This window comes from Oncorhynchus tshawytscha, linkage group LG32 (genome assembly GCF_018296145.1).
Source record: "Oncorhynchus tshawytscha isolate Ot180627B linkage group LG32, Otsh_v2.0, whole genome shotgun sequence".
In the NCBI taxonomy this organism is placed as follows: domain Eukaryota; kingdom Metazoa; phylum Chordata; class Actinopteri; order Salmoniformes; family Salmonidae; genus Oncorhynchus; species Oncorhynchus tshawytscha.
The window spans coordinates 8,425,589-8,569,767 of record NC_056460.1 but is presented as its reverse complement, the minus strand read 5'-3'; the positions used below and the strand labels follow the sequence as shown (position 1 = coordinate 8,569,767).

The window sequence follows — 144,179 nt, the reverse complement described above, 5'->3', positions numbered from 1 at the left end:
TGGACACTACGCTGACAGACACAGCAAAACCTTCTTTCCACAGCTCGCATTGATGTGCCGTCCTGGATGAGCTGCACGTCCTGAGCCACTTGTGTGGGTTGTAGAATCCGTCTCATGCTACCACTAGAGTGAAAGCACTGCCAGCATTCAAAAGTGACCTAAACATCAGCCAGGAAGCATAGGAACTGAGAAGTGGTCTGTGGTCCCCAACTGCAGAACCACTCCTTTATTGGGGGTGTCTTGCTAATTGCCTATAATTTCCACCTGTTGTCTATTCCATTTGCACAACAGCATGTGAAATGTATTGTCAATCAGTGTTGCTTCCTAAGTGGACAGTTTGATTTCACAGAAGTGTGATTGACTTGGAGTTACATTGTGTTGTTTAAGTGTTCCCTTTATTTTTTTGAGCAGTGTATATATTTATATATACACATACAGAAACATATGTACATGACCGTAGGCCAGTCAGATAGGGCTATACACATTGCACTACCAGCAACAGGTGAGAGCTACAGGAAGAGACCATTGATGGCAGCTATAGCCTTCATGACAATGGAGCCACGAGCTCTGGCGGTCCTCAGGCTAGACACTCTGAACTGATGCCCCGAGGACAGCAGCTGGAACCTCTGTTACAGGGGGTGAGAGGGGTCCCCCAAAATAGAGGTAGACTCTTACATGCTTGTTAAACAGGTCAGTTAGACTGGATTGAGTGACACCTGTTATCTTAGAACAACAGCTGTTTAACATTATGTAGTTTCGGACTACTTTCTGATGACAACATTTGAAGGTGTGCCTAGGTCTTGAAAAAGTTTATAGGAAAGGAGAAATGGGATTTGTGTGTGTCTGAGATGCGCTGTTGGCTTTGATTGGTGGGTCAAATCAAATCAAATTGTATTAGTCACATGCACCGAATACAACGTGGGTAATACAGTGAAATGCTTATTTACGAGCCTCTAACCAAACATGCAGTTAAAAATTTAAAATAAGAATAAGACATAAAAGTAACAAGTAACTAAAGAGCAGCAGTCAAATAACAATAGCGAGACTATATACAGAGGTGTACCGGTACAGAGTCAATGTGCGGGGGCACGGGTTAGTTAAGTTAATTGAGGTAATATGTACAGTTGAAGTTGGAAGTTTACATACAGTGGGGCAAAAAAGTATTTAGTCAGCTGCCAATTGTGCAAGTTCTCCCACTTAAAAAAGATGAGAGAGGCCTGTAATTTTCATCATAGGTACACTTCAACTATGACAGACAAAATGAGAAAAGAAATCCAGAAAATCACATTGTAGGATTTTTAATTTATTGATTTTTAAATTATGGTGGAAAATAAGTATTTGGTCACCTACAAACAAGCACTTGCACAATTGGTGGCTGACTAAATACTTTTTTGCCCCACTGTACACCTTAGCCAAATACATTTAGGTTTTCACAGTTCCAGACATTTAATCCTAGTAAAAATCCCCTGTCTTTGGTCAGTTAGGATGACCACTTTATTTTAAGAATGTGAAATGTCAGAATAATAGTAGAGACAATTATTTATGTAATCTTTTATTTCTTTCATCACATTCCCAGTGGGTCAAAAGTTTACATACACTCATTAGTATTTGGTAGCATTACCTTTAAATTGTTTAACTTGGGTCAAATGTTTCGGGTAGCCTTCCACAAGCTTCCCACAATAAGTTGGGTGAATTTTGGCCCATTCCTCCTGACAGAGCTGGTGTAACTGAGTCAGGTTTGTAGGCCTCTTTGCTCGCACACACATTTTCAGTTCTGCCCACACATTTTCTATGGGATTGAGGTCAGGGCTTTGTGATGGCCACTCCAATACCTTGACTTTGTTGTACTTAAGCCATTTTGCCACAACTTTGGAAGTATGCTTGGGGTCATTGTCCATTTGGAAGACTCATTTGCAACCAAGCTTTAACTTCTTGACTGATGTCTTGAGATGCTGCTTCAATATATTCACATAATTTTCCTGCCTCATGATGGCATCTATTTTGTGAAGTGCACCAGTCCATCCTACAGCAAAGCACCCCTTCAACATGATGCTGCCACCCCTGTGCTTCACGGTTGGGATGGTGTTCTTCGGCTTGCAAGCATCCCCCTTTTTCCTCCAAACATAATGATGGTCATTATGGCCAAACAGTTCTATTTTTGTTTCATCAGACCAGAGGACAATTCTCTCAAAAGTACGATCTTTGTCCCCATGTGCAGTTACAAGTCATAGTCTGGCTTTTTATGTCGGTTTTGGAGCAGTGGCTTCTTCCTTCCTGAGTGGCCTTTCAGGTTATGTCGATATAGGACTCGTTTTACTGTGGATATAGATACTTTTGTACCTTTTTCCTCCAGCATCTTCACAAGGTCCCTTGCTGTTGTTCTGTGATTGATTTGCACTTTTCACACCAAAGTACGTTCATCTCTAGGAGACAGAACGTGTCTCCTTCCTGAGCTGTATGACGGCTGCGTGGTCCCATGGTGTTTATACTTGCATACTATTGTTTGTACAGATGAACGTGGTACCTTCAGGCATTTGGAAATTGCTCCCAAGGATGAACCAGACTTGAGGACAAACATTTTTTTTCTGAGGTCTTGGCTGATTTCTTTTGATTTCCCATGATGTCAAGCAAAGAGGCACTGAGTTTTAAGGTAGGCCTTGAAATATATCCAATGGTACACCTCCAATTGACTCAAATTATGTCAATTAGCCTATCAGAAGCTTCTAAAGCCATGACATCATTTTCTGGAATTTTCCAAGTTGTTTAAAGGCACAGTCAACTCAGTCTATGTAAACTTCTGACCCACTGGAATTGTGATACAGTGAATTATAGGTGACATAATCTGTCTGTAAACAATTGTTGGATAAATGACTTGTGTCATGCACAAAGTAGATGTTCTAACTGACTTGCCAAAACTATAGTTTGTTAACAAGAAATTTGTGGAGTGGTTGAGAAACGAGTTTTAATGACTCCATCCTAAGTGTATGTAAACTTCCGACTTCAACTGTTCATGTAGGTAGAGTTATTGAAGTGACTATCCATAGATGATAACAGCAGAGAGTAGTAGCGGTGTAAAAGAGGGGGGGGGGGGCAATGCAAATAGTCTGGGTAGCCATTGATTAGATGTTCAGGAGTCTTATCGCTTGGAGGTAGAAGCTGTTTAGAAGCCTCTTGGACCTAGACTTGGCATTCCGGGTACCGCCTGCCATGCAGTAGCAGAGAAAACGGTCTATGACTATGTTGGCTGGAGTCTTTGACCATTTTTAGGGCCTTCCTCTGACACCGCCTGGTATAGAGGTCCTGGATGGCAGGAAGCTTTGTTGTACTGGGCCGTACACACTACCCACACTACCCTCTGTAGAGCAGTTGCCATACCAGGCAGTGATGCAACCAGTTAGGATGCTCTCGAAGGTGCAGCTGTAGAACCTTTTGAGGATCTGAGGACCCATTCCAAGTCTTTTCAGTCTCCTGAGGGGGAATAGGTTTTGTTGTGCCCTCTTCACAACTGTCTTGGTGTGCTTGGACCAGTTTGTTGGTGATGTGGACACCAAGGAACTTGAAGCTCTCAACCTGCTCCACTACAACCCTGTGGATGAGAATGGGGGCGTGCTTGGTCCTCTTTTTCCTGTAGTCCACAATCATCTCCTTTGTCTTGATCACGTTGAGGGAGAGGTTGTTGTCCTGGCACCACATGACCAGGTCTCTGACCTCCTCACTATAGGCTGTCTTGTCGTTGATCAGGCCTACCACTGTTGTGTCATCAGCAAACGTAATAATGGTGTTTGAGTCGTGCCTGGCCATGCAGTCATGAGTGAACATGGAGTACAGTAGGGGACTGAGCACGCACCCCTGATGGATGTGTTGTTACCTACCCTTACCACCTGGGGGTGTCCTGTTATGAAGTCCACGATCCAGTTGCAGAGTGAGGTATTTCGTCCTTAGCTTATTGATGAGCTCTGAGGGTACTATGGTGTTGAACGCTGAGCTGTAGTCAATGCATAGCATTTCAAAGCACTTCATGCCTACAGACGTGAGTGCTACGGGTCAGTAGTCATTTAGGCAGGTTACCTTAGTGTTCTTGGGCACAGGGACAATGGTTGCTTGGGCACAGGGACAATGGTGGTTTGCTTAAAACATGTTGGTATTACAGACTCGAACAGGGAGAGGTTGAAAATGTCAGTGAAGACACTTGACAGTTGGTCAGCACATGCTCGCAGTACACATCCTGGTAATCCGTCTGGCCCTGCGGCCTTGTGAATGTTGACCAATTTAAAGGTCTTACTCATATTGGCTGCTGAGAGTGTGATCACACAGTCTTCCGGAACAGCTGGTGCTCTCATGCATGCTTCAGTGTTATTTGCCTTGAAACGAGCATAGAAGTAGTTTAGCTCGTCTGGTAGGCTCGTGTCACTGGGCAGCTCTCGGCTGTGCTTCCCTTTGTAGTCTGTAATGGTTTGCAAGCCCTGCCACATCCGAAGAGCATCAGAGCTGGTGTAGTACGATTAGATCTTAGTTCTGTATTGACGCTTTGCCTGTCCTTAATGCCATGCAACTGAAGCTGGGATTGAGGGGGAATTTTGGTCTGATGAGTATTTGTCTCCGCTCATACCGGAGTAATAAAGTTTTTTTTCTGCGCCCCTACTTCTCGCGCTATGCATATTGAACATTGAGATTGCCAAAGGCCACTGTCTTTGGCAAATGACAGCAGTGGCAAGGAATGGAACGTTCATGAGAAAGACTGCTACCCAGTGTCACGTTCTGACCTTAGTTCCTTTGTTTTGTCTTTGTTTTAGTATGGTCAGGGCGTGAGTTGGGGTGGGCAGTCTATGTTCCTTTTTCTATCATTTGGGATTTCTGTGTTTGGCCTGGTATGGTTCTCAATCAGAGGCAGCTGTCAATCATTGTCCCTGATTAAGAACCATACTTAGGTAGCCTGGTTTCACTTTTGAGTTGTGGGTAATTATTTTCTGTTCTGTGTTTTATTTCACCGTTCAGGACTGTTCGTTTGTCGTTTTATTGTTTTTGTTTCAGTGTTCACTATTCGTATTAAAAACCAAGATGAACACTGACCTAGAAAGTGTTCCAACCATAAACCCAAGCTGGCCCAACCCAAATCAGCTATGATGATCTATTTTTTCACATTAGTTTTTTTGGGAGGGGCCAGGAGAATGAAGGAATAGGCAACTCGAATGAACTTTGAACGCTTTTATTCTAATTTGTACATTGCAAAAAGTGCAAGAAAAAAATGCATGCCAAGAGAGGTACCGGATCCGACTCGAATTAAGCACCGGGGAAAACATTGTTGAATTCAAATGTTCTGCTGACAGGTCCACAACAATTTGCCATTGTTTTCTCATTCAGAAATAGACACAGTTTTTTCCTAGATACAGCATAAATTACTGCAAAAGATTAAAGCATTCTGCCAACACAGTAAATGTTTTATTTATTTATCTGTTATTTTACCAGGTAAGTTGACTGAGAACACGTTCTCATTTGCACTAACGACCTGGGGAATGGTTACAGGGGAGAGGAGGGGGATGAATGAGCCAATTGTAAACTGGGGATTATTAGGTGACCGTGATGGTTTGAAGGCCAGATTGGGAATTTAGCCAGGACACCGGGGTTAACACCCCTACTCTTACAATAAGTGCCATGGGATCTTTAATGACCTCATGGGGATTTGGGACATTTTTTTTAGACCAGAGGAAAGAGTGCCTCCTGCTGTCCCTCCAACACCACTTCCAACATCTGGTCTCCCATCCAGGAACTGACCAGGACCAACCCTGCTGAGCTTCAGAAGCAAGCCAGCAGTGGTATGCAGGGTGGTATGCTACTGGCAATTGACCAGTAGCTTATGTTAAATATTTTACAGTAGCCTGTAGGCTACAGTATTGCTGTGCAATAGGAGAGTGACACCATTGCCTATTTAGTCTCAGAGAGTAAAGCAAGACAGGACATACAGTTGAAGTCAGAAGTTTACATACACTTAGGTTGTAGTCAATAAAACTTGTTTTTCCACCACTCCATACATTTCTTGTTAACAAACTATAGTTTTAGCAAGTCAGTTAGGACATCTACTTTGTGCATGACACAAGTAATTTTTCCAACAATTGTTTACTGACAGTTTATTTTACTTACTATTCACTGTATCACAATTTCAGTGGGTCAGAAGTTTACATACACTGAGTTGACTGTTTTGAAAATTCCAGAACATGATGTCATGGCTTTAGAAGCTTCTGATAGGCTAATTGACATCATTTGAGTCAATTGGAGGTGTACCTGTGGATGTATTTCAAGGCCTACCTTCAAACTCAGTGCCTCATTGCTTGACATCTTGGGAAAATGAAAAGAAATCAGCCAAGACCTCAGAAAAAAACTTTTAGACCTCCACAAGTCTGGTTCATCCTTGGGAGCAATTTCCAAACGACTGAAGGTACCACATTCATCTGTACAAACAATAGTATGCAAGTATAAACACCATGGAACCACACAGCCGTCATACAGCTCAGGAAGGAGATGCGTTCTGTCTCCTAGAGATTAATGTACTTTGGTGCGAAAAGTGCAAATCAATCCCAGAACAACAGCAAAGGACCTTGTGAAGATGCTGGAGGAAACAGGTACAAAAGTATCTATATCCACAGTAAAATTAGTCCTATATCGACATAACCTGAAATGCCACTCAGCAAGGAAGAAGCCACTGGTCCAAAACCGCCATAAAAAAATCCAGACTACAGTTTGCAAGTGCACATGTGGACAAAGATCGTACTTTTTGGAGAAATGTCCTCTGGTCTGATGAAACAAAAATAGAACTGTTTGGCTATAATGACCATCGTTATGTTTGGAGGAAAAAGGGGGATGCTTGCAAGCTGAAGAACACCATCCAAACCGTGAGGCACGGGGGTGGCAGCATCATGTTGTGGGGTGCTTTGCTGCAGGAGGGACTGGTGCACTTCACAAACTAGATGGCATCATGAGGCAGGAAAATTATGTGGATATATTGAAGCAGCATCTCAAGACATCAGTCAAGAACTTTAAGCTTGGTCGCAAATGGGTCTTCCAAATGGACAATGACCCCAAGCATACTTCCAAATTTGTGGCAAAATGGCTTAAGGACAACAAAGTCAAGGTATTGGAGTGGCCATCACAAAGCCCTGACCTCAATCCCATAGAAAATTTGTGTGCAGAACTGAAAGTGTAACGGCCATCTGTGATGGAAGGTGAGGACCAATGCGCAGCGTGATAAGTATTCATATTGTTTTTAATAAATTAATTGAACACTGAACAAAACAAATAAAATGACAAACGAACAGTTCTGTATGGTGCTGAAAAAAACAGAAAATAAAAATCCACACCACACAGGTGGGAAAAGGCTACCTAAATATGATTCTCAATCAGAGACAACTAACGACACCTGCCTCTGATTGAGAACCATACCAGGCCAGACACAAAAACACCACATAGAAAAAGGAACATAGACAACCCACCCAACTCACGCCCTGACCATACTAAAACAACGACATAACAAAAGAACTAAGGTTAGAATGTGACAGTCGAGAGACTCCGGCAGCTCCGGAGTGAAGGGCGATTCTGGCAGCACCGGAATAACGGACGGCTCTGGCAGGTCCTGACTGACCGGCGGCTCTGGCAGCTCCTGACTGACCGGGGGCTCTGGCAGCTCCTGACTGGCGGGCGGCTCTGGCAGCTCCTGACTGGCGGGCGGCTCTGGCAGCTCAGGACAGACGGGCGGCTCTGGCAGCTCAGGACAGACGGGCGGCTCTGGCAGCTCAGGACAGACGGGCGGGAGACTGGCAGCTCAGGACAAACGGGCGGGAGACTCTGGCAGCTCAGGACAGACGGGTGGGAGACTCTGGCAGCTCAGGACAGACGGGAGACTCTGGCAGCTCAGGACAGACGGGCGGCTCTGGCAGCTCAGGACAGACGGGCGGCTCTGGCAGCTCAGGACAGACAGGGCGGCTCTGGCAGCTCAGGACAGACAGGACAGGGAGGCTGGCAGCTCAGGACAGACGGGAGACTGGCAGCTCAGGACAGACGGGAGACTCTGGCAGCTCAGGACAGACGGGAGACTCTGGCAGCTCAGGACAGACGGGAGACTCTGGCAGCTCAGGACAGACGGGAGACTCTGGCAGCTCAGGACAGACGGGAGACTCTGGCAGCTCAGGACAGACGGGAGACTCTGGCAGCTCAGGACAGACGGGAGACTCTGGCAGCTCAGGACAGACGGGAGACTCTGGCAGCTCAGGACAGACGGGAGACTCTGGCAGCTCAGGACAGACGGGAGACTCTGGCAGCTCAGGACAGACGGGAGACTCTGGCAGCTCAGGACAGACGGGAGACACTGGCAGCGCTGGACAGGCGAGAGTATCTGTAGGGAGGAGACGGAGAGACAGCCTGGTGCGGGGGGCTGCCACCAGAGGCCTGGTGCGTGGAGGAGGCAATGGATAGACGACCGTATAGGCGCACTGGAGGTCTCGAGCACCGAGCCTGCACAACCCTACCTGGCTGGATACTCCCCGTAGCCAGGCCAGTGCAGCGAGGTGGAATAGACCGCACTGGGCTGTGCTGGCGAACCAGGGACACCATGCGTAGGGCTGGTGCCATGTACCCCGGCTTGAGGAGACGCACTGGAGACCAGATGCGCTGAGGCGGCTACATGGCACCTCTCTCCACGTTAATCACAGGGAGCTGGCTCAGGTCTCCTACCTGACTTAGCCACACTCCCCGTATGCCCCCCAATACATTTTTGGGGCTCTCGTCCCAGCTGCGCTGCCGTGCTGCCTCCTCATACCACCGCCGCTCAGCTTTCGCTGCCTCCAGCTCTGCTTTGGGGCGCCGATATTCCCCAGCCTGTGTCCAGGGTCCCTTGCCGTCCAGAATCTCCTCCCATGTCCAGGAGTCTTGAGATTTCTGCTGCTGCCCGTTACCACGCTGCTTGGTCCTTGGTTGGTGGGTGATTCTGTAACGGCCGTCTGTGATGGAAGGTGAGGACCAATGCGCAGCGTGATAAGTGTTCATATTTTTTTAAATAAAGTAATTGAACACTGAACAAAACAAATAAAACGACAAACCAACAGTCCTGTATGGTGCTGAAAAAACACTGAACAGAAAATAATCACCCACACCACACAGGCGGGAAAAGGTTACCTAAGTATGATTCTCAATCAGAGACAACTAACGACACCTGCCTCTGATTGAGAACCATATCAAAATCAAATCAAATCAAATTTATTTATATAGCCCTTCGTACATCAGCTGATATCTCAAAGTGCTGTACAGAAACCCAGCCTAAAACCCCAAACAGCAAGCAATGCAGGTGTAGAAGCACGGTGGCAAGGAAAAACTCCCTAGAAAGGCCAAAACCTAGGAAGAAACCTAGAGAGGAACCAGGCTATGTGGGGTGGCCAGTCCTCTTCTGGCTGTGCCGGGTGGAGATTATAACAGAACATGGCCAAGATGTTCAAATGTTCATAAATGACCAGCATGGTCTATAATAATAAGGCAGAACAGTTGGAACTGGAGCAGCAGCACGGTCGGGTGGACTGGGGACAGCAAGGAGTCATCATGTCAGGTAGTCCTGGGGCATGGTCCTAGGGCTCAGGTCCTCCGAGAGAGAGAAAGAAAGAGAGAATTAGAGAGAGCATATGTGGGGTGGCCAGTCCTCTTCTGGCTGTGCCGGGTGGAGATTTTAACAGAACATGGCCAAGATGTTCAAATGTTCATAAATTACCAGCATGGTCGAATAATAATGAGGCAGAACAGATGAAACTGGAGCAGCAGCACGGCCAGGTGGACTGGGGACAGCAAGGAGTCATCATGTCAGGTAGTCCTGGGGCATGGTCCTAGGGCTCAGGTCCTCCGAGAGAGAGAAAGAAAGAGAGAATTAGAGAGAGCATATGAGGGGTGGCCAGTCCTCTTCTGGCTGTGCCGGGTGGAGATTTTAACAGAACATGGCCAAGATGTTCAAATGTTCATAAATTACCAGCATGGTCGAATAATAATAAGGCAGAACAGATGAAACTGGAGCAGCAGCACGGCCAGGTGGACTGGGGACAGCAAGGAGTCATCATGTCAGGTAGTCCTGGGGCATGGTCCTAGGGCTCAGGTCCTCCAAGAGAGAGAAAGAAAGAGAGAAGGAGAGAATTAGAGAACGCACACTTAGATTCACACAGGACACCGAATAGGACAGGAGAAGTACTCCAGATATAACAAACTGACCCTAGCCCCCGACACATAAACTACTGCAGCATAAATACTGGAGGCTGAGATATCCGCCTCCAGGCCAAACATAAAAACACCACATAGAAAAAGGAACATAGACAACCCACCCAACTCACGCCCTGACCATACTAAAACAACGACATAACAAAAGAACTAAGGTCAGAACGTGACAAAAAGTGTGTGTGTGAGCAAGGAGGCCTACAAACCTGACTCAGTTACACCAGCTCAGTCAGGAGGAATGGGCCAAAATTCACCCAACTTATTGTGGGAAGCTTGTGGAAGGCTATTCGAAACGTTTGACCCAAGTTAAAAAGTATAAAGGCAATGCTACCAAATACTAATTGAGTGTATGTAAATATCTGACCCACTGGGAATGTGATGAAAGGAATAAAAGCTTAAATAAATAATTCTCTAGTATTATTCTGACATTTCACATTCTTAAAATAAAGTGGTGATCCTAACTGACCTAAGACAGGGAATTTTTACTTGGATTAAATGTCAGGAATTGTCAGTATTTGGCTAAAGTGTATGTCAACTTCCTACTTTCTACAACCCAATAATCTCTTGATTAACTAAATATTGAAAAACAATTAGTCTTTTGCATAGAAGTATTGGGCTGTAGCGTTTCGCCTACGTTTCAATTATTTTGAATATACAATAAATCTTGCAGAATGCATAGACAGGCATTTGCTGTAAACAGCATGCATGTTTTAGATAGTCACTGCAAAATATTAAAACCTTCTGCTCACCTCTACAGAAATGTGATCAAAATTACCATTGTGCTTTCTTTTAGAAACTGCCTTAGCCAAATTATGACTCGTTCCAAATTTTACAGCAAATAAAGTGCTTTATTGACACCATTAAAGGTGAAGGGAAGACATTTTCCAGGCGCGGTTTTTAATGCGGATTCATGCCTGCACAGTTTTAGGACAGGTACCAATCTCAATATTATTGTACATGCGCAGACTTTTCATAAATGACGCACACACAGGAATTGAGTGTGGAGCAGACAGACATACGAATATCTAGCTCTTGCAGCCCTGCGCATGGAGGCAGCTGAGTCAACTCCACTGGTAGCTCCACTGCACTGATCCCCTGCTTTCTATCACAATTTTCCAGCTCTTAGTTCTGGTCTCTGCCGTCTCTGCATGTGTTAAATAAACAGAAAAGAGTACATATCTTCTCTGTCGGTGTCCTGGCCGAGTCCTAATGTAACCTGTTTTATAACAGCAGCTCCACTAACTGCTCCAAACAGACTCCACAGCTGATCACCTCACTCTGTCTTTTGACCCAGAGCCCACAGATATTCAAGAGGAACAGGAGGAACTCCTGCTTCAATGGCTGGAGGCGGATATCACAGAGTTCATATTCACTGCTTCCTGTTTGAAAAGTGCCTGTGATGTTACGAAACCAATATCGAGCCGACTGATGATGTGGCTCCACTCATTATATCTAGGGGTAAAAGTGTGTGCGACTAGGTGATGAATGTACAGTATGTACCTGGGAGCCAGCAACCTTACCTTAGGTCCAGGGATAGCTCAGTCAGGACTTCCATGTCAGGCCAGTCCAAGCAGATTATTATTGGTTCAGATGGTGGCAAAACATAAATAAAAACAAAAAGGGAAAAAAATACAAAAAGGCATGCCAAAAGCAGTAGTACAAAACAAACCAAGGCAGGCTGAGAGGCTTCCTGCCACCTCTCTCACACTAGGTCACAATCCTCTTGATGGCTTGATAGGTGAGTTTGAACAAAAACAAAGCTAGATCATAGTGTTTCTGGACTTTTACTGTGGTCAAATAGCTTAATGGACACTATATGGTACAAATATTGCACTGTACAGAAAAAATATATTGATTGTGTCTCCAAAAAAACATGGTACACCTTAGAATCCCTAGAAAACAACACATGTAAATTGAACAAATAGCTAGGTCATAGCAACTGTTGCTGGATTTTTACAGTGGTCAAATAGATTTGTGTATATGGCCCCTGGACACTGTATGGAACAAATATTGATTGTATGTCCATAAAACCATGTTCCAGTCTACTCACTAAAGTCCCTAGAATACAAAACAGGTGAGTTTGAAAAATAATTGCAAGGTCATAGCATTTTAACAACTACATTCTCTGGTTTAATGCATGCTTTCATATCAGTCCCAAGCCATTGCAGTTATTTATTTGGCCTAACTAGGCAAGTAAGTTAAGAACAAATTTTTATTTTCAATGACAGCCTTGGAACAGTTGTTCTGCCTGTTCAGAACAACAGATTTGTACCTTGTCAGCTCGGGGATTTGAACTTGTAACCTTTTGGTTACACTGCCGCCCTGACTCCAGTTGTCAGGAGTCGCCTGTATTACAATGTGTTGTCTTTCAGTTCATGCAAGAAATTATCATCCAAGATCACCCTTTTACTAATTAAAACTTCCCCACATTAAGTTATCTATTTCCATCACTGGTCTGTAGTGAAACTCCATCCACATGGGGGGGCTGTGATGTTTTTATGGGTTCACCACCCACTGATATAAACAGAAGAAGACAATACGGAAGTAAAACGGGGTTTGTTTTGTTTGTGGCAACCATTCTTTCCTTGTGAACGAAGCGAAAACTCGCTGAAAATCCAACTCTGTCGACTGAAAATGTCTAAATTACAGTTGTTGCATGTGTTTTTAAATGAACGTTTAAAGGCGGCTGCTGTGGAGATTTTCGGAGCAGTTGAGAAAACGGTAGCGGAGTACCAGGAGGAGAATTATCGTCTACGGAGACTACTGCGGATAACACCGGACATAAAACCATGTAAAATAGCTCGTATCATTTCGATCTATTCTGCCTTAAAATTGCAAACAGCAGTAATTACACTTTTGGTAAACATTTTGTTGAGACACAAATCGAGCTTTGTAGTATGTTTTTATCTTGTTACAAAGTGACCTGGTAAAATGATTTTATGTTTAAGAGAAACAGGAGTTTCCAATTTGCAATAACTAACGTTAGTTGTTCAGAGAAGGGTGGAATCTTGCTTCGTTCCTGCATCGCCATTGTTTACAGACAGCTCGTTGCGGACGCTTCCATAGCCTGGCGTCCTTGATAAACCAAATCTAAACTATTCGAATTCACCATAAAGGTTTCCAGTCAAGAAGCATATTTAGTATATCTACGAACAATACTTAATATTAGACGTGTTGAATGTGCTGTTCCGTTTAAAACAGTTTATCTACGGTCTCCCATTTTCCGCCTGTGCCATTCTAGACCAGTCACTCGAGAGTAAATTACAATGTAATCTCCCACTTCGGAAAATTAGAGACCCGGGATAAAAAGCTGTTTTAAACGCATACTTGTTAGCGTAGGAGACTTTCAACACATCAAATTGTAATTATTGTTATATGCCTCTGTTGTCAAAGTTACGAATTGTGCTCCGCAATCACACACTATTGGTTCAGAGTGCAGTAACTTCATTTACTGCCATTTGTCTTGTTTTTTTACTTAGATTATGAACTACAAAATCCAAGTAAAGGAACGGACATTTTTCATTAAGAGCTAAAAAAAACATGCGACAATAGCAAGCCTATCCTCTCATATTATTGAACATGCAACTACTGTAATGAAGCAGAAAATGGAATGCATCCTTTTCAAACATTTGCCAAAATGCAATTTGCGGGAAAACACTCTTCTAAAAGACGCACCTGATAAAAACAGATTCATGTGACCGAGATAAACATTTTTCATTCGAAATTTAGAGGGAAAATGTAAATGTGCAACACCTAGGAAGGGTTGTTACTATGACTGGGATTGTGACTTTGGCATCTTGACAACGAAAGAAAGTTGATATAAAAACCAGTAGAACATGAGGCTGTGAAACGTTTTGCACCTCTCGCCCACTGCTCCCTGTAGCCTGCCTAGCAACGAGTCTCGGCTCACTGACAGCCATTAGTTGACGTAAGAAAGCACATTTTTAACTCTAACTCACTGTACATTAATATTTTCGGCTAAATAACAATTCCCCATCGACCAAGACGCTGTCTGTTTTAAGACCGATTTTGTTAAATTCGGACACCAATTTAATTCCACCGAATTATGCAAATTAACCGATAGACTGATAAGTATGACGGTCAAATGTATTTTCAGTGACTAATGGTCAACTTTTATTAACATCCCTACTGCAGTTACTGTGGCTTGCCTTGCTATTCTACCGGGTTCCGAGTTCAGGCAATCCTGATCATAATTAGGCACACACCATAATACTGGCAGTGATCCAGTTATCACCAGAATAAACATACCACAGTCCTGCGCAACAATTACGATGGAACTGCAAATACCCATAAATGGTGAGAAAGATAAAAACAGAATATGTAAAATCTAGCTAAGATAAAGCAAATGACGAGTTATAATGATAGTTATACAATGTGAAATATTTATTAAGTAAACATTCTCTGTGATTAAATATTTCTTATGGTGAAAAAGGTCTTGAGGGTTACTTAAATACAACATTCAAAACGTGAAAACATAACTACATAAAGCTGTTAAATACAGTTGGAATGTAAACTCAGCAAAAAAAGAAATGCCCCTTTTTCAGGACCCTGTCTTTCAAAAATAATTTGTAAAAATCCAAGTAATTTTACAGATCTTCATTGTAAAGGGTTTAAACATGGTTTCCCATGCTTGTTCAATGAACCATATACATTTAATGAACATGCACCTGTGGAAGGTTGTTAATATACTAACAGCTTACAGAGGGTAGGCAATTAAGGTCACAGTTATGAAAATTTAGGACACTAAAGAGGCCTTTCTACTGACTCTGAAAAACACCAAAAGAAAGATGCCCAGGGTCCCTGCACATCTGTGTGAATATGCCTTAGGCATGCTGCAAGGAGGCATGAGGACTGCAGATGTGACCAGGGCAATAAATTGCAATGTCCGTACTGTGAGACGTGTAAGACAGCGCTACAGGGAGACCGCACGGATAGCTGATCGTCCTCGCAGTGGCAGACCATGTGTAACAACACCTGCACAGGATCGGTGCATCCGAACATCACACCTGCGGGACTGGTACAGGATGGCAACAACTGCCCAAGTTACACCAGGAACACACAATCCCTCCATCAGTGCTCAGACTGTCCGCAATAGGCTGAGAGAGGCTGGACTGAGGGCTTGTAGGCCTGTTGTAAGGCAGGTCCTTATCAACCATCACCGGCAACAATGTCGCTTATGTGCACAAACCCACTGTCGCTGGACCAGGCAGGACTGGCAAAAGGTGCTCTTCACTGATGAGTCGCGGTTTTGTCTCACCAGGGGTGATGGAATGATTTGTGTTTATCGTCGAAGGAATGAGCGTTACACCGAGGCCTGTACTCTGGAGCGGGATCGATTTGGAAGTGGAGGGTCCGTCGTGGTCTGGGCAGTGTGTCACAGCATCATCGGACTGAGCTTGTTGTCATTGCAGGCAATCTCAACGCTTTGCGTTGCAGGGAAGACATCCTCCTCCCTCATGTGGTACCCTTCCTGCAGGCTCATTCTGACATGACCCTCCAGCATGACAATACTGGAGGGTCATACTGCTCATTCTGTGCATGATTTCCTCCAAGACAGGAATGTCAGTGTTCTGCCATGGCCAGCGAATAGCCCGGAACTCAATCCCATTGAGCACGTCTGGGACCTGTTGGATCGGAGGGTGAGGGCTATGGCCATTCCCCCCAGAAATGTCCGGGAACTTGCAGGTGCCTTGGCGGAAGAGTGGGGTAACATCTCACAGCAAGTCTGGTGAAGTCCATGAGGAGGAGGTGCACTACAGTACTTAATGTAGCTGGTGGCCACCAGATACGGACTGTTACTTTTGATTTTGACCCCCCTTTGTTCAGGGACACATTCCATTTCTGTTTGTCACATGTCTGTGGAACTTGTTCAGTTTATGTCTGTTGTTGAATCTTGTTAGGTTCATACAAATATTTACACATGTTAAGTTTGCTGAAAATAAACGCAGTTGGCAGTGAGAGGACGTTTCTTTTTTTGCTGAGTTACGTTTGAGAGTTCTAACTCTTTCCATCAAAAAGAAAAGCAACAAGAAAGTTGGTTCAACACATTTAGATTGTAGATACTGCACCTTCCTTTTTGCGTTACCCATACAGTTAAGGTCATACAAAAGGCAGAGTGCAGTATCAGCATAGGGGTCAGATCAGTGGTCAGGGTTGATAAAAAAATGAATTTATAATAAGATCATCAATGCATTTCCACTTACATTGCCTTCAGAAAGTATTCACACCCCTTGACGTTTTCCAAATTTGCTTGTTACAAATTGGGATTAAAATGAATTTGTAATTTTTCAAAGATCTACAGTGGATGAAAAATTCAAACTTATTTTTTAAAGATAAAAAATACAACTAATATATCTTCATTAGATAAGTATTCGACCCCCTGAGTTAATACATGTGAGAATCACCTTTGGCAGCGATTACAGCCAAGTCTTTTTTTGGTAAACACACCTGGATTGTACAATATTATTTTCACCTTTTTTTTTTTTTTTTTTTTAACTCCTCAACCTCTGTCTAGTTGGTTGTTGATCATCGCTAGATGGCCATTTTCAAGTCTTGTCATAGATTTTTTTTTTTTAAGTCAAAACCAACTAGGCCACTCAGGAACATTCAATGTTAACTTGGTTATCAACTCCAGTGTATATTTGGCCTTGAGTTTTAGGTTATTGTCCTGATGAAAAGTGAATTTGTCTTTGTCTTTAGAAGGCAGACTAATACAGGTTTTCCTCTAGGATTTTGCCTGTGCTCAGCTCTTCATTTATTTTTGTTAAAAAAACTCCCTAGTCCTTACTGAAGAAGAGCATATCCATAACATGATGCAGCCACCACCATCCTTGAAAATAATGTGTGAAGAGTGGTACTCGGTGATGTGATCGATATGCCCCAAACATAGTGCCTTCAGAGAGTATTGATATATTCTCACCCATCTACACACAATACCACATAATGACAAAGTGAAAACATGTTTTTACACATTTTTGCAAATGTATTGAAAATGAAATACTGAAATTTCTCATTTACATAAGTATTCACACCCCTTTACGATGACACTCTAATTTTGAGCTCAGGTGCATCCAATTTCCTCTGATCATTCTTGCGCTACAACTATAGCTTGATTGGAGTGCACCTGTGGCCAATTACATTGTTTGGACGTGATTAAGAAAGAAACACACCTGTCTATATAAGGTACCACAGTTGACGGTGTATGTCAGAGCAGAAACTACCATGAAGTCCAAGGAACTGTCTGTAGAGTTCTGAGATGTGATGAGGCATATAGCTGGGTAAGGGTATACAACCATTTCTAGGGTGTTGAAAGTTAAGTGCATTGTGGTCTCCATTGGGAAATTGAAAAAATATGGAACTACCCAGACTGCCTAGAGCTGACCAAACTGGACAAGAAGGACCTTGGTCAGAGAGGTGACCAAGATCCCGGTAATCACCCTGATAGAACTAGAGAGTTCATTGGCAGAGTTGGGAGAACCTGCCAGAAGGACAACAGTCTCTATTGCACTTCACCAATCTGGGCTTTATGAGAGAGTGGCCAGAAGGAAGCCACTCCCAAGAGTACAAGACAAAAGATTCTGTGGTCTGATCAGGCAAAATTGTTACTCTTTGGCCTGAATGCAAAGCACTATGTCTGGAGGAAACCAGGCACAGATCAAAACCTGTCTAACACCAACCCTACTGTGAGGCATGGTGATGGCAGCATCATGCTTTGGGGATTCTTTTCAGTGAAAGAGACTGGTGAGGATAGAGGGAACAGTGAATAGAGCCTAAAACAGGCAAATCCTAGATGAGAACATGCTTCAGAGTGCAAACGACCTTTGACTGGGGGCAAAGATTTACATTCCAATTGGACAATGACCCAAAGCATACAGCCAAAGCATTTCTGTAATGGATTCAGAATAAAAATGTAAAAGTCATTGAGTGGCCCAGCCAAAGCTCGAACTTGAATCCCATTGAAATTCTGTGGAAAGACTTGAAGATTGCTGTTCACTGCCACTCCATATCTAATTTAACAGAGCTTGATACTATCTGCAAGGAAGAATGGGAGAAAATTCACAAATCCAAAGCTGATATAGACATATCCAAGACGACTCAAAGCTGTAATCACTGCCAAAAGAGCTTCTACAAAGTATTGACTCGGGTGTGAATACTTATGTAAATGAGATTTCATTTTTAATAAATAATGTCTAAACATGTTTTCACTTTGTCATTATGGGTTATTGTGTGTAGATGGGTGAGATTCTTATTTATTTAATCCATTTACAATTAAGGCTGTAACATAACATTTGTAAAAAGTCTAGGGGTGTGAATACTTAATTAAGGCACCGTATCTACCTACACCATATTTGGCTGGGTAGCAAAATAAAACTCCAGGCATTTTTCTCAGTTTCACTGTTTGTGTTGTTAGTCCTCTTTGCCTTTATAGGGCAGTATAAATATCTAGTTAAAACTCGAGTATCTTCTCCTTCAAGTCGAAACACAGCTTGCCCATGTTTGCACTGCAGTGACAAATCAGGGATATTGCTTGAAAAATGTACCTCAATCCAGGGATGGAAGGTGTCGCTGATAATGATGTAATTAGAAGATTGAAATGCTGCTTGCTAATGCTAAACCAGACCATTGGATTCCACAACCCTTCCGTCAGCTAACCACCCAAACACTAGGCGCCACCTGGAATCCAATGGCCTGCTTTAGCATTAGCGAGCCTTTATAGAACAATTTTGTATGTCTTTTTTTACTGTACATGATTTAAAAGTTGTCTGTCATGAAAAACTTATTGAAATAGCATATTGCTTGGTATGTGCACTCAGGTATGTCTAAAGGCTGTAGATCTATATATCATAGAGATGTATCATTCAGTTCTATTTAATTCTGTGGTATACAAATAACCTCTGCACCTTCCCTTCAGACTCCTTGCAGCTCTCTCTCGCTGTTTCTGAAGAGAATATTCCCTGTGAGCAGCAACACTTTGAGCAGGAGTGGAGCCCCAGTCTGGGGCAGGAGGACCCAGAGCCCACACAGATTAAACAGGAACATGAGGAACTCAGGCCCAGTCAGGAGGAAGAGCAGCTTCAAGGGCAGGAGGCTGACATCATAGAGTTCAAATTACCTCATCTTTATTTGAAAAGTGATTGTGATCAGGTGAACCCTCTTCATTCCTTGACTCTTCCCCAAACCCAGACGGTGGAGAACAGAGAGAGTGCCTCTAAATCAGTGGATCTCATACCATTTGTCACTGTTTCCCACCTGAAGAGTCTTGACATTCCCAGTGACACTCCAGATAATCAAAACAATGCCTACAGTCACAGCTCAGCTGTAAGCAGTGACCCAGTAGGACTTGACAGCAGCCCACCATTGGATCCCATCCCATCAATGGGGGAACACTGTTCCAAACCCAGCACCACATCTAGAAAAACTCACCGCTGCTGTGACTGTGGTGAAACTTCTGCTCTGAAAGCTGGCCTGCAGGGGCATGTGACTCTCACCAGGAAGAGACCCAGTGAATGCTGCCTCTGCAAAAAACGGTACAACTCCACCTGTAAATTGAAGGCCCATGTCAGACTCTGTCACGTGGAGAAACCCTCCACCTGCCCCTTTTGTGGAAAGACCTTCAAACTCAAAGGAGATCTGTCCAGACATACGAGGATTCACACAGGAGAGAAACCATTTAGCTGTGGAGACTGTGGTAAGAGTTTCAATCAGAAGGGACACCTAACTGAACATATAAGGACTCACACCGGAGAGAAACCATTTAGCTGTGGTGACTGTGGGAAAAGCTTCATTCAGAAGGGGGACCTAAGGAGGCACGTACTGACTCACACCGGAGAGAAACCATTTAGCTGTGGTGACTGTGGGAAAAGCTTTAATCGGAAGGGAAACCTGAACTTGCACATACTGACTCACACAGGAGAGAACGTCCACAAATAAAGAAACAAGTCAAGAAAACAGAATGAAAACACAAAGAGGAAACGAATTAGGACAAAGACATCTTGTCGGAAGATGGACAACACGCTTTGGAATCTCTTGATCATTCATTCTCTGGATTTCAGACAAATAGATGTCATGAATTTTCTTTTGTAAAATGTTACATGTAAAAAAATTTTTTTTAAAGAAGTTTGATTTGATCCAACACTACAGAGTAGTTGAAAACTCATGGTCTGCTGTTCAAAGTCTCTTGATGTATTCACTTCATTATAAACAGGAATTCCTGGTCGTTTGTTTTAAGAATGTCTGGAAAATATAAAAATGTATACGCCAATAAAATGTGTACTTGCATTTGTCCAATTTAAATTTTCAGCAATTTTTTGTTAATGCTGCTCATTTATGATATTGATTTAATCTTGTATATATATATATATATATATATATATATTTTTTTTTGTAATTTTTTAAAAAATACGGTTATTGTTCATACAGTGTCTATGGTAGGAAACTACAGACTGATAAATGGTACGTTTTGTGTTTCCCTTCCTCATGGATATGTGTAGGATTTTTGGAGCCATTGGAGGGTAATGTCTGGACCTTTATGGCCATACCCCTCTTTGTTGTCTGTTCCCCCAGAATCACTACATCACCAAACATAGCACAATCTGCAGCACTAACTGGAGATACTGTCCTCAGACATTGAAAATCTAGGGCTCGATTCAATCGTATCACTGAAGAGCTGTGGTATGGCGCAATTTAAATTGAATTCAAGGTCATTTCCGATTGAGTCGACATATGCCGTTTTTTCTTACTGTGAATGCAATCACACGACGGCAGAAACACTGCCTTTACATTTCAGTCGCTATTGAGTCGAGCCCCTAATTCCATAAGCCTATATCAAGATTCTGATCACTTTCATACACAGACTGAAATCTCACTAATTTACAAAGCCTGCTTCTTCGTGTATCTGACAGGGCAGAACATAGAACCCAGCTCGTTGTCAGCCTTGCAATCATCCCTACAGAAGGCCATGGAAGAAATGGGTAGAGTCCCATTTCTTGAATCGGAAGTTTCTCAGGTCAAGCAATCTCAGATGGATATGCAAGAAGATTTATCGGTCATATTACAGAGGCTAGATGAGGCAGAGGGTCGGATATCAAAGCTGCAGGACGACCAAACTGTCTGAGGAACTCCACAGAAGGGTGCAAGCTAACCGAGACAGGGCGCCTCATTTTAAGACTTTTAGGGGTCAAGGAGGGTCTGGAGGATAGCAAGCAGAGGGAATGTGTGAGAAAAATTATCTTGGAGGCTCTGGGGGTGGATCTGGACAAATCTGAGCTTCAACGAGTCCACGGTTCTCTAGCACCAATAACACGCGAGAATCAGGTAGCCTAGTGGTTAGAGCGTTGGGCCAGTAACCCCAAGCTGACAAATCCCAAAGCTGATGGTAAAAATCTGCCATTCTCCCCCTGAACCCACTGTTCCCCGGTGGGCCGTCATTGTAAATAAGAATTTCTTCTAAACTGACTTGCCTAGTTAAATAAAGGTTAAAATAATCTGCCGCCTAAACCGATCATCATCTGCTTTCTCAGGGATCTGGTGAGAGAGAGAGAGCTGGCCAATGTGATGAGAGAGTTAAGAGCTTCAAGCTATCATTCTTTCCCGATAAAAGGAGGCTTTTGACCGCAACAAGGCACAATGAGTTGGATGTAAGTTTCCTCAAGAAAAACTCAGAGGACCAGAAACAAGGGCATGAACGGCATAGCTATAGCTATATTTGCCGGCGAGTTCTATGTGGTGTTTATGTGACACACTATCGCAAAGGCACCGTGCAAACTAATAGCTACAGTATTTAGCTATTTCAGACTATATAGCTACAATGTTGCTATTTTTGTTACTGGTTGATTAGCTGGTTGGGTACTCAGTGACTGTATTCAAGTTGCCTGGTCAAAAGTAGATGGAACTAACAACCTTGACATTATTTTAATTGATCTGATTTTATGAGTTCATAGAAAATGTTGTTTACCCCCTTTCAGTTAATGTTACGTATTGCCATTTGTTGGGTGAATACAAGTATATGCTATATTAAAATCATTTCCTTTTTATTCATTTTTTACTATGGTGTCCTGAGAAGAAGGTGAGGGGCTTGGGACTAGGGTGACCGCTTTTAAGTGATATAGCTTTTATTCAAGAAACTAATTTGGTTGATTCAGAGGCCGCTAAATTGAAAAGGGATCGGGTTGGGCAGACCAGATAGCTCATTTTCAAGCAAAAAAACATGGTGTTGCAATTTCGTCATGTTAAAGCAACGTAACGAGGAGGAAGAAATAATCATTTGTGTTGAGGCTCTGGTAAATGGTAATAAGGTTAATATGTGTAATATGTATGCACCAAACAAGGAGGATCCTGTTTTTTTCCATAAGGTTAATAAGGTTATGGGAGAAATCATTGGTCCAGGATGGTATTCTTGATTAAAAAAACGACTTCTTCTAAAACTGTAGCAAGGGACGGAGCAGCGACACACCTATTAATGAGGGATCTGGGTCTGGTAGATATATGGAGACTTGTCAATCCTAGAGAGAAGGAACATATGTTTTATTCACATAACCATTCATATCATTCCAGGATAAATGACTTCCTAACTTCCAAGAGTATGACTAAAGAGGTGATGGGATTGTGAAATAAGGGTTGTTGCTTTGACAGGCCACACAACAGTGGAATTATGTATAGCAGTTGAGGCTGATATGGCTACGAATGGTACTGGATGGAGGATTAGTACGTCCTTATTCCAAGGCGAAACATTTCATCTTTCACTCAATGAAGATCTCGTGTTTGTTTGTTTTTCAAACAAATATTGGTTCCATTGATAGATTGAGTATGGTGTGGGAGGCCTCTAAAGCTTATGTTAGGGGCAAAATAATAGCACACACCAGTAGAAAGAAAAAGGGAAGATGGAGAAAGAGTTGAAAAACTAGAGTCTCAAATTAAAGAGTTGGAAAAATAGTTAGAGAACTGGAGCAGCTACCTGTCACTTTTAACAACTGCACTCATTTCATTCATTCTCAAGAAAGATAGAGACCTCACTGACCCACATTCGGAGTTGATTGTGAGGTGCTCTCCAAAGTACTAGCCATGAGGCTGGAGAAGGTTTTTACCTCACACAGGTCAGGTGGGATTTGTAAAAAGTAGAACCTCCACAGACAACCTTAGACATTTGCTTCACCTCACGTGGCTGAGAGAAAAAGAGGATACTCAGGTGGCAGCCGATGCGGAGAAGGCATTGATAGGGTGGAGTGGGGATTTTTGACATGTGGGTTAAGGTATTATACTCCAATCCAAGAGCAGCAGTCCTCACAAATGATCTCTTCCTTTTTTTTATTTGTCAACGAAGAACCAAGCAGGGTAGTCCTCTCTCACCTCTCCTTTTTACTCTATTTTTGGAGCCCTTGGCAGCAGCAATCAGAGCTGATTCAGGAATCAAGGGAGTGATGGGAGGTGCCAGAGAGCATGAGCTGTTTTTATGTGCTGACGACATATTGTTACTTATTAGGGAACCGGCCGCATCAATCCCTCTGGTTTTGAGAACAATTGACATGTTCTCACAGATATGTGGTTATAAGATTAATTGGCAGAAGTCAGAGGCTATGCCTGTATCCAAATGATGCCCTCCTGTTGGAATGACTTCATTTCAGTTAAAATGGGTGCCACCAGGGATGAAATACCTGGGTATAAGACTGAGCAACGAACTACAGAATATCATGCAAATTAATATGATGCCACTACTTTAAAAAACTAGAATAATATTGATAAATGAAGGTGGTTTAATTTGACTTTATGAGGCAAAATAAATACTGTTAAGATGGTTGTGGCACCAGTTTAATTATGTGTCCATGATGCTCCCTGTGACCATTTCTCCCTTACTATTTAAGCAGTTCAATCGAATGATTCAGGATTATCTTTGGGATGAGAAAAAAGTTATATGCTCCAAGGGGTAAAGGAGGACTAGCATTACCCAATGTAGAAATATACAACATATGATTTGAAATACCCAAATTGGCCAGATACTAAGGCAATTATGATTCCCATTTGGGATGGACTCAGATTGATTCAGACAATAACATTGAAGTCTACGCTGACTCGGTGAGCGTGTTTATCAGGAAGTGTATAGGAGATGTTGTCCCCACTGTGACTATTAAAACCTTCCCTAACCAGAAACTGTGGATTGATGGCAGCATTCGTGCAAAACTGAAAGCACGTACCACCTCATTTAATCATGGCAAGGCGACTGGAAACATGGCCGAATACAAACAGTGTAGTTATTCCCTCCATAAGGCAATCAAACAAGCAAAGTGGCAATATAGAGACAAAGTGGAGTCGCAATTCAATGGCTCAAACACAAGACGTATGTGGCAGACAATCACGGATTACAAAAAGAAAATCAGCCCGACGCGGACATCGATGTCTTGCTCCCAGATAAATTGGACAACCTCTTTACGCGCTTTGAGGACAATGCAGTGCCACTGACACGGCCCGCTACCAAAGTAGGCTGAAGGCCCTAAAAATTGTCAGACTCCAGCCACCCTAGTTATAGACTGTTCTCTCTGCTACCGTACGGCAAGCAGTACCGGAGCGCCAAATCAAGGTCCAATAGGCTTCTAAAGAGCTTCTACCCCCAAGCCATAAGACCCCTGAATATCTAATCAAATGGCTACCCAGACTATTTGCATTGCCCCCCCAGAGCATGCGCAGACCAGCTGGCTGGTGTGTTTGTGGACATATTCAATCAATCCCTATCCCAGTCTGCTGTCCCCACATGCTTTAAGATGTCCACCATTGTTCCTGTTCCCAAGAAAGCTAAGGTAACTGAACTATCGCCCCGTAGCACTCACTTCAGTCATCATGAAGTGCTTTGAGAGACTAGTCAACGATCATATCACCTCCACCCTACCTGTCACTCTAGACCCACTCCAATTTGCTTACCGCCCCAATAGGTCCACAGACGATGCACTGCACACTGCCCTATCCCATCTGGACAAGAGGAATACCTATGTAAGAATGCTGTTCATTGACTACAGCTCAGCATTTAACACCATAGTACCATTCAAACTCATCATTAAGCTTGAGACCCTAGGTCTCAAGCCCGCCCTGTGCAATTGGGTCCTGGACTTCATGATGGGCCGCCTCCGGGTGGTGAAGGTAGGAAACAACATCTCCACTCCGCTGACCCTCAACACTGTGGGACAACAAGGGTGTGTGCTCAGCCACCTCCTGTACTCCCTGTCCACACACGCTGCAACTCAATCATCAAGTTTGCAGACGACACTACAGTGGTAGGCTTGATTACCAACAATGACAAGATGGCCTACAGGGAGGAGGTGAGGGCCCTCGGAGTGTGGTGTCAGGAAAATAACCTCTCACTCAATGTCAGCAAAACATGGACTTCAGACATCGTGGACTTCAGGAAACAGCAAAGGGAGCACTCCCCATCCACATCGACGGGACAGCAGTGGAGAAGGTGGAAAGTTTTATGTTCCTCTGTGTACATATTACTGACAAACTGAAATGGTCCATGCACACAGACAGTGTGGTGAAAAAGGTGCAACAGCGCCTCTTCAACCTCAGGAGGCTGAAAGAATGTGGCTTGTCACTGAAAACCCTCACTAACTTTTACAGGTGCACAATTGAGAGCATCCTGTCGAGCTGTATCACCGCCTGGTATGGAAACTGCACCACCCACAACCGCAGTGCTCTCCAGAGGCAAATTTACCTGCCCTCTAGGACACCTACAACACCCGATGTCACAGGAAGGCAAAAAAAGATAATCAAGGACAATAACTACCCGAGCCACTACCTGTTCACCCCGTTATCATCCAGAAGGTGAGGTCAGTACAGGTGCATCAAAGCTGGGACCGAGATTGAAAAACAGCTTCTATCTCAAGGTCATCGTATTGTTAAACAGCCACCACTAGCACAGAGAGGCTGCTGCCTACCTGCAGACTTGATATCATTGGCCACTTTAATAAATGGAACACTAGTCACTTTAATAATTACATATCTCGCATTACTCATCTTATATGTACATATTGTATCCTTCACTATCTATTATTTACGATCAATTGCATCTTAGCCGCTCTGTCACTGCTCATCCAAATGTTTTATACTTATATATTCTCATCCCATTCCTTTACTATATTGTGTGTATTAGGTTTTGCTGTGGAATTGTTAGATATTACCTGTTAGATACTGCTGCACCGTCGGATCCAGAAGCATAAGCATTTTGCTACACTCGCAACATCTGCTAACCATGTGTACATGACCAATAACATCTAACCATGTGTACGTGACCAATAACATCTGCTAACCATGTGTACGTGACCAATAGCATCTGCTAACCATGTGTGTGTGACCAATAACATTTGATTTAACAAAATGTGGAAAAAGTCACGGGGTCTGAATACTTTCAGAATGCACTGTATGTGTACGTCCTGGGCCAGGAATAGAAGACCAGCCACGTGATTGAAAGTCCTTCTGCCGCCAACAGACCAACTCAAACTCCTGCATGTGGTCCAGAGCCGACCAACAGTGCCACCCCTGGATGTAAAGTCCAAGAACAGCAGAGGGGGTTGGCTTGTTTTCGGGCATAAGAAGGACCACAACGATGCCAACAAATCTTCATATCCTGTCAAGAAACATTTGTGGAATAATACATCAAACACAATTACACAGGACACAAAGGGTTTGTAATTCGGAAATGGTTGAGTGATAGTTGAAGATAGAAAACGATAGATGGTTAAATATTGATTCTCATTCCTATCATCTTTTTCCACAGATTGCGTGGGATCAGACTCTCAATGGATGGGTGGCTAAGAGTGCAGCGCAGCTGCGCAGGAGATGGTGTCAACTATCCACTGTCATTTTAAATCAGAGCATTGTAATTGTATTTGAACTTTGAGTCCCCCCCCTTATTGGGAATGCAGGCTAACTCCTGGCCTCTGGCGGTCATCAAGGATAACAAATATGTACTCCATGGAACCAGGTAAATAATAATTTATTCAACAGCGCTTTTCATAGAATCTAAAGGGGTTCAAGAGCACAAAAAAAAAAAACAAGCAATATAACAGCCCAGGTCAATCAAGAGGCCTAGTCTTTGAATGCTGCATCCACCACAGAGGGTCAGTTCATGGCTTGAGCAGAGAGAGAGCTGGTCAGAGGAGGGTAGATGGTGATAGTCTGCTGATGATCTTGTAGAGGGGCAAGTCTGGGAACCAGCCTGACTCCTATAGCTACTGGACTTCCTCTTCTACTTGTTTGTATTGGAATGTCTCAGGGTGATGGTCAGACTGATGTTATTGATACATAAAAAAACATTTCTATTTGTCAGAGATTTCAATTTCGTCTTACAGGTTTCCACATTTGCTGAAGCTTTGGCCCATTTCCCCAAAACTAAACAAATCTCTAGCAAAAGCAAACACTGCATTCAAAACGGTTCTCTTTCCAAAATGTTTTTTTTTTTTTTAAGCACCAAAATGAAACACGGCATTTGAGTAGATCTACCAACCAACAACACACTGATGTGTTCAACACTATGAATATCCAGCAGTTGGTTTATGCCTTTTCAGTGTTACAGTAATCTTTTACAACAGCTACAGTGTAACAATGTATACTACTCAAATATACATAACACAAATGCAGTATTTTTGATCACTTGTGTTTTGTATGTAACACTTTCCATACCAAACAGGAGAAGACCAGGAAAAACATCCAGTAAGATAAAGGGTTTTCTGTACAAAAATAAAATAGGCTCATTCTTTCAAAACTCTAAACACAAAAAGACAAAAACACATGTAAATGTAAGAACAAAGACAATATACTGCATCATATTTTGGTCTGGCCACAACACCTCATCTACATCACAAGCGATGTTCTCCCTGGCTAAACAACAGGGAAAGAATCTTCTGGAGTGACGGATCCAGCCACCGAAAGCCCCCACATCAACTTCACCTCATGCATCCTCCATTGCCTGGACAAGAGGTATGCGTGTGAGGGGATGGCGGTCATACACCTTCCATCGCCATGCCAGAAAAATGTCTCCAATTGGGTTTAGGAATGGGGAATATGGTGGGAGGTATAGGACAATAAATTGTGGGTGGTCGATCAACCAGAGCAGCCCGGTGGAAACTCACGTTGTCCCAGATGACAACATACCTGGGCTGCTCTGGTCCACCCCTCTGCTCGGCTGGAATGAGGATGCCATGTAGTGTGTCCAGGAATGTAATGAGAAGGGTGGTGTTGTAGGGACCAAGGTTGGCATGGTGATGGAGGAAGCCTTGCTGGCTAACGGCTGCGCACATTTTCCCTCCACGCTGTCCAGGGACATTCACAATGGCACGGTGGCCAATAATGTTCCATCCCTGTCTTTTGGCTAGGTTGAAGCCAGCCTCAATGTACATATAAACGTGCTGAATTGCAGCAGCATCCAGCTCCAAGACTCTGAAACAGACAACAATATGACAGACCTAGAGCAGTCAATATGGTGAGGCACAATACACAGGATTACAGTACTGTAATGTGTCTATACAGTGCTGATATGATAGTAAATTCACAGTATAGCTACTAACTTGCACATATTCATAGCGCTGTTCTTTATCCCTCTCTTGAGTTTTGCTCAAATGGCCCCCTGTAGACCCATTTCATCCGGATTCGGTTGTGCTGTAATACACGGTCCAATGTAGACAAGCCCACCTGATGAATGTTATTGAATATTGTGTTGTCTGCAATTATGTGGTTCTAGATTTCTCCTAGTCGAATGGTATTGTTTGCCACCACCATGTTCACAATAGCGGTCTCCTGTTCTGGTGTGAACAGCCGGTGTCTTCCACCACGGCCTGGCCGTATCTCAGTTCTGCAGAAGATCCCCAAATATGATATGATTGGTTTCAGGAAGCTAAAATAATCTATTTTCTTTCTATATGAAATGACATTACTGTAACATTGGCCAACAATCACTGAGTAACATAGGCCTACTGGCATAGTGTAGATGTTAGGCATCTTACCGGTTCTCATTTCTGAATGTACGGATGATAGATGCAACCGTGTAGCGGCTCAGGTTGGGCTGAACTCTCTGCCCAGCCTCCCTCAAACTCAATCCATGGTTGAGCACATGGTCAACCAATGTGGCACTGATCTCATCTGAGAAAACTATCATTCCTCGTCCTCCTCTCACTCCTTCACCTCTAGCTTCACCATTGACTTCCATTTTCCTCCAAAACAGGAGAGCTCATCTGTGGCCTTTTATAGCGCCAAAGCTGATTTCTAAGCGAACAACTCAGCAACTGGTGTTTACACCTGTGAGGAGTGGGTGTTGCCAATTGGTGTATAGAGCTTGGCATTGTGATTGGCGTTGCTTTCCAAAGGGAACAAAAGAGATTTTCATTTGTAATGTTGTACCTCATTTAGAGAACTGTGTGTAGTGTTTTGCAAAAAGTGTGATATAGAATTGAAAACGGAGTGTAAAGAGCGAATTGTGCTTGCAATTTTGCAGACTTGGTTTAGGGATTTGGTACATGAGTTTCAGGTTTCGGTGATTGCGTTTCAAGTTCCAATTTTAGTGTGTTAACACTTGGGGAAAACTAATGCTGCGCATTCATGATGGTCTTAGAATTTATTGGAAAGCAGTGATGTACACTTCACTCCTGATAAGTGCAAACTCTGTTTCAAGTGCATTACAGTGATTTTCAATAACACTCTTTATAATTGCTCATGATAACTGCATTCTCTGGTTCATTGCACACACTATCACACCAGTCCCTCCCAAGCCGTTAGTTGCCAGACGTTGCCCATGTTACAATATGTTGTCTTTCAGTTCAGTTCATGCAAGAAATGATCATAGATGACCGTATTCGTTATTATAACTGTTTCCCCATTTTTAATGTAATTTATTTCCATTATTACTGGTCTGAACCAAGACTGATTGGAAACTCTGTCCGTGTACCTTCTGGTAAACATCCATCCACATGGGGATGCTGTGATGTTTACGGGCTCACCGCCGACTGATACAAGCAGAAGAAGACAATGCGGAAGTAAAACTGGGAGAGGGTTTGTTTTGTTTGTGGACAAAGCCATACCACATATTAAAGGGGTTAGTTATCAGTGTATTTGGCATACTAGTTGAATACTCACCTCTCAGTCGCCTGAAAATGTCTACATTACAGATGTTGCATGTGTTCTTAAATGAGCGTTTAACGGCGGCTGCTGTGGAGATTTTCGGGGCAGTTGAGAAAACGGTAGTCGAGTACCAGGAAGAGAATGATCGGCTACGAAGACTGCTGCGGAATACACCGGACATAAAACTATGTAGAAAAGGTTCGCATGTAGATCTATAAATATCTAACTACAATAATGTTTTATGAACAGCTACGTTGTTTAGGCTAACAGGGATCACCATTTAATAAATAGTTCAAGGTAACGTTTATCGTGCATGATGAAAAAGTTAGTCACGAAAAGCTTATTGAAATAGCATATAGCTCGGTATGCGTACACGGGGATGTCTAAAAGTTGGTTATATACCGTACCAGTCAAAGGTTTGGACACACCTACTCATTCATGAGTTTTTCATTATTTGTACTATTTTCTACATTGTAGAATAATAGAAGACATCAAAACTAAGAAATAACACATATGGAATCATTTAGTAACCCCCCAAAAAAGTGTTAAACAAATCTAAATATATTTTAGATTCTTCAAAGTAGCCACTCTTAGCCTTGATGACAGCGTTTCACACTCTTGGCACTCTCAACCAGCTTCACGAGGAATGCTTTTCCAACAGTCTTGAAGGAGTTCCCACATATGCTGAGCACTTGTTGGCTGCTTTTCCTTCACTCTGCGGTCCAACTCATCCCAAACCATCTCAATTGGGTTGAGATTGTGTGATTGTGGAGGCCAGGTCATCTAATGCAGCACTCCATCACTCTCCTTCTTGGTCAACTAGCTCTTACACAGCCTGGGGGTGTGTTTTGTGTCGTTGTCCTGTTGAAAAACAAATGATCATCCCATCTGGTTTGCGCTTAGTGGGACTGTGTATCACTGCAGAAAGTTGTGGTAGCCATATGGGTTAAATGTGCATTGAATTATAAATAAATCACTGACAGTGTCATCAGCAAAGCACCATCACACCCCCTCCTCCATGCTTCACGGTGGGAACCAGACATGCTGAGATCATCCGTTCACCTACTCTGCGTCTCACAAAGACATGGTGGTTGGAACCAAAAAAAGTTTCCACTAGTCTAAAGTCCATTTCTCATGTTTCTTGGCCCAAGCAAGTCTTCTTATTATTGGCGTCCTTTAGTAGTGGTTTCTTTGCAGCAATTCGACCATGAAGGCCTGATTCACACAGTCTCCTCTGAACAGTTGATGTTGGGATGTGTCTGTTACTTGAACTCTGAAGCATTTATTTGGGCTGTAATTTCTGAGGCTGGTAACTAATGAACTGATCCTCTGCAGCAGAGGTAACTCTGGGTGTTCCTTTCCTGTGGCGGTCCTCATTAGAGCCAGTTTCATCATAGCGCTTGAGGGTTTTTGTGACTGCACTTGAAGAAACTTTCAAAGTTCTTCAAATATTCCAGATTGACTGACCTTCATGTCTTAAATTAATGATGGACTGTCAATTCTCTTTGCTTATTTGACCTGTTCTTGCCATAATTTGTACTTGGTCTTTTACCAAATAGGGCCATCTTCTGTATACCACCCTTACCTTGTCACAACAACTGATTGGCTGAACCGCATTGAGGAAAGAAATTCCACAAATGTAACAGGCACATCTGTTAATTGAAATGCATTCCAAGTGACTACCTCATAAAGCTGGTTGAGAGAATGCCAAGAGTGTGCAAAGTTGTTAAGGCAAAGGGTGGCTACTTTAATAATCTCAAATATAAAATATATTTTGATTTGTTTAACAATTTTTTTGGTTACTACATGATTCCATATGTGTTATTTTATAGTTTTGATGTCTTCACTATTATTCTACAATGTAGAAAATAGTCAAAATGAGTAGTAGTTGTGAGTAGGTGTGTCCAAAATTTTGACTGGTACTGTATATCTTATTGAAATTAAGTGTTTTTAATTATATGGTATAGATAACCTCTGCTCCTCTTCGCCTTCCCTCAAGAGTCCCTTCCGTTATCTGTTGCTGTCTCTGAAGACGAGGTTCCACCTGAGCAGCAGCATTGTGAGCAGGAGTGGAGAACCAGTCTGCAGCAGGATGACCTAGAACCCAAACAGATTAAAGAGGAACAGGAGGAACTCTGGACCTGTCAAGAGGAAGAGCAGCTTCAAGGGCAGGAGGCTGACGTCATAGTTTTCAAATTCCCTCCTCTTTGTGTGAAAAGTAAATGTGATCAGGAAAACCCACTTCAGTCCTTTACTCTTCCCCAAACCCAGACGGTGGAGAACAGAGAGAGTGCCTCTAAACCAGTGGATCTCCCACATTTTGTCACTTTTACCCACCTAAAGGGTCTCGACATTCCCTGTGACCCTGCAGATAATCAAAACGATTCCTACAGCCACAGCTCAGCTGTAAGCAGTGACCCAGTAGGACTTAGGCTGCTGTCACCATTCCATCCCAGTCCACCATTGAATCCCAACCTATCAATGGGGGAACACTGTTGCAAACCCAGCACCGTGTCTAGAAAAACTCTCCGCTGCTGTGACTGTGGTGAAACGTTTGCTCTGAAAGCTGACCTTCAGGAGCATGTGACTCTCGCTAAGAAGATACCCAGCGAATGCCACCTCTGCCAAAAACTCTACAACTCCACCTGTAAATTGAAGGCCCATATCAGACTCTGTCACGTGGAGAAACCCTCCACCTGCCCCTTTTGTGGAAAGACCTTTAAACTCAAAGGACATCTTTCCAGGCACATGAGGATTCACACAGGCGAGAAACCATTTAGCTGTGGTGACTGTGGGAAAAGCTTCATTCAGAAGGGGGACCTAAGGAGGCACATACTGACTCACACAGGAGAGAAACCATTTAGCTGTGGTGACTGTGGGAAAAGCTTCAATCGGAAAGGGAACCTGAACTTGCACTTTCTGACTCACACAGGAACTAATGTCCACAAAGAAAGAAACAAATAAAGAAAACAGAATGAAAACAAAGGAAATTAATTAGGACAAAGACATCTTGTTAGAAGATGGACAACACTTTGGAAAAGCAAAGCAACTCTCTGGATCATTCATTCTCTGGGTTTCAGGTAAATTGATGGCATGAATTTACTATTGTAAAACATTCTATGAACAATAAAGTTTGATTTGATCGAACAGTACAGAGTAGTTCAACTCACAGGTCTGCTGTTAAGTCTCTTGGTGTTTTCATGTCATTATTAAGCGGAATTCCTGCTAGTTTGTTTTGGAATGTCTCCAGAATAGTCTGACAGATGCTATTGATACATTAAAATGAATACTTCCAGAAAATGTGTCCTTGCATATGTCCCAATATTATTTTCGATACATTTTGTATTATTTCTCTTCATTTATGATATTGATTTAATTGTATGTGTGCGAATATATATATTTCTTATATACTGTTAATGTTCATACATGTGCTAGGCAATTACAAACTGATCTATGGTCAGGGGAGAGTAAGCTGATCCTAGACCTGTATGTCTAAGGTCATGTCTGGACCTTTATGGCCCCGGAGTGTGGACATACCCTACTTTCTTGTCTATTCCCGTTGAATCACTACATCACCAAACACAGCACACGTCTGCAGCACGTTTTATGATGATACCATCTCTCTTTTCATATTTGTGCAAATCTTTCTAAAAACAGAAAATGGACACAATTCAATGGATATGAATCAACAAAGATATGTCAATTGGTATTGGAATGTTATGCAGATCCCATTTACCATCTTCCGTCCTTACCTCGTCGACAAATATACCATAGGCCTCTACATTATGGACAAGGTATATGTATGAAAACCATTAACAAAACAGTTTTTTTTCACTCACATTCACCACTAAAACAGGTATGAATACTGTCGGGTGCATGTTTTGTTAATCATCTGTAATAATTACTATTTTTCACCCTCCCTACACCTCTGATGAATATAACAGGAAACCTGTTTGAGCACCATGCACTGCAAAATCATTGTGGCTATGGATACGGAGAACATCAACACATTAACATCAACAGGCCAGAGGATTTCCCCATTGGACTTGGGGTTCTGCTGGGAGTTTACCTCAGATTTTGATTTTTTTTTATTCTGCTTTGCCACCGAAATCATAATAAACACAGAACAAAAAATATTGTGTTAATTGTTGTTATTGTTAAGCGTGTTATGATTAATACGAATAATGGGAAGGGGGCGGGTAGTTCAAAAATGTACCCCAAACGGTTCTTAGAGGATACATTAAAAGACCTTATAGGGGTTCCCCTTCAGGATACTCCAGAAACCTTTTCCTTTTAGAATGTAGCGGACCGATACAGCCGTATGTAGTAGCGGACCGATACAGCCGTATGTAGTAGCGGACCGATACAGCCGTATGTAGTAGCGGACCGATACAGCCGTATGTAGTAGCGGACCGATACAGCCGTATGTAGTAGCGGACCGATACAGCCGTATGTAGTAGCGGACCGATACAGCCGTATGTAGTGGCGGACCGATACAGCCGTATGTAGTGGCGGACCGATACAGCCGTATGTAGTGGCGGACCGATACAGCCGTATGTAGTAGCGGACCGATACAGCCGTATGTAGTAGCGGACCGATACAGCCGTATGTAGTAGCGGACCGATACAGCCGTATGTAGTAGCGGACCGATACAGCCGTATGTATGTAGCGGACCGATACAGCCGTATGTAGTAGCGGACCGATACAGCCGTATGTAGTAGCGGACCGATACAGCCGTATGTAGTAGCGGACCGATACAGCCGTATGTAGTAGCGGACCGATACAGCCGTATGTAGTAGCGGACCGATACAGCCGTATGTAGTAGCGGACCGATACAGCCGTATGTAGTAGCGGACCGATACAGCCGTATGTAGTAGCGGACCGATACAGCCGTATGTAGTAGCGGACCGATACAGCCGTATGTAGTAGCGGACCGATACAGCCGTATGTAGCGGGGGCAAAACAAATGAGCCAGCACCTTCCCAATACCTAATTCTATTATATTGGTAGATTTATATGTGTTGGAGACATTACTTTAAGCATTCAAGGTGTAGCCTTATAGTTTGTGGGTGTATAATAATCTATCCTAAACCACAATGTGAAGTAATGGCAATTGTTAAGAGTAAAAAGATCGATTATTTAGCCTCTACTGTTAATGCCAACCAAACACCTAAATGTGGTATAGCTGATTTTACATTACGACACGATAATGCAATTATGAAAAACCTCATAAAATGTCACAATTCTGCAACATGGCTGGTCATAATGGTAAGTGTCTAGATGCCATGGGATTCGTTGCTATGACATAGGCCTAAGTAACACAACTAGTCATGATTGCGACTCAAGTATAGTGTGTCTTAATAGTACGAGTAAACTTGTACTGTTTCATAATCATCTCCCCCGGCACCAAGCGGGCACAAATGTTTAGTGGCCTCCCCTCTTGACAGCAGAGAGATAAATCTCACTTTTAAAATTAATTTCCTGCATGTCTACACAAGTTGGGAATAGAGAAAAAGGTGCAGTTTGAAAGCACATTTTCTGCAGTTCTACACATTTTGCCATGGGTTGGAGAGAAAATGTTATTTAATACAATTATATTTTGCCATGGGGTATAGAGACATTTTTGCAGGGCACACCTATCATGTGACAGGCCATAGCCAATGCAACCCTGGCCATCTTAATCGAATCCCCTCATGGTAAACTGTGGGAGGCAACCGCTCAGTCTAAACCAGTGTTATTCAAACTTTTTCAGCAGCGACCCCATTTTTTCACGAGAATTTCTGGGATCCCCTTTTTTTCCCCTCCAAAGAATTTCTTGCGACCTCACCCCACTCTAACATTTTTTTGTATTATCTTAATCAAAAATCAATTATCTGTAGGACTGTACTCTACCCCACCCCCTTACCAATTTAGAATTCCACAGATTTTGGCAAATTTGATGTGTGCTGGCATCACAAAAAATCTGAACTAATTTTGAGAGGCAGCAGTTGCTCCATCAGTGTTGCCAATTTAGCGATTTAGTCGCTATATTTAGCGAGTATTCAGACCTCTCTAGCGACACATTTTCAAAAAAGCGACTAGTGACAAATCTAGCAACTTTTTCTGGTGTTATTGGAGACTCTGACGTGAAAGCACGTATCGTTCTTACTGTTCTCAACGAGCAGCGGGTGCTGCTGCCGCGGGTGCTGCTGCCGCGGGTCACCCCCGTCCCAAAGCACTCACAGGCGGCCCAGTCCTCGCGCAGCAGTCCCTCCAGTTGCAGTCAGAGCAGGAGATGTTCACCCCTTCACGTCCAGACTGCAAATGAATCACACATGGGGGAAGCCGTCGCTGGCCGATCCCACCCTGGTTAACATTTTTTTTTAAATAAAAAATTAACCTGAATTAGGGCCAGACTAGTTACCATAATTCTCACATTGCATTGAGAGTTTTTTTATATGGTCTCTTTTTGGTCCATTTAGATTGTTAATGTAGATTGTATACAAAAAAAAAAAAAAAAATGTTATGGTTAAAAATGTTCATGTTTTACTGTGACTTGTTGTAGGCTCCTAAGTGGGCCATATGGTTAAAAACCAAACCAAATGAAGAAAATTAAAATAAAAAATAAAATAAAAAACTAAGTAACTCCGCCCGAGTGTCTCTTTTGGGTCACTTTTGCCGGTCCCAAACCCGGATTAAGGAGGAGGGTTGGAATTGTGACATAAAAAAAAAAATCGACAGAAGAAAGTTCATTTGTAGTTCTAAACATATTAAGGGTGTTTTTTACTCACTTTTTGTCTCTCCCACGACGCTATTCCTCTCTCCTACAGCATCCATCACAATTACATGCACATGGCCAATTATCCAAATTAGGTGATGATGTCATTTAGCGACTTTTAGGACAGCCAATAGCTACTTTCCTTACTGAGGAGTTGGCAACAATGTGCTCCACCCCTCTATGTCTGGAGCGCAAAGACTAATAGTACGGTATGCGATTCCCGACGTTCACAAAGAGCTTTTGTTCGCCAACGACACATCACTAAAACTAAGTTAACTGAAAACACAACTTTCAGTTGACTGAAAATGGACTCGCCCTCGCTGATACAAATACAAGACAAACTGGATTTTCTGGTTTGTTCATTTACCAGCATTCTTTCCTCATTTACGAAGCTAGTGTGCTAGCTGAATACCCAACTTTCGGTTGACTAAACTACAACTAAAAATATCTAAACTACAGTTGTTGCATGTGTTCTTAATGAGCGTTTAACGGCGGCTGCTGTTGAGAAAACAGTAGTGTAGTATCAAGAGAAGAGGATGACACCGGATAAAAAAACTAAGTAGAATAGGTTTGTACCTAAATATAGAGATGGAAAGACGTCTAAACGTTGTATTTGTGCCATTATGGTGTCTGTGACAGCGCGAGCAGCATCATTGAGGCTATCTACATTTTAATGTAGTCAAATTGGGTTTTTCTTTTGTGTTTGAAAAACATCTGAAGCTAATATTGATTAAGCGCCTGCCACCTGCAGTTTTGGAGTCCTGAACCAAATTATGTTATTCATTTGTGGCCACTAGATTGCTTTGATATAGCTTAAAGCCATTAACAAACCAAACCATTGTCTTGAAGACAATGCTCTGATCATTGGCAGATCACTCCCAACCCATAGAAATCCCCACTACTTTAAAATGGTGGAAGCCAGAGATACTGAATGAATTGAGATGACGCTTTACAGTGTTTTCCCATTTAAAAAAAAGGTAAACCCTCTGGTCTGTGTAAGTGGGCTATCCCCCTCTCACATGCTTTCTCGCATGAGCTGTCCTAGACTGCTTCAGGTCACTTTGAGAAATTGCACAGACCTCAAACATTGACGTTTCTTCTACTCTACGAAGTGAAGAGTTTGGGCTCATAATGCGCAGAACACATTTGGTTTGTCATAAAATTAGGCCAAATGTATTACCATGACTGTGTCTGGGGGAAATCTGTAATATACGAACAAATCCTTTGGCTCTCCCGTAGGCACCAATGCAGTAATGGCTGGCTATGGTCTACTTAGTTCTCCCCCTCCTTCAAGACTGTTGGAAAAGGATTCCAAGTGAAGCTGGTTGAGAGAATACCAAGTGTGCAAAGCTGTCATCAAGGCAAAGGGTGGCTACTTATGGCTAATATATTTTGACTTGTTTAACACTTTTGGTTACTACATGATTCCAAATGTGTTATTTCATAGTTTATGTCTTAACTATTCCACAATGTAGAAAATAGTACAAATTAGTAGGTGTTTCCAAACCTGACTGGTACTGGATATACAGTTATATACAGTTCTACTCAATTAATAAACTGTTTAGGCTAACAGTGATCATAATCTAAAACATTTTAAGAAGTTGTTTTACATTTTTTACTGTGAATGAATCAAAACCTTGCCTGTCACAAAAAAAACAGGAAGTGCGATTGAATGTATAATTCATGGAAAAATGTTGAAAACAAATAGCTTTTTATGTTTAGTTTATTGATAAGTAATTGAAAATAGTTTTTAGATTCTAGTTCAACATTTTTTAAATTACAATTTCAGCTTACTTCTTCAATTCACTGACTTCAGTTTTTGTTGACACTGATGTTTAAAGACTGCTCCTTCCCTCCAGACTCCCTCCAGCTCTCTCTCACTGTCTCTGAAAAGGAGGTTCCTGATGAGCAGCAGCACTGTGAGCAGAAGTGGAGCCCCTGTCTGGGGAAGGAGGACCCAGAGCCCACAGAGATGAAAGAGGAAGAGGAGGAAGTCAAGGCCAGTCAGGAGGAAGAGCAGCTTCAAGGACTCTTTGATATCAAAGACTCCATATTCACTACTCCCTGTGTGAAAAGTGAATGTGATCAGGAGGTACTGTGACCTGTCTGAAGAGTCTAGACTCTTCCTGTGACTATCCAGATAAACAAAACAATACCTCCAGCCACAGCTCAGCTGTAAGCAGCGACCCAGTAGGACTTGACAGCAGCCCACCATTGGGGAACACCACTCCAAAACCAGCACCACGTCTAGAAAAACGTACGGCTGCCCCGACTGTGGTGAAACGTTTGCTCTGAAAGCTGACCTGCAGGGGCATGTGACTCTCGCCAAGAAGAGATCCAGCGTCTGCAAAAAAAAAGCAACAACTCCACCTGTAAATTGAAGGCCCATGTCCAAATCCGTCACATGGAGAAACTCTGCACCTTCCCCTTTTTTGGCAAGACCTTCAAACAAAGGAAATATTTTCAGGCACATGATGATTCACACAGGAGATAAATAATTTAGCTGTGGTGACTGTGGGAAAAGCTTCATTCAAAAGGGGAACCTAATGAGACATATACTGACTCACACAGGAGAGAAACCATTTAGCTGTGGTGACTGTGGGAAAAGCTTTAATCGGAAAGGGCAGCTGAAGTTGCACATACAGACTCACACAGGAGAGAAACAACATAGCTGCTTAGTCTGTGGTAAAAGATTCACTCATTAGGCTTATCTAGTGAAACATGTGGATAAGGTCCACAAAGGAAGGAAGAAAGAAAACAGGATGAAAACGGAAAGAAAATGAAATAGGACAAATATATTCTATCAACAGATGGGAATAAAAAAAAGCAGGATGAGGACAACAGCCTTAGCAAACCACCTCTGGACCATTCATGCTGTTCTCTTAAGATAAATGGATGTGTGACGGATTTACTTTTAACAGAATATTCTTTGTAAATAAAGTTTCATTTTTATTTGAAGGGCGAGGTAATGATCAAACAGTACTATGCAGTATTATGTGAATCTCACAGGTCTGCTGTTGAAAGTCTGTTGATGTTTTCACATGATTACCAACAGGAATATCTGGTTGTTTGTTTTGTAATGTCTCTCAGGGTGATGAGAGAATGGTCTGGCTGATGTTATTGATAGTATTTTTATTTTTTTTACACTTTCCAGAAAATATCTCCTTCCATCTGTCTTTTTGTCATACATTTTGACCTAATGCTGCTCATTCAGGATATTGTTTGAGTCTTTATGGAAGTAATGATTTAAAGTCGATTCCTGATAAGTGCACTTTGTGTGAGTGAAAACTCTGTTCTAAGTGCACAACAGTGTTTGTCCAGTCCCATTTCAGTGACACCCCTTGTAATTGCTCCCGATAAGCGCATTCTTTTTAAATGCATGTTTTCACATCAGTCCCAAGCCATTGCAGTTGTCAAGAGTCGCCTGTGTTAAAATGCATTGTCTTTCAATTCAGTTCATGCAAAAAAGATCGCCCTATTACTAATTAAAACTGTTTCCCCAAATGAAGTTATCTATTTCTGGAGCTTGAAGTAAAACTCCATCCACATGGAGATGCTGTGTATCACTGAAGCGTTACTAGCATGTTAGCAGATACCCATAGACTTGCAGTCATTGCGCTAACACTAGTTAGCGAAACTCTCTCTAATAACCTCTAACAGAGACATAAAAATGGTATCCACTAGTTCATCTGACTCTGGGGAAGTAGATGAAGGCCACAATCCCGAAGTACACTTTTGAAGGTCGTTTCTGATTGAGCCCACTTAAGCAGCGTTTACCATGAATGGAGTCTGCTAACGCAGGAACATTGCCTTTAAAGTTCGATGTGGGTTTAATTTTTCCTTTTTTTGTACCACCTACCCCTTTCAGATATACGAAAAAGCAGGCAAAAAGAAGCAGGCATGGTAAATTAGTGGGATTTTGGTCTGTATATAAAAGGGACACACAATGGGCCTACCAAATACATTGTATTAACAGTATTTAAGAATGTAATATACAAGATTACATCAATATCATAAATGAGCAACATTAAGACAAAACATAAATATTAGTGGACAAATGCAAGGACACATTTTATTTATATATATATATTTTTTTATGTATCAATAACATAAGTCAGACTATTCTGGAGACATTCCTAAACAAACTAGCAGGAATTCCAGTTTATAATGATGTGAAAACATCAGACCTGTGAGTTGAACTACTCTGTACTGTTAGATCAAATCAAACTTTGTGTGAATCACTGAAGCGTTACTAGCATGCTGGCAGATACCCATAGAACGTTTTACAAAAGTAAATTCATGACATCTATTTACCTGAAACCCAGAGAATGAATGATCCAGAGTTGCTTTGCTTTTCCAAAGTGTTGTCCATCTTCTAACAAGATGTCTTAGTTTCCTCTGTGTTTTCATTCTGTTTTTTCGATTTGTTTCATTCTTTGTGGACATTCGCTCCTGTGTGAGTCAGTATGTGCAAAACTCATAGCAAAGGGTCTGAATACTAATGTAAATACTTTCCGGAGGCATTATACGTCAGTGCATTATCACTTATCTACCTACAACATATTTGGCTTGACAGTAACAACAAAAAACGTTAAAGCCATTTTTCTCAGTTTCACTGTTTGCGTAGTTATTGCACTTTGCCTTTGTACGGCAGCCAAAAGTATCTAGCCAAAACTCGACTTGACGTTCAGTATCTTCTCTCTCAAGTTGGAACGCAGTTCGCCCAAAATGTTAGCGCCGCAGTGACGAACCAGGTATATAGCATGAAAACGTACCTCAATCCAGGGATGGTAGGTGTCACTCAGCGGAGGCTGCTCAGTGGAGGATGGCTCATAATAACGGCTGGAACAGAGCAAATGGAATGGCATCAAACACATGGAAACTATGGGATAATTATATAATTAAGAAGATTGAAATACTGCTTATTTTGAATTGTCCCCAATCACTACCCTGGGACTTTGGGATCTTTTTTTTAGACCAGATGAAAATGTGCCTCCTACTGGCCCTCCAACACCACTTCCAGCAGCATCTAATCTCCCATCCAGGGACTGACCAGGACCAACCCCGCTTACCTTCAGAAGCAAGCCAGCAGTGGGATGCAGGGTGGTATGCTGAAATGGCATGTTACTCTCACCAAGAAGACACTCAGCGAATGCCACCTCTGCCAAAAACTCTACAACTCCACCTGTAAATTGAAGGCCCATGTCAGACTCTGTCACGTGGAGAGACCCTGCACCTGCCCCTTTTGTGGAAAGACCTTTAAACTCAAAGGACATCTGTCCAGACATATGAGGATTCACACAGGAGAGAAACCATTTAGCTGTGGTGACTGTGGGAAAAGCTTCATTCAGAAGGGGGACCTAATGAGGCACATACTGACTCACACAGGAGAGAAACCATTTAGCTGTGGTGGCTGTGGGAAAAGCTTCAATCGGAAGGGGAACCTAACTGAACATATACGGACTTGCACATACTGACTAACACAGGAAAGAAAGTTTACAAAGAAACTAATTAATTAATTAGGACGAAGGCATCTTGTCAGATGGACAACACTCTTTAGAAAAGCAACTCTGGATCATTCATTCTGTGGGTTTCAGATAAATAGATGTCATGAATTTACTTTTGCTAAACGTTCTATGTAAATAAAGTTTGATTTGATCCAACAGTAGAGTAAACTCATGGTCTGCTGTTCAAAGTCTCAATAAAACAGTTTGTTAATTTGTTTTAGAACGTCTCCAGAATAATCCAAGAAACTGTCCTTGCACTCATCAGAATTTTTCAATCTATAGATTAATCTATGGTCAGATGTGTTTCCCCTGATGGTTATGAGTAGGATTTGTGGAGCCAGTGGAGGGTTAACTGATCCTAGACCTGTATGTCTAAGGGCAATGTCTGGACCTTTATGGCACAGGACTGTGGACATACCCCCATTTGTCAGTTCCTCTTCAACCACTAAAATCACCAAACATAGCACAAGTCTACGCTAAATTGTGTTTAGATGTTTGTAAAAGAAAGGGAGAACGTGTGGTTTTTTCTCTGCACATTGAGGATTCAGCAAGGTGGAACATTATCCTCTAGCCCAGGGGAAAAACCTCTCAAACCTATCCCCATAAAATGACTGTCTGGCAAGCAAGACTACCAAAGACCAAAAACATTCTGGGCTCCTGAGTGGCGCAGTGGTCTAAGGCACTGCATTTCAGTGCATGAGGCATCACTACAGTCCCTGGGTCGAATTCAGACTGTATCACATCCAGCTATGATTGGGAGTCCCATAGGGCGTCGCACAATTTGCCCAGCGTAGTCTGGTTTTGGCTGGGGTATGTAGTCATTGTACATTAGAATGTTAACCTTTTAACTAGGCAAGTCAGTTAACATTATATATATATTTTTAAAGCATTATCCCCCTCTTGCCATTTATTGACTAAATCTAAGCAAAGTAACAGACCATAACTATAATTCAATCTGTTCCGATTAAGCGGACATATGCAGCATTGACCATGAATGCAGTCTCCGCAGATCTTCTGCGCTATGAATTGAATCTAGCCCCAAGGTAGGTATTTGGAAAGGAAAGCTGATTTTATTTCTACTTGCTATGGTCAACACTTACCCTGGGAGGGCAACAGGCCACCATTTTAAATAGGTCAGGAGTTGGAAGTGTTAATAACAAAAGAACAACAAAATGGCAAAAGAAAATCAATTTTATTTTCTCGAAATAAAATGCATTGAAATATTGACAAAACACATTAGCCGTTCACACAAAGTCACACAACCTCAAGGAATTATTACGTATTTAAACAAGCTGCCGTAATTTGAACTCCACAACGTCAAAATGCCAACCTCATTTCATCGAGAATAGACATGAATTAGAAGGGGGTTTCCCTTCATTTTAAAATAAAATGAAAGAACTTTACAAAAAGAGGGGAAGAGTCCACACCTTTCAGTACTAGTGATTCCCAGACATGCTCCATTGGGCATGATAGTTCTGTAACTTGCGTGATATTGTCATTTACTACAGTGTCATTTCTACACCAGCTAGACGGGAATGTTTGTAGATGGTTTGAGCAGTTCCATAAAATACAGAAAGCGTTCATGGAAGCACTGAACACGCTCTCGTCACTTCATATCCCCTGATAACTATTGAGAAGATCTTTAAGAAATGCAGGCAAAACATCATACAAACAAAAGAAGGAAAAAAAAAGGTTGACAAGTGTAGTACCGACGGAAGTTCAAAGGTCACATCTTGGAATTTAAATAAACCATTATATCTACAACCATTAACCTTCATTCTCTAAAACAAGATCTGCTTCAAATCTATAAATAAAATGTCACCTCTCATCTACTGTACTTTAAAATATGCTCTACAGTACAAAATAAACATCCAGTGGGTTCACTTCATTGCAATAAATGGTGTGAGACTCCCCTTTCGGTAATACTATACACTAACAATACACAAAACACTACAGTGAGGAGACGTTTAAAAACAAGAGATAAAGTCCAGCTTTGACCGATGCCTTGTGCGTGTCGCTTTGGGATCTTGGAGTAGAAGTGGCAGAGCCCTCAAATCGGAATGTACCAAACTGTCTTAGAAAATGGCAGCCACTTGGCTACACATGGAAAAACGTCTTGAAAAAGACACGGGAGAATCTAGCTACCATTTATATAAAAAAGGGCCCTTGCTTGCTGTGCCTACGGTGGCAAAGGGTTTGATTTCCAGATACATATAGTATCTACTAGCCCTGGCCTCACAGCAGAGTGGTTGTATCAACAGTCGAGTCCATCCCTATGGTATATGAAGGAGTGTGTCTCGGCGTTCACTTCATCCCAACCACCCGTTTCTGTCCATCCAGGATCGTTGCCCCACACAGTGGACTCTCTCCTTAGGGCTCAAAGTTCAACCACAATGACAAAATCCGTGTTTCCGCTAAATAGATGACACTCCTGTTAGAAAATCAACTTCAGTGAGGCTTAATGCAAGTTCCCATTTGAACACAAGTACCCTAATAGTAAAGCCAGTGTTTGACTCATGTCAGATCAGGTTTCAAACTGAAGGTACATGGCGCAATAAATCAATTTTCAAACGCTCTATGAATCCATATTATAGGCTTGATGGACATACTCATTTACTATATTCACAATCCACTGAGGTAATGCAAATGGTTTTCTTCACATGCAGTACCTTTCCACCCAGACACAAATACATGTACACATCCACAAGGTCTGTCCCACCATCCTTCAAATATAGTTCATGACTAACAAGGTTAACTCTGTACCACCATCCTTCAAATATAGTTCATGACTAACAAGGTTAACTCTGTACCACCATCCTTCAAATTTAGTTCATGACTAACCCCAATATTAACCCGCAAAAACCCATGACTGGTCCCAAATCGGTTTGTGTCATCTTGGCAATCTGTTGGTGCTGACCATCTGCCCAACGCCCATGGTTTTCATCACACCAAACTACCATAGGAGTTGGGCAGATGGTCAGCACAAACAGATCTAGGACCAGGCTAGGACCCAGCAGTCTCACAGAAGAACCGGTTATATCCCCAGAGAAATCTACTCAAAGACTCTGTTTTCTTACACTCTTCAATTACCTAGTCATTTCTCCATTACCTCATATCAATGTCATGACCACTCCCACCCCCATTATGTCATCATCCATAACCACAGAAACAAGCCCAAACATGAGGAAAACCACCCAGGATATGGGGCCAAGTCTTCAGAACAAAAACGTGAGAGTGCTTCTGAAAAAAAGACAATAAACCGATATTTCCGGTGGCCTTCATCAGAGTCAGCAGTAGCATGCAACAGAAACAGTCCCTCATTTCATTAGCACCCAGGTGTATTTCATGAAGTTGTATCACAAAATAGATCCTGCTTAGTGAAATACCACCCTGAAATGGTGGAATTCATCATAGAGTAAGCTTATTTATCGACTCTAACAGATACGGCCAACCAGTGTTTTACCTCAGCTGGTGGAAGGCCTCTGGTTTGACATCAGAGAAACGCAGGAACTTGGCCCATATAAATAGTATCCCTAGAAAGGATAAAGGCCATCGGCAATTGGAATGGGGATCCTGTGACTGTTCTAGGGATTCTATTTCTATGATTTGCTGCTCTAGAGTAAATCAAACAGTTTTGAAGCACAAAGCTAAGCAGGCATTGAGTGATCATTATAGGATACTGGTCTAGTCAAGTGCAGTTTGTCATCAGTAATTCAGACCAATAATCATAAACCAAGTCAGTAGTTCAACATCTTCAGTGTGAACTGAACCACCTAGGACCCACCCCCCACCCACCACATCAAAACATATTGCATGGGTGGGGTCAAGAGGTCACAGTGGGGGTTGGGGTGGTGGTCGCAGCGGCAGTGTGGCTGGGGGAGCATGTTGAGCCCTGGGGGAGGCTACCTGGGGCAGCAGGTAGCCTAGTGGTTAGAGCATTGGACTAGTAACCGAAAGGTTGCAAGATCGAATCCCTGAGCTGACAAGGTAAAAATCTGACCTTCTGCCCCTGAACAAGGCAGTTAACCCACTGTTCCTAAATAAGAATTAGTTCTTAACTGACTCGCCTAGTTTAATAAAACATTTAATAAATGTTAAAATCCAGTAGTTTTAGCTTCAGTAAAATTGACAATGGCTAACAAGTAGTCACTATGCTACCCAAATAGCTGGCCCAGAAGCTTCAGTCAACCAGTCTAATCAAGGTAGTAGCCCTCTGGGACTGCTGGTATGTAACCTAACAGTTTTAGCATGAGAGAGGTGTAAAATTACAGTGTGAGTCAGTCTGATTGATATAACCGTGGTGTCAGTGTCCTTTGCCCCCCAATCGAAAGGTATCATGTTTGAAAATACAGTGGTGTTAGTTCAGTGTATCAAACAGTAGTGTTGTATTTGCAGTGATGAATGGCAAGAAAAGGTAAAAGAGGTGGTGTTACAACAGTGTGTGCAACCATTAATGGTGAGACACACGTCTCTACATCCCTCAGTGGTGTGTCTCCAGCTCCACCACTGTCCACTCACCCTGGGGGGACTGGCCGGGGGCCTCCGGGGAGAAGCTGCTGACCGACGTGACTGTGGCTGAGGGAGGGGTAAGGGGGGGCAGCAGTTTGGGCCACAGGCTGGCCTCCAGGGGGCTCAAGGTGCCTCCGGGCAGCAGGAGCAGGGAGGAGCAGCCATCGCCCGTCAGCAGCAAGGTCTGGTTGATCAGCTGCTGGACAATGTCAACTTTCTTCCCCCAGTCCAGGTCCAGGGGAGGAGGGCATTCTGGGGAAACGGAGGGTGGGGAGGCGTCCCGGGACTCTTCCTGCTCGGGGGAGTCTGGAGAGGGACTGAGAGTGGAGGTGGAGTTGCTATCAGCTCCGTCCTCATCCAACACCTCTCGACGGTCACTGTCAACCTCGTTCTCCAGCGGGGCTTCTTTGCATTGTTCGAGCTGGACATTAACCTCAATTTGCTTCCCCTCTTCATCACTCTCCAGGGCTTCATAAATGGTATGGAGACCAGAGGAAGGCGAAAGCATCACTGTTGCCTGACCTTTCTGGGGCTGTTGTTGCGGTGACGTCTGCTGTGCCTGCTCCTCCAGCTCCTGCTGCCACCGCATGATCTGCTGCCTCTGCTTCAGCTCCTCCCTCCTCAGCTTCTCCTCCTCCTCCTGCTGCTGCGCCTCCTTTTTCCTCATCTCCTTCTTCCTCGCCTCTTCTTCTTTGGGTTTCCCCTGCTGTTCTCTGCGTTGCTGCAGTTCTAGTAGTTGTTGCTGGTGCCGTTCCAGTCTGCGGAGCTGGGGGCTGGCCTGCAGGCGAGGGCTCCGGGGGGGCAGGTCAGCACAGGTCAGCCTGGGTGGGGTCAAGAGGTCACAGTGGGGGTTGGGGTGGTGGTCGCGGCGGCAGTGTGGCTGGGGGAGCACGTTGAGCCCTGGGGGAGGAAAAAGTGGAGATCACACCCAGTGGGAAGCGTGCATTAGAAAGAGAGAGAGACAAATGAGAGGGAGCAGTGCAGTGTGGGTGAGAGCAGAGAACAGAGACTGTGGGTATTGTAGTCTACCAAGGAGACGTTAGTGAGAGGAGTTTAAGACTGAGTGATGTAGTGTTCTGGTGATCTACACATTAAATATCTAGCGTCGAGAGATTGTAATTTGCGTGTTAGTGGCTTGAAAAGTGATGTATTGTGTATCATCACAGGCAACTTACAACTATTACAGTGTACGGGTAACTGCCAAAATAAAGGAAATGCCAATGTCTTAATAGGGTGTTGGGGCACCACGAGTCAGAACAGCTTCAATGCACCTTGGCATAGATTCTACAAGTGTCTGGAACTCTAATGGGAGGAATGCGACACTATTCTTCCACCAGAAATGACATTTTCGGTGAAGGCAGTGGAAAATCACCGGCGCTGCTCCAAAAATCACCCATATGGTGTTCCTACAGGGTTGAGATCTTGGTGACTGAGACGGCCATGGCATATGGTTGACATTTTCATGCTCATCAAACCATTCAGTGACCACTCATGCCCTGTGGGGGGGGACATTGTCATCCTATGGGGGGGCATAGCCATGGTAGCCAAAATAAATGGCCAACTCATTATTTATACAAGGCCTAAGCATGATGGGATGTTAAATTGTTTAATTAACTCTGGAACCACACCTGTGCGTAAGCACCTGCTTTAATATACTTCGCAATCCTCATTCACTCAAGTGTTTCCATTATTTTGGCAGTTTTTCATACATTTCTGGCACCGGGGCTGTTTGAACGCTAAATTGACAATTGTAGCTGGGCCTAATGGTTTAGGATAGCCTACGTGTGTCAACATATGACTACTGAACCCAGGAACTACCTCCTCACTCACATGATATCGCGGGCAAAGTGTGCAACATTGACAGCCTGAAAAGCAAAGCGTGTTAAAAAGAGGTGGGGACAGGGGTGAAGTGAAACACCGGGAGAACAGGAGACATGACGACAGCAGGGAGAGGTGGGAGGAGTGGGCCACTGGCCGGGGAAGTTCAAGCCGAGAGCAAATTTCACAAACCATTTTCATTAACCTTTTCAAAATGTGACTTCCCAAAACAAAATATGCCGATAATATTTGTGTGTGCAATAAAAGCAGCCCAACTTCCCGTATATGCAGTAACTACCAACTATAGTCTTGTGAAATTAAAAGAAACGCTTGTGAGCATCCAACAGTTTCCTTCAGTCCCCGTCGGGAGCTGGTGAGTAAGTGAAACATGCAAGACAAGACCGTTCACCATGCATCAGTATATAGACAGCAGCACCACCTCATGTGAACTGGACTGAGTCTGAAATGCCACCATGTCACCTATCTAGTACACTACTTTTGACCAGGGCATTATTTAGGGAACAGGGTGCCATTTCAGACCATGCCCTCAAACCAAACCAAATGAGTATCAGTCAGTGACATGCAAACAAGGCGTCCCAAGGGTAAAGTAGTTTAACAGTGCGGTTAGAAATGGTGCGCGGTGGACATGCACTTGTAGATATAACAGAGAGATCTCAAACAATGTAGAGGACAGGCAGAACGGAAACATAAAAAGGCAAAAACACACATTACTAGAGGAAAAGAAACTGGTGGGTATGCTCTTCTGTTTCGGATGATGGCGAACCTTCTCGACGTCGTTTCTCAGTTCGTTTAGCGATGGAGGAATCCAGCGGGGCAAGGAAGGGTCACTCCCCAGGGGGGGTCACTCCCCAGGGGAGGGGGGTCACAGTGCGGAAGAGGAGCAGCTGAGAGGAGGTGGGAGTTTGATAGACATACTCCATAATGTCTCCGTTGAGCCCTATTCTGGGATGGTGGGAGTAGAGTGAGGAGTGTATGTTTATAGGTATGTAGGTATGAATGCTTCCTTGCTGGGAGACTTAGTGCTTTTGAATCCACATGGCCCCCACGGGTATGTAATGGTCTCCCACAAGGTTGACACAACCTCGACTCCCATGTTCCAGGGCTTAACATATGTGATACAAAATGTGCCATCCAACTCCCCAATCCCCACTTGAATAAAACTGTCCGGGAGAGAGGAGTCACGTTAAATATCTCATCTTTATTTAAAGCTTGGTAATGGTAAATACGCCAAAAAGGACAAATGTAAGAAAGGGGGGGAGGGGCAGTCTAACCTTAAAGTGCAGAAGGAAAGGGGGAGTGCTTGGGGAAGGCGGATGAGGACAGATGTCTGTTTCTTCATGATGGAAAATGGCAAGACAATACAATCAACATTCATCAGCATTTTCTTGTTCAGTAAAAAGTAAATTGGATAAATACAAAGTTGAACATTTCATTCCACATTTGCTTTTGTTATGTTTCTTCTTGGTTTTTCTTAAGAGCTGCGTCACAACAGCCCAGTCAATGCAAATCAAACCATGCCAGTTCATGTTTCAGATCTGTTCATTAAAAAGAAAAGAAAAACACACATTCTAATAGTAATAGTTGTAGCTATTGCACATACAGGAGTTTTAAGCCATATACTCATAAGGTAATATCATACGAGGGAAGTGGCACTGCTGTATTTAAAGTCTATTTCTTCCCTTCCCCATTTTTGCTCGGTTTTTAAAAAATTAACATTTTGATCATATCCACCCCAGTTGGAGGTTGGGGACAAAACGATGACAGCAGAGGGCTTTGGGGAGGGGTGGGTAAAAGGTGTGTGTTACTGGGTATGTAGGGAAGTGGGGGGGGGTGGAGGACTATACGTTACCTGTGAGAGAGTTCTCAGTGTTTTCACAGACAGTGGAGTAGTAGGGCGGTTGGGTGACACGGGGGCCCTCCCCGGGCTGCTGGGGGGCCACAAACAGCGCGGGGTCCAAGGGTTTCAGATCCCCCGTGTCCCCAAGCTCTGTCTCAAGCGTCCCACACAACATGTACTGCTGCTCCTCTGGGTTGGAGACTAGAAGAGAGTCTGCTGAGGCAGCCTGTTGCTGGGGCGGCGGCAGGGTCAGCTCCTGGATGAGTGACGGGTCCTTGGCCTCCTCAGGCAGCTCCTCCAGGGAGAAGATGCCGGGGCTCTTGGCGCAGCTCTCAGCAGTGGAGTGGTTACTGGAGTTGGACGCTGTCATGTCATAGGCGTAGGATGCCGCCGAGTTGGCAGACTGGGGGGTGTCGCCGCCCTCTTCTGCGCCTCCACTGGTCTCCTCCCCTTCCTCCAGGGCAGACAGGCAGCGCTGGGCGCCGGGCTTGCGGTCGAAGGTGGCGTTGTGGATGCCCTGGCCCAGCTCATCCAGCTGGGCCTCGCCCTCCGTGTCGCTGGCTTCATCCTCCGTGGTGGAGGAGGACGAGGGGTTGGACGTGGGTGCTGTGGCGGGGTCCCCTGGGACCTCGTTGGCTGGCAGGGTCTCTGCCACCTCCCCGTCCTCTCTCTCCAGGTGGATGCCCAGGTCCTGGTCCTCCATTTCAGGCTGGAGGGAGCACGCGGCAGGCAGGGTGTGGAGCTTCCCCCCCTCAGAGCGGGACTCCACCCCGGAGCTGCTGTTGTAGTCACAGAGCTCCTCTGGGGTGCTGGTGCTGGTCTCGCTGTTGCTGTGGACAGCCAGCTCCGTAGCGCTTAGGGTGCTGGAGTGTGACATGCCGCGGCCGGAGGCAGCTATGGGGGAAAGGGAGTGCAATGGGGCTAGGGTCTCTTTCTCAAGTGGAGATGCAGGGGCAGGCTGGTGTGAGGGCTCATGCAGGGCTGGAACAAATGGTGTGGCAGCCAGCTGCAGCCAGGGTTGAGTGGAGTACTGGGTGGGTGTCTCCATATCAGCCTGCCAGGGGTCTGAGGGGCTGGTAGGGGTCTGCAGGGGGGAGGCTGAGGCAGCCTGGGGGTGCGGCTGGGCCCAGGGGTCACACAAGGAGGAGTTGGGGTTGGGTTGGTCCCACTGGGCAGCCAGGGCAGGCAGGGCTTGGTTCAGGTTGTCCAGTCTCTCATCCTCCGCAAAGTCATCCTCGTCTGCATTCCCGTAGCTCTCCAGCCCGCTCTCAGTCACCCCTTCACTGGCCATCTCCACATCGTCATCCTCATCCTCGTCACGCCTCGCTCTTTTCTGGTCATCCGCCCGTTCCGAACCCACCTCCATGTCGCACACCCGGTCTCCGTCTTCATCGTCGTCATCAAAATCATTGGTCGGGATGTCGGACACCTTCTCGAAGTCAGGCGAGCCGGCCGAGGCAGACATGCCCTCCATGTCGATGGCACCCTTCAGACTGGCGTCTCCTAGGTCATCCATACTCTCTGTGCCCTCCAGGACGCCCAGGGCGCTCAGCTCCGACGCCCCCTGCTGGCTGCAGCTCACCTCAGAGTCCAGCTCCGATAGCAGGGCGCCGCCTGCACGCCACCCTGAACCCGCAGGGCCGGCTGAGCCCGGCCTGGACTCTTCCGTGGGCTGGGAGCCGCTCATTTCTGACACAGACACCCGCTGGCTGCCCTCCCTCTCCTCATCCTCTTCTTCTTCATCCATGTTGAGCTGGGCTTTCTCTGAGGCATCCGGAGGGCTGGGTGTAGCCCTAGCCACTGCTGTGGGGATGTCCTGGGGTAAGGTCTGGTCTGGGGCTGCTGGGACAGTCTCTGGTCGTTCAGACCTCTCCTCCTGGGCAACAGTGACTAGTGAGTCCTGTGGTGGAGCAAGAGCCAGCCTGAGTGGGCTCTGTGGTGGAGATGGAGAAGTAGTATCCTGAGGAGTTGGAGCTGAAACATCTTCTCTGGACTCTAGGGCCACTGCTGGCAAAGATGCAGACACTGGTGCTGGGACTTCTGAAACTGCCACTTCTGGCTCTGCTGTGGCTGTCATGGCGACTGTCGCCACGGCAGCTGCTGCTGTGGCAGCCACTGCTGCTGCAGACTTGGGAGCTCCAGGTCTGGCAGTGAAGGGCAGGACAGACTGGGTTGGTTTAGAGGCTCGTTTGACTGACTGGGGGGCGGTGCTGCCCACAGGCTTGTTGCTGGGGGAGGCAGGGGGGGTCTTACCCTGGGGCTGTCGTGTGGCAGGGGGCCGTGTGGTGGGAGGGGCTTTACGTGTGGGCAGGGGCTTGGGGTCCTGTGATGTAGGGCGGGCTGGCTTGGTGTCTGCCGCCTTGGTGGGATGGGGCCTTTTGGAGGCGGGCTCGGGTCTGGAGGCTGCAGTCGCTTTAGGGGGGTCAGGTTTGGTCGTTTTGGTAGTGGTGGATGTTACCGGCTTTCTGGCTGCGGTAGTGGTTGCTGGTCTGCTGACATCTGTAACAGAGACCAAATCATTTAAAACATGCTTCTCTCTTCAACTAAAAATGGTATCTTCAAGTTGATTTTGAGATGCATACAGGTGATGCTCACAAGACCAATACAAATAGAATCAAGTGGGTTTCATTCATGGTACAAAACCTGTAAGACATGTGCACCTTTCTTGGCAGGGCCTGTAGGTTTGGGTGCCTGCGCTGTGGTAGTCCTGCCAGTAGAGGGGGCTGTGGTACCGACTCTGGAAGCTGCAGGTCTGCTGGAGCCAGCAGCGGCTGGCTTGGATGTGCCCATTAACAATCCAGTGTGACCAGCGGCAGGCCTGGGGAAGAACACACTTTATTTAACCAGGTAGGTTATGGAGAACACATTCACATCTACAATAACCTGACCAAGAGGACGCAATGACAGACCGCTGCGCCACTCGGGAGCCTAAGGCACTGCATCTCAGTGCTAGAGGCATCACTGCAGACGCTGGTTCGATTCCAGGCTGTATCACAACCGGTCGTGACTGGTAATCCCATAGTTCAGCGCACAATCAGCCCAGCGTCATCCAGGTTAGGGTTTGGCCGGGGTAGGACGTCATTGTAAATAAGAATGTGTTCCGACTTGCCTAGTTAAATTAGGTAATTTTTTGTATTATTAAAAAGATAAAATAACACCGACAGAGGGCTGCCTAGCTCCTAGAAAACTTTGCAGTATTTTGTTTATGTATTATTTCTTACATATAGTCGTGAAGAACTATTGGATATCAGAGCGGATGTAACGCACCTGCACTACGACCAGGAATACGACTTCCCCGAAGCTAAACTGATTCCAGAGGCCGACCCAAAACAACACCGGTGGAAGAGAGATACCTGGAGAGGTCTTCTAGTCTGACTTAGGAGGCAGGCACACCACCCACCACTACTGAGTATATTACTCTAAAGTTCAGTCTCTGGATAATAAAGTTGACGAGCTCAGGGCGAGGGTGTCTTTCCAGAGAGACATCAGGGACGAACACTCTGTTTCACGGAAACATGGCATCCCTTAGAACATACTGTCTGAGTCGGTCCAGCCAGTTGGGTTCTCAGTTCATCACGCAGGCAGGAATACCTATCTCTCCGGGTTGAAGGGCGGGGGTGTGTGTGTCATGATTAAAGACTCATGGTGTAAGTGTGATAACATACAGGAACTCAAGTCCTTTGGTTCACCTGACCTAGAATACATAAATCAAAAGCCGACCGTATTATCTCCTGAGAGAATTTTCTTCAGTTGTAGTCACAGCCGTGTATATCCTCCCTCAAGCAGATACCACGACGGCCCTCAATGAACTTTATGCAAACTGGAAACCTCATTTCCTGAGGCCGCATTTATTGTAGCTGGGATTTTAAAGTAAATTTGAGTAAAAGGCTGCTGAAGTTCGATAAACATATCAGCTGTAATACTTGCACTGCTAAAAACACTCAACCAACTTCCGGGATGCCTACCACACGCTCCTTTTGGCAAATCTGACCACGACTCCATTTTGCTCCTCCATTCCTATAGGCAGAAACTCAAACAGGAAGCACCCGTGCTAAGGACTACTCAATGCTGGTCTGACCAATTGGAATCCATGCTTCAAGATTGTTTTGGTCACCCGGACTGGGATCTGTTCTGGGTACCTTCCAAGAATAATAGACAAATATACTGATACAGTGACTGAGTTTATCAGGAAGCATATAGGGTATGTTGTACCCACTATTAAAACCTACCCTAACCAGAAACCGTGGATAGATGGCAGCATTCAAGCAAAACTGAAAGTGCGATTTTGAATGAAGCAACACATCTGCCAGTACCTTCAAGATGGCTACCAGTTAAGCAGATCTCTTTACATTTCTCCAGTTACAAGTTAAACATTCTTTTGTCAGACTGCGTACACAACAGTATTGATCATCATTACAGGTAGTTTTCCACATTTCGAAAAACGTTAAGATTTAAAATGTTCGATGAAAATATACTTCATTAACCTCTTGAACCTCTAGGGGCAGTATGTCATTATTGGATAAAAAAAACGTGCCCGTTTTAAGCGCAATATTTTGTCATGAAAAGATGCTCGACTATGCATATAATTGGCAGCTTTGGAAAGAAAACACTAAGGTTTCCAGAACTGCAAAGATATTATCTGTGGGTGCCACAGAACTCATGTTACAGGCGAAACCAAGATGATACTTTAATGCCTAAAAAGGACATTTGTTGATGCAAGTCTAAAGATTTCATTGAAATATTTGAAACCAAGATTGTGAGAATCACCCACTTCTGTCATCATGAAGTGCTTTGAGAGACTAGTCGAGGATCATATCACCTCCACCTTACTTATCACCCTAGACCCACTTCAATTTGCTTACCGCGCCAGTAGATCCACAGATGATGCAAGGGTCGCACTCAAGAGGGTTGAGAGAAGTACTATTCCAAGGACAGAGAGGAGACTAATCGTGGGTTAGAGGCAGACATGAGCCACTGATCCATTAAAACACTCCCTCTTCTTAACAGTGGCGCTCAACCTTCCCAAGACTCCTGGCTTCGTGTTCAGTAGGCACAAAACTGAACAGTAGGTAATATACTTGTCCAATAGAGGTCAGTTTCTAAATTACCCCTCTCCTGGCTGAGGTAATGGATTTGGGGGGTAAGCTGATCCTAGATCTGCCATTCGGTCACTTTAACAGGTGCCAGACAGCTGTGGAGAAGCCACAGGATCCAGAAGCGCCCTTTCCCAGAGCAAGGCAGTGCCCCTCCCCCTGCATACTGCTGCGCTAACTGAATGTCAAGTGTGTGTGTGTGTGTGTGTGTGTGTGTGTGTGTGTGTGTGTGTGTGTGTGTGTGCCCTTGCATTTATGAGCACACTTGACCGATTATCCTTATGCTATGCAACAGTGGAGCAGGGAATAGTAACGTACATCTACAGAGCTACGCTTGGACACGCGTGATACTGGTGTGTGCAATCTACATGTACAGACTGGTGTGAGGCGTTCACACTGACAGGCTTGTGTGATGAGTTGAAGCCCATGCTACAGAGCGCTACATTGAAAACAGTTGCTTAAAAATGGGCAATTTATATGATTAGCCTAAGGCTATATACTACATTATGCTCCCAGCGTGTTTCTGCACACAGAAGAACCAGGTGTAATGAAACAATGGCAGCACTGTATTCGTGAAAAAAAAATATATATAAAAAATAAATCGATGCTTTGATTCTCATTTCTCCAGAACAGAGTCATACGTACACAGCGTCTAAAACAAAACAAAAAGGGATAGGAAACAGAGGAACTGACCGTTTTATGGCATAGTTGCGATTCAGTCAATTACCCCAATATCCGTCATGCTGTTCTTTTGATTGGCTCGCCATGGTTTGGACACAGCCGACAACACAGATTAATTCACAACGACAAAAAAACTTACGGTCGTACGAGGGGCCTGAAGTGGTCCGGCCGAGCACGCCTGGCTACAAATCGCCTCTCCCAACAGGAACAACCATTTGTTTCCATTTGTTAGTGGGATCAAATAAAGGCTGCGTGACCCAAAAGGCCTTAAGGTTTCGCCATTATTATACTGTAATGGGGTGTGTCGATGGGACAGAGGGAGCAGGACCTTGACTGCATGGTAAAGAGCAGCGGGAATAAACAACAAAGCGGTCATGCTGTGCCTTTAGATGACATGGGGAATTAGTTGAAGACTAACGTGATGGAAGAGAGAGAGGGAGCGACAGGACTAACGTGATGGAAGAGAGAGAGGGAGCGACAGGACTAACGTGATGGAAGAGAGAGAGGGAGCGACAGGACTAACGTGATGGAAGAGAGAGGGAGCGACAGGACTAACGTGATGGAAAGAGAGAGGGAGCGACAGGACTAACGTGATGGAAGAGAGAGAGGGAGCGACAGGACTAACGTGATGGAAGAGAGAGAGGGAGCGACAGGACTAACGTGATGGAAGAGAGAGAGGGAGCGACAGGACTAACGTGATGGAAGAGAGAGAGGGAGCGACAGGACTAACGTGATGGAAGAGAGGGAGCGAGTGGACAGATGAACTAAACGCACACGGACGCAGATTGGCCTTTCCATCTGGATCAGTTCCACGTAGGGAACTGAAACGACAGGAGCACTCAATTAATGTGGGGGGAGAGATTGCTTCTGAAAGGAAGGAGAGCGAGATGGGAGGCCAGTCATCTGTGCGTGCAGCGGTAACCTCACATGACCCCTCCATCTAGTCTTCACAGAAAGACTCAGAACCTCCTGATCCTCAGGGAGGGAGTCAAGAAGGGATGAGAGTCAAAGCTCAGTGGAGTCCATACAGTATTAATTGCTTTCCATACAGTATTAATTGCTTTCCATACAGTATTAATGCTTTCCATACAGTATTAATGCTTTAATTGCTTTCCATACAGTATTAATGCTTTCCATACAGTATTAATGCTTTCCATACAGTATTAATGCTTTCCATACAGTATTAATGCTTTCCATACAGTATTAATTGCTTGGGTGGCACAAGTTCAGCAGCTTTGGTATATTTGTTGTGGCTACAAGCAATTGGTAAGTGTCAACAAGGGATTCAAAGCCAATACTTGATTGATATGCCCTAGTGGTGCAATAGATTCACAGCCGTTTTTTTTATTTGACCTTTAACCAGGTAGGCTAGTTGAAAACACGTTATCATTTGCAACTGCGACCTGGCCAAGATAAAGCATAGCAGTTTGACACATACAACAACAGTTACACATGGAATAAACAAAAAATCTATACACTGTGTGCAAATGAGGTTAAGGGAGTTAAGGTAATAAATAGGCCATGGTGGTGAAGTAATTACAATATAGCAATTAAACATTGGAATGGTAGATGTGCAGAAGATGAATGTGCAAGTAGAGATACTGGGGTGCAAATGAGCAAGATAAATAAATACAGTATGGGGATGAGGTAGGTAGATAGCCCATCTGTAAACAGCCCATCTATGTTCAGGTGCAGTGATCTGTGAGCTGCTCTGACAGCTGGTGCTTAAAGCTAGTGAGGGAGATATGAATCTCCAGCTTCAGAGATTTTTGCAATTCGTTCCAGTCATTGGCAGCAGAGAACTGGAAGACGACCAAAGGAAGAATTGGCTTTGGGGGTGACCAGTGAAATATACCTGCTGGAGCGCGTGCTACGGGTGGGTGCTGCTATGGTGACCAGTGAGCTGAGATAAGGGGGGGCTTTACCTAGCAGAGACTTGTAGATAACCTGTAGCCAGTGGGTTTGGCGACGAGTATGAAGCGAGGGCCAACCAATGAGAGCGTACAGGTTGCAGTGGTGGGTAGTATATGGGGCGTTGGTGACAAAACAGATGGCACTGTGATAGACTGCATCCAGTTTGTTGAGTAGAGTGTTGGAGGCTATTTTATAGATGACATCACTGAAGTCGAGGATTTTACACGGGTATGTTTGGCAGCATGAGTGCAGGATGCTTTGTTGCGATATAGGAAGCAGATTCTAGATTTAATTTTGGATTGGAGATGCTTAATGTGAGTCTGGAAGGAGAGTTTACAGTCTAACCAGACCCCTAGGTATTTGTAGTTGTCCACGTATTCTTAGTCAGAGCCGTTTAAGGATACAACAGGAAGGGGTATCCAAGATGTTGCCAATCTATGAAAGCTTTGCCATAAAAAGAGGCTTCATTTCTAAACTATTAAATCGTGCACGACACTCCAGCCCTTTTCTACAATAAAAATGTCAGCTTCCTCTGCTAATGGCAATTAAAAATGTATACATTTTATGTGATTACAATGATACAATAGGCTGACATTTGTTGGGTAAGAGCGAAAGTGTTGCCGGGACAGTTTCATTTGAGTCTCCCCCCTCTTTTCACTGTCAGACACAGCCAGGCTCCTTTGGCACCGCAAGTCGACAGTTTCATTTGAGTCTCCCCCCTCTTTTCACTGTCAGACACAGCCAGGCTCCTTTGGCACCGCAAGTCGACAGTTTCAAATTGCAGTTAAAAAAATGTCAATATTTTTTTATTAAAAAAAGAGAGCGCGCCCCAGAGGTATACTTTATCCCTGTTGGGGGATGGCCATCTTCCCTGTCAGAGTTTCTCCTCTCGCCCTCTTCTCTCCAGGGCCACCTTCCAGCAAATGGAACCTTGCCTCGGACAGTGCTCTGCTTGGCTAGTGAGCCATCCAAAAACAGCCCCCTCGTGCTGCTTATTGAGACAGAAGGCATTCCTGGGGCTTGTGTTGCCCCAGTGGCAATGAAACATCCCGTTACCACAGAGAACAAAATACCTAAATCTGCTTGTCTAGGTTTTCAATTAAGTGCCTCTGCTGTGGAAATCTCTAGCAACTGATCCAGAGACAGCCCATTTACAGAGGCCTTGGGTACTATACTATCATAATGTGTAAAGGGCATCTGTGTTAAACAGTAACTATGCCCTGCCCAAGCCTGTGGCTGAAACAGCATGGTTTCATCCCCAAAGGGGGGAGAAGGGTTGGGACAGGAACATTGTGTGACTGCATTTCACAAGAGCTAGATTGGACAGTCAATTGTCTGCTTTTAGTTATTCAACAACTCTGTTATAATGCATGTTTGAGTCACACTGCATGTCAAAAAGGTATCGGACCTGCATAGATTGTCATCTAATTAATAGATCATGAGGGGTAACTGCCATTTCATTCATGTGACCATTTTGATGGCATTCCCATATGGATGGCTCTCAACACACATTACCCCATCTTATACAACACCCTGGATTCCTCCCATTCTCAGAGGGAGTCTTAAGGCCCACCAAAATGACAGATGCCCTCACGGGGGAGGGAGGGGAGTAGCGGGAGGGTTTGGAGAGGGTGCTGGCTAAATTCCTGGTACTGTACATACACAGAAGGGAGGAGTAAAGGAGGAGAGCTGGGCAGACAAAAACAAACTGCTTAAAAACAGGACAAGGGCACCGTCTCCAGATAGAGAAAAGGAGAGAATACAGACACAGGGAATTAGAATCCCCCGTCGTCGCCATGGCACCCCCTTCGTGTGGCCAGCCAGATAATCAAGCTGTCAGGCAGGCTAGTGACTGGTTGGAATCTTTAAAGACCTGCGTCAACAAATGTCCCTTTTAGGCATTAATAACCAGGTCTGAAGTGTTTTTGAGCATTCATTTAAAAACATCTCCTGACAATTTAACACCATACATGGGCTAAAAACAGAACACGTCATTGTCACTACACACACACTGGCCTAGTGTCCCTTATGACCCCAAGCTGGTGCAGCTTCTCTATCTTCAAGCCAAAGTTTTCATGCCATTTGCAAGCATGTTTCTCTGTCTGACTCTTCGCTAGCCAATCCAAAATGGTTTAAGTTTAAAGAATTGAGCCTCGGAAAGGTTGTGCCTTGGCTTCTCAGACAAATCTTCTATGAAGACTTGCTATAGTGTCCATTAGGCTCTTCCAGAATATCTGGCCCTTTTACAGAATGTGTCTGGATTTCCCGTCTGTTACAGTAGAGACGTCATCTTGATGAAGGAAGCAGCTAACAGGTTTGCGCATTAGTCTTCTCTGGATGTTATTGGGTAATGTTCTCGGATGACCTCTTTGTAGTTCTCTTCTGGACCTCTCTGCCTTCCATGTTGACAATTACCTGCTTCCTCTTGACCCTCATCACAGGTCTTTTCAGTCTTTTCTTTAGGTTGATCATCTCTTTGGTCCTCTTCAACAGCTTCTCTTCTGTGAAGCGCAACTTTGACCTCAATTGTGATAGTGTGTTCTTTCGGTTCCTCTTTTTGGGTGATTCCTTTGGGGTTGATGGCTTCATTGGTCCTGGTGTCTGTAGAGACGTCGCTCTTCTTTTAGGAGTCAAGTTGATGGCAGGGACATTTACCTGCTGAGGTGAGAATGTCTGTTTTCTTGGGGATTATGAGGATTGTGTTATGCACTATAGCCCGTTACCATATGTGATTGAATATTATCTGCTGTTGGCTTGTGTGGATGTATGCATGTGTTATGCAACATAGCTGACTTGAAACATTATTAAGAGTTTCAGGGCCATGGGCCTTTCTCATGATGGAAAAATACAGAATAACATGAAGACAGGCACTGTGCAATGAGTTGGGAGGCACATTCAGAACGTTGTGTTGCGAGAACAAACGGTCTTTTGTTAGATAACAGGAGCCAGGTGTGAGATAACGGTATCGAGCATGAGCGCATAGATATTCTTCACAGCAACAGTTACATCTATCAACTGGAGCGCCCGGGGGCCGGGACCAGCTCTGCGCCAACAATTAACGATAGGCTTGGTGAGTCTAAACCACGCCCAGTCTCTACTCTGACAGGCCGGCTCATAAGCAGGAACTATTTCTGTCAGAGTATATTTATAATATCTTTGTCAAGAACAAGTCAGTTCTCTGTTTTGCCCTGCGAGGTGGGACAGAGCCCGTATATACGAAAATTGCATTTACCACTTATTGCTTAGCTAATAAAAAATACATAGTATACAATCGGTGACTCAATGTCATATTTATCCTGATACCAGATTTGAATTGACGCGACCCTAACAGGAGGTTCTCTTGAAGATTTTGAAAACTTAATTTTGCTTCTTGAACATGTTGAAGTGTATCATCTTCCTCATTTTGGTGTTATGTCCAATATAGCTTTTAGCAGTTTGTCTAAAATGTTTCTTCTTTTCATGTTGCTTCTTTGTCAGATCTGATTTTACAATTTTGCTTTCGTTTTTGATATCTGGAAATGGAAAGGAAGCATGACATGAAATGAGCACGTCTCAAAACATGGGAAATATCCTACAGTTATGGACACATAATTCTGTAGTAGAGACTGAATGGCTTACTGACTGTGTGCGCATGTGTAGACTTCCTAACACTGTAGGGTATTGACTTCCTATAGACACACACAGATATATATATATATATTAAATATATATATGCTAATTACGCTTGTTGTAACCTCTCCAACACCTAACCACTCTCTTTCCTTCTGTCCTCCTCCAGCTGTTCTGGGTTGATGTAAACTTCTCTACATTTAGTCAGCCTTCGCTAAAGCTTTCTTTTTGTCACTTGCTGACTGTCTGCAATTTGAAGAGGACAAAGAAAAATAACAATTAGTAAATAGTTAAATGAATAGTTTATTATATATTTTAAAAATATAGTCTCTAGGATTAAATTCTCATTACCGAAACACAAGTGCTCTACAGCAACTGGCCTTAAATTGCAGCAGTAAGTGAGAATGGTGTTGGAGGATGAGGAACCTTCTTTATTGTTAGCAAAACATGCTAAGACATGACGACGAAGCAAATTGTTACTCAATGTACAGTTGAAGTTGGAAGATTTATATACACCTTGGCAAAATACATTTAAACTCAGTTTCTCAATTTGACATTTTATCCTAGTAACAATTCCCTGTCTTAGGTCAGGTAGGATCACCACTTTATTTTAAGAAAGTGACATGTCAGAATTATAGAGAATTATTTATTTCAGCTTTTATTTCTTTCATCACATTTCCTGTGGGTCAGAAGTCAGTATTTGGTAGCATTGCCTTTAAATTGTTCAACTTGGGTCAAACGTTTTGGGTAGCCTTCCACAAGCTTCCCACAATAAGTTGGGTGAATTTTGGCCCATTCCTCATGACAAAGCTGATGTAAGTCAGGTTTGTAGGCCTCCTTGCTCGCACATGCTTTTTCAGTTCTCCCTACAAATGTTCTATGGGTTTGAGGTCAGGGCTTTGTGATGGCCACTCCAATACCTTGACTTTGTTGTCCTTAAGCCATTTTGCCACAACTTTGGAAGTATGCTTGGGGTCATTGTCCATTTGGAAGACCCATTTGCGACAAAGCTTTAACTTCCTGACCGATGTCTTGATGTTGCTTCAATATATCTACATCATTTTCCACCCTCATGATGCCATCCATTTTGTGAAGTGCACCAGTCCCTCCTGCAGCAAAGGACCCTCACAACATGCTGCCACCCCCGTGCTTCACGGTTGGGATGGTGTTCTTCGGCTTGCAAGCCTCCCCCTTTTTCCTCCAAACATAACGATGGTCATTATGACCAAACAGTTCTATTTCTGTTTCATCAGACCAGAGGACATTTCCCCAAAAAGTACGATCTCTGGCCCCAAACCGTAGCCTGGCTTTTTTTTAATGGCAGTTTGAGAAGTGGCTTCTTCCTTGCTGAGCCGCCTTTCAGGTTATGTCGATATGGTACTCGTTTTACTGTGGATATAGATACTTTTGTACCGGTTTCCTCCAGCATCTTCACAAGGTTCTTTGCCATTGTTCTGGGATCGATTTGCACTTTTCGCACCAAAGTACATTAATCTCTAGGAGACCGAACGTATCTCCTTCCTGAGCGGTATGACGGCTGCGTGGTCCCATGTTGTTTATACTTGCATACTATTGTTTGTACAGATGAACGTGGTACCTTCAGGCGTTCGGAAATTGCTCTCAAGGATGAACCAGACTTGTGGAGGTCGAATTTTTTTTTCTGTGGTCTTGGCTGATTTCTTTTCATTTTCCCATGATGTCAAGCAATGAGGCACTGAGTTTGAAGGTAGGCCTTGAAATGCATCCACAAGTACACCTCCAATTGACTCAAATGATGTCAATTAGCCTATTAAATGCTTCTAAAGCCATGACATCATGTTCTGGAATTTTCCAAGCTGTTTAAAGGCACAGTCAACTTAGTGCATGTAAACTTCAGACCCACTGGAGTTGTGATACAGTGACAACCTCTTGAACCTCTGGGGGCAGTATTTCATTTTTGGATGAAAAACGTTCATTTTAAACAAGATATTTTGTCACGAAAAGATGCTCGACTATGCATATAATTGACAGCTTTGGAAAGAAAACACTGACGTTTCCAAAACTGCAAAGATATTGTCTGTGAGTGCCACAGAACTAATGCTACAGGCGAAACCAAGATGAAATTTTATACAGGAAGTGAGCCAGATTTTGGAGCCGCTGTGTTCCAATGTCTCCTTATATGGCTGTGAATGCGCAAGGAATGAGCCTACACTTTGTCGTTTCCCCAAGGTGTTTGCAACATTGTGACGTATTTGTAGGCATATCATTGGAAAATTGACCATAAGAGACTACATTTACCAGGTGTCCGCTCGGTGTCCTCCATCGAAACTATTGCGTAATCTCCAGGTGCGTGCATTTTTCCATTTTGAACAGAGGAGAAACCAAACTGCAACGAGTGATTTATCATCGAATAGATATGTGAAAAACACCTTGAGGATTGATTCTAAACAACGTTTGCCATGTTTCTGTCGATATTATGGAGTTAATTTGGAAAAAAAAGTTTGCGTTGTAATGACTGAATTTTCGGGGTTTTTTCTTAGCCAAACGTGATGAACAAAACGGAGCGATTTCTCGTACACAAATCATCTTTTTGGAAAAACTGAACATTTGCTATCTAACTGAGAGTCTCCTCATTGAAAACATCCGAAGTTCTTCAAAGGTAAATGATTTTATTGGAATGCTTTTGTTTTTGTGAAAATGTTGCCTGCTGAATGCTAGGCTTAATGCTATGCTATAAATCAATACTCTTACACAAATGCTTGTGTAGCTATGGTTGAAAAGCATTTTTTGAAAATCTGAGATGGCAGTGTTAACAAAAGGCTACGCTTGTGAGCCAATATATTTATTTCATTTGCAATTTTCATGAATAGTTAACGTTGCATTATGGTAATGAGCTTGAGGCTATAATTATGCTCCCGGATACGGGATTGCTCGTCGCAACAGGTTAATCTGTCTGTAAACTATTGTTGGAAAAATGACTTGTGTCATGCACACAGTTGATGTCCTAACCGACTTGCTAAAACTATAGTTTGTTAACAAGACATTTGTGGAGTGGTTAAAAAATACAAGTTTTATTGATTCCAACCGAAGTGTATGTAAACTTCCGACTTCAACTGTACATAATTAGACAATTTTTCATTATTATACATGACTATTCAGTTACTAATTTCTGTCATTTGAAAAGATCTAGTAGAACATCCATTTAACTGTTTCAATTACAACATAAATTCAGACAGACACGGTGCGGTAATGCAGTTTCTGCTGAAATTTTCAATACAAGAATAATACATTCCAGTGTTGAAATTACTCTGTTCAAGGTAAAGAAAATCTTTATTATAATATTTTGCTATTACTAAATTATGTTTTTAAAATCATTACTGCCATGGTATTTTAACAGTTTCATGAGAATGACCCAATAACACCACAATGGCAAATATTTGACTAGGCTACCTGTAATTAACATCCAATCACATTAACCATTACTCTCGTGGGAATTCCACTAACAGTCCGTACGTAGCTGCTGCTCATGCCTTTTGCCCGAAAAGGTATAATTGGCAACAAAAAAAGGCCCACGTCCAGAGACCAGCTCTACTGGTAGTACTGCTACTACCAGCAATACTACACCTGCACCTGTCGACGAGAAGTTGTTCTGCTTCCACGAGCACATCCAAAGCTAGCATCAGTAATTCAACATGCGTTGTTAGCCCAACTAGCATGTACACTGACAGTTGTGGATCTGATGCAGCCAAAGAGCTACTGCCCCCTTACCCGGGAGAGCACTGAACAGACAGGGACAGGCCATCGAAAGAGGCGCAAATATGATGAGACATACATTGATTTGGTGGTTCACTTATATTGGAAGTAGTGTCTTTCCTCAGCCACAGTGTGTTATATGTGTAAAAGAACTAACAACTCGATTGAAACCTTCACACTTGCTAAGACATTTAGAAACAAAACATGCCAATTTTAAAAATAAGTTTGAGCGAGAATTAGGACGACTTTCGAGTAGTAAGACATGTATAAAAGCAACAGATAACATTAATAAGAAGGGGCTAGAAGCGTCTTATATGGTGAGCTACCGAGTGGCTAGGACAGGCAAGCCCCATACTATTGTGGAGGACTTCATTCTTCCAGCTGCCGCGGGTATGGCTGGGACAATGCTGGGGGAAAAGGCCCCAAAAAAAACTATACAGACAATGTCTTCGTCAAAAAACACTGTTTCACGACACATCAGTGACATGGCAGGAGATGTTTTGAAGCCATTACTGCTTCGCATTCAAGCCAGTGAATTATATGCGTTACAGCTGGATGAGTCAACAGATGTGGCGGGCCTGGCACAGCTCCTGGTGTTTGTCTGTTCTGATTTTTAGTCAGTCAATTAAGGAAGACATCCTCTTCTGCAAACCAGGACAACATGAGAGGATATTTTTTAAGTACTGGACACCTTTGTGACATCATATGGCCTTTGGTGGTCAAGATGTGTGGGTATCTGTACTGATGGCGCAAAAGCCATGACAGGGAGACATAGTGGAGTGGTAACGCGCAAGCAAGCAGTTGCTCCCGACACCAATTGGGTACACTGCAGCATCTACAGAGAGGCTCTTGTTGCCAAAGGAATGCCTGACAGCTTGAAAGATGTTTTGGACACTAGTAAAAATTGTTAATTTTGTTAAAGCAAGGCCCAGAACTCTGGTGCATTTTCTGCACTATGCAATGATATGGACAGCAAGCATGTAACGCTTTTACAACATACAGAAGTGCGCTGCTTATCAAGGGGCAAAGTATTGACACTTTTTTAAATTGAGAGACAAGCTTAAAGGTTCTTTACAGACCATCATTTTCACTTGCATGATGAGTTTCTCACACAACTGGCCTATCTGGGTGATGTTTTTTCCTCACCTGAATGATCTGAATCTAGGATTACAGGGACTCTCCGCGAACTATATTCAATGTGCAGGACAAAATTGAGGATAAGAAGTTGGAGTTCTTCTCTGTCTTGATTAACAAGGACAACAAACAGGTCTTTCCATCTTTGTATGATTTTTTTTGTGTGCAAATGAACAAGCTTACAGACAATGTCAAGTGTGATATAGTGAAGCACCTGAGTGGATGCACAATTACACAGGTACTTTCCCTTAAACAGATGACACAAAAAAACTGGATTCATCATCCTTTTCATGCCCTGCCTCCAGTCCAGTTACCGATATCTGAACGAGAGCCTTAATGAAATTGCAACAAGCGGTTCTATGAAAATGTAATTTAATCAGAAGCCACTGCCAGATTTCTGGATAGGGCGGCACTCAGAGATTCTTGCCTTGGCAAATCGAACTGTTAAGACACTGATGCCCGACACAACCACGTACCTATGTGAGAATGGATTCTCAGCCCTCACTAGCTTGAAAACTAAATACAGGCACAGACAGACTGTGGAAAATGATTTAAGACAGACTCTCCAATACAACCCAACATTGCAGAGTTATGTGCATCCTTTCAAGCACACCCTCTCTCATTAACCTGTGGTGAGTTATTCACAATTTTCAATGAACAAATATATAGTTATGTAAGAGGGCTAAATAAAGAGCAAAATTATTATTATTATTAGTGCCCTGGTCCTATTTGTCAATTCCCACAAGCCGGTTTGTGACAAAAACTCACTTATTCTTATGTTTAATAAATGTATTGTATAGTGTGTGTGGCAGGCTTACAATGGTGGCAAAACAACATTTGAGAGTGCGCTGACCCTGGTGCTAGAGGGGGGTATGCAGCTGGAGGCTGAATTGTTGAAGGGGTACAGGACTATAAAAAGTTTGGGAACCACTGCATTAGGGGATTGGTGGACTCATTCACCTGGGGTACGTTCAGTAGGGAAAACCGTAGCAAAACATTTTGCAACAGAAAGAAAATGAGCGTTTGTTACTGGACAAGCTCAGGTAGAACATTCCCCAGCAGTGTGTGCCAGAAGTGTGGCAGGCAAGACCAGATGTTAAAACAGCTCTGCGACGCCTCAAGGTACCAGCACATCTGCTAACTTAGTCGACAACCGCACTTTTCCCTTTAATCCAATACCATAACTCACCTTGCCAGTCGCCACACTACCCAATCCCCTTGCTTTTGCCAACTGTAGCCAATCACCATGTTCGGAGGCTCCCATCCAATCTCACTCACCCTTGTTGCGACCCGTTCACCTCTAAAATATTGATTTTCTGCTTCTTATCCAGTACAATTTATTTCACCCCTTAGGGCAATTAATGTGAATAGTTTAAGGAAACCCTATTTCTCTGACAATGTGTAACAATGGCAACGTATTATAGGCCATTCTATCATCTCGTTTTGTATTATGGGCCGTCTGACGTTTTTTTTTGTGCAGGTGGTGAAACGGAACAGTCACGTTACATTTATTCATTTTATATATGAGCCCCGTGCCGCCTGCCCTGCTCATAGTCTCATGACTAATGGAAGAGAGCAGCAGTCACAGCTATGGTAGGGAGAGGCCTGTTCACCAGCCCTGGCTCACCCAGGGAGGCAGGAACAGGGCCCAGCATGGATGGAGAGACAGTCTGGCTGCCACCACGCCTGTAGTCAAACACAAGCAGCATGCTCTCACACAAAACCTGCTTCTCCTGTTGTCAAACACAAGCAGCATGCTCTCACACACGCAACCCGCTTCTCCTGTCGTCAAACACAAGCAGCATGCTCACACACGCAACCCGCTTCTCCTGTCGTCAAACACAAGCAGCATGCTCACACACGCAACCCGCTTCTCCTGTCGTCAAACACAAGCAGCATGCTCACACACGCAACCCGCTTCTCCTGTCGTCAAACACAAGCAGCATGCTCACACACGCAACCCGCTTCTCCTGTCGTCAAACACAAGCAGCATGCTCACACACGCAACCCGCTTCTCCTGTCGTCAAACACAAGCAGCATGCTCACACACGCAACCCGCTTCTCCTGTCGTCAAACACAAGCAGCATGCTCACACACGCAACCTGCTTCTCCTGTCGTCAAACACAAGCAGCATGCTCACACACGCAACCTGCTTCTCCTGTCGTCAAACACAAGCAGCATGCTCACACACGCAACCTGCTTCTCCTGTCGTCAAACACAAGCAGCATGCTCACACACGCAACCTGCTTCTCCTGTGTCGTCAAACACAAGCAGCATGCTCACACACGCAACCTGCTTCTCCTGTTGTCAAACACAAGCAGCATGCTCTCTCACACACACAACCTGCTTCTCCTGTTGTCAAACACAAGCAGCATGCTCTCACACACACAACCTGCTTCTCCTGTCGTCAAACACAAGCAGCATGCTCTCACACATAACCTGCTTCTCCTGTCGTCAAACAAGCAGCATGCTCTCACACAAAACCTGCTTCTCCTGTTGTCAAACACAAGCAGCATGCTCTCTCACACAAAACCTGCTTCTCCTGTTGTCAAACACAAGCAGCATGCTCTCACACACACAACCTGCTTCTCCTGTTGTCAAACACAAGTAGCATGCTCTCACACAACCTGCTTCTCCTGTCGTCAAACAAGCAGCATGCTCTCACACACACAACCTGCTTCTCCTGTTGTCAAACACAAGCAGCATGCTCTCTCACACACACAACCTGCTTCTCCTGTTGTCAAACACAAGCAGCATGCTCTCACACACACAACCTGCTTCTCCTGTCGTCAAACACAAGCAGCATGCTCTCACACATAACCTGCTTCTCCTGTCGTCAAACAAGCAGCATGCTCTCACACAAAACCTGCTTCTCCTGTTGTCAAACAAGCAGCATGCTCTCACACACACAACCTGCTTCTCCTGTTGTCAAACACAAGCAGCATGCTCTCACACACACAACCTGCTTCTCCTGTTGTCAAACACAAGCAGCATGCTCTCACACACACAACCTGCTTCTCCTGTCGTCAAACACAAGCAGCATGCTCTCACACATAACCTGCTTCTCCTGTTGTCAAACAAGCAGCATGCTCTCACACAAAACCTGCTTCTCCTGTTGTCAAACACAAGCAGCATGCTCACACACACAACCTGCTTCTCCTGTTGTCAAACAAGCAGCATGCTCTCACACAAAACCTGCTTCTCCTGTTGTCAAACACAAGCAGCATGCTCTCACACACACAACCTGCTTCTCCTGTTGTCAAACACAAGCAGCATGCTCTCACACACACAACCTGCTTCTCCTGTTGTCAAACACAAGTAGCATGCTCTCACACAAAACCTGCTTCTCCTGTCGTCAAACACACACTATGTTCACACAGAGTGACCTGCCCCCCCACCCCACATGCCTGACAAGTCATCACACACAGAAAAAAAAAACTGATGTCACAACATTCCAAAACAAGTGTCATTCCCTCTGGGAAAGTCTTGTAACCACAATCCTGCAGCTGAAACCATCCCATATCTGCATAATTCAAAGGATAAGGACACTGGGATACACGGGACACTGGGATACACGGGACACTGGGATACACGGGACACTGGGATACACGGGACACTGGGATACACGGGACACTGGGATACACGGGACACTGGGATACACGGGACACTGGGATACACGGGACACTGGGATACACGGGACACTGGGATACACGGGACACTGGGATACACGGGACTGGGATACACGGGACACTGGGATACACGGGACACTGGGATACACGGGACACTGGGATACACGGGACACTGGGATACACGGGACACTGGGATACACGGGACACTGGGATACACGGGACACTGGGATACACGGGACACTGGGATACACGGGACACTGGGATACACGGGACACTGGGATACACGGGACACACGGGACACTGGGATACACGGGACACTGGGATACACGGGACACATGCATTAATAAGACGTGCTGTGATTAAGTGCCAACCCGAGGCCAAACTAGAGCTCTACTCCACAAGTTTAAGTGGTGCCAGTTTCAAGTCCAACACATACACCTGTTAAAACACCAGCTGATATTAACTTGTACTTGTCCTTAGTCCAACTAAAGAGGGGGTGGTAAAGCGGTGTGTTCCCGGATTCAACTGGTTTCAGTCAGTTCAACTTTTCATCTCATGTAATAAAAGCAGAGCATTAGGGAGGAAGTGGGAGAAGAGCAATCTAATTGAAACTAAGAGCTTAACAGTATGTCCTGTGGAGAACTAAGTGTGGAGTAATCGCGTAATTGGTCAGACGCTCGATTAAATTCTGGGTCCATACACATTAGGAGAAGATAGGTTTCGAGCCATGGTCTAACAAAGAGCTCCACCCACTCTCTTTGCACGTTACAGGCAAGTCTACGGGCCAAATGTTCCCTCCCGAAATTCAAAGAATGAAAACACCTACGAAATCTTGATTTGGCCAAAGCACTGGAACAAACGCTGCTCTTTATCTCACACTCCGTTGTCTCATAACAGATCTACGGTACCAGTTATGTTTACATAGTCCATCTAGAAGAGATTAGGTCTGGAGCCATAATACTGTATAGTGGGTACATCTCAATAGCCTAAAAGAACCTCATCTCCTCTCCATCAAGAGATGAGGTTGCCACTTTAGACCATTACAATTATTGAGACACACCCGTAGAGGTGCTAGAACATCCCAGTGAGTGTGAGAGAGGCAAGAGCCCCAGTGAATAACACCTGCCCTGGGGGGGAGATAACCCATGTTATTCAGCAACACTGTGGTGCTGACTGGGGCAGTGTGAGATCGTGCTCTTCTGTCTCAGGTAGATTTCTGTTCATGTGACTCAGAGTAGACTAGAGGTGTGTCCCAAATGGCCCCGTATTCCCTATAGAGGGCACCACTTTTGACCAGGACCCATAATGCTCTGGTCAAAAGCAGCGCAATATATAATATAGCGTGCCATTTGAGACACAGTGGGAAACCTAATCCAATAACAGACCGGCAGGACCCACAATGGCCATTTTTCATTTCAGCTCCTCGCAAAACAAGTCGGTTACTGATCCGATTTATCGAGTGATGTCTTTTGTGCGAAGCGGCTCCTCAGATCTTGGGTGATTGTATTATGTATGCGATGGGAGAGGTTCTTTTTAAACTATAAACAGTGCCTGGGTTCCCCTCCCCCTTTTTGAGTTCATTCAAATGCGCACTTGCTGGCCACAAATGGCACTGCCCGGTAAATCACTTTGCATGTCCGGTGGTGGTGGTGACGGGACGGGATAGGCTGCCTTACCTGGTTGTCTTGGAAACCAGTGTCCTATCGGGTTTGGCCGCAGCAGAAGTGCTGGGAGACTTGGGGGCAGCATGTCTGGAAGCTAGAGGAGAGGGAGAGTGAATGAGAAAGTGCATGAAGAGAGAGATGGGGGAGGAAAAAAGGTAGGATGAAGATGAGGGGTGGAAGTGAGGGCAGGGATGAAGGATTGGTGTCGTAGGAGTTGAGAGCAAATGTGTCTGCAGCCAAGCACAGGTGGGTTTGTATGAGCTCTAAAACAGATAGGACAGTAACTAAAAGACTCAACATGGGACAAAGGAAAACAAAAGCTGTGTGTCTAACCAAAGCATGGTTAACAAGAAAATACTCGGCAGTATGTGTGTATGTAGTCTTTGGCTCCTCACCTGTGGTTTTGGGTCTGGCCCCAGCCCCATTAATGGGCCCAGCAGCTGGAGGTCTCCTCGTTGGAGTGCCAGGCCCCGTCGCCGCAGTCCATGTAGCGTTGGTTGGCCTGGTAGCAGAGGTGGACCTGGGGACTCGGACAGCTACCTTAGTTTGGGTCCTGACAGTGGAAGCCACGGACCTCTTTGTGGCTGCAGCCGGTGCTCCAGCTATAGTGGTGGTTCTCTTTTTGTCCAAAGCGGCTTTCTTGGCCAGGTCACTGGCCGAGGACTTTAATCCATTGGCCATGAGGCTTGGGGCCGTGCCCGGACGAGAGGTGCCGGGTCCTGATGCCGGACCCGTTGCGGTCTTGGTTCCAGCTGTGCCTGGCCGTGGTTTAGCCAAGCCCACGGTCTTAGCCTTGGGTTTGGGGTCAGCTGCTGCCTTGCCATTGGCCCCATTGACCTCCTTGGATGCAGGGGGTGCTGTGGGGTTTTCAGGGGGTGCTGTGGAGTTTTCAGGCTGCGCTGCGCTGTTTTGGGTGTCTTCAGGCTGTGATGGAGAGGACGGGGAAGTTGAAGGAGCTGACTGCGCGGGCATCTCGTTGGTGGCCATCCCCTGGGCCGAGGGCTCGGCTCCTACGGCTTCTGTGGGCTCCATGGCAACCCCATCCGGTTTCATCCCTTGTAGGCCCGGCAACGGTCTCACTCACCGGATCCAGCAGCTCACAAACACACTGAACCCGGAGTGGAGCCAATGTCCTCAACAACCTCAAGGATCTGGATGGGGAGAAGAGCGAATCATAAAATGTTGACGTTAAAATTGGTGTGAAAAAAAAAGAAGTTTATCATAGAACTGCAAATACTGGTAGCAGAAGTATATTATCAGAATAGCCACACATGAAATCATGCAGTCGTAGACTAGGATCATTTTAAAAACATTACAACCAAAGGAAATGCCATGAGGCACATGGTCTCGCCGAGGAATTTGAAACTATTGGAAAAACAGGAAGAGAGCAGCCAGGGAAGCCAACATGATGATTTGTTTCTAAATTGCACAATCACTCACACTGTCTGATAGAAATACAATGTGAGGATCACAGAAACTGAGAACAGACACATTTACAATCCATGATTAAAACCGGTATTGTCAGAGTACTACAAAAAGTTTGCCATGCAATAACAGAAAACAAAATGTCTTTCAGCATATAGAGAGAGTGTTGTGGATGGAGTGCTGAAAGACCACAAGGCCTTGCAATCTCCTTATACAGTCCACAGGAGAGAGAGTCTGAAAAACCAGGACCACATGTCCCATTTGTTTGTGATTCTGTTGTTAGGTGCCGCCAGCCCAGATGCTGACCACGATGACGGCCAGCAATTATTTAGAAAAAAGTCATACGCTGGTTCTGGGAGGCCTCAAATGGACAATAGTGTGCAAGACAAATTGAAAGCGTGGATGGATGTTGGGGGGGTGGGGGGCTTTTTCTCATTTACTCTACTTTCCTTTCCTATCACAAGCCCTCCCACCCACTCCTGCAGCGCTCCCTGTCAAACTGCCCCTCTACCCCAGCACCAACCATTTTTATCAGTATCCCCCCCCCCCCTTCCCTCATTTCTATATTTTTTCTTAGCCACTTGTTCCTCTTTCCGCTACTCTACCCCCTCGATACGCTATGAGATCTGTTCTTAGTCAACAGATGGTCCGGGCAGAAATCAGTGTTCGGAGCTCAACAAACAGGCTTGGCAAGAGAGCAGGAAGAGAGCGCAAGAGTGAGATGGGTGAAAGAGATGGAAGAGGAAGGAGCGCAAGGGAGGGAAAAGGAGAAAACTAAAGGACTGGGAGAGCACAGCCCGAGAGAGACTAATGCACAAGCCATCTGACGGAGGTCGTCGTTAATAGTTTGACTGAAACTTCCAAGGCAACTTTCTAAAGAGGGGCTATTTAGTGGGGCAGATAGAGAAACCGAAAGGCCCAATAGAAACTCTATTCAGTTACTTATTAACGTTGACACGTACCATAGAGTGGAACACCTTGTCCACAACTCTCCACACAAACCTCAGTTTGCTACTTAAATGTTCAGACTAATTTCTTTCCATCAAGAAGACAGTTTGGCCTTGGCCCGTTAGTGAGCGACTCGTGAAGCCTAACTGCACATTAGCCCAGTCAATTGGAAAGGCAAATGAACAAAAAAGACCGCTTGTGGGGGGCCCGGTGGAACTCGTTGAGCCGGTTTGATAGCAGATGAACAAAGAACTAATACCAACACCCCTCCTCCCCCAAAACACATAAACCCCTCTCAAATTCCCCCTATCCCTCTCCCTCCAAACCAATGGTCTGACCCCTATTTCAACCAGAGAGGACAAACAAAAAGCCTTTGGTGCCGTTCTCCATGATTTCTTTTCCTCTCCTTCGGGCTCTAACTGCAGGCAGACAGGCTGTTTCCTCCTCTCTGCTGTTACACATCTCCAGCACAGAGCGAGAGGGGCGCCAGGGAGGATAAAGGCAGCCAACAAGGAGAGGGGCCAAGCTTGTGGCCTGCACTCAACTGAGCAGGGATACGCCAGAGCTGCTAGCTCTTCTTACACATCTCTACATTATTTCAACGCTATATAGACATTATAGCATACTTCAACTCGATGACCCGAGACGTTTTTGTGAAACAGAATTAGCCATCAATGACTTGGCCGAATCAAGTTTGGAATATTGCCCAGGAGTTACAGGCCAGTAGAGTCTCAATCAATCTAAATTTGGAGAGGAACCATGGCTCAACTACATTTAACAAATTGGTCATAGTCTCTTCACAATATCACAAGGTCCACTCAATACGCAGTGTTCCAAACAACGCGGCTAGTGCTACACAAGGCATTTGGGTGGGCTCCGACACCCACGTAGCGACGTAATGATGCGTTGGGGAGACAGCGGGATGAGGGACACCTCAGACAGGGACGACCGCCAGCTAAGTAAATCCAGCGGGCAGCGCCAGCAGGCCAGGCAGGAGTCGGACTAACGCGCCGTCGCTGTACCCGCGTATGGTGGACAGCAGCAGGGTAAAAGGGGGATGTTTTGGCCGTGGGCAGAATGGGCACTGGCCTGGCTTTTACTTGTGCCCATCTCTGGTCCGGCAAATGCCAGCGGCTGCTGACTTGACCACTAATGCCAGGGGCTTACCAAAGTGCAGCCTGTATGGCATTCCTTACCACGAACTGAGCCGACCTCTGGTGTTGTGGTAGGTGGCATCACTAAAACCCTACACATGCATATCAAGGGCTTTGTTGAACTGTAGCAAGGCGATTAGTGAGGGTGTTGGAGACTCCTCTGCTTCAGAGCAGCTAGCTGCAGTTTGTCCTATTTGAAACTATTGCTTGGCATCTTAAAACCACTCATCACTGAAATGTCCTCATGACAAATTCTCTGGGAATTTCAGAGCAGCTTTGCATCCCTGGCTGAGTCTTCGCATAGATTTGCAATTGGATTGATTAGAAAGGGGAACACCCCCCTTCTACCCTAAAAAAAAAAAAAGAATAAATTGCACAGCTGAAAGATATGAAAGGCATAATGCATTTTCATGAAATAATGAGCCATTGTGCACCCTTCCATTCATTTGCATAACAAATACCAGTAAAAAAGAGGGCTAATACCATATTCAGGACACAGCGTGCTTGCTTTCCAGCTAGCGCTGCAGCTAATATCACAATTACCTCAATACCCGTGGCAACAATTACCATGTGTTGGAAGTATGCAAATTCATAAGCCGGTTGGAAATTGCTCCCGGGCCGCAGTCTGACAACACAGTGGCTGGCTATTAACCGACTAGCTCGTGTCCGTGAAAACAAACTCTGCAAGCTGTCCGTATCGCTCTCTGGGGGTGGGGGTTAACGCTGCCATCGTAAGCTTGTTGGGGTGGGCCGTCTGGACGGAAGAAACTCGTCGCCCCCCTCAGGCTCAGTCTCACCTTCGCATCCAACTCTCCCCTCGCCGTCTTTCTTGCAGTTTAATTACAGCCGTTTGTCTGCAATCATCCGACACAGTGCCAGCAATGTTTTAGCAGCGCAACAAAAATGGATCACTTATGATATCCCTTTAATACAAACAGCAGGGGGTTTAGCTGTGTTGAGAGTGGGTTGGAAATGCAGTCTGACTACAGGGAGAACAAAAATAAAGAAAAAAAGAGCAAGAAGAGTAGGGGATGGAGCAGGGTGCTATTACTGATGACGGCGTAGTGTCATAACAGTCTTAACCATGGGTAAAAATAAAAATAGATTCTCCTCTCTGCTAGCTCACAGAGGGAGGTGAATGGGGAGAGTGTGGAGGGGAAATATGAGTGCTTCAACGGTAACCTCAAACCTTTATGGTGGAATTGAGGCCCAGTGTCATGTGTACATGTGCTAGAATGCCTGGGGCCAGGGCATCTGTCGGTGACCCGGAGCCACCCCCGTTCACATTCCAGCTCTGTCTGTCAGGCTCCTCAGGGAAGCAGCCTATAAACAGCTGTCAGAGGAAGGGTGTGTACGAATATATACACTGAAGAGTTAGTCCCATGTTTCATGAGCTGAAATAAAAGATTGCAGATGTTTCCCATATGCACTAAAAGTTCTCAAATTTTAGGCACAAATTTGTTTACAATGTAGCATTTCTCCTCTGCCAAGATAATCCATCCACTGGACAGGTGTTGGCATATAAAGAAGCTGATTGAACAGCATGATCATTACACAGGTGCACCTTGTGCTGGGGACAATAAAAGGCCACTTAAAAGGCGCAGTTGGTTTACAAAATGCCACAGATGTCTCCAGTTGATAGGGAGTGTGCAATTGGCATGCTGAATGCAGGAATCTCCACCAGAGGTGTTACCAGAGTTTAGTTTGGGATGCTTTGGATCGACAGCGTGTTCCAGTTCCTGCCAATATCCAGCAACTTTGCACAGTCACTGAAGAGGTGTGGGACAACATTCCACAGGACACAATCAACAGCCTGATCAACTATGCGAAGGGGAGGTGTCGCGCTGCATGAGGCAAATGGTGGTCACACCAGATACCGACGGGTTCTGATTCACACCCCTACTTCCTTCTATTTAAAAAAAAGGTATGTGTGGCCAACAGATGCATACCTGTATTCCCAGTCATGTGAAATCCATAGATTAGGGCCTAATTAATTACAAATTGACTGACTGGCTTCTATAAACTAACTCAGTAAAAATCTTTTAAATTGTTGCATTCATATTTTTGTTCAGAATACACTGTGTGTAAGTGAGAGAGCAGGTCTACCACATCGTGCGTTCTTCTGATTCCACCGTGCTGTTCTCGAGTACTTGCATCATCTTTGACTACAAGACTGTGGACAATAGACCTCCATTTTAGACTGCACTGCCAAAGCAAACCCTGTGTCTGTGACCAACCTTCCCTGACTGCCCACTGTGCCTGACAGAGACAACCCAATTGAGCATTTAACAGTGGCTGCTAGCTAGACTAAACTGGGCCTGGGCGGTAGAGACTATGGTGTAACTGAGCTATATCGCGCCATTTGGGTGTTTGACAAAACAGGGGCCTCAGTCTCTGGCTATTCATTAAAGGACTGCTGTCTGAGTGAGGCCTTGCTATGTGGATGCCTCCGAAGTACTGGGGCTCTGGCCAGAGGAAACACAGGCCCAATTCACAGTATGTGTGTGTGTGTATATAAAGGATATGACAGGAAAGGAGGGTGGATAATGAGGGAGAGAGAGTGGAGAGGCTTTAGAAAGACAGGAGTTTACAAGGAGAAAAGAGTATTGGAGAAGGAGGGGTTTATTAGGGAAGGAAGGGGGTTTCCAACATGGAACTTCTTTATTGGACCAGCTCCCTGCAGACAGGAAACGGGTCATTCACTAGTCAACAACTGACCAAGTTCACTAGAAGTTACAACAACGCATTTTGACCAAAGCAGATCCACACACACGGGTTGTGTTCATTAGGGAACATCGTAGCAAAGCGCTTCGCAATGGAAAACGAAAACTAGCACTTCTGATTGGTCAAGTTCAGGTTCTCTCCCCTTTTCAGTCCATTTTCTTCCATTGAGTGCCTAATGAATACAACCCAAGGCAGTCATTAACCTACCAACTGCATGAGATAGGAAGTATTTAGGAGGCTGTGCTATCCACTAAGGGGGGGGGGGGAATTGTTGAGCAGGGAAAGCCAAACCCCCCCCATCTAGACTGCCAGCCTGTCCAAAGAGGGAGCCAATAAATTTAGTAAGAGGAGAAAGTTAAATGAACTCTTAGGATTGGTGGTAGAAGAGCAGAGGATGGGATGAAGTATGTGTGGGGTGTGGAGAGCGAAAGAGCTTAAGACTGTTGCTCCGTCTGCCCATATAAAGGCAGTGTTGCAGAGTTCTGCTGCATCACCACAGAACACTCAGAAAACATGGCACGCAGAGAGATCCTATCTCCTGATGAAATCCACCAACAAGACAGTCATTACTCACAGCATGATGACCGGAGAGGCTCTGCTGAGCATATGGGCCCAGCTCAGCTCTCAACCCAGTTGCGTGGCTGTCTCAGCCAGTCTCGACTAAATGAAAGACGCTCCCTAACGCACTGCTGCTGTTGTAGACCTAGGAGTTGCCTGCTCTCAGTTTTGGAAACTCAACAAAGGCAAGCCAGGCAGGTCGCTAGCGAGTCGGTACTCGACGTCCAGCCATGTCCGAGGACGTCGGGAGATTACGTGAAAATCGACCACAAGGGGCAACAGTGAGCGATGTTACCCTCAAGGTGGCTTTGGTTGTGGACCGGGATGGGTGTAAGCATCTGCCTCTGGTTCTAAAAGGTTGCAAGTTCGAATCCAGCAATAGAAAGTGGTTTGGGGTATTTGTCAAGCCCATCCTAAACCATTCGGAGTTAATGCCTAAGCTTAGCCCTAAACACTTAGATATTGAACATTTGAAACATGACTGTAGTTGTTGATGCAAACTGTGCAATCAAGCCCAAATATTCTCCTATTCCATTAATTGGAGAGGGGTTACATTTCAAGCCATCCCAGCATGTTGGATATGTATTTAATATATTATATCTTGGGTGACAACATGTTTGAATGTGTATGGATTTAAAGGCCCAGTGTAGTCAAAAACATGATTTCCTGTGTTTTTATATACATTTCCACACGGAGGTTGGAATAATACTGTGAAAATTATGATCATGCCCTTTTAGTGTAAGAGCTGCTTGAAAAGACTGCCTGAAATGTCAGCCTGTTGTGGTGGGATGGAGTTTGGGCCTGCCTGGTAACATCAGAAAAAAATTCTTATATATACACACACACACACACACACACACACACACCGCACAAGAGGCAGGAAACCACACACAAAACAAAAAACACAGCTCTACTCCAAAGAATTCATTCTGGGACACTGTGAGGGAGGGAGAGGCGCTAGCATTCTTTCACAATTCCTGCTGGCGTCTGATAACAACAAAAGAGGATGTGGTTGCCGATCCGACTTTCCCAGGGTCTTTAGTCTGCTGCACTCAAAGAGCCAGAGCTTCTGCATACGTGTATATTCTCTACTTTAGGTGCAGAGAACCAGGCTACTCTGTGGAATGGCGCTCGTTTAATAAAGTCAGATCCAAGCTGAATCCGTGTCTGCAAGATTACAAGGAACACAGTATTCTACAGAACAGAACCGAATATAATAGCATAAAACCACAGTAAGACAAAAACACCACACCGTAATTCATCAGGTTTTACCAGTGAAACATCCATGCGGCATCATTCTATAGTAACCATTTGATCTCAAATCAGCATTCGGATTTTCTTCAGTTATACAGGTGTGGTTTTGAAGTAGCCTACAGTGTTGTTTAGAATGATGGAGCCAACTAATTTTAGAGCCGATTGTGTTCAACTGTAGCACAAGCCTACCTGTGTATTTCGCCTAGTGGCGCGCTCTGTTGACTAACTTTATACTACTATGCCATTATAGCCGGTTCTGTTACGTAGATTATGCAGACGTGGATCCAACTTCATTTAAAACGAGCACCATGAGCATTTCCCCAATGACTGTATGCGTCGCCTGAGTAACCGGTTCCCCGCGCGTAGGGAATATATACACGCACAGAAGCTTTTAGTGCTGTAGACTAAAGATCCTGAAAAAGCCAGAGCCGCAGCCACTCCGTAACAAAAACAGGCCATGGTGGACGACACACTACCGTGGGCTCTCCCCGGGGAGCCATGCACCGCTGCCTTCCCAAGCTCGCCCTATGGCGACAGGCGTTCACAGCGACCTGAGGGTGAGGGCAGGGTGCCGATCTCCTATGAGGCAACTCAACAGGAGCAACGCTCCCATAGAGGATAGCTTGCGGACCTTTACCCTTCCGTTTAACCGGAACCACTGGCACAATGGACTCAGAGTGTTATGGAATTACTCAGTGGGAATACGAGCTCATGCCGACCTGAAAAGCCACCGCTAACTAGCTAACTAACTAACTAAAGCCCATAGCATCTCATCTGGCAGTACACTGAAGAGGTGGCACTCATTTCAGTTTGAGACAGAATTGAAGCATAAAACCGATGATGTCAACGACAAACCAAATAACCTATCAAATCCCTCCATGGCTAATCAAAAAACAAACACACAGGATCCCCTACCCAAGCCAGCCAGCATTTAATGTCTTCGGGTACAATCAAAAACAACACGGGACCCCCTACTAGAGCTCTGCACGGGCATGAATTTTAAGCCGAACCCTAACCATGCCCGAGACAGTCAGGCCCGATTGCTTCCGTCAAATTTAAGGCCCGGACCCAAACGACTTCCTCCATTAGTAAACCCTTTAGTTGCTACTCTCCATCTGTCACAAGCTCCCTGCACGCAGTCAGTGAGCAACCATAGCAAATGCTCCACTTGGGCTGCTCTGCTCAACGAGCCATGTCAGCTGTAAACTCAGACAAAACGCAAGGACCGTCGTTATGATCCTAGTCAGATACGACTGTACTGCGCAGGCAGAGCACAAGCAAATGGCTCCGCCTCAAAAATGTTTAGTGGTCAATTTAGTGATACCCCAAGCCCTGTCTGTATCCCTCCTTATTGATGAATAAACAGGCCCTAACCCGATGTATAATGTCGGGGCCCGTTGGGCAACGGAGCTCTACCCCACAGAGCGCTCTTTTCCTGCAGCACCCCACCCTTCACTGGGTGTCCCCTGCACTGTGGTTGGATGGTGGGAACTTCTGGAAGCCCCGCCCCATGTCTAGTTGGCGCACAGTCCTACCTCCGTGGATGACTTGACGAGGCTGGGGAGACACCAGGGCACAAAGCCCCTTTGCCAGCTTGGGTAGACCACAGATATATATACGGAGAATACAAAAAGATGCTTCTAAGCTATTCGATGGATCAGTAGTGGACATCGCCTAGTCTTGGAGGACTGCAGTCTGTGCATGCTCCTGCTCCAGTCCAGCTCCTGTGAATAAACCCTATCCTGGTCTTAATGAAAGACCAGAGTTAGTTGATTGCTCTGCTGAAGTACGTGTCCTGGACTGGAACAAAATCCTGCAAGCGCTGCAGCCCGCCAGGATTAGAGCCGCTGTCCCTGGCAATATAGGCGGGACACTAAAGCATTGGCTTAGCCATGCTAAACAATTCATGAGCTGGACTGTGTACTTAACACATGTTAAGGTTAATTAATTCCATGGGGGTGGGGGGCATTGGAGAATGTGCTAACTGACGTTAAAGCGCTCGATAACGGGATGAGGAGGATAAGGCTGTGGCGAGTCACGCTACAGGCTAAGTGGATAGTTAGTGTAGCCAATTAGCCGTGGGGGAATGAGATGCGGATGGGCTAACCTAACAAGTTAGTGTTAAGGGAAATCATAAGACAATGGGGGTTACCTAGTCATTTAGCCTGGGGGGAAATGGACTCGCAGCTAGCCTAGCCACTAGCTTACGTCCTGCAATCTGGATAAAACTGGACCAGGTTCAAAACAACACTGAGCCGGGTTTGGTCTGGGGGTCTCTTCAGGACAAGGCATGAATAGGGCCAAATGTTCCCGCAGGGTGGGAGATGGCAGAGGGGAGGTGTGTGTGCTGGTTGTCAGTGGGTAATCTGAGGATTAAAAGGTAACAGACAGGTCCCATTGTCTGCCCCTGTGCCCCCTTTGGCCTGGGGCATAGAGGGGCGTATGGATTAGCTCAGCCGAGGCAGGGGGACAGGGGTAGCAGCTGGCACGCTTGCTTTTGGCCAAAATCCCACGAGAACAACCAGACCTGGGACACCAGGGCTCTAAATGCATAATTCCTTGATTCCTCGCATCTTCTCAAAAACCCATTGGAGAAGGTCTGAGGGGTTTGCGAAGGAGGCAAGGGGATCGGTTGCGGGGAAAAAAAAAATCACTGAAACACTAATTGAGAAGATGCCATGACAAACCAGGGACACCAGGCTTTTGGAGGGATGGGGAGGCTGACAGTGGGATGGCTACAGGGCTGCTCCTCTCTGGGGATCAGGAAGAAAGTCAATAGTGGAAAGCAGCTGTGCTCGGTGTTGCTGCTGCCTCAGGGCCAGATCAGTTACCAGGGCTATGAGCAGCCAGGGTGAGCCCTGGCCAGATGGACTGATCCCATCGCACCTGCCTGGCTGCCATGCACTTGGGCGCACACACACCACGGCTCTATTACTGAACACACAAGACCTGGGTTACTCATGGGTCGTGAGGCAGACCAGAGGAAAACAGGATGTGTGTAAACCAGCCACGACACACACAGCAAGGGCCATCAGATACACACACCTCAAACCTCGGCGTCAACACCTAACCACAAATCAAACCTTGTCCCAAAGCACACCATTAAAACAAACCAGATATGGCTAAACGTATATCGGGTCGGGTCTGGTCTGACCAAATCAAATTCCTGAACGTGTTGAACACTTGACCATAGCAGAGCACAGAGCCACATGTCACAATGCCAGGCGGCCACAGAGTCTAAAAGCAGTGTGTGTCCATTGCTTCGTGGTTAATAAAGAGAATGCTGAATCCCAAGGCACAGACCACCACAGTGGCAAGTGCTACAGCAGCACAACCAACCACAGCCTTCCATGGGACAGCCGGCAGCAGCCCTTCCAGACTGGAGACTGTGTCCGAGTCCCAAATAGCACCCTTCTCCCTATATTCGGGACGGACTTACTGAGACACCATAGAAACCAGTGAGAGAACGCATGATGAAACCTACTGTAATTGTATTCACAGGATGTGTGACGTTCGTAATGCTGCAAATTGAGGGATTTTATGGCCGTTGATAGGGTAGATAACAGCTCGCCGAGCAGGTGTGTGTAATTAGGTACCATTTCATCTGCTCACTACGCAGGGCAAAGAAAATGGATTTGAGTCCAGTGACCTTGACATCCATTAGGTATCATCTCAGCAGCTGTGGCATTGATGCGGTCACATGGCCCCAACGACAACCAGAGCAAATAAAGGAGCATTAGCAACCATTACAAGTGGAAAGCCATGAGTCAAGCAGCACACCTTTGTGACTCCCACACTCCAAAGACTATTATTTAAGGGAATTTGTTGAAGGCACCCAACAAAATAACAGATACTGACCTGCAGAGTTTTACGGCTGTATCCAATTTAAAAATCAGCCGTCCGGTCACGCGATCGGAAACAACGCAATGCCAACCACCTGGATTTCTGTGAGAGTCTTACCGAAAATAGACAACTGCAGCTGCCCCATGGGGCGCCATGTTGACTAGCAATGGAGTGTACACTACAGGAGAGGAACCAATTGAAGTGCACTTACATTCCAAGACTAGTTGGGTGCCAATCATGTTTACATGACTCTCGTCGAGAGAACATTAGTTCTACGAGAGTCAGAGGCTGATCTAAGGTCTGTTTTCTTTCAATAAATACAGCGATAAGGATGATTTTAGGGTTGGTAATACTGATCCTAAACCTGCACTTAGGGTAGTCTCGTCAACCCGACCATAGGAAAAAGTAGTGACTAGGGTATTTTTTGGCATAGACAAACTGCGTCACTGCCTACATCACTACTTTATTGGCTGAATAAAATACTCGCTAGGAAGATCGAGATCACGCAGGTTATTTTTAATGAGTGCATTTCGCAAGTGGCTAGTTTGCATCAACTACCTGCAAAACCACTGCAAAGATTTTGCCTGCAAACATTGCTTTTTTAATTGCAACGTTCTGTTATGTCCACCCCACGATTTGTTGGGAGTGTCCCCTGAATCCCCCCACCCCTATTGAGGTAGTGTGACTTAGTTCCTCTACACCAAAAGAGCCCATAATTGAAACCAGACTCTAGTCACTGACTGCCAACTTCTAGTCAATTTGGATCTGACACTGCAGAGGTTTAGGAGGAGGACAGAGGAAGTGGTGACCGTACAGGGTAAGTGGTATTATCTTAAACAGGGGTGTCAAAGTCATTTCCACCCAGGGGCCGCGTTTGGTCTCCAACAAGGTCCGGCAGGCCGCACTGAATTTGTTATTTCAAAATATTGTCCTCCATCCTTCATTTCTGGAATTTTCAATGCACCCTGACATGTAGGTGATTATTAATGATATGGACGCATTCAAGAAACTGTTTGTATGTAGGTCCATTATAATTGACAGTTGATTTGGTTTTAGTCATTTCAAAGTATATATATATTCATTTAAAAACACCCGTGGGCCAGATTGGACCCCTCCCGGACTGTATACAGTGCCTTGCGAAAGTATTCGGCCCCCTTGAACTTTGCGACCTTTTGCCACATTTCAGGCTTCAAACATAAAGATATAAAACTGTATTTTTTTGTGAAGAATCAACAACAAGTGGGACACAATCATGAAGTGGAACGACATTTATTGGATATTTCAAACTTTAACAAATCAAAAACTGAAAAATTGGACATGCAAAATTATTCAGCCCCTTTACTTTCAGTGCAGCAAACTCTCCAGAAGTTCAGTGAGGATCTCTGAATGATCCAATGTTGACCTAAATGACTAATGATGATAAATACAATCCACCTGTGTGTAATCAAGTCTCCGTATAAATGTACCTGCACTGTGATAGTCTCAGAGGTCCCTTAAAAGCGCAGAGAGCATCATGAACAAGGAACACACCAGGCAGGTCCGAGATACTGTTGTGAAGAAGTGTAAAGCCAGATTTGGATACAAAAAGATTTCCCAAGCTTTAAACATCCCAAGGAGCACTGTGCAAGCGATAATATTGAAATGGAAGGAGTATCAGACCACTGCAAATCTACCAAGACCTGGCCGTCCCTCTAAACTTTCAGCTCATACAAGGAGAAGACTGATCAGAGATGCAGCCAAGAGGCCCATGATCACTCTGGATGAACTGAAGAGATCTACAGCTGAGGTGGGAGACTCTGTCCATAGGACAACAATCAGTCGTATATTGCACAAATCTGGCCTTTATGGAAGAGTGGCAAGAAGAAAGCCATTTCTTAAAGATATCCACAAAAAGTGTTGTTTAAAGTTTGCCACAAGCCACCTGGGAGACACACCAAACATGTGGAAGAAGGTGCTCTGGTCAGATGAAACCAAAATTGAACTTTTTGGCAACCATGCAAAATGTTATATTTGGCGTAAAAGCACCACAGCTCATCACCCTGAACACACCATCCCCACTGTCAAACATGGTGGTGGCAGCATCATGGTTTGGGCCTGCTTTTCTTCAGCAGGGACAGGGAAGATGGTTAAAATTGATGGGAAGATGGATGGAGCCAAATACAGGACCATTCTGGAAGAAAACCTGATGGAGTCTGCAAAGACCTGAGACTGGGACGGAGATTTGTCTTCCAACAAGACAATGATCCAAAACATAAAGCAAAATCTACAATGGAATGGTTCAAAAATAAACACATCCAGGTGTTAGAATGGCCAAGTCAAAGTCCAGACCTGAATCCAATCGAATCTGTGGAAAGAACTGAAAACTGCTGTTCACAAATGCTCTCCATCCAACCTCACTGAGCTCGAGCTGTTTTGCAAGGAGGAATGGGAAAAAATTTCAGTCTCTCGATGTGCAAAACTGATAGAGACATACCTCAAGCGACTTACAGCTGTAATAGCAGCAAAAGGTGGCGTTACAAAGTATTAACTTAAGGGGGCTGAATAATTTTGCACGCCCAATTTTTCAGTTTTTGATTTGTTAAAAAAGTTTGAAATATCCAATAAATGTCATTCCACTTCATGATTGTGTCCCACTTGTTGTTGATTCTTCACAAAAAAATACAGTTTTATATCTTTATGTTTGAAGCCTGAAATGTGGCAAAAGGTCGCAAAGTTCAAGGGGGCCGAATACTTTCGCAAGGCACTGTATGTTTCACACCCCTGCAGTGATAATTCACACTCAGAGAGGGTTGCCTGAGAGGTCACTGCTGAGAGGGGACACATTCCCCACTCTGGGTGGGCGAGAGGGTGTCACTGTCAAGCCCCTGCAGCAACGTAACCTCTCAGTCAATGTGACACCCTGAAACGGACAATACACCCCTACAACAAAACCCGAAAACAAGACCACATTCACCACGTATGTCTTGAAAAGGAAGTCATGTCTCCTTTAAGAGATCAAATGACAATTTAACATTTAATTTACAGTTTTCAGATTGAAAGAAAGCACTTGATCGCTGATAAAAAGGCATGTTATGCTATACAGAACAAGTGATGACAACAGCAGATATGACCAGACTTATGCTGTTTGATAGACTTCTGAAATCTGATGAACTTCTGTTGACACCCAATCCGTGACATTGAGATGGGGCAGGTGGGATAGCATTGGCTGGCCTGTGCCCCATTACAGATTATGTAACATGTATTTGGAGCCCAGATGACAGTATCACTGGGATCTGACATTGCCATCTGATGCTTCTGAACTCTCCCTCTAGCGCTGCCCAGTCTCAGTATAATCAGTATAATCTAGCAGACATCTCCAGACCTGGAGGCGCGCGCGAGCCAGACCGACATTCCCGTTCACACTGACGTGCTGCTGGTGTAAAAAGTAACTCAAAAAGCTTCTTGTGATAAAGCATATAGGCCTGCCAGCCCATCACAATTTCCCTATCAACTGTGCTCACAGAGTTTCAGATGGATGTTAGCGGTTTGTATAATGGGAGATTGATTCAGCAATGTAACCAACAATGAAATTCTTTAGACTAATGTTCTTTCATAGCGCCACATGTAAAGGATGCACTTTCGATTGGGCCAGCAATCGATAATGGGATCGCGTTCACACCTGCTCTCCATTCGAAAACGCAGTTGCATCGCAGAGTTTACTGGTGAGCCACAGGGAACTCAGCAAAACCCAAATCTCAGGACACAATCACTAACGGTAAATTAACCCCGGTTTTGCAGTAGCCATTTGGGGCCCTCTCGTTCTCAGAACAATGGTAGGGGTACGTATGGTGCCGAGGTTGGTCAATAAATCGATTAAATGAACATAGAACTTAAGCTACGCATACAGTTGGGTGTCCAGTCACCTCATGCGCCTTGACACGGGTTTTTTAGGGAAAGGAAACCACCACGTCCTTGTTGAAACCACCGCCCAAAACAAGTTCACCGACGTTGTAGACGTCACATCAAAATCCAGTTTGAAAACATGGGCTTTCAACAACGAACGTTTGATCGGTGTCATTTCGTGAGCTTTGTTTAGATAACATTTTAACGCGAAAGCAGCATGAATTAGCAGAACATAAAAAGGCACCGAAATGGCAACAATGTATCCAAGAAACTGCTTATTGCGAGACGTTTGCTGGCTCGAGCTACATCGTATCAATACCCACTCACCGTAAGAATGTCGAGGCACGCTTCGCAGCGTTTCCCCCCCACAAATTCTCAGGTACCGTTGTAGGCGACTCCTTTTTTTGAAGGCTACTTCCTCGATGGAGGGACAAAAACAGACCAAATATGTCGGTGCGGAGGTTATAAACGTAGAGGACAAACAATCAAACGTGCAACTGTCTCCCTTCACTGGCAAGCTTCGCACTGACGCTGTAGTTTCAATTGATTTGTTCAAACGGCGTGCATCCCTCTTTAGTAACGTTCCCGGGACCGAAGAAGCTACCTCTCTGGAAAGAGGAATCGAATGAGTGGCGTTACCACATAGTTGAGCGAGGGTGAAATTGCAGAATTACCCCCCCCCCCCAAAAAAATCGATTTATCCAGCTAGGAACCAATGAAGAACCATGGCCTGAGGTTTATTTAAAAAACTATGGATGATGTCATATGCTAAACCACTGCCCCTCCTTTTATTTGCTGTGTGCGAGAGTGCCTGGCCCCCATCCCTCACCCATTCTCTCTGTGTATGAAGTTCCAAAATCCAGCTGCATGGCTAATATTTAAACTACTGCAGACCTACACTGGATGCCTGCAAGGCCAAACGAATAGGCTAGGCTACATAAGTATGTATACATAGAGTCTGTAAAGGTTTCAGTTTCAGTTGGTTAAAAAAAAATCGATTTGAATGCAATTGATAGTTTCTTGATATCAATGAAGAATAGGCACATTTATTCAACTGAGAAAGGCATTGTTCACACTCCTGGTCTGGTTATGTCTTATTTATTAGCATAATGTCATTGTCTGATGAAAACCTTGTAACTCAGTTTTTGCAAAGAAGTAACTCAATGTGCTCTGAACATTTCATAACTCTAGGGCCAACAACATTTACCCCAAATAGCTTTGGAAATGTCATAATTGTATGTTCATTAATGGGAAAATATGGTCATTTTATCAATTTCCTGAAAAGCTTATGTTCTGGAGATTAAGTTATCAGACAGCGACGATAAGGTGCATTTGTTGATGGTGCTTATGAAGACATAGAGCATCAGCTCCTTTGCTGCATGGCACTGACTGTCCACAATGGGAGTGGCAGCTTGCTTCTGTTCCCTCAGTTGCAGCTGCTGGCTTTACAATAGGAATCAATGAAAAGACGGGGAACATACAAAGACTATGAAATTGACAGAACGAGACTGAATTGGGCCAAGAAATCTGACATCAACTAGTTTGTTATACAGCAAGATGACAAAGAACAACAAATGAATGAGGAGTCTTTGGGCAAAGAAAAGTCCCAACTCACAGTGTCAGGAGAAGAGAGGGTTAGACTGGAAACAGACATGATGCATTCACTCTGGACGAGTGATGTGAAATATGTAGACATTGGGATCCTCACCATTCAAACTGCCTTTCTTACAATGTGTGTGTGTGTGTGTGTTTACCGCACCTCATTATAGTGTGTGTGGAAGCGGGTGACTCATACAGTTCGTCTGACCCCTCTGTCTGTCTCAGCTATTCACAGGGCTCTGGCAATTGGTACATCTGCAGCCTGTCAGCCTTTACTATCGTCGAGGGCTAATTGCAGAGACTGGGGAACCAAGAGCCTCTCCCTGACCCCATAGCTTTTATAGTGTGTGTGTATTCGGCCACAAACTAAGATCCTCAATTGGGTTGTTAGTAAAACCACAAAATCCAGTTAATTCCTGTTTCTGCCCACCCATCTCAATGCTCTGTAATGTTGTCCTATAAGGGTGTGGCTCAGTATTGGTCTCTATGGGAAAGCCTGTGGCAATGGAACAGGGATTAATTGTTAAACCAAAGTGGTTTCTTTCATCCCCCTATTTGACTTGCTGGCCCACAGTCTTCCAGTGAGGTCTTGTTGTTTCACCCATCTGCCAAAACAACACCAATCCCAGACATACTTTGTGTATGCAGCTCCATGTACAGCTGCATACGCTGCCCATGGCACAGAGCAAACAACCATGCAAGCCCACACACATACAGAGAGGCTAACAGACAGAGAGAGTGACTGGCAGATATACAGACAGACAGAAAAACAGACCAGTGTAAAGGATGTGAAATAGCTAGCAACTTCCGGCGCCGACAGAGATGGCCGCCTCGCTTCGCGTTCCTAGGAAACTATGCAGTTTTTTTTTTTACGTGTTATTTCTTACATTAGTACCCCAGGTCATCTTAGGTTTCATTACATACAGTCGAGAAGAACTACTGAATATAAGATCAGCGTCAACTCACCATCAGTACGACCAAGAATATGATTTTCACGAAGCGGATCCTGTGTTCTGCCTTTCAACCAGGACAACGGAATGGATCCCAGCCGGCGACCCAAAAAAACGACGCCGTAAAAGAGGGAAACGAGGCGGTCTTCTGGTCAGACTCTGGAGACGGCACATCGTGCACCACTCCCTAGCATTCTTCTCGCCGATGTCCAGTCTCTTGACACCAAGGTTGATGAAATCCGAGCAAGGGTAGCATTCCAGAGGGACATCAGAGACTAACGTTCTTTGCTTCACAGAAACATGGCTCACTGGAGAGACGCTATCGGAGGCGGTGCAGCCAGCGGGTTTCTCCACGCATCGCGCCGACAGAAACAAACATCTTTCTGGTAAGAAGAGGGGCGGGGGTGTATGCCTTATGGCTAACGAGACGTGGTGTGATCACAGAAATATACAGGAAGTCAAATCCTTCTGTTCACCCGATTTAGAATTCCTCACAATCAAGTGTCGACCGCATTATCTACCAAGAGAATTCTCTTCGATTATAATCACAGCCGTATATATTCCCCCCCAAGCAGACACATCGATGGCTCTGAACGAACGTTATTTGACTCTTTGCAAGCTGGAATCTCTACATCCTGAGGCTGCATTCATTGTAGCTGGGGATTTTAACAAGGCTAATCTGAAAACAAGACTCCCTAAATTTTATCAGCATATCGATTGCGCAACCAGGGGTGGAAAGACCCTGGATCATTGTTACTCTAACTTCCGCGACGCATATAAGGCCCTGCCCCGCCCTCCTTTCGGAAAAGCTGACCACGACTCCATTTTGCTGATCCCTGCCTACAGACAGAAACTAAAACAAGAAGCTCCCACGCTGAGGTCTGTCCAACGCTGGTCCGACCAAGCTGATTCCACACTCCAAGACTGCTTCCATCACGTGGACTGGGATATGTTTCGTATTGCGTCAGATAACAACATTGACGAATACACTGATTCGGTGTGCAAGTTCATTAGAACGTGCGTTGAAGATGTCGTTCCCATAGCAACGATTAAAACATTCCCTAACCAGAAACCATGGATTGATGGCAGCATTCGCATGAAACTGAAAGCGCGAACCACTGCTTTTAATCAGGGCAAGGTGACTGGTAACATGACCGAATACAAACAGTGCAGCTATTCCCTCCGCAAAGCTATCAAACAAGCTAAGCGTCAGTATAGAGACAAAGTAGAATCTCAATTCAACGGCTCAGACGCAAGAGGTATGTGGCAGGGTCTACAGTCAATCACGGACTACAAGAAGAAAACCAGCCCAGTCACAGACCAGGATGTCTTGCTCCCAGGCAGACTAAATAACTTTTTGCCCGCTTTGAGGACAATACAGTGCCACTGACACGGCCTGCAACGAAAACATGCGAACTCTCCTTCACTGCAGCCGAGGTGAGTAAAACATTTAAACGTGTTAACCCTCGCAAGGCTGCAGGCCCAGACGGCATCCCCAGCCGCGCCCTCAGAGCATGCGCAGACCAGCTGGCCGGTGTGTTCACGGACATATTCAATCAATCCCTATACCAGTCTGCTGTTCCCACATGCTTCAAGAGGGCCACCATTGTTCCTGTTCCCAAGAAAGCTAAGGTAACTGAGCTAAACGACTACCGCCCAAATAGGTCCACAGACAATGTAATCTCAACCACACTGCACACTGCCCTAACCCATCTGGACAAGAGGAATACCTATGTGAGAATGCTGTTCATCGACTACAGCTCGGCATTCAACACCATAGTACCCTCCAAGCTCGAGACCCTGGGTCTCGACCCCGCCCTGTGCAACTGGGTACTGGAATTCCTGACGGGCCGCCCCCAGGTGGTGAGGGTAGGCAACAACATCTCCACCCCGCTGATCCTCAACACTGGGGCCCCACAAGGGTGCGTTCTGAGCCCTCTCCTGTACTCCCTGTTCACCCACGACTGCGTGGCCACGCACGCCTCCAACTCAATCATCAAGTATGCGGACGACACAACAGTGGTAGGCTTGATTACCAACAACGACGAGACGGCCTACAGGGAGGTGAGGGCCCTCGGAGTGTGGTGTCAGGAAAATAACCTCACACTCAACGTCAACAAAACTAAGGAGATGATTGTGGACTTCAGGAAACAGCAGAGGGAACACCCCCCTATCCACATCGATGGAACAGTAGTGGAGAGGGTAGTAAGTTTTAAGTTCCTCGGCATACACATCACAGACAAACTGAATTGGTCCACTCACACAGACAGCATCGTGAAGAAGGCGCAGCAGTGCCTCTTCAACCTCAGGAGGCTGAAGAAATTCGGCTTGTCACCAAAAGCACTCAAACTTCTACAGATGCACAATCGAGAGCATCCTGGCGGGCTGTATCACCGCCTGGTACGGCAACTGCTCCGCCCACAACCGTAAGGCTCTCCAGAGGGTAGTGAGGTCTGCACAACGCATCACCGGGGGCAAACTACCTGCCCTCCAGGACACCTACACCACCCGATGTCACAGGAAGGCCATAAAGATCATCAAGGACAACAACCACCCGAGCCACTGCCTGTTCACCCCGCTATCATCCAGAAGGCGAGTTCAGTACAGGTGCATCAAAGCTGGGACCGAGAGACTGAAAAACAGCTTATCTCAAGGCCATCAGACTGTTAAATAGCCACCACTAACATTGAGTGGCTGCTGCCAACACACTGACTCAACTCCAGCCACTTTAATAATGGGAATTGATGGGAAATGTAAAATATATCACTAGCCACTTTAAACAATGCTACCTAATATAATGTTTACATACCCTACATTATTCATCTCATATGTATACGTATATACTGTACTCTATATCATCTACTGCATCCTTATGTAATACATGTATCACTAGCCACTTTAACTATGCCACTTTGTTTACATACTCATCTCATATGTATATACTGTACTCGATACCATCTACTGTATCTTGCCTAAGCTGCTCTGTACCATCACTCATTCATATATCTTTATGTACATATTCTTTATCCCCTTACACTGTGTATAAGACAGTCGTTTTTTTTTTTGGAATTGTTAGATTACTTGTTGGATTATTACTGCATTGTTGGAACTAGAAGCACAAGCATTTCGCTACACTCGCATTAACATCTGCTAACCATGTGTATGTGACAAATTTGATTTGATGCGCGCTAAATAGCGTTTCAATCGGTGACGTCACTTGCTCTGAGACCTTGAAGTAGTGTTTCCCCTTGCTCTGCAAGGGCCGCGGCTTTTGTGGCGCGACGGGTAACGATGCTTCGTGGGTGACTGTTGTTGATGTGTGCAGAGGGTCCCTGGTTCGCTCCCGGGTATGGGCGAGGGGACGGTCTAAAGGTATACTGTTACACCAGCACACACACGTATAATCATGCTGAAGAAAAGGGTCATGGTGGTCAATTTCTGACCTGGGTACGAAATATTTAGTCAAGACAACAGTTAGAGGGAACCTCATCTCAAAATATCATGGAAGCCTAGCGCATCACTCCTTTACTACAGTAGCTTCTCTCAGTCATCGTTGTTCGGCAGTCGGGAAACGTGAGGCCACCTTTGACACACATTATCAAATGACAAATGAAATACTATAGAAATAACAATGCCACAGACACCAAACCCATTGAAACTTTAGATTGTAGACCATTACCTCAGCGTAGTCATTATGTATTGAGGGCACCATGTAACAACCACAAGCATATCCTCAGGTCATTACAGGTCTCTAGTGCAAAAGGCATATTTCGATGAAAATAACCTGTATGAATAAAGGTTAAATGGAAAAACAATATGGGGGTGTAGGGAGATCTCCAATGGGCTGGACGATTCTCTTCTCATCACTCATCTTGAAACAAACGTATACTTAAAAACTTGGGAATCAATCAATCCATCATTAACACAAGGGAGCAATCTAATAATTTATTATTGAAATATTGAGAAAAAACAAATTGGTACAATTTAAGGCCAAGTGGCAAACAATAATGCCGGCACTAGGGATGAAGGTGTGAGCATGCGGGTCTGGCAGAGGAGATGTAGTCGTTGTGTGTGTTTGTATTTGGTGTGGGAAAAAAGAAAAACAATTTTAAAAAACACCAGCATCAAGTGGTGTGCACATACACAGTGGACACACCCAGTAGACTACTAGAGTGCAAAAACAAAGTGTGTGTCACTGAGATGGGCGTGGCCCAAGAGCCCAGCTAAAGGATGGGCAGCCAGAACAGTACGTAATGGATGATGAGATTAGGTTAAGTGGGCTGGAATAATGATGTGCTGCATCGGCCGCCAAAGGCTGCTTAGGAAAGGTACGTTACCAGGCAGTGGAGGCTGCTGAGGGGAGGACGGCTCATAAAAATGTCTGGAACGGAGAAAATGGAATGGCCTCAAAAACATGGAAGCCATGTGTTTGTTACCATTCCAGTAATTTCGCTCCAGACATTACCACGAGCCCATTCTCCCCAATTAATCTAAACTGCACTATCTATTACAGTGAAAGAATGCCATGCTATTGTTTGAGGAGTGCACAATTTTGAACATGAAAAGTTATTCAAACAAATTAGGCACATTTGGGCAGTCTTGATACAACAGCTTGAACAGAAATGCAATGGTTCATTTGATCAGTCTAAAACTTTACACATGCACTGCAAAATATAAATTGCACCTGGGCTGGAATAATACATTATGGTCTTTATCTTACATTTCAAAGATGGTACAAAAAAAATATTAAAGAACGGTTGTTTTTTTCTTTGTATCATCTTTTACCAGATCTATTGTGTTATATTCTCCTACATTCCTTTCACATTTCCACAAACGTCAGTGTTTCCTTTCAAATGGTAACAAGAATATGCATATCCATGCTTCAGGGCATGAGCTACAGGCAGTTAGATTTGGGCATGTCATTTTAGGCGAAAATTGAAAAAAAGGAGCAGATCCTTAAGAGGTTTTTAAGGTGCCACCAACTTCCTGTGTTACCAGGATATGGGCACAAGTGTTCTATTTAAGGAGATCTACCATCGCTGTTTTGATATGTGGACTGTGACGAATTTGTGCATATTGAATGTTACATGAATTGTGTAAATGTATCTATGGTATTTGTTGTACTATAATACATTTTGTCTTCGGTTGTATTCGATCCCTATTGTCTCTCTCTACCTAATAAACAGATCTTGGATGCAAGGTGGTCTATTCTCCTCCTTTAGGATGTTATTGTCTGAGTCTTTGGGGTGCAAAAGCCCTTATTCCCCCTTCTGGTAACTTCAGGTAATTACATCCTGAGGTAAACTCATGATTTTTCTTCACACATTTTATACTGTAAGCTTGACCATGGGCTTGAGTTTCATGCAAACAATATAGAACTCAAACATCAACAAAGCAGATCATTTTACCAGCTTTGTTTGATCAAAATCAAGTGGTGAAGAACCCAAAGTATGGCTGCGTCCTGATTCTTCACCTTTAAAAAAATATTTGCACTTGCACACTTCCGGTCATGGATTTAACAAGTTGAAATTCTCTCTAGCCAACGACTAAACCAATCCCATTGCTTTTAAATTCATCGATGTGTGCAAATGCAGACTTCGGGAGAAGGGTGGAGAATCGGGATGCAGCCCAAAACAATTGCCACCTCCTCCTTCTCCGAAGTATTTCCAGCCAGGTGAACAAACAGGCATTTAATCATCAGTGGTTTGGCATCATACCGAGTGTGTCACAGAGATCCAACACTCAAAACAATGTTCAAGTAAGATGAACATAAAAAAAAAAAGATTACACAATGAACTGTATAAATGTCTACAGACTGCTCGGACAGGACCTCTTAAGTGTCTAATACTACAATATACAAACGCAAGGCCAAAAACAAATCCTGTTGGTGTACTGCTTAGTTAAGAACATACATTTAATTTAAATGTACTATATGACAATTCAAATAAGAGCTACAGGCTATGGTCCAGTATCATTTCAGCCCCTAGCCACTTCTCGTGGCCTCTAGCCCTTTGGTGTTCTCAGATCCTAAAGGACGGATATGGTGAAAGCTCAGCTTTTAGCCTATTTGGGAGGTTATATTCCCGTATAACTTTGCCTACACCTTGGTTCTATGGAATCTATCAACGTCAAAAGGTTCACTTTTAGAAGAAGTAGCTGGGACCGAAATGGAAGCAGGCCTATAACCTATTATAAAAAAACATTTTTTCCTCCTCCTTCAAAGGTGATTGGAGTACAAAGCTCAATGCATGACCCCTTTCTGGAGCCTGAACCTGAAGACCACGCTCCCCTTAGGCGTTTCTCTCTAGATACATAAACAACCCAACATTAAAAAAAATAATAATAATAATTTAAAAGGACAAAGCAATTGGTTCGTTTTAAACTAGACATCATTATGATACGTAAAACAGAATGGGAACGAAACATTCGTAAGAGCATTCTTCTGGGTCAACACCACAAGCATTACTGCAATGCTCGCAAATACCCCATCCCTCTGGCCTCGCTTAGCTGTCCGGCCTGCTCGTTATCCTCTCCCCGTTACTCGCAGGCAGTCTTTGTTCTTTAGACCAGTCGGATACAAATGTTCAGTTCTCCATCCATATTGTCCATGACTGGAGCATAGGCCTTTAAAAATTCACACACACAAAAAAAATAGATGAACTCTCCATTTTCCAATCGTGTAGTTTCCTCATTTAAGGAAGTGACATTCAGGTCAGGCAAAATTGGACAGTCATATTTCCATTGCGACCGGAATGTTGTGCCATGGTGGGTCTTTGTGCGACTCGGGAGTAGACTTGACTACTTCACTACGGATCCCTTTTTCAAATGAACTCTGACGAAGCAGTGTTCAGCACGCAGCGATAAAAAGCATCATTTGTGCATCGTGAACAGGACATGTACAGTGTAGAACTTGACACGTACAAAATCAACAACGGCACTGATGTTTACCCTGTGTGCTGCGTCATCGGATTTACACCTACTGAAACCACTGGTACTGTAGGTGTGCTTGAGATGATGCACTGCATCTCTTTCTGTGTCCAACTTAAAACTATAGAACAATTCTATGGATATTGTTCCTGGAGACCAGAACCAGCACCTGGGTGTGAGTACTGGTTTTTTAATTGATCGGTCTTAAAACACTGAAATACTATGGCTGCGTTTAGACAGGCAGCTCAATTCTGATCTTATTTTTACCAATCAAATCTGAAAAAGATCTGATGTGAAAGGTCAAAAGGCCAATTAGTCTGGGGGATCAGAATTGGGCTGCCTGTCTAACCACAGCCTATTTGGCAGGAGATTTGTACAGCAAAGAGCAAAGATTAAGGTCATTGAGTGAGCTATTGGGTCCAGGCGCAGTGCAGGGTTTAAGTTCAATTGACTTGTACGGAGTTCAGTGGTGGTGACCACAAAGAGCTGTGGCCAAGCCAGCCATGCTCTCAGCAGTTCTTGATGTGCTTGCGCCTCATGACAGGGCAATGACGTTCTTGCATGAGTCATGTGAACTGGACTTTAGTGCTCTCAGGGACAGTGGAAGTGCTACTCCAGAGCAGTCTCTGGCTTAGGATGAAGTACGCATGTCATGGTCATCAACCTTCATATATAACCAGAACTTCTGACATTAAAAAAAAACATGCTTTGTCCAGTTCTTGTCCCTTGTGCAGCTTACTGAACACCTAAAAATTCATGTAAAACAATTAAAAAGCAGCTAAATGTGCTAACAAGACATTGCACTATGGCCCTCAGCAAGTATGGATTGTGCGTAAATCCCAATTTTGGCAAAACACTTCTCTTTCTGTGTGGGGAATGCGGTGTTGAGCTGTATGTTACTGTGCAACATCCCTATAACATTCACACAACGCAGGTGGTCTCGTCAATGAATCCACTCAAAAAAGACTAGGTTTTCAGCTCATAGTCCTGGCTCATGCCTGACACAGATTCGATGGTAAAGACAATGAAAATCTGGATGCAGTGCAGCGCTCCGGGCCAGCAGAGAGCGCTGTAGGTCCAGACACCACAACCCAGTCAGTTCACCAAAAGGACATCCTCGTATGTTGTCGTTCTGAGGGAAGAAACAAGCACTTAACACGATAGCGCATACACATGTAGAAAAACATAAACGTCAACAACCGTGATAGAAAGGATAACAGTGAATGCATCTGTTATTGTCTGGTCATTGAAGTGGCATCTACTGCTGATCATTCTCCAGGGGAACATCCATCCCCATCAAGGCTAGTTGGAGCCATCACCAACTTACACCCGTCTGACTCCTTCAGATCGGCAAACACTGAAGAGGTTAGGAGCTGGAGGGTGGATTCTGAACCTGGCCTTGACTTCTACCTTCAGTCTTGACCTGTGCCCTCTGACCTACCTGTCACAGCAGCAGAATAAGGAGCAGGGCGAGGTCTCAAGGCCCCGGTACATGCCCGAGCTGGGCGTGTCAGTGCACTCTGCGATGAAGGCGTGCAGGTCCGTAATGTGGTAGGGCTCCTGGGTTTGGTGCTGGAGGGACAGGAGAGGAGACATGCACCCAAGTTTAGGGTTACCCACTTTCTGCATCTCAAATGGCACCCTATTCCCTATGAAGTACACTACCACTGACCAGGGCACTGTCTAGGGAATAGGGAGCCATTTGGGACACAACCACCGTGTGTACCGTGATCGGTTGGCTTTCACTAGGTGTTGTCGTTTGGAATTGGCTTCTGTTTGTACCGCTATGAGCAGTGAATATGAACGTTCTTCATGAGGAAGGCAACTCTAAATATGAATCTACATCCCACAAAATGTATTGTGTAAATCCAGCTATATGCCTCAACTCCAAATGAAAGTAAAAGACAAGCAGCAAATAAGAAATTATACAATGCTTATCTTTTACATTCATTTGGATTAGAGTCTGTTTAAAGGGACACTTTGGGATTTTGGCAATGAAGTCCTTCATCTACTTCCCTAGAGTCAGATGAACTTGTGGATACCATTTCTATGTCTCTGCGTGCAGTTTGAAGGAAGTTGCTAACTAGAGTTAGCGCAATTGCCAAATAGCATTAGAGCAATGACTGGAAGTCCAGGGTAACTGCAAGCATGCTAGTAGATACTATTGTCTTCCAGTCATATTGAGAAATGACCTCTAACTTCCTTCATAGATAAAGGGCTATAATGACTCTTGGCTGTACCTTGATCTCTGAAAATGCACATCGCTGAAGAACATTTTCAAATTAAATCTCACTGTGGATGATGAGTTTTACTGTATTATTTACACAGATCTGTGCTCTTTTGCCTGACGAAAATGTTGCCCTTTGTTGTTACCTTGATGGTTTCGTAGGCACCGGTGATGAGGGCGATGAAGAGCGACAGTACCATGTAGATGAAGAGGGAGATGAAGGTGTATAGGTAGACCTGGCTGAACACCCACACCAGTGTGCTGCTCTCCTGCATCTCAGAGAAGGTCACAAACATGTCGTCGCCGTTGATCAGCGAGAACAGGCACTCCGACACCATGGAGAGAGAGCGGAACTGACAGAGGGCGAGAGAGAGGGAAACAGTTCAATTACATTTCATAGCAATACAGCTTAATGAATTGAATACGATAGGGAGAGAGACTTAAATTACACAAACAACCATGTGACTTAACATGACCATCTCACTATATTGGTTCAACATTTTTCAGGATTCAGTACACAATTATTTTTGGTACAAAACAATTCCCTTAAGGCCATCTTACTGGCAAGGGCCAGTAAATATTGAATTATAATAATAGACAAATCACATGTTAATAACACAGTACCTCATTATTGTGCAAAATCCCAAAATGCACCATTGTGCATCATCACTGAACCATATGGGGTGTCCCCCTCCAGATTCACTTTCCTTTTCAATCTATTTGCCGACCCGCTCTGTTATTGGCCTTCTCCTGTTAGCATGTCTGCCTGTGCTTCAAAATGGTGGCTGTCTGTACCTTGACGTGATAGGGCCCCAGCACGATCCAGCCACAGAAGCAGTAGCCCAGGTAGATGACAGCCACACAGCTGCAGAACCGGATCACGTTGGGGAACGCAGCTCGCAAAGTCACGATCAGGATCTGAGAGGGAGAGAACCAGGAGAGTGGGTGAAACACTGTCATCGTTAGTGTGTGTGTGTGTGTCTGTGTGTGTGTGTAGGCAACTTACATTGTACTTCTGGAAGAAGCTGAGGTAGCGAATGACTCCGACCCACACCAACAAGGTGGAGGTCCCCAACAGGATGCCACACTCATCATACGATGACAAATTCTGTATGGAGAGATATTCAACTCATAAATGCCTCATGAGCATAGCACAACAACCTTTATCATAACCCAAACTGAGATACAATTTTGAGTGGTGATTTCAAATCATTCTTTAGCATTTTCCTCTGGGAAAAATAAAAGTTATTCTATTCTACTCTGAGCAGTAGAGGAAAAAGTCCCCTAGAGGGGGACTGACCTTGGATTCGATGCCAATCTTGATGATGCTGCCGATGACGGTGAGGACGTCACTGATGATGAGCAGGATGTACCAGCCGTTGATGAATTCCATCCTTTCGTCCCAGCTTACTTTCCGGCCCAGGTTGGTCTTGAAGAACTCGACAAACTCCTGTTACACAGAGACAGAGAGAGAGAGAGAGGAGTTGGGTGGCCCTACTGGGAAGACGAGTTATCACACCTTCTCAGATTTTGTGTTGCAGAACATTACTCGAAGAATGGAATCACTTCACAGAATGCCAATCACCTCCCCATCAAAAAAATATATCTTCTCTCCTTCTCCCACCCCACTCCCCAACCCTATAACAAGCAAACAAATGTATCTACAGTTTGTTCTCAGATAATATATGCCATTTAGCAAACGCTTTTATCCAAAGTGACTTACAGTCATGCATGCATACATTTTACGTTATGAGTGGTACCAGGGATAGAACCCACTATCCTGGCGTTGCAAGAGCCATGGTCTACCAGCTGAGTTATAGAGAACCACCAGATTGGATGTTCCTCCTTTTCACCACATTCTCTCTTCCTGCCCTCTACCTCCCAGTGACTTACGGCCTGTAGTATGATGCCGCGGAGTATGGAGCGGCCACACAGCACCAGGGACAGTATACAAACGATCACCACCACCACGTCAAACGTTACCCGCGTGTAGTTCTCCGCTGAGAGGGAGGGAAGGAAAGAGAGGAGTTAGTGGTTTCATCAAGTAGAAGCAGAGGGGCGAATACTTACTTCCACTTAAGTAAATCTTTCATGTTGACATCAATAATGTCTTATGAGGTCAAATGAAGATGGCGAAAGGGGAGATTGCTTCGTGTCTACATAATGTTTGTCTGTGGTTAGAAGTTGGACCGTTTCATTTCTGTCTGGTCATTCTGTGTGTAGTTTTGTATTGACCCATGCATATATATATATATTATTTTTATTTTTTAGCCAACTCTCTTATCAGGTCTCTCTAAAAACAAATGGTTTACTACCTCGAGATTCTCCTGGGTCGTAATAATTAGGGCACACCGTCTAAAAATATTTAGCAACGGAAGTAGTTCAGGTAGTCCCTACGTTTCAGTCCGTTTGGTGCTTAATTAATATTACCCTGGTGAAATAAATGTCTAATAAAAACAAAACGTCTATCTCACCGTGGCCTGACACACTGGGGTCTTTACACTCCTTTATAAAAGCCTGGTTTTCCAGACTGATCCTCACTTTACCACTGTGAGCCTTGTTGTCCAGGACTATCTGTAGAATCAGATGGAAAGAGCAACAGATCAGACATTCCTACAGGTAACTAGCACTTGCTGTAAACGTCCCTTTTCAGGACCCTGTCTTTCAAGGATAATTTGTAAAAATCCAAATAACTTCACAGATTTTCATTGTAAAGGGTTTAAACACTGTTTCCCATGCTTGTTCAATGACCCATAAACAATTAATGAACATGCACCTGTGGAACGGTCGTTAACACACTAACAGCTTACAGACGTTAGGCAATTAAGGTCACAGTTATGAAAACTTAGGACACTAAAGAGGCCTTTCTACTGACTCTGAAAAACACAAAAAGAAAGATGCCCAGGGTCCCTGATTATCTGCGTGAACGTGCCTTAGGCATGCTGCAAGGAGGCATGAGGACTGCAGATGTGGCCAGGGCAATAAATTGCAATGTCGGTACTTTGAGACGCCTAAGACAGCGCTACAGTGAGACAGGATGGACAGCGGATCATCCTCGCAGTGGCAGGCCACGTGTAACAACACCTGCACAGGATCGGTACATCTGAACATCACACCTGTGGGACAGGTACAGGATGGCAACAACAACTGCCTGAGTTACACCAGGAACGCACAATTCCTCCATCAGTGCTCAGACTGTCCGCAATAGGCTGAGAGAGGCTGGACTGAGGGCTTGTAGGCCTGTTGTAAGGCAGGTCCTCACCAGACATCACTGGCAACAACGTCGCCTATGGGCACAAACCCACCGTCGCTGGACCAGACAGGACTGGCAAAAAGTGCTCATCACTGACGAGTCACGGTTGTGTCTCACCAGGGGTGATGGTCGGATTCGCATTTATTGACGAAGGAATGAGCGTTACACCGAGGCCTGTACTCTGGAGTGGGATCGATTTGGAGGTGGAGGGTCCGTCATGGTCTGGGGCGGTGTGTCACAGCATAATCGGACTGAGCTTGTTGTCATTGTAGGCAATCTCAACGCTGTGCGTTACAGGGAAGACATCCTTCTCCCTCATGTGGTACCCTTCCTGCAGGCTCATCCTGACATGACCCTCCAGCGTGACAATGCCCTCAGCCATACTGCTTGTTCTGTGCGTGATTTCCTGCAAGACAGGAATGTCAGTGTTCTGCATTGGCCAGGGAAGAGTCCGGATCTCAATCCCATTGAGCATGTCTGGGACCTGTTGGATCGGAGGGTGAGGGCTAGGGCCATTCCCCCCAGAAATGTCTGGGAACTTGCAGGTGCCTTGGTGGAAGAGAGGGGGTAACATCTCACAGCAAGAACTGGCAAATCTGGTGCAGTCCATGAAAAGGAGATGCACTGCAGTACTTTATGCAGGTGTGGTGGCCACACCAGATACTGACTTTTGATTGTTGTTGAATCTTATGTTCATACAAACATTTACACATGTTAAGTTTGCTGAAAATAAACGCAGTTGACAGTGAAAGGACGTTCCTTTTTTTTAATAGTTTATAACAAAACGGGTCATAGCTTACCTATAATATACAGGCAATGAAAAGGTTTCCACAGCAACTACTACACACTAAACAGGTTACAATGAGCCACAGACTGGGTAGGACCATTTGCAGGAAGTGGTGGGGAAGGGAAGGGGGATGGGATGGGACTCACCGTTATGAAGAAGGTGTAACAGTCAGGAATCTCGTTGTTGATGATGGTCTGAATGTTGATGGCCTTTAGGTGGAACTGTATCGTCACGTTTATGAGTCTAGACAACAAAGAGTGAAAAGAAAAAAACAAGAGGGACATCAGGGTTGTGTCAAAGTGAAAGCAAAGAAAAGTTTTCAAACATTTTGCAACACAAAACAAAAATGTATGTTTCTTATTGGACAAGTCCAGGTAGACCCTCCCTTTTTTTGTTAGTTTTCCATCTAATGAACATAACTCAGGGCAATAGGTAGTGTGTAAACAGTTTGAATGTGTGTGAGAGCGATAAAAATTAACAGTTAGATGGGACATCCATCTTTGTAGTATCTACCTTAGTGTTAGACCGACAGAAAACAGGAGCCCGAAGTCAGTTGAAAAGATGTGAAAAATGAAGCCTTACTTGTGGAACTTGAGGGTAAAGTTCTTGTAGTCACTGCCGAAAGGCGCTCGAGGGACTGACAGAGGGTTAACCCCCACACAATCTAGTAACAGGACAGAGAGAGAAGTTAGTCATTTCAGGGGCTATTAATGTTTTTCCTTATAGAAATAGAATTACACTGAAATAGAATTACCATTACACTGAAATAAATGTATGTTCTAGTAATTAATTCTGGTGATCATGTCAAGAGTCAAAAGGCGGGCCATTTCAATACCAGTTGATTTCTGTTGTTCAATGTGTTTTCCCTTTAGTCAGTAGTATTGCCCCAAGTGTCAGCTCATATAAGGAAGTGGGGCTTCCTACTACTTTCACATGATTGGGGAACAATACAGTATTTACACACATTTAGTCAATAAATAAAAAAATCTAGTTACGATTAATCATTCCTGAAAAGATTAGCATCTCTTTGGCTAGGGAATGAAATAACTTATAAAGCAATGGTCAATCATCAAACGTGGCCCTGGAAAGCCACAAGTCGTGCAGGCTTTTGTTCAAATCCGGCACAAAACTCATCCTTTTTCAACCAGTCAACTAATCATCAAAAGCATGATAAGCCGAATCAGGCGTTTTAATGCTGGAACAGAACTACATTTAACCTGAGTCCCAAATGGCACCACATTCCCACTCCATAGAGTGCCATTTGGGAAGCGCAACCACTGTGTAGCTCTAGTACCAGGGTTGGTGACCACTGGCATAATGCAAGAAAGTAGATCGATGTACCTGTGATAACATGAGGGTCAATGTTGAAGGTATCATTGGCGGGATCGATGCTGCCCTTTTTGTAGTACTGCTGGCAGAGAGAGAGGGCACTCCCGTTCACCCCGACCCCATAGACGTACGCATAGCGTCCCACCGTGGTCTCGGGTAGCATCAAATACTGTGAGGGAGGAGGAAGGGTACGAGGATGGAGAATAAGGCCCTGCTCTAATATTTTTATTTTTTTAAAGAATCCCTCCTTCCTCCCTAATTTGAGGTAATCCGTGTTCTGTATGAGGATTCGTGGACGATTAGTGAACGTTTTCCACACTACCTCCTCCACCAATCAAACTCGCTCAGATCTGTGATTACTTCAAAATGATGCAGGGAAGGAAAGGATACATTCTAAATATTCAAACAGGGCCTAAGAGTTGGAGGCTTTTAGTTGAAAGTAGAGGATGAAAATATGAAGGGGACGAGATGTGGTCCTTCTTTGCGCTGCATGGACATGTTTACATATCAGTCTGTATGCCGGGTCGTGTACATTAGGCACCAAAAGGAGAGATTTGCTGAAACATTTGTTTTAAAAACATTTTCTATTGCATGCCCTAACGAACATGACCCAGGTGTCGTTAGTGACTGTTACCTGGTCTACGGTGTAGAAGATGTGTTCGTAGACGTCGCTCTGTGTGTACACGGCCAACGTGTCGTCGGAGCCCTCGTCATAGTCCTTCAAGAAGATGTGCTTAAAGGACATGGTGTTCTCCTCCTTGAACGTCACCACCATCTGGTTGCTAAGGCCAAACAACACCAGCTGAGGGAGGGAGGGAAGTAGGGATTCAGGTGTTTTATTGAAGGAAAGCGACTGTTCGCAACTATAACATAACCCTTTTTGCTCAAAGGGAAATTATAGAAGTTACTGTTGTAAAGATTGTCGGTCCCTATTTAAAAACGTCAGATGCACAGACTGTCCACCAATAGGAACGGTGCATATGAAACAAGGTGTCAGTTGTTATGGACTTCAGGATTGTTGGTCCTGCCATAAAATCCGAGCTTTGCCATGAGGGAGTTTAAAATGTACTGTTCATACACTCAAAGTGCATATGAAACTGAACGTGTGTAGTTACCTGCACAGTGACAATGATAATCTTGAGCAGCTGCAGGCCCAGTTTGAAGGGCTTGCGGCCCTTGGCGTGGAACTTGTCACAGGGGCTCATGAAAAAGTACTTGAGTTTCCTGCGCAGGGCCTCCTCTTCCTGCTCTGCCCCCAGCCAGCCCCCCACCGTTGCTGTGGGCAACCGGGGGTTGCCATGGCTGTGTCTGTGGTGAACATGCTTGTCGCTGCTGTCGCTGGAGCCGTAGCCGTGAGGAGACACAGAGGAAACCAACCTCTCCTTCTCTGGAGAGACAGATGGAGAGCGAGGGAAGAAAAAAAACATGTTAGCAGCGATAGAAGGATAGAGAGAGTGACTAATATGGCCTATCAAAAAAACAGCAATGTAATCTGCAATAGCACACCGCTAACGACACTCCATATTAGTGCCACTTCCTCTGTGAGCACCGACACGGTTTACCCAGTGTATGTGGCTTTGAACCGTTGACACTGTTTCTTACCGATGAATAGGCTACGTGTCTTAATGTAACCCTTCAGTGAGTGACAGCTCTTGTACTAGTTTGGGCAGCTTTCATTCACTACATTTCCTAATCTCCTTCGCCTCATGTAGTCATCCTTCATCACGTCTCCATCTAGTAAAACCCTGGGAGGTGACACAGGCCAGCTTATTAAAACAACACCCAGATCAGAGGCCCTGGGCTGGGCCGGGCGAGACAGACAGCCTCCCTGGAGGAAGAGAAGCGGGTGACTGGTGTGCTATAGCTGACGGCTCCGCCCCTCAAGGCTGACAGAAACACACCACTGGAGATGGAAGACACAGAAAGACTCCAGGGATGGTCGGGCTACTGCTACGCTACTACACCCGTCTGACTTGGTAGTTATTTGTCAAAGGAGCAGAGCTTCGAGGTGCGATGCTACACATTTCGATTGGCGTCGTCGATAACGTAAATCATAAAAGGTGTAGTAAAAACCTATATCACTGCGCATTCAGTGGAGACAGCTGGTGAAAGCTTAATTCAACCTCAGAGTTGACCAAAAAAACATGTGACAATAACAGACTTGGAAGGGAAATGTGGACCACATAGTTGGTGGGGAAAAGAGCTAGTTCAGCAGTATTAGAGAAAAATGAAGTTTTTCTTGGAAATGAACTGCTGTCAACTCTTGGTCACCTCACATCTGGTAAACAAGATGTGAGTTTACCATAACTCAGACCCAGACCTGAAGACACAAAATCTGGTCTGACGGACGTAGAAGAGATTATCACTGATGTGTGTGTGTGTGGCAAGGGTGATATCTCAATGTTTACCTACAATAATCACCTGCATATCTAACGATCTTTAGTTCGGCCAAGTGAATGAGAGAAGCCTATCTAGCGGGGGTAACCTACCTACATTATATCAACAACTTGCACACAGAACCTTGCAAGGTCACAAAAACTCAGACATGACAACAGTTGCGCGACTCTCCCTGTCAAAAACAATTCAGACCTGCGCTGAAAGAATTTCACTTTGTAACATTTCGTGCCAGCAATAGGAGCCCAAGCCAAGAAATTGACAGATCTTGATGGGGCATTCGTCAAAACAAAATTGCAGATGATGAGGGCTTGTTGCTGAGCCACACTAAGAGATAGAGTCAATCAAACTGAATAAATCCGCTGAAAAATCCTGCTGTTCCGGTTCAGGGCAGTCAATGGTGTGTTAGAGAAGGCTTAATAGACAATCCTGCACCTTGTCCGTCAGTCATAGTCAGCACTGTGACCATCAGTCTGCCAGCATCTCTATCGCTACAACGGATCAGCAGCTATCAGTCTGCACTGGGCAACCTCATTGGAGACAGTAAACAAGCAAAGCTGCTCCTCGTCTCTGTCAAATCTTAATTCTCTTGGACTCTATTTCCTGTTTCTATTTCCTCCTGTGGCAAGAGGACTTTTTGTTATTGTTATTTTTAACTTTAATCTGTTTCTTAGTCTCAAAATGCGCATCAGCCAATTAAAATTGTTGATTTACTTGCACGTTATACAACGCTACATTGTAGCTGGTCCAGTCAGATAACCTGGCACATGTTAGCGCTATGCTAGCCTCACCAGCTGACAGTGATTATTTCCTGTAACAAATTCTGCATCAGCCTATAAAAGATCTTGGACTTTATATCCAAAGGTGGGTTAACTGCTTTGTTCAGGGACAGAACGACAGAGTTTTACCTTGTCAGCTTGGGGATTCGATCTAGCAACCTTTTGGTTACTGGCCCAACGCTCTAACCACTAGGCTACCTGCTGCCGTGTGCCATCCATGCAGCCTCCGCATTGGATTAGTCGACTCAGACTGGCTTGAATCAGACGTGTCTCTTGTGCCATAATTTGATTTGAAATATTTGCCACTGCTCGACCCCAAAAAAATCATGGTTGACCAAACAAATCACCCAGTCGACTAAATGGGGTCAGCCCTAATAGTAATGCATAGAAAACGTTGTACATGTAAGTGTAGCCTACATAAGAAATTAAGTGATGTTTTTGACCTAACAGTAACATTAAACTACAGTGTATTTGAAAAGTATTCAGACCCCTTGACTTTTTCCACAGTGTTACATTACAGCCGTATTCTCATCAATCTACACACAATACCCCATAATGACAAAGCAAAAGCAGGTTTATATATTTTTTTTGCAAAATATAAAATAAAAACATTTAAATGTATTTACACAAGTATTCAGACTTTACTCAGTACTTTGTTGAAGCACCTTTGGCAGTGATTACAGTCTTGAGTCTTCTTGGGTATGACGCTACAAACTTGGCACACCTGTATTTGGAAACTCTTGGGGAGTTTCTCCCATTCTTCTCTGTAGATCCTCTCAAGTTCTGTCAGGTTGGATGAGGAGAGTCACTGCACAGTTATTCTCAAGGCCACTCCAGAGATGTTAGATCGGGTTCAAGTCCGAGCTCTGGCTGGGCCACTCAAGGACATCAGAGACTTGTCCCGAAGCGTTGTCTTGGCTGTGTGCTTAAGACATTGTCCTGTTGGAAGGTGAACTTTCACCCCAGTCTGAGGTTGTGAGCGCTCTGGAGCAGGTTCTCTCTGTACTTTGCTCTGTTAATCTTCCCTCGATCCTGACTAGTCTCCCAGTCCCTGCCACTGAAAAACATCCCCACAGCATGATGCTGCCACCACCGTGCTTCACCGTAGGGACGGTGCCAGGTTTCCTCCAGACGTGACAGTTGGCATTTATGCCAAAGAGTTCAATCTTGGTTTCATCAGACCAGAGAATCTTGTTTCTCATGGTCTGAGGTACATTTTGGCAAACTCCAAGCGGGCTGTCATGTGCATTTTACTGAGGAGTGGCTTCCGTGTGGCCACTCTACCACAAAGGCCTGATTGGTGGAGTGCTGCAGAGATGGTCGTCCTTCTGGAAGCTTCTCCTATCTCTACAGAGGAACTCTAGAGCTCTGTCAGAGTGACCATCTGGTTCTTGGTCACCTCCCTGACCAAGGCCCTTCTCCCTCGATTGCTCAGTTTGGCCAGGCGGCCAGCTGTAGGAAGTCTTGGTGGTTCCTAACTTCTTCCATTTAAGAATGATGGAGGCCACTGTATTCTTGGGGAACTTCAATGCTGCAGAAATGTGTTGGTACCCTTCCCCAGATCTGTGCCTCGATACAATCCTGTCTCGGAGCTCTATTGACAATTCATTCAAACTTATGGCTTGGTTTTTTCTCTGACATGCACGGTATGCAACCTAATATAGACAGGTGTGTACCTTTCCAAATCATGTCCAATCAATTATATTTACCACAGGTGGACGCTGCCTGTTTTTGCTTTGTCATTATGGGGCATTGTGTTTAGATTGATGGAGGAAAAAAATAATTTAATCAATTTTAGCATAAGGCTGTAACGTAACAAAATGTGGAAAAATTGAAGGGGTCTGAACACTTTCCGAATGCACTGTACACTATTATAGTCGGTATGTTAGGCCAATGTAGAATACTAATGAAACATTAAGTGATCTTGAGAGACTTTGTTTTAGCTTTTATCAAAACATTTTTTTTTTTTTAACACCACCATTCTGAGAATAGGCGAAGTATGGCTCTGGTGCACTCCAGCAGATCTACGCCCCTGTATAGCAGTAGCCTATAAGTCAGTCTGCAAGAGGGATTCCAAGAACTCCTCATTAAATATATTTATAATCTTCATTTCAAAGGTTTTAGCTGAACCTTTCGCAACATAAAATCTTTAAATAAATACCTGTAATTCACAAGGAATTGTCAAAGGAAAAATGTATATCACAACTAGGATTTGAACATCACAAACCGCAAAAATGACCAGAAACCTGGCTCGCAACACTGTGAGCTATTTGTCCAATTTAACTTTTGTAGCAGATGGTGCCATGTGACTTCTGTTAAAGGACACTCATGTAAAAAGTGTTCGGTCACGTCAGAGAGGAAGAGGCGAAGCGGGAGGGTTTACTCCGCGCAAAATCTGTACACATAAGCAGATCATTCATATTTAAGCAAGCTGAGGAGTTTTTGTATGGGGGGGGGAATAAGAATGTTGAATTTAGTCAAGCCATTTTATTATTGCTATTTAGACACGAGGCTTATTTGATCTAATAGAAGCGTCATAATGCTTACAGGTTTACTGATAAAAGTGTGATGCACATGACATCCTGGCAACTTTGAGAAAACAACACCGATATAAAGTGTTTTTAAGGTTGCACATTTTGGGGAATATTCAAGGGTGGAAACTCTGTGGTAATTAATGGGAATATATGCAAATTAATTTGAATACCATTTAAATATATATGTTTTTTTTGCATTGTATATATTTACCATATCATATGGCGACAGAAACATAAACCTTTTATCTTATCACAAGTAGACGTAAATGCAATTGATTAAATCCTTCCAATAGAAAAATTTAACTTTAATTAAATGAGTTGACTCTTCACATGGGATGATTTCACTGAACAAAAGGGAATATTGAATGATCCCCGATGATCCATTGCATCTCCCAAAAACATTTTCAACATACATCTGTAAAATGATAACATAAGCTTTAGTGTCTAGACTGTATTCATTTCAGGCTTCTTCTCCCTGGACCTCCTCAAATGTCCACCTCTTGAACATCAGACTGAGGCCTCATCTTCACGGTCACTTTCCAACCTTGTTGAGGATGGCTCGTTGTCAGGCTCAAAAAGTCTCAAATTTGCACAGATGGCCACCAATTTTTCAAACCTTGTATGTGTCAGCCTGTTGCGTGCTTTGGTGTGCGTGTTCCCAAACAAGGACCAGTTGCGCTCTGAGGCGGCTGATGTTGGTGGGATTTGGAAGATGGAGGCAACAGGGGAAAGAGCCTCAGATCCACAAAGTCCCTTCCACCAGGTGGCTGATGAGACATGTTGGCACGACTTGCATATTGCATCTACACCCCAAAGCCCTAGCTTGGAAGTGTACTTCCTTCTCCAGACTGCCAAGAAACTTGCCCTCATCCAGGCCAAGGTGGCGAGACACGGTAGTGATGACACCATAGGCCTTGTTGATCTCTGCACCAGACAGGATGCTCTTGCCAGCATACTTGGGGTCCAACTTGTATGCTGTAGCATGTATGGGCTTCAGGCAGATGTCTTCACACTTTTTGATGCATTTCAGAACTGCAGTTTCCTCTGCTTGGAGAAACAGTGAAGTGGGCAGGGCAGTACGGATTTCTTCTCTTACATCTGCAAGCAGAGTCTGAACATCAGACAGGATGGCATGGTCTCCCTCAATCCGTGCAATGGCTACTGCTATAGGTTTCAGGCTGCTTACCACTCTCTCCCAAAATACATCATCCAGGAGGATCCTCTTGATGGGGCTGTCCATATCGGCAGACTGTGATATGGACATTTTCTTGGAGACTCCTTCCCCTCCAGGACTGTCAAACATGATGACAACAACACCCCAATGGGTGTTGCTGGGCAGCTTCAATGTGGTACTCTTATTCTTCTCACTTTGCTTGGTGAGGTAGATTGCTGCTATAACTTGATAACCCTTCACATACCTAACCATTTCCTTGGCTCTCATGTAGAGTGTATCCATTGTTTTCAGTGCCAACATGTCCTTGGGGAGCAGATTCAATGCATGAGCAGCACAGCCAATGGGTGTGATGTGAGGATAGGACTCCTCCACTTTAGACCAAGCAGCCTTCATGTTTGCAGCATTGTCTGTCACCAGTGCTAATACCTTCTGTGGTCCAATGTCATTTATGACTGCCTTCAGCTTATCTGCAATGTAGAGACCGGTGTGTCTTTTTGTCCCTTGAGTCTGTGCTCTTGTAGAACACTGGTTGAGGGGTGGAGATTATGTAGTTCATTATTCCTTGCCCATGATCATTCTACCACCCATCAGAGATGATTGCAATACAGTCTGCTGTCTCTAGGATTTGCTTGACCTTTACTGGAGCTCTGTTCAACTCTGAATCCAAAAAATGAGTAGGTAAAGAATGTGTTGTTCGAGGGGTGTATGCTGGGCGAAGAACATTCAGAAATCTATTCCAATACACATTGCCTGTGAGCGTCAGAGGTGAACCAGTTGCATACACAGCTCGACCAAGACATTCCATCAGCATTTCTCTGACTACGTTCCTCCATTGAGTCAAAAAAACATCTGATTCCAGGAGGACCATGAGCTGTTGCTATCGATAAGGTGTCTGATTCATCATTTTCACCTCGAATAGAAGTAGAGGGACTTTTGTCACAGGTTGCTTGTTGTGAGCACTGAGGGAACTTTATGCACTTGGCCAGATGATTCTGCATCTTTGTTGCATTCTTCACATATGATTTATCACAGTATTTGCAAATGTACACAGCTTTCCTTCTACATTAGCTGCAGTGAAATGTCTCCACACATTAAATAGTGCCTGTGGCATTTTCCTAGTAAAGATTAGAAAAAAACAAGTAATAAAAACAACAAATACAATTCCATGTACAGATAAATAGTTAGATGAAATAACTCATTTGTAAGATAAATGTTGTAAAATGAAACATGTATGAATACAGGTGAATTAACACCCCTCGGTTAGCAGGCTCAAGCAAGTTAAAACCCACATGGTAGCAAAAACTAACTAGCAGAAATTGTTAACAAGTTAGGTGATTTAAAACACACTTTGCTGTCGGCTGTCATTTACTAGTTAACAAAAAATAATGTATGTCATATAAAATGTATTCACCCCACCCAGTATTGTAATCAAAACATACCAGAAAAGATGTAGTCCTAGGCTCAGCCAGTGCAGTAGTGTGGGCTCAATAGCATCTCATCAAGTGTGCAAGATCTGAGAATCAGTTGTATATGTGATGAAAGAATGCACTGCACATGTGATGGAAGAATGCACAGTGCATGCAGAGGGTTGAAATTCCATTGAATTTGGGAAAGTTTAATCAAAATATGCCACAAGACCTAGAATTGCCTTATGTGTATCCCACACAAAAAAAGGTTCACTGTTATAAAAGCTAACTCTTTTGATAAGCAAAATATCCCAAATTCCAGGGCTTAACTTTCCATGGAAAAATTCCAACCCTTTGCAACCCACAAATTAAGTACTCTAAATGAGTCGAAAGTATACTACGGCATGAGAAGAAAATATGTATCGACTGCTTACAAGACAATTTGTAAACCCCTGACCCACACACAGTGAAGTGCAGAAGTGAAAGCCTATGTCCACAGTCATATGGGCACCATAGACTACGACACATGTGAGAGGAAGTTAAGTAACTGGGTGGTGGGAGGTTATCACAGAGTATGGTAGATGGAGAACCTGGGTCAGTCTGGTTTAAAATGTAGTAGACATGCTATGGTGGTAGGAGGGAGCAAGAGTAGTCAGTCTTTGAAGTCCTGGAGGGGGCTCATGAAACAGTTTCTTTCAGCTTCCAACGCTCTAGAATTTTAACGGAATCCCTGGGACGTCCAACTAATAATTTTAAATGCTTGTGGTGGGGGCTAGTGTTTAGGGTAGAGATGTCCCAGGGATCCCAGATAGCGCTAACCCTGGAATTTAGGAATAATTGCTTGAATCAAGACTCATGAGCATTGAAGTACAGCATTGACTGCAATGGCGGGATAGAATAGAACAATTTCAAGGCTACAATTTTCCTTGCTGAAAGTGGCCATCAGGTATAATTTCCTACCTCAAACTTGACAAGTGTAAACTATTATTAGCTAATTCTGTCAGCAGCAGGTCAACATAAAGCGAACTCTTTGCCTATTTCATCCAGAATGTCTGTAGGGGAGAGTGGGGTATGTTGAGCCAAAGGGTAAGTTGGCCACCCCTTGTTTCTAGGAAACCATGCACAAAATGTATGATTTGACCAAATATTTAGGAAGAAGTCATGATTTCATTGAGTCTGTGGAGGAAGAAACCACATGGAAAGTGGTAAGCAAGTTAGGTCCAACAAACTGTTTATCACCAACTCAAATGAATTTATTGTGCTAGAGGTTTCATGATGCTTGCATATAAACCAAAGCAGATAATTTAAAGATTGTTCTATACATCACTTGGGGTCTCTATAAGCGTCAACATGAGGCCCTAAACCTATCATGAAAGTTAATCCTTGTAGTTCTGTTTGCCTTGGGGTAAGTTGAGCCAGTGGCAATGGGGTAAGTTGAGCCAATGGCATGTTAAGCAAATTGAAGTGTTTTCTTCCTAGGTGTAATGCAATACATTATTGCTGGGATATGAGCTAACACAAGGGCCTGGCTTTTAATTAAAAGTGTTTAAAATATACTGTGTTTGTTGGGTGATAATACTGTGTTAAAAGATGAGTAAAATGATTAAAAGACAAAGCGATTGTGAGAAATATGGACATGGTTTTAAAGAGATAATGATAATATGTAGGCGGCTCAACTTACCCTGTGAATATGGATAGCATAACGCTACTAGACGCTACTAGATTCTATTGGAAATACGGCATCATTCAGGATTCAGGAATAGCATACACACAACGACTCATATTGCACATATTAAAGCTGTATGACTTGCCCAGAAACAGCGATCACATGATTAAAAACAAAACATATTGTGGATAAATGACTAAATAAGGTGGATGGTTTTGTACACATTTAAGCAATAACGCTTCTTCCAGTCAGTGTTTGGAAACATTGTAACAAAACATTGTTGATGCTGCTGCGTCAACCTCCTACAATTTTACCGTGTTGCACAATGTTACACAATGTTACTTATGCATTTATTCACGATTAATCACCATTCATTTTGTACCTAGAATGAGATGTGTTTTATGGAGATGATTGGCATGACAGCCCTCTGTAGAGCTACGTTACACAAGTATAATATACTCAGGGCCCACCTTTCAGTGAAAGACATGCATCAATATAACAAACCATTTAAAAACACACAAAGTTACAAAGTAACATGTCAGAAAATTCTTGAAAATAACTTGTAAACAACTCAACATACCTGAACCAGCGCCGCCGTGGTTGCAATTCCCGCTTGCTGTAGCCATGTAAACGTTTTGAAACTATAAATAAATATGCGACATAAAAATCTGAACTGTTTCAGAATAAGCGAAGGCAAATAAAAGCTGCTATAAAACGCGAGTATATTGTTGGCGTGGAATTAACTGTCCGAGAAGATAGCCATGAGGACGACGTTTTACTGTGTGTTCTGCATTTACTGTAGAGGTTCAGCATCGGGACAAGACATAACTCGCTTCCTCAGGTGACGTCACGTGACTCATGTGTCACGTGACTGCACAAGGTGGCGCTTGTTCTCATCTCTTTCAATTCAAACGGCTGTATTGGCATGGGGAACGTGTTCACAGTGCAAAGGCAAGCGAAATAAACTATTTAAAAAAATGAACAGTTATACATTACACTCACCAAAGTTCAAACAGAATAAAGACATTCAAATGTCGTGTTATGTCTGTATACAGTGTCGTAACCATGTGTAAATAGTTCCAAGGTCAAAAGGGAAAATATATGTTCTTCACTGGTTGCCCTTTTTGTTGTGGCAACAGGTCACAAATATTGCTGTGGTGTTTCACCCAATAGATTTTTTTTTTTAAAGATTTTTTTTGTGGGTCTGTGTAGTCTGAGGGAAATATGTGTCTCTAATATGGTCATACATTTGGCAGGAGGTTAGGAAGGGCAGTGTGGACATAGCCTGTCTTCTCTTTAGAGCCAAGTCTGCCTACAGCAGCCTTTCTCAATAGCAAGGCTATGTTCACTGAGTCTTTACATAGTCAAAGCTTTCCTTAAGTTTGGGTCAGTCACAGTGGTCAGGTATTCTGCCACTGTGTACTCTCTGTTTAGGGCCAAATAGCGTTCTAGTTTGCGCCGTTTTTTGTTAACTTGACACATTGGAAAGAATTATCTTTTTGTTTTCTCATGACTTGGTTGGGTCTAATTGTGTTGCTGTCCTGGGGCTCTGTTTTGTGTTTGTGAACAAAGCCCCAGGACCAGCTTGCTTAGGGGACTCTTCTCCAGGTTCATCTCTCTGTAGGTTTCGTTCTCCCACTTCAACTTTGCCATTTCTTTGCAGCCTCTGGCCAACATTTAATTGCAGACAATAGTAAAACACATACCAAGCTAAACATCTAATTATGTATAACTTGAGACCTGTTATTGACACAATTATTTATTATCATGGAATTTCTGGTCCATATGGCAAATGTAAACATTACATTTCTTGGTAATTTCAATTAAATACAAAGGCATTATTTCAGGTTTGACAGTATTTATTTCCATTTTGACAAAGCAATATACAAGCACCAAATAAGTTGTGAACATTAAAGCAGCCACACATATATTTACAATGACACAATGATTCATCAGGTCTAAAATGGGGAGCATTGTAACATTTCCCACCCATAAGATATTACAAATAAGACTGAAGTGCATACCATTGTACAGTGCTAGATAACTCTGTTCAATCAGGGGATTCCATTTTTACAAAAATTACATCTTGCTGAACAGTCCAGGATAAAGCGCATTCAATTGTGACCATTTCTGTTTTTTCATTAGTGAACTATTGAGCTGCTCAAGCCACACTCCTCTCTTTCCATACTGTTACTCCTCCCTTTCATCTGCCTTTAGAGTAGGTCCTTTGAAATAGTGAATACCGTACTATCAACTAGCTTCCTTTCCTTGTTCTATGTCATTGTCCTCACTGATTCAAATGCACCGAATAGGTCAAATAACTCGCAAAGCTAACGTTTCTGAATAAAATCTGTGTACTTTCTGCAAATGCCATAAAGTTAATTTACGGCAATGGAAGAAGTATAATGTAGTTATAGTGGGTTAGTCATAGTAGGGAAGTTCTGTAACCATGTACACAAATGGATGCATTGTTGTAAAAACTGGCTCCGCCCACGTAGCAATATTCAAGTAAGTATGTTGACCTTGCCAACAGATAGGGAAGTGAAAGTGAGTACTTTCTCCGATCTTCCACATCTGTCAGGACAATAAAATGAATAGGGAATAGGAAAGGAAGCACTATACATTATACAGCCAATAGGGTATACAGTACATCCCTTTTACATCTCAGTCCACACTTCCTACTAACTCTGAACTCTATCTACCCTCCAGTGCCTTGTCTCGGGCGATGACGGCCTCATCAAACTTGATCATGAGAGTGGTGCCCTTGTGCCAGTGCACCGTGACCTTGGCGGGGAAGCCGCTGTGTGTTAGAATGGCCTCCACCACGCCCCCGGTGAAAGCGGCACAGTTGAGCGTGCTGTTCTCTTTGGGCACCGAGATGAAGGCGTTGATCAGGGGCTCTTTCTCAATGATATAGTAGGTCTTGTCATCGTCGTTGGCCTGCTCCAGCTTGTCCGCTTCCTTGCCGAACAGGGCCCTCCACACCGACACCTGGGGAATCGAGCGGGAATGGAAGACAGAGAAAGGTGAAGGTTTGTTTGTGTTTATGCTTATGTCAGAGGCCAGGTCTGTTGAAGTGGAGGTCAAGTCGCTGCTACAGCCAAGAGCCATGTATACTGAGGCTATATTTGTGTTACATTATAGCCTAATGGTAGTATAATGTCAAACATAGGTTGTTATTACACTAATGAAAAAGTCTAGTATGTGAATCTCAGTTCTCTTGGTCATACCTTGATGAAGAGCAGTATGTTCAACACTTTGGTTTCCCTTTTTCCATTCTTCTCTCTCAACACCAGCACATCCAACAGGCTGGCCCCCACGCCTTGACCCAAGTCTGCCAAGCGTGCCTGCAGCTCGGACACAGAGTACACCCGACTCTGGCAGTATTGCACCATTTCAGAGAAGAGCAGGGCGAATGCGCTCACGCTGACCTCAGTCTTGGGTCTGGTGAGCGAGCGCTCTAGAATCGCAGACTTGCCCCTGGTGAAGCGAGTCTCCATTTTCTACACGGGAAAGTGAGGAGAGTGAGTGACTGTCAACAACATCAGAATGCTGGTGTATAATAAAATATCTGCGCATGACTGTTGGTGCTTTCAAGACAACTGGGAACTCTGCAAAAAACGAGGTCAAATCATGACATAAGTGATCTTCAGGTCTTATTAACTCCAGAAGGATGCCCGAGTTGGATGACAGTTCAAATGATTTTTCCCAGTCATCCATTTCAACACACCAGCAAACATGCTACTACGGTTAGATACTCTTGAACAGAATATGAATAAAAACAAGGATTATTTCGTTCAATGAGCACACATTGTGGAAAGGTGACTCTAAAACATGCACAAAGAAGAAATAAACATAGCAAATACTATAATAAAATGATTCAAATTAATCTTTCTCACCAATTTCTGTTGTTGTTCTTAACAGAACAATTGTCAAACACGTTTTACTTCCTGTTCCGGGGGATACGTCACAGTGACGGATTACGATATTAATGTTGAAATACTTCCGTTTAAACATTATGGTATTGATACAATTATTTTAAATATTACAGTTTTCATAAATCATTATTTTAAATAGATTTTTTTAAACCTATACAAACGATTAAAAAAATAGCTAATTATCATCCAGTAGAGGCCACTATTGTCCCATTTATCTGCTGGTAATGGATGTTTTTCTTAATGTCACAAAAGGAAAATTAACATAGGGGCCAAAATTCAACTCATACATTGAGAACAAAAGGGTTGGGGATGGAAAAAAAACACAAAACAAACAGACATTGGCTGCTATTCTCAATGCAGCAGTCACTCAAGTGTAATAGACTTTGTTCCCCTTTACTCCCAACCACCAAAACCTCATAAGCCAATGAACACCACCTGCCATGGGACACTAATGTCATGAGTCAGGAACGTTACTGTCATCTGAAAAAGCATACATGCACTTATTATAGTGTCTGCCTACTACATTGGCTTGTTTTTTGGGAATTTGTTTTTTGGGGAATTTGAAAGTGTAATTTCCAGTAAGGTTACTGGGCTTCCCTGACATTGATGGTAAACAGACCGCCCCTCTCCTCTATGCATCGTGGAACACATTTACCAGACTTCACCATCTGTGTGTGTCTGTGTATATGTGTGTGTAATTACATCCATATGTGTGAAAGGTGGATGTAATAGATGTATATAATGGAAATAATACTGTGATGGCTAATACAAACCAGCATAACTTCAGCACTTCTCTTGTCCCTTGAAGCCTGATCTCGTCACAAGCTTGAAAGGGCCTTATTTGTTTTCTGATGACAAACTTTGACTTTGGGTAAGAACTAATCAACATTTGGAGAGTTATTTCATCTATTGGGACACCACATTACAAACACATTAATTCCCCGAAGTGGGAAGTGAAACCAGCTTTAGGTACTTGATACAAAGCCTTATTGAGCACCTGGACATTCTGCTTGTGGTTTGTCATGAGTGGTTGTGGTTTGTCATAACAGAACGTTGGACTGTAAGAGATAAGAAGATTACAACTCTCATCGGCAGCCTGGGTTGACCTTGTCTGGGGATTGTTTGTGGGTTTTAGTTTAGCCTCTGGATCTGGTGTGATACAGCTGCACTCAGAATGACTACAGTGATTCTATGGCTCTTCATTGTGGCTGGAACGTGCTACAGCGTTCTCTGTTCAGGCAGCCTGTGTTAATGGACTGAAATTACAGTACATGTTCATTTGGGTTAATATGTCTGAAAGTATGGCTGCCATACTGTGTTGTCCGTACACATCTTCATTGGCAACATATGCTTCTATCGTTAAACTGAGAGCTCAATTGAACAGAAAAAGTCACTAGTATTTAACTGGTGTACGAAACATTAAATACCCCAAGATAGTATGAATGAAGCCCCAGGTGGCTGTTTGCACTGAGCCAGTTGTAGCATGAACGAAAAACATTTGTTTTAGTTTCAGAGGACCACCTGCGGGACATGGACCGTTTCATCAGTGCAGTTGAGCAGGCTGAGGACTCTAACCCAGACCTGTCCCCACTAGCCCTGGTGAGGACCCACTCACCCTGCACCTCCTGGGGGCCTCCAACAACACCAGCCACACCCACACTTCCGTGTTTGACACTACTCTCTTTGGCTTCTTCGACAAAGCCATCCACCGACTGTGGTGAGGAGAGAGGGGTCATTCTGACCCAAGATGGCACCACAGTGGCCATTGCTCCCATGCTTCTAGGCATCCAGGTGGGTCTGAAAGCTAAGCTGGAGGACACACTTCCTCTGGGCATGTTTCCCCTCACCTTGGCCAAAAACATAGGGTTGTCGTTCCTTAGCCTCCAGGACTTTCCACCCGCTCAGCGTCTGGGGCTGGACGGCTGCTGGGACAAAAGTGACCCACTCCAGGGTGTTCCAGCTGTCGCGGGTGCCCACCCATCAAAGGGGGAATTGAGGGGTCCATCTTGGGCATGGATCTTGCCACCAGATGCCATGGATCTGGCCCCCTCTGAACAGCCTAGTAAACTCAACAAGGTGATGAAGGGTTACTACAACCATGTCCTGGAGGGGCAAGACCTGGGGATTGTATCCAGCCACATCGGCCCCAAGTGCAGGGAGATTGCCCAAGCCCTGCTGGGCACCCTGGACAACCAGAGGCAGGTGATGGAGACCCTATACCTGGTGTGGAGGCTGGAGGACAATCAGTGGATAGCCAAGGATACAGGGGTGGAAAAAGCAGTGAGAGACAGAATGCTGGAATTTGTCCACAGGTACTGGGGTGGGTCTCAGGATGGGGGAGAGGGAATCATTTACCCCTGTAATTATGAAATTGTAGGTGATTAATGGCTATTCATTTGAAGTCTACAGAAAATTGGCCTGTAAATATGAAGAGTATATAGGTGACCTTTGACCCCCTCATCCATTCGCAGATATTAACAAACCTTTTATACGAAGCTTCATAGATGGAGACAAGTGTCCTGTACAATTACTGAAGCAGTCATATCATAGTGTAATGAACACGATTGGAGACAGAGAGCTGGTTTCAAGGGCAGGGCGCAGCAGGTGTTTCTTTGTAAAGGACCACAGGAGGAGGCAGGTAGCTGGGTCCACGGGGATGCAGAAGGTCATACACAGGGGGTCCAAAAAGGCAACAGTACAGGCAGGGAAAAGGCTAGTTACGTCGTCCAGGAGATCAGGCAATAGGTAGATAACAGGAAATCCGATAGGCTAAAGTACAGGCAGGGAACAGGCAAAAGGCATCGTTAGTGAGGCAGGCAAAAACTATGAGGATTAAATTACGGGAAAAACAGAGCTCCGAACAGAAGTGTGTCACAAAACAAACACCTCACAATGATGGGGTGCAAAGAACTGAACTAAATAGTGTGCGATAATGACATACAGGTGTGTGAACAGGTGATCAGAATTCAGGTGATTGGGATCTGGAGTGAACTGCGTTCACGGGGATCCACGTGTTTGAGAGTGTGAGCTGGAAGCAGACGTTGCAAATCTTGACATGATGTTACACGGTATAACTTGAAGCAAGATGTAATGACAAGACTCTATAACAGGAATCAGGGTTGTGAGATCATAAACATTCATTGGCAACTACTCCTCCTCTCTGCCACGCCCTGGATCTGGTGCACCAACACCTGGCCAAGTGTGCAGTGGACGGCGGGGGCCTGCAGGCCAACTTCACCCTCCACGGGCACCGGCAGCTGGTGGACACCTCCTGTCTAGGAGATGCACTCTACTCAGAGATCAGGGGCTGGGAGCACTTTGGGGTGAGAAACTGTTCAGTATTATAGGCTACTATAGTGTTAGTCAATGTCAAATGTATCCGTTTAAACACAATCAAAAAGGGCATCACAGTTGCGCCAGAACACTATTCAGTCACAATACAATTGTGCCCTTTTTCATACATTAGACATTAGTGATAAACACCAACATTAAGCTGTTTGTGCACTGTTGATATTGATGCTGCTGACACGTTTTCATCCGGTGTTATCTTGACCACTCATTACAGCAATCTTTTACAGGAAACCAGCTCATCAAAAAAGGACCAACCTTGACCCAGAAAATATAAAAAACTATCGGCCTATATCGAATCTTCCATTCCTCTCAAAAATTTTAGAAAAGGCTGTTGCGCAGCAACTCACTGCCTTCCTGAAGACAAACAATGTATATGAAATGCTTCAGTCTTGTTTTAGACCCCATCAAAGCACTGAGACTGCACTTGTGAAGGTGGTAAATGACCTTTTAATGGCATCAGACCGAGGCTCTGCATCTGTCCTCGTGCTCCTAGACCTTAGTGCTGCTTTTGATACCATCGATCACCACATTCTTTTGGAGAGATTGGAAACCCAAATTGGTCTACACGGACAAGTTCTGGCATGGTTTAGATCTTATCTGTCGGAAAGATATCAGTTTGTCTCTGTGAATGGTTTGTCCTCTGACAAATCATCTGTAAATGTCGGTGTTCCTCAAGGTTCCGTTTTAGGACCACTATTGTTTTCACTATATATTTTACCTCTTGGGGATGTCATTCGAAAACATAATGTTAACTTTCACTGCTATGTCGATGACACACAGCTGTACATTTCAATGAAACATGGTGAAGCCCCAAAATTGTCCTCGCTAGAAACATGTGTTTCAGACATAAGGAAGTGGATAGCTGCAAACTTTCTACTTTTAAACTCGGACAAAACAGAGATGCTTGTTCTAGGTCCCAAGAAACAAAGAGATCTTCTGTTGAATCTGACAATCAATCTTAATGCTTGTACAGTCGTCTCAAATAAAACTGTGAAGGACCTCGGCGTTACTCTGGACCCTGATCTCTCTTTTGAAGAACATATCAAGACCATTTCAAGGACAGCTTTTTTCCATCTACGTAACATCGCAAAAATCAGAAACATTCTGTCCAAAAATGATGCAGAAAAATTAATCCATGCTTTAGTCACTTCTAGGTTAGACTACTGCAATGCTCTTCTTTCCGGCTACCCGGATAAAGCACTAAATAAACTTCAGTTAGTGCTAAATACTGCTGCTAGAATCCTGACTAGAACCAAAAAAATGGATCATATTACTCCAGTGCTAGCCTCCCTACACTGGCTTCCTGTCAAAGCAAGGGCTGATTTCAAGGTTTTACTGCTAACCTACAAAGCATTACATGGGCTTGCTCCTACCTATCTCTCTGATTTGGTCCTGTCGTACATGCCTACACGTACGCTACGGTCACAAGACGCAGGCCTCCTAATTGTCCCTAGAATTTCTAAGCAAACAGCTGGAGGCAGGGCTTTCTCCTATAGAGCTCCATTTTTATGGAACGGTCTGCCTACCCATGTCAGAGACGCAAATTCGGTCTCAACCTTTAAGTCTTTACTGAAGACTCATCTCTTCAGTGGGTCATATGATTGAGTGTAGTCTGGCCCAGGAGTGGGAAGGTGAACGGAAAGGCTCTGGAGCAACGAACCGCCCTTGCTGTCTCTGCCTGGCCGGTACCCTCTTTCCACTGGGATTCTCTGCCTCTAACCCTATTACAGGGGCTGAGTCACTGGCTTACTGGGGCTCTCTCATACTGGCCCTGGGAGGGGTGCGTCACCTGAGTGGGTTGAGTCACTGATGTGGTCATCCTGTCTGGGTTGCCCCCCTTGGGTTGTACCGTGGCGGAAATCTTTTCTTTTGCTATACTCAGCCTTGTCTCAGGATGGTAAGTTGGTGGTTGAATATATCCTTCTAGTGGTGTGGGGGCTGTGCTTTGGCAAAGTGGGTGGGGTTATATCCTTCCTGTTTGGCCCTGTCCGGGGGTGTCCTCGGATGGGGCCACAGTGTCTCCTGACCCCTCCTGTCTCAGCCTCCAGTATTTATGCTGCAGTAGTTTATGTGTCGGGGGCCTAGGGTCAGTTTGTTATATCTGGAGTACTTCTCCTGTCCTATTCGGTGTCCTGTGTGAATTTAAGTGTGCTTTCTCTAATTCTCTCTTTCTCTCTTTCTTTCTCTCTCTCTCTCGGAGGACCTGAGCCCTAGGACCATGCCTCAGGACTACCTGACATGATGACTCCTTGCTGTCCCCAGTCCACCTGGCCGTGCTGCTGCTCCAGTTCTGCCTTATTATTATTGGACCATGCTGGTCATTTATGAACATTTGAACATCTTGGCCATGTTCTGTTATAATCTCCACCCGGCACAGCCAGAAGAGGACTGGCCACCCCACATAGCCTGGTTCCTCTCTAGGTTTCTTCCTAGGTTTTGGCCTTTCTAGGGAGTTTTTTCTAGCCACCGTGCTTCTACACCTGCATTGCTTGCTGTTTGGGGTTTTAGGCTGGGTTTCTGTACAGCACTTTGAGATATCAGCTGATGTTCGAAGGGTTATATAAATAAATTTGATTTGATTTGATATTTCTCTCCAATATTGTGCAGAAATGTGTTTACATTCCTGTTAGTGAGCATTTCTCCTTTGCCGAGATAATCCATCCACCTGACCGGTGTGGCATTTCAAGAAGCTGTTTAAACAGCATGATCATTACACCGGTGCACCTTGTCCTTGGGACAATAAAAAGCAACTCTAAAATGTGCAATTTTGTCACACAACAAAAAACCTCAGATGTCTCAAGTTGAGGGAGTGTGTGATTGGCATGCTTGACTGCAGGAATGTCCACTAGAGCTGTTTTCAGATAATTAAATGTAAATGTATCTACCATAAGCCACCTCCAACGTCGTTTTAGAGAATTTGGCAGTGCGGCAATCGGCCTCACGACCGCAGACCACATGTAACCACTCCAGCCCAGGACCTCCACATCTGACTTCTTCCCCTGTGGGATCGTCTGAGACCAGCCACCCGGACAGCTAATGAAACGGAGGAGTATTTCTGTCTGTAATAAAGCCCCTTTGTGGGGGAAAAACTCATTCTGATTGGTTGGGCCTGGCTCCCCAGTGGGCGGGCCTATGCACAGTCATGTGAAATCCATAGATTAGGGACTCATTTTTTAAATTTAAATGGACTGTTTTCCTTATATGAACTTATAACTCGGTAAAATCGTTGAAATTGTAGCATGTTGCATTTCTATTTGTGATCAGTATAGCTGCATCTGTCGAGAGAGAGAGAGAGAGAGAGAGAGACAGTGACACCCAGTGGCATAGGAATGACTCCTGTCACCAAGGCTACAAGAGGATCCAGGATGGATGTGTTCCACAATTAAATTACTGTAAACATCGCATTTAACACAAAACTAACATCCGTTTTAGCGGGCGTAGGGAGACAATTGGCCCTATTGGAATACTTTGAAACTGTTTTGGCTAATGAATTATACAACTTGGCTATCTGTCCAATTCGTGAAAAACATATTGATCTGTTTGTGAGAGCGAAATGTTTAACAGGTGTGTAAGTTCATATTAATTAAACATTTATTAAATAGGCCTAATTCCTCGATTTCAATCAAATGTTTGTAAACTCAACGCATTGAACATTATTTTGAATATTCTTATTAATTGAATTATTGTAATAATGAATATTTTGTAATGTTATTTATTTTCTTCATCAGCTTGGGTTGACAATCATGGCATATTTGTTCAGTCAACACTGATTTTGCTATTTACATACACTTTCAATGTATTACAAGTACAGTATGATGTTAAATATCAACACTGGTCATTGTTGATACCTAAGCATACTGTAAATCGTATTGATTCATAAGGTAATTAATTGCATATAGCCTACTTTAAATAACCTGTTGTCTTATATTTTCTAAGCGATTTGTTTAATCAACATATTTATTGCTGTATTGCATGTTTTATGTATTTCTATAACCCTTGTGTATGTGAATTGCCAATGCCAATAAAGCATCATAAATTACGTTTTTTTTTTTCAAGTGACATCGCGTAAAAATGTTAGAGGATCTGTATTCATTAGGGAGAAATAGGATTGGCCCGTGGCACATAATACAACAGGATAAATACATGTGCTCGGAAATGTACGCACGCTGTGCGCAATAAGGAACCTAGATTATAATTCTATGTCCGTCACAATGTCCAATAACATACATTTTAATTCCTAATTCTATGTGTATTACTCAAGAGTTTTAAGTTATTCGCAATCACAACTCACCTACAGTATATCGATAGCAAACGCGAATTCTTCATTCAAGTCGATCAAAAAAAAATCATATATTTTTTCCTGTTCTCAGTAAGGTGTTCCCATAATGAAAAGGCACGAGATTGCAAGCATTCGACATTTTAGAAAAATAACCTTACTTGGATCATATCGAATCTATTAGCTACACAACCACTTTATCGATCATCTAAGATGACTTGCTTCCTCACCATAATTAAGGTCTCATTAATCTCATCTGCACTTTCGTTTATATTGCATGTTGTTGTTCTATGTAAAGTATAATGTATATCCTTCCCATTTAGATAACTTTTCTAGACATCTGGTTTTGGGTTCTGTGCTCAGTAACCCTCGCTCTTTCTGCAGAGCTTTGGCCAACAAAAACAAATGATCAAAAAGAGCACATCACTCTCCATGGAGGAGCAGTTAGTTCGTGGAATGAACCAATTCACATCACTCTCCATGGAGGAGCAGTTAGTTCGTGGAATGAACCAATTCACATCACTCTCCATGGAGGAGCAGTTAGTTCGTGGAATGAACCAATTCACATCACTCTCCATGGAGGAGCAGTTAGTTCGTGGAATGAACCAATTCACATCACTCTCCATGGAGGAGCAGTTAGTTCGTGGAATGAACCAATTCACATCACTCTCCATGGAGGAGCAGTTAGTTCGTGGAATGAACCAATTCACATCACTCTCCATGGAGGAGCAGTTAGTTCGTGGAATTAACCAATTCACGTCACTCTCCATGGAGGAGCAGTTAGTTCGTGGAATGAACCAATTCACATCACTCTCCATGGAGGAGCAGTTAGTTCGTGGAATTAACCAATTCACGTCACTCTCCATGGAGGAGCAGTTAGTTCGTGGAATTAACCAATTCACATCACTCTTCATGGAGGAGCAGTTAGTTCGTGGAATGAACCAATTCACATCACTCTCCATGGAGGAGCAGTTAGTTCGTGGAATGAACCAATTCACATCACTCTCCATGGAGGAGCAGTTAGTTCGTGCAATGAACCAATTCACATCACTCTTCATGGAGGAGCAGTTAGTTTGTGGAATGAACCAATTCACATCACTCTCCATGGAGGAGCAGTTAGTTCGTGCAATGAACCAATTCACATCACTCTTCATGGAGGAGCAGTTAGTTCGTGGAATGAACCAATTCACATCACTCTCCATGGAGGAGCAGTTAGTTCGTGCAATGAACCAATTCACATCACTCTTCATGGAGGAGCAGTTAGTTCGTGGAATGAACCAATTCACATCACTCTTCATGGAGGAGCAGTTAGTTCGTGGAATGAACCAATTCACATCACTCTCCATGGAGGAGCAGTTAGTTCGTGCAATGAACCAATTCACATCACTCTTCATGGAGGAGCAGTTAGTTCGTGGAATGAACCAATTCACATCACTCTCCATGGAGGAGCAGTTAGTTCGTGGAATGAACCAATTCACATCACTCTTCATGGAGGAGCAGTTAGTTCGTGGAATGAACCAATTCACATCACTCTTCATGGAGGAGCAGTTAGTTCGTGGAATGAACCAATTCACATCACTCTTCATGGAGGAGCAGTTAGTTCGTGGAATGAACCAATTCACATCACTCTTCATGGAGGAGCAGTTAGTTCGTGGAATGAACCAATTCACATCACTCTCCATGGAGGAGCAGTTAGTTCGTGGAATGAACCAATTCACATCACTCTTCATGGAGGAGCAGTTAGTTCGTGGAATGAACCAATTCACATCACTCTTCATGGAGGAGCAGTTAGTTCGTGGAATGAACCAATTCACATCACTCTCCATGGAGGAGCAGTTAGTTCGTGGAATGAACCAATTCACATCACTCTTCATGGAGGAGCAGTTAGTTCGTGGAATGAACCAATTCACATCACTCTCCATGGAGGAGCAGTTAGTTCGTGGAATGAACCAATTCACATCACTCTTCATGGAGGAGCAGTTAGTTCGTGGAATGAACCAATTCACATCACTCTCCATGGAGGAGCAGTTAGTTCGTGGAATGAACCAATTCACATCACTCTTCATGGAGGAGCAGTTAGTTCGTGGAATGAACCAATTCACATCACTCTTCATGGAGGAGCAGTTAGTTCGTGGAATGAACCAATTCACATCACTCTCCATGGAGGAGCAGTTAGTTCGTGGAATGAACCAATTCACATCACTCTCCATGGAGGAGCAGTTAGTTCGTGGAATGAACCAATTCACATCACTCTCCATGGAGGAGCAGTTAGTTCGTGGAATGAACCAATTCACATCACTCTCCATGGAGGAGCAGTTAGTTCGTGGAATGAACCAATTCACATCACTCTCCATGGAGGAGCAGTTAGTTCGTGGAATGAACCAATTCACATCACTCTCTGCTCGCCACATTCTAACTTGGTTTCGTCACTAATTGAAGACTCTATTGCAGAAAATACTCAAAAGGCAATTATGTACGATGAGACCAATGAAGGCCTGGCTCCTGGCAGGGAAAAGAGTCTTCTTGGAGTGAGTGTAGTGTTCTCAGACTCTTTTTTTGAATTGTACAAAACGTTAAACTCAAGTTACCTCAATTAAGTATATTACATCATTACACAAGGCTAAATGATAACCTGAATGTATCAAAAATATATTAGATGACAGCAATAGTTTGATAGTGTAGACAGACATAGTCTGATACATTTCCGTATTCACATGAAGGCGTGAGACAGAGATATGGAGGAAGGTCTGTGTAGCTGAATTGGTGAGGACTAAGAAGAGCAAACAGTACAACCACTGTAAAGCACTTAAGATATCAGCAAGCTCATTGTTGTACCCAAAGAGAAAAACAGTAGCTATCAGTTCAAATTAATAATTTTCCCCATCATTTCAATGATGGACCAGTGTCCAGTCTCACCTGATACATCAACAGTCTGTTATGTTGTTACATAGACTTGGAATGCAAAGAGGGGCCTGGAATTACAGGAGACAGAGACAGTTCTCTTGGTCAGTTGCCAGAGAGTTCAGGATGAATTAAGGATGTCCGATGTCATCGTGGACATGGCGCCCAACGGAGCCATCCAGCTTCTGAAAGAGAAATGTTGGAAGTTGACCTTCTTGCATCTAAATGATGCCACTGAGGTAAGACATACGAGCCATCTGCAATGCCAATGTTGTTTATTTGATTAAAATGTCAAGCATCTTTGTCATTTCTGTGTATGATATGGTGTTCGACGTTGGTCAATATTACATAGGAGTTACCATCAACTTTGGATGTATTTGGTGTGTTGTCTTTGTGAAATAGCTATAGGATAGTTCTGTATCTCTCTGTCCATTTACAGCTCTCTGAGACCTCTTCAGAACAAACTCTAATTGACGAGAAAAGTCCAAAAACCAAGTGCCCGGCCAGTGTCGCTGGGGCTGCTGACATTGACAACACCAATGTGGAGGCTTCAGAGGAGTCTCCGAATAACAATGTGGTGGATGTTCAGGCTGAGCCACTGGACCTGGTCAGTGTGGAGAAAGAGGCTGCTGGAGATGGAAATGTCCTCAGCAAGGTGGTGGAGCCCAAAGGATGTCTGAAGGAGGGCTGCCAAGATCAGCTAACCCCCAAAATCTATGATATGATTGCGGAACTATCAAAGGTAAGGAACAAGAAGCCTGTTTCGTAAATGAAAGGTCAAGTGTCTTTGCAAGTTGGGTGTATCAGAGTTGTCTCAAACTAGACAATATTATAAATAAGCTGCTATAATCTTTGACTTTGGATGTCTGTGGTATGTTTTGTGAAAAAGGACAGATATCTGTTTTGTTCTTACTCTTTCATTGCTCTGCATTGTCTGCTTAGTCCTATTTCGGATCCACTGAGAGCATTCCTGAGATGTGTAGCAGAGGTCCTGAGATGTGTAGCAGAGGTCCTGAGATGTGTAGCAGAGGTCCTGAGGTGACCAGCAGAGGTCCTGAGGTGACCAGCAGAGGTCCTGAGGTGACCAGCAGAGGTCCTGAGGTGACCAGCAGAGGTCCTGAGGTGACCAGCAGAGGTCCTGAGGTGACCAGCAGAGGTCCTGAGGTGACCAGCAGAGGTCCTGAGGTGAGCAGCAGAGGTCCTGAGGTGACCAGCAGAGGTCCTGAGGTGACCAGCAGAGGTCCTGAGGTGACCAGCAGAGGACCACGGGTCTGCAGTAGAGGTCCAAACGTGTGTGGTGGAGTGCCTTAAGTGTCAAATGCAGTGGGAGAGGTGTCAAGTGACACAAACAAGACAGAGGCTACTGGAGACCTTCTGAACACTGAGGTGTGCAATGGAGAGGCTGAGCTGTGTAGGGGTTCTGAGGTGTGTAGTAGAGTGCCTGGGGTGTGCAGTGGAGGGCCTGGGGGTTGCAGTGGAGTGCCTGGGGGTTACAGTGGAGTGCCTGAGGTGTCAAACGCAGTGGGAGAGGTGTCCAGTGACACAAAGAGGACAGAGGCTGCTGAAGACCTTCAGGACACTGAAAATGTCCTCAGCAAGGTGGTGAACCCCAAAGGGCGGCTGAAGCAGGACTGGGAAGATCAGCTGGCCAGAGACTTCAATGATATGATTGCAAAACTCCCAAAGGTAAGGAACAAGAGGCCTGTTTTGTAAATGAAAGGTCAATCGTCTTCGTCAGTGGGGTGTATCAGGGCTGTCTCAAACTGGACAATATTATAAATGGGCTACTATAATCTTTGTTTTTCTTACTCTTTCATTACTGCATTGTCTATTTAGTCCTATTTCGGGTCCATTGAGAGCCTTCCTGAGGTGTGCAACAGAGGTCATGAGGCGTCAAACGCAGTGGAAGAGGTGTGCAGTGACACAATGAAGATAGAGGCTACTGGAAATCTTCTGAAAACTGGAAATGGCCTAAGCAAGGTGGTGGTCCTATCCACTGAGAGCTATCCTGAGGTGTGCATTAGAGTGTATCAGGGTTGTCTCAAACTGGATAATATTACAAAGTAGCTACTATAATCTTTGACTTTGAATGTCTGTGGTATGTTTTGTGAAACAGCTAAAGGACAGATGTGTTGTTCTTACTCTTTCACTGCTCTGCATTGTCTGTTTAGTCCTATTTTGGATCCAACGAGAGCCTTCCTGAGGTGTGCAGCGGAGTGCCCGAGGTGTCGAACGCAGTGGAAGAGGTGTGCAGCGGAGTGCCCGAGGTGTCGAACGCAGTGGAAGAGGTGTGCAGTGCCCGGAGTGCCAGTGGAAGGTGTCGAACGCAGTGGAAGAGGTGTGCAGCGGAGTGCCCGAGGTGTCGAACGCAGTGGAAGAGGTGTGCAGCGGAGTGCCCGAGGTGTAGAACGCAGTGGAAGAGGTGTGCAGCGGAGTGCCCGAGGTGTCGAACGCAGTGGAAGAGGTGTGCAGCGGAGTGTCCGAGGTGTCGAACGCAGTGGAAGAGGTGTGCAGCGGAGTGCCCGAGGTGTCAGTGGAAGAACGAACGCAGTGGAAGAGGTGTGCAGCGGAGTGCCCGAGGTGTCGAACGCAGTGGAAGAGGTGTGCAGCGGAGTGCCCGAGGTGTCGAACGCAGTGGAAGAGGTGTGCAGCGGAGTGCCCGAGGTGTCGAACGCAGTGGAAGAGGTGTGCAGCGGAGTGCCCGAGGTGTAGAACGCAGTGGAAGAGGTGTGCAGCGGAGTGCCCGAGGTGTCGAACGCAGTGGAAGAGGTGTGCAGTGGCACAAAGAAGCAGAAGAAAAATGGTGTTCTACGATTCCTCCGACGTGTGTGGAAGTTCTTCACATGCACCAACAGCCTCCCCAAAGAGGAGTGACTGAAGCGCACACAACTCTGGGCAACACTTTGCCTCAGCGACTGAATTTCTCCACCATCTCCCCCTTTCCTTCTAACTGCCTATTTTTAATTTAAAAAAATAAAAGGGATTTGAACCACAACAAAAAAACAGTTTAGGATTTTTTTCCCATATAACTTTGTAATGTTTGAAATAACATTTTTACTAGTTAATTATCCAGACTATTAAGCTGTTTGAGAAGTACTTATTAAGTGCGTATTACTGCATTACACACTAGTAAATATGTACAAAATCATTTGAGACACTTTATAAGTTTGTGGTTGAATGGCTCTACTGTGGGCTATTTTCCTCATCAAAACCAAATCAAAACTTTACTTACATAGCACATTTCTTACAGATGATGCATTTCAAAGTGCTTAGCAAATAAAATAAAAAAGGTTAGAAATATAGAAATGAGACCAATTAAAATAGTAAAACGATAACAGTGGACATGAGACTAATGCATTAAAATACATGAAAATAAATAAGATATACACAATGGGTTAAAATAGACAGGACTAAGCAAAAGCACTAAAAAGTAGCTCTTCAAAATGTCTATAGTTTCTGAGGCCATCAGATCCTCCGGCAGGCTGTTCCAAAGGCCAGGACCACAGTGGCCGAAGGCAGCCTCACCAAACGTTTTGGTTCTCACCTTTGGAACAACTGAAAGACCCATGTCAGAGGTTCTGAGGTACCGACCAGGCACATACAGTATCTTAAAAGCATGTTAGACATGTATTCAGATGCAGGGCCACATAGTGTGTTTAAAATCAATTATAAAACTACAGGCAACCAATGCAGGTTGTCACGTTCTGACCTTAGTTCTTTTGTTTTGTCTTTGTTTTAGTATGGTCAGGGCGTGAGTTGGGGTGGGTTGTCTTTGTTTGTTTTTCTATGAGTTGGTATGTCTGTGTTTGGCCTGGTATGGTTCTCAATCAGAGGCAGCTGTCAATCGTTGTCCCTGATTGAGAACCATACTTAGGCAGCCTGTTTTCACCCTTGATTTGCGGGTGATTATTTTCCTGTGTCTGTGTGTTCCACGCGGAACTGTTTCGGTTTTAGTTATTTCACGTGGTTATTTTGTATTTTTCTGTGTTCTATTAAAAGTATCATGAACACGTACCACGCTGCGCATTGGTCCTCCTATCCTTCCTACTGCTCCTCGTCAGAGGAGGAAGAAGGACTTTAAAATAGGTGTTACAGTATGTTCAATTATATCTTCTGACGACAGTTCAGTTATATTGGTGTAATAGGGCCCTCCAGTGTTTCTGAGTAAAGGTTTAGATACATTATGCTTGTAGTGGTGGGGCTTTGACAAAGCTATTGGAAGTTGTTAGTATGTCTTCTAAGTCAGTTTTAGGTTGCATAAGGAGACAGTTCAAAGAGAATCCACAACTCTAAGGAGAACACTTTGAAAATGGTTCTCTGATCTGGCACTGATCAGAGAGAACTGTAATGTGGAACCCTGTTTTCATCTATCCAGTGGTGTTGGATCAGAATTCTTGGCTGCCTTTCCAATTCAAACTCACAGTCATAATCTCATGAAACACACATTGACCAGTGTGTGAGATTGGAAATATTTAACAGGTGCATGTGTCACAACTGTGCAGCGTCAACACAGGAAGTGGTTTAGAGTCTATCGAACCTGTTTGTCTGGCAGGAAGTGCTGCTAGTTTAGACGGGAAACTGAGCACAACAGCCACTGAACACAAACAACCACATGTATGTATATATCTGTGTCAGACGACCTACAGATGGTGATGATGTTCTATTAAATATCATTCAACAAATATTCTACATCTTGTTGTCGTTAATGTATATGAACTTCAGGGTTGATCCGAATGGTTGATAGAACTGGTGAAATGGGACAGGCCCCAAGATCGAGTTGTGAAATGGATGTCTCAGCTTCCCATTATTATGATAGCATCAGATCATATGTCTCAATCAATGTTTTTTTTTTTTAACATTTAAAAAAAGAGGAAGGTGTGAAGAAATAAGAGCCATCTGTGTAAAGGGAAGGTACAGATGCAAACAATTCATATCTAGGCTAGATGAACAAATCAGAACCGAGCATGTATTTGCATTTCATATACAAAGAAAGAGTAGGCAAGTGGGTGGGACGTTTGAAGACGTCCCCCTTGTTCCTCTCTGGCGCTTTCAAAATCATTGAGTGAACTGACACACTTCCTGCGTGACAACGTCGCAGACTTAACAACGGTTTTAGTTACCTAAACCATACACGTGAAGAGGTCCTGAGGATTTTATGAGGAGATTTCACTCCAAGCAGCGGAGGAATCTAACAATACTCTGCTTTTCAGGACAAGGGGCCAGTAAAAGCCGTTAAGAACCTGACAGAGGGTGTGGGATGATTTGAGGGAGAGTCAAAAGAGAACTCTTGAATAGGATGTCAAGGGGAAGAAGGGGAGAGGTGAGAGAGCAGCGAGACCAGTCAGAAAATACACGAAGAGAGAAAAACAGAGTTAGTGACACTGTGAAAGGAAGCAACCGTTGAGTGTGAGAGGTTGAGGGCGTGAAGACTCACAGCAAAGGAACTACACACGAAGCAGTCAGACTGATGTTGCCGGATGACGTTTTGGAACACAGAAATCAACAACTACAAAAAGAATCAAGAAAGAAAAACAAGTAATGTCCAGATTATTAGTCACCCTAAGTGATTACATTTTGAGGGGACCTTAAGTAGGGAGGTAAAGACGATTTACTCCATTCTTGAAAACAGTGAGAGGAGCAAGCTAAAAAAAAATAAGATACTCACAAATACCAAGATGAAAATGGGCACAAACCAGGAGGCTGAATCTGAGCCAGAAGCGAAACAGATTGCAGAGGAGACGGGCCCCACAGAGGAGGAGAAGGAGACACCTGCTGAGCATCCTCAAGACGCCCCTCCTCCTGAGGATGTCGACCCTCTCAACACCTACAAGTGGCACACTGGAGCCAAGGCAGCAACCCTCGACGGGACGAGAGGAGATGGTGGAGTCACAGCATCAACAACAATAGAGAAGGTGGAGAAGACCTCCACCACCAGATGGAGTAATAAGATGCAGAACTGGCGGAAAGCCCTGAGCGAGGATCCCGGGGAAAGAGCCTCAACCGTTGGACGAGGAGGGGAGACCCCCAGGCTGGAGAAGAACCCTGCCTCCAGGAAGAACCCCTTCAGAAGGGCCCAGTCTGAGCCTCCAGGGTCGCTGTTCACTACCCAGTCCCCCTCCTCTTCAGCCCAGGCAACATTGGGACCGGGGGCAAGCGCAGAGGCACCGGAACCATCCCTCACGGACACGCCACAGAAAGGGGGCGGAGGGGCACTGTTCAGGAAGTACATACGCACCGTCTCGCAGAAGCTCAAGAGGCCCCGGCTGCTGGGCAGAAACAGCACCCAGACCCTCCTACAAGGTGAAGGCACAGAATGCACACCATAAGCGGATTGCCCTGTTATCTGAATGCACACCTAGCACCACACATGACAGTGCCATGCTCTTTCTTCTGGTTTTTAAGACGTCCAACATCGCTGTATGTCAACCATTTCGAGTACAGTTTGAAATTCTAGGTTTGAATTTGTTTAGTTTAGTTAGTCTCTCGATTTCAGTCTAGTTTAGATTTTCCGTCATTTTCCTTCAGGGAAATGCTGACATCTGGTGTTGTATACCACACATTTAGTGTGCGTCTAAGAACCCATGATGAAGGTTAGACATGGCTAGAAAGCATTTTACACGTTAAAGAAGCAAGTTGGCACAAAGCCAAAAGCATTATACTCAACCACACGGTCAGAGACCATTTTGAGTGGGCTTTTCAGACAGTCTATTCGCGTTGGAGACTAGAATAAACCTGAAGATATAGATGTGGATGAAAAAAAAACAATCTGATTTAGGAGAAGTTCATACAGCCATACTTAGATTAGAAAACAAACTGACACAGGATGTGCGAGAGTTGTGGTTGTTATAGATGAGGAGTGAGGAGGGGCGGAGAAGATAGCATCAAAACAACAACTACAAACCAGAAATGGGAGTGGCCATGTGCACTGTGTCAGATAACATCATGCCATAATTACTCCGAATGAAAAACATCCAAGGGCCAGCGTGTGCACTCAATTACCCCACCCCCAGAATGACCATTGCTGGTTTCCTTAGACTATACTGTAATTAGGAAAACTCAATGTCAGGCACAGAAATAGAGTATTGTTAAAAATAACTGTGTCCAATCACAGAGACATGACTAGGGTCATCAAAATGAGTCAAATTAGTGGCATCTATTGTAGACCATGTCATGCAACTGTAGTTAGTTGTGTCACACGGACAGTTCAAATAAAAAAGGCCAGGATTTCAAGTGACTATTGGAGTGATCTGGTCATTCTGTACTGATCTAGTGTGCTGTCGTCATGGTGTGTGTGTGTGTATAGATGCGGGTGAGAGCGGGCTTGCAGCTGCGTCCCTAGAGCTAGCCAGGCTGTCATGGGCCCCTCCCCAGGACGTCCCCGTTTGGGACATCAACAACTGTGTCCTGGAGGACGGACAGATCCTCATCACCCCGGAGGAAGAGGTACACGACACAGACCAACAACACTGAAAATGGCACAACAACACTTAGCAATGCACTTCCATTATTAAACAACATGGAGTCAACACCACCTTGAAGCGTTGCATTTAACAGTTAGTACTATTGCTGGGAGCACTGCACTCTCAATGGAAACTCACACTGGACTGTATGAAGTTGATAGTCATGGTTTCTCTCTAGGTTATTATGTGAGTGTGCATCTCTTCTACTCCCTCTCTCAGCCAATGATGTGGACCCGGAACCGAGTCAGCAGCTGTCTGTCAAACCTCAGCATGCAGAACCTGGCAGATGTCAACATGGGTCAGTACTCCAATACTGCCTCATGGTTTTAGACAGTAGGAGTGTTTCGTATGAATGGGGTTCCTGGAACTGTGCTCAATACCTTGATTTCTCGAATAGCTTTCCCAACGTCAACATCAGAGACACAAAGGAGATAAAACAGTGAAGTCCATTTTCTCATCAAAATGGTTGATCCTCAGAAATACAGACAGAGCAAGACTAAGTTCAGGGATGTCTTTGCGAGGACAACATCCATTCGGCAGCATCACAACCACTAGAGAGTCTAGCAGAGTAACGGTAGAGCAGGCACAGAGGAAATAGCTGACGTGATTATGCTTTCGAGTGGCTTTCAAATTGTTTCCTCAAAATTTGGGGGGTAGATACCATCGCATCTGTGTGTTCCAGAAGACCAGTCAGGGCTGGTTGAGAAGAAGCAGTGTCGGTAGCGTGGCTTCTCTCGTTCATGTTACTTTTATTAGTATTCGCTTGTGGACTTAGTCTGGCTATATAATATTAGATACCGATTAGTTCTATGTGATGCCTACATTGGCGAGGCCCATTTGGTGAAGAGAGGAGAACCATGAGTGGTTGAAGCAGTGTTCACTCTTCAGTGTGATTAGGAGAAGCGGGTTCGACAGATCTCTCGCCCTCTCTCAATGATGGGATTTAGACGCTGGATTGCATGTGGAGGCACATTGGGTAAGCAAAGGGTTAGATAGAAGTTTATTTGTACGGTCACAATTGCTATTGATTCAGACAAATATTTCACTTGGTTATGTCTATGACAAGGGGAATATCAACAAAGGTGAATTTTTAACGAACGCTCTGAAGAAAAGTGATGTACTGTATGATGGCTTTAGTTACTGCCATAGGTAACTATATTATTTTAGCCCAAAAAGTATCACAATGGGCCTCCCGGATGGCGCAGTGGTCTAAGGCACTGCATCGCAGTGCTAGCTGTGCCACCAGAGACTCTGGGTTCGAGCCCAGGCTCTGTCGCACCCGGCCGCGACCAGGATGTCCCTGGGGCGGTGCACAATTGTTTTATTGACGTGGAGTGACACCACGGCTGATTTTCTGCCCTGCAGTGGTACTCAGGGTTTTAGTCGTCTCTAAACTAAGTTAATCCATGTCTGAAATGAAGGCTGCACGTGCAAGGTTCCGGCCCTGTCTCAGCCACTAGACAAAGCAATATCCGGTGTGACTGTCAGAACACTTATCAATGGTTGACTCATTCTGACACGGAGCCTAGTCATCCCTCAACCTTCTTACGTTAGACATGTCTTACTGTTGGAGAGACTTAAAGCTAAAGGTGGTTATCAATAGGATTTCAAAGCCAGTGTATTAATGTTCAGTTATACAGTACACGTACTGTTCAAACTCAGTCTGAATAATCTCCAGACTTGCAGCATCATCTATTTGAGCAGTTATTTGTTCGGTCTTCAGAGGAAATGCAGAGAGGGGGAAATGACTACACTTCCCCTGGTGGTTTCAGAGGACTGCAATTTCGTTTGGGGAGATTAGAATAACCACTCTCTCCACAATGGTTTCCAAATGAACAGGGAAATGTACACACATACATATGTAAGACGTGAGTGATATGTAACAAGATACACAGTAGGTCTCCAGATGAAGCAACAATAACAGAGACAACCCACAATGCCCACTTCCCGCCCGAGACGCTCTGATAAAAGGTTGCCATTTTTTTCAAAGGGAGGGGAGGGATCACGCCAAGCCAAAACTGTGTTTACATGCTAACTGTGTGTATCTCCTGGACCTGCAGAATGCAGCCCCGACCACATGGCCCCCACTGGAGGCCCCAGACTAAAGGGCCAAGATGGAGGAGTGAGGGTGAGCACTGCATACTCCACAGATAAAATACTGTTATTACATGATTCATAACAGCTCTGGATTTCCTGAGGATTCTGTATGACTCAGGGCCTGCTAATCAGTATGCCCCTGGGGATGAATTGAACTTCATCAAACCATCTCTCCCTGCTCCCTCTTTAATTGTCTTCTTCCTGCCCTCTGTCTCAAGGGGCTGATCAAGCGGCGTTTCTATGGTGGAGCCATGCGAAAGAGCAATACCCAGTTAAACACCGTTGGGTTGAACAAAGGCAGCAGGTATGTGGTCAGTCTCTTAGTGCTCTTCAAATCAAATCAAATCAAATCAAATTTTATTTGTCACATACACATGGTTAGCAGATGTTAATGCGAGTGTAGCGAAATGCTTGTGCTTCTAGTTCCGACAATGCAGTAATAACGAGCAAGTAATCTAACTAACAATTCCAAAAAAACTACTGTCTTATACACAGTGTAAGGGGATAAAGAATATGTACATAAGGATATATGAATGAGTGATGGTACAGAGCAGCATAGGCAAGATACAGTAGATGATATCGAGTACAGTATATACATATGAGATAAGTATGTAAACCAAGTGGCATAGTTAAAGTGGCTAGTGATACATGTATTACATAAGGATGCAGTCGATGATATAGAGTACAGTATCAACATATGCATATGAGATGAACAATGTAGGGTAAGTAACATTATATAAGGTAGCATTGTTTAAAGTGGCTAGTGATATATTTACATCATTTCCCATCAATTCCCATGATTAAAGTGGCTGGAGTAGAGTCAGTGTCATTGACAGTGTGTTGGCAGTAGCCACTCAATGTTAGTGGTGGCTGTTTAACAGTCTGATGGCCTTGAGATAGAAGCTGTTTTTCAGTCTCTCGGTCCCAGCTTTGATGCACCTGTACTGACCTCGCCTTCTGGATGACAGCGGGGTGAACAGGCAGTGGCTCGGGTGGTTGATGTCCTTGATGATCTTTATGGCCTTCCTGTAGCATTGGGTGGTGTAGGTGTCCTGGAGGGCAGGTAGTTTGCCCCCGGTGATGCGTTGTGCAGACCTCACTACCCTCTGGAGAGCCTTACGGTTGAGGGCGGTGCAGTTGCCATACCAGGCGGTGACACAGCCCGCCAGGATGCTCTCGATTGTGCATCTGTAGAAGTTTGTGAGTGCTTTTGGTGACAAGCCGAATTTCTTCAGCCTCCTGAGGTTGAAGAGGCGCTGCTGCGCCTTCCTCACGATGCTGTCTGTGTGAGTGGACCAATTCAGTTTGTCTGTGATGTGTATGCCGAGGAACTTAAAACTTGCTACCCTCTCCACTACTGTTCCATCGATGTGGATGGGGGTGTTCCCTCTGCTGTTTCCTGAAGTCCACAATCATCTCCTTAGTTTTGTTGACGTTGAGTGTGAGGTTATTTTCCTGACACCACACTCCGAGGGCCCTCACCTCCTCCCTGTAGGCCGTCTCGTCGTTGTTGGTAATCAAGCCTACCACTGTTGTGTCGTCCGCAAACTTGATGATTGAGTTGGAGGCGTGCATGGCCACGCAGTCGTGGGTGAACAGGGAGTACAGGAGAGGGCTCAGAACGCACCCTTGTGGGGCCCTAGGAACGCGAAGCGAGGCGGCCATCTCTGTCGGCGCCGGAAGACCACCCTCTTGGTGTGTAAGGCAGGCTGTTCCTCATTGACTCCTCTCGTCTCCTCCTCCCTGTCTGTTCAGCAGGCTCCATGGCTCACGGGAGTCCGTGTCCATCCCAGTCAGCGCTGCAGGAAACCTGGATCTGAGCGCAGACACCAGTACGGTCATCAGGCCTGTACACAGCTCCATCCTAGGGGAGAAGTACTGCTTTGAGGTAGAGCTGACCTTTGACCTGTAACACCTGCATTGCTTGCTGTTTTGGGGTTTTAGGCTGGGATTCTGTACAGCATTTTGTGACATCAGCTGATGTAAGAAGGGCTTTATGAATAAATTTGATTGAAATTTGTTTGAATTTCTATGCTCGTCCCATGTCTTAAAAGTGATTTGACCAGGTTCATGTTAAATACTGCCCAATAACATATTTTCTTCACTCTGTCCTGTCATGTATTGACTGCTGGCAATTTCCGCCTTCATAATGATGTCCTAGGTGATAAACTCAGAGAACAACCACTGTTTTGGGTGCACCTCAGCTGCTGAGCGGGACCGCTGGATAGAGGACCTGAGACGGGCTGCTCAGCCCAATAAGGTAAAGAAACTATTTAAAAACATTCATCTTCAATACCAATTAAAGGAGAAGTTTAATTTGGTTGTAAAAAATATTTGATTTATTTATGTAAATGGCATGTTATAGAAGGGTCCAGACACCTTTGTTTACTGCACTTGTTTTTGAGAAACATATCACAAACAGCAAATAATTTCCTCATCCTTGTTGTATATTATGGGGGCCCCGAAAAAACAAACAAAGGCTCCAAAAACACCCAAATACGTCCTTTTAGAAACAGCAAATCTCTCAGTGTAGTGATGCAGGTCTTTAAATGTTGTACACATGAAATTGTCACTCCAAAGTTGATCCGCAACGTTATATTCCCTTTTGTGTGACTCAAGTGGTTTCCCCGATCCAGCTGTTCCATTCTTCATGTAGCCTGCTTCTACAGGTAACTGCCAACACAAATGGTCTTAATAGGGCGTTGGGCCACCACGAGCCGCCAGAACAGCTTCAATGCACCTTGGCATAGATTCTACAAGTGTCTGGAACATGCTTTCAATATACAGTACTTTGTGTCCCTCATAAGTGTTTTGTATTTCATTTTGGCAGTTACTTATAGAATGGAGAGGAATCACTGGAGTCACAAAATGGAATATTACAAAAGAAATTGATATTTTTGTACAAAAGAAAACGTATCCTTTAATGTATGCCACATTGCCATGATATCCTAGGAATCCATATTGTGTACTCACTGATTGATGTTCTAACATGTTCTGTCTCCGTTAGGACAACTGTGAGCGGACAGAGAACTCCCTCAGTCTGTGGGTGAACGAGGCCAAGGACCTGCTCCCCAAGAGGCGATACTACTGTGAGCTGCACCTGGACGGCACCCTGTTTGCCCGAACCAGTAGCCGAGCCGTGGGCAAGTCTTCCCATCACTCCAGCTTGGTTGGTGATGGATCTTCTGGTGGGGTGCTCGGGGGCAGCGGCGGGGTGGTCGGAGGCTGCCAGCTGTTCTGGGGAGAGTTTTTTGAGCTGGACAACTTGCCGTCGGTCTCCCAGATCACCCTGCACCTCTTCCGCGATGAGGAGCCCAAGAAGAAGCGTCACTCCCGGGATGAGTCCACCCTGCATCCCCTTGGCAGTGTGGCCATATCCCTGGCCGACATCAGTGGAAGGGCCTTCCAGGAGAAGTGGCACCCGATTATTCCCTACAAGGTGTCTGGTGCCGGAGGGACGAAAGAGCAACTGGGGCCCCAAGCGTCGCTCCGTGTCAAGGCCCGCTTTCAGAACCTGCAGGTGCTGCCCATCGAGAGGTATAAGGAGTTTGCAGAGTTTGTGACAGTGGACTATGTGGGCATGTGCAGGAACCTGCAGCCACTGCTGTCAGTCAGGAAGAAGGAGGAATTAGCCGGGGCACTGGTCCACGTCTTGCAAAGCATTGGCAAGGCCAAGGTAGGCAAAACAAAGGGGTGACCGCTGCTTCATGATAAGCATTTAAAGTAGACCTTTAGAATAGTCAGCTAGTCATAACTTGCTAAAAGCGCTTATTCTGTGTGTTTATGTTCCAGGAGTTCCTTATCGAGTTGGGTAGTGCAGAGGTGGAGCGCCTTCGGGAGAAAGAGGCGTTGATCTTCAGGGAGAACACGCTGGCCACCAAGGCCATTGATGAGTACATGAAGCTGGTGGGCCAGAAGTACCTTATCGACACCCTGGGTAAGGAATATCTGTGGAAATACAATGTTTCGCCCTGGGTAACAGTGGATCTGTTTTAACACTTTTCGTAGACCTTCCTCTAAGAAAATGTTATGGAAAACTGTGCCATTGGTCTTCTTACAGGGGACTTCATCACTCGACTGTATGCCTCAGTAGAGAGCTGTGAAGTGGACCCTCTCAAATGCCCCGCCTCTGAGCTGTCAAACAACCAGCGGCACCTGAAGGAGAGCTGTGAGGAGGCAGTGCAGAAAATCACTGAGATGCACGGGTGAGGGACAAAGAGACCTGATGGGATTTGATAGCAGTCTTAGTCAGAAGAATGCTATCAAATGAATGCCGATTCATATTCACTCACAGGAAATACTAGGCTGCAATTGACCGCTCTCGCCACCGTTTCCCTCACAGGTCTTTCCCTGAAGAGCTGAACAGGATCTTCTCCAGCTGGGTGGAGCTGTGCGAGGAGCAGGGACGACCTGAAATTGGCCAGCGCCTCATCTCTGCCTCGCTATTCCTCCGTTTTCTGTGTCCCGCCATCCTCAGCCCCTCCCTGTTTGGTCTGACACAGCCCTACCCGGAGCCGGCCACCCTGCGCACCCTCACCTTCACCGCCAAGGTCATCCAGAACCTGGCCAACTTCACCCTGTGAGTGTGTGGGGCTTCATCTCTGTCTGCACCCCATCGTCATTCATCCATGTATCCATCGATACCAACCTTAGAGATGAGCTACTAGATACATTACATAATATACCCGCAAAACATCTGACACAATGATGGAAACAATACACTTGAGGCTCATTTTAATTCTTCAAACTATGTGGTCCAAGTCAATCATTTCTTTTACAATTTTTATTTCACCTTTATTTAACCAGGTAAGCTAGTTGAGAACAAGTTCTCATTTACAACTGCGACCTGACCAAGATAAAGCAAAGCAGTGTGACAGAAACAACAACAAAGAGTTACACATGGAATAAACAAGCGGTACAGTCAATAACACAATAGAAAAAAACCAAGTCTATATACAGTGTGTGCAAATGGCATGAGGAGGTAACAGTAGGCCACAGTAGCAAAGTAATTACAATTTAGCAGATTAACACTGGAGTGATAGATGCGCAGATGATGGTGTGTAAGTAGTGATACAGGTGTGCAAAAGAGC

General features: G+C 44.5%; 6 protein-coding genes, 2 long non-coding RNA genes and 1 pseudogene across 12 annotated transcripts in view; 5 read left to right on the top strand and 4 right to left on the bottom strand.

The window, feature by feature from the left end:
* Positions 1-12,764: 12,764 nt before the first annotated feature.
* On the top strand, positions 12,765-20,518 carry LOC112230331 (zinc finger protein 32). Of its 2 annotated transcripts, none has more exons than XM_024396571.2 (2): positions 12,765-13,027; positions 19,169-20,518. In XM_024396571.2, exons 1-2 carry the CDS (start codon positions 12,871-12,873, stop codon positions 20,185-20,187), a joined length of 1,176 nt encoding a protein of 391 aa, XP_024252339.1. In that variant the 5' UTR covers positions 12,765-12,870; the 3' UTR covers positions 20,188-20,518. The 2 variants fall into 2 exon arrangements, with proteins under 2 accessions (XP_024252339.1, XP_024252340.1); XM_024396572.2 differs by having other exon boundaries at positions 12,765-14,553.
* A 6,696-nt stretch (positions 20,519-27,214) lies between these two features.
* Positions 27,215-32,438, bottom strand: LOC112230333. Its single transcript, XR_002950311.2, has 2 exons — positions 32,321-32,438; positions 27,215-28,674 (listed from the first exon to the last, which is right to left on the bottom strand). It is a non-coding gene; the product is annotated as an uncharacterized LOC112230333 (long non-coding RNA).
* LOC112230332 (zinc finger protein 629) lies at positions 30,240-33,500 on the top strand. The gene is made up of 2 exons (XM_024396573.2): positions 30,240-30,546; positions 32,348-33,500. The coding sequence occupies exons 1-2, from the start codon at positions 30,381-30,383 to the stop codon at positions 33,310-33,312; spliced, it is 1,131 nt and encodes a 376-aa protein (XP_024252341.1). The 5' UTR covers positions 30,240-30,380; the 3' UTR covers positions 33,313-33,500.
* A 3,737-nt stretch (positions 33,501-37,237) lies between these two features.
* Positions 37,238-42,770, top strand: LOC121841585. Its single transcript, XR_006080612.1, has 2 exons — positions 37,238-37,458; positions 38,965-42,770. It is a non-coding gene; the product is annotated as an uncharacterized LOC121841585 (long non-coding RNA).
* A 1,021-nt stretch (positions 42,771-43,791) lies between these two features.
* LOC121841584 (nucleolar protein dao-5-like) lies at positions 43,792-88,789 on the bottom strand. Its single transcript, XM_042310808.1, has 6 exons — positions 88,369-88,789; positions 72,649-73,404; positions 72,266-72,347; positions 53,458-53,615; positions 50,810-53,296; positions 43,792-48,021 (listed from the first exon to the last, which is right to left on the bottom strand). The coding sequence occupies exons 2-6, from the start codon at positions 73,304-73,306 to the stop codon at positions 47,093-47,095; spliced, it is 4,314 nt and encodes a 1,437-aa protein (XP_042166742.1). The 5' UTR covers positions 73,307-73,404; positions 88,369-88,789; the 3' UTR covers positions 43,792-47,092.
* A 7,476-nt stretch (positions 88,790-96,265) lies between these two features.
* LOC112230335 (mucolipin-1) lies at positions 96,266-115,913 on the bottom strand. Its single transcript, XM_024396574.2, has 14 exons — positions 115,647-115,913; positions 106,229-106,500; positions 105,748-105,915; positions 105,126-105,282; positions 104,367-104,448; positions 103,931-104,027; positions 102,219-102,318; positions 101,638-101,744; positions 101,045-101,194; positions 100,751-100,852; positions 100,540-100,662; positions 99,891-100,097; positions 98,959-99,089; positions 96,266-98,649 (listed from the first exon to the last, which is right to left on the bottom strand). The coding sequence occupies exons 1-14, from the start codon at positions 115,690-115,692 to the stop codon at positions 98,613-98,615; spliced, it is 1,779 nt and encodes a 592-aa protein (XP_024252342.1). The 5' UTR covers positions 115,693-115,913; the 3' UTR covers positions 96,266-98,612.
* Positions 115,914-116,907: 994 nt separating this feature from the next.
* On the bottom strand, positions 116,908-119,053 carry trappc5 (trafficking protein particle complex subunit 5). The gene is made up of 3 exons (XM_024396576.2): positions 118,966-119,053; positions 118,297-118,569; positions 116,908-118,057 (listed from the first exon to the last, which is right to left on the bottom strand). The coding sequence occupies exons 2-3, from the start codon at positions 118,564-118,566 to the stop codon at positions 117,761-117,763; spliced, it is 567 nt and encodes a 188-aa protein (XP_024252344.1). The 5' UTR covers positions 118,567-118,569; positions 118,966-119,053; the 3' UTR covers positions 116,908-117,760.
* A 1,238-nt stretch (positions 119,054-120,291) lies between these two features.
* On the top strand, positions 120,292-121,620 carry LOC112230121 (annotated as a pseudogene).
* Positions 121,621-134,582: 12,962 nt separating this feature from the next.
* LOC112230337 (ras GTPase-activating protein nGAP) overlaps positions 134,583-144,179 on the top strand; it is a 17,210-nt gene continuing 7,613 nt past the window's right edge. Inside the window, exons 1-11 of one of the 4 annotated variants that reach the window (XM_024396578.2) lie at positions 134,583-135,832; positions 136,836-136,975; positions 137,212-137,290; positions 139,053-139,120; positions 139,308-139,393; positions 140,848-140,977; positions 141,251-141,349; positions 142,097-142,765; positions 142,882-143,026; positions 143,150-143,294; positions 143,432-143,668. In XM_024396578.2, the coding sequence (XP_024252346.1) occupies positions 135,208-135,832; positions 136,836-136,975; positions 137,212-137,290; positions 139,053-139,120; positions 139,308-139,393; positions 140,848-140,977; positions 141,251-141,349; positions 142,097-142,765; positions 142,882-143,026; positions 143,150-143,294; positions 143,432-143,668 (2,423 nt within the window). In that variant the 5' untranslated portion in view covers positions 134,583-135,207. Of the gene's footprint in view, positions 135,833-136,835; positions 136,976-137,211; positions 137,291-137,662; positions 137,969-139,052; positions 139,121-139,307; positions 139,394-140,844; positions 140,978-141,250; positions 141,350-142,096; positions 142,766-142,881; positions 143,027-143,149; positions 143,295-143,431; positions 143,669-144,179 lie in introns of those variants that run through there. The other 3 variants (XM_024396577.2, XM_024396580.2, XM_024396579.2) reach the window with 3 other exon arrangements.

Excerpts from the sequence above, each read along its gene's own strand:
- LOC112230331 (XM_024396571.2), top strand. The coding sequence starts at position 12,871 with ATGTCTAAATTACAGTTGTTGCATGTGTTTTTAAATGAACGTTTAAAG. Across the intron at positions 13,028-19,168 it reads AACACCGGACATAAAACCAT|ACTCCTTGCAGCTCTCTCTC; the intron begins GTAAAATAGCTC and ends CCTTCCCTTCAG.
- LOC121841584 (XM_042310808.1), bottom strand. The coding sequence starts at position 73,306 with ATGAAACCGGATGGGGTTGCCATGGAGCCCACAGAAGCCGTAGGAGCC. Across the intron at positions 72,348-72,648 it reads GGCCAGACCCAAAACCACAG|CTTCCAGACATGCTGCCCCC; the intron begins GTGAGGAGCCAA and ends CCTCTCCTCTAG. Across the intron at positions 53,297-53,457 it reads TACAGGCCCTGCCAAGAAAG|ATGTCAGCAGACCAGCAACC; the intron begins GTGCACATGTCT and ends TCTCTGTTACAG.
- LOC112230332 (XM_024396573.2), top strand. The coding sequence starts at position 30,381 with ATGTCTACATTACAGATGTTGCATGTGTTCTTAAATGAGCGTTTAACG. Across the intron at positions 30,547-32,347 it reads CATAAAACTATGTAGAAAAG|AGTCCCTTCCGTTATCTGTT; the intron begins GTTCGCATGTAG and ends CCTTCCCTCAAG.
- LOC112230335 (XM_024396574.2), bottom strand. The coding sequence starts at position 115,692 with ATGGCTACAGCAAGCGGGAATTGCAACCACGGCGGCGCTGGTTCAG. Across the intron at positions 101,195-101,637 it reads GCGGCATCATACTACAGGCC|GAGTTTGTCGAGTTCTTCAA; the intron begins GTAAGTCACTGG and ends TCTGTGTAACAG. Across the intron at positions 100,663-100,750 it reads GCTTCTTCCAGAAGTACAAT|ATCCTGATCGTGACTTTGCG; the intron begins GTAAGTTGCCTA and ends TCTCCCTCTCAG.
- trappc5 (XM_024396576.2), bottom strand. The coding sequence starts at position 118,566 with ATGGAGACTCGCTTCACCAGGGGCAAGTCTGCGATTCTAGAGCGCTCG. Across the intron at positions 118,058-118,296 it reads ACATACTGCTCTTCATCAAG|GTGTCGGTGTGGAGGGCCCT; the intron begins GTATGACCAAGA and ends TCGATTCCCCAG.